This window comes from Pinus tabuliformis, chromosome 6, assembly GCF_031772625.1.
Source record: "Pinus tabuliformis cultivar Carrire ecotype Pingquan chromosome 6, CPIR1, whole genome shotgun sequence".
NCBI classification, from domain to species: Eukaryota; Viridiplantae; Streptophyta; class Pinopsida; order Pinales; family Pinaceae; genus Pinus; species Pinus tabuliformis.
This window is the reverse complement of record NC_142292.1, coordinates 835,997,235-836,141,413: the sequence shown is the minus strand read 5'-3', so window position 1 is coordinate 836,141,413 and position 144,179 is coordinate 835,997,235. Positions and strand designations below refer to the sequence as shown.

Here is a 144,179-nt window from a genome sequence, read left to right as displayed (position 1 = left end):
TGACCCAAGGGACCCCGTCCCACCAATGGGGTTGACACATGTTACCCATGCAACTCGAATCACCAAATGCTTGTGTCAATGCTCATCTCCTCCATGCGATATACAAAGGGATAGCTCTATGTCTTGACTGGGGTGTGCCTTTAACTAGTTTCACCCACTCATTGCACACACCAAGTCATGTGATGGAGCACTCATCCAAAACTCGCTCACCAAGTCCTGACATGGAGCACACCCATAACTGATTGCACCAATACTCAACTCATTAGCCATGTGTGTGGCTGACACCTTTAACCATTTGGTCCCAATCTCACATCGAATCATATCTGCACTCTAGTACGCCAAATACTAATGCCCATGTTGTCGGCATCTTTTCACACACATGTGTCAATAACTTATGCACATGTCATGCTTGTCTTGTGCCAATAATAGATGTGTCAATCCATATCGTGTGAGCGATAATGACCAAGTTTGGTTGACCACAAAGAACCAGATTGCCACACATAAATATTAACTCTCTTACATCGATGCACATGCCATATCAGAAGCGCTCATGCTGGAAACCCCAATCGAACACCAAAATACATGTGTTGCACAAGCTCGCGACAATGTTGCTTGTAACAACACTTTTTGGCCACCCCTCTTGTAACTATCATGATGAATTTTTAATTTATGTAAATCTTGTGGAAATGTAAACACAATGATTGGTTGTGAGGAGTGGACACATATTTAAAGTTTGCGAGAGGAGTTGCTTGGGAATTAGTTAAGTTAGGTTGTTCATTTAATGGCCACCAATCTTTTTGATTGGGTTTAATAGCCTGCATGGCAGGCAGGGAGGTGGAGTATGGACTTCTTGTTATGCACTTGACCTATGAGAATAACAGAATGCCAGAAATACAAAACAATATTACCTGAAACACATAAATATCACATGAATAGAGACAAGCTGCAAAGATATTTTATTATTCGCAATAATAATACAATGTTCACTTGCCTCTTTGAGGGGGCAACCTCCAACAGAGAAGAGCTCAATTACAATAAAACTCGATGATTCTTCCCTTTCTATCTAAGACTGTTTATAGCTTGATGACATCAAAAACCCTAACTACTAGTGGTCCCTTGCATAATACGAGTTAACCATTTTATTTATTAAAGATGGCCCATTTATAACTAATTGTGGTCCCTTTTCTATGATGTGGGTCAACCGCTTACAATTATTATTAAGTAGATAACCGCTTACGGGCTTTATTAACTCAACTAACTAACTATGGCTCTAACTCTAGGATTATTACATAAATAAAGAGGTTAGGGTTGGACCTTAACATGCCCTCCCCCATGAAAAGCAACCTTGTCCTGAAGGTTGAAGCTGTTGAAACTGTTGAAGAATAGTGGTTGGTTCTCATGTCGCATCTTCTGGAGAAGTGTCTTTCCACTTGATGAGGAATTCCTTGATTGTGTGACTAAGGAGATGTCTTTTGCGAGTATTGAGAACTTGTTTGAGGCAAAGCCAAAGTGAACCCTCTTCATCCAATTCTAACATATTTGTTTGAACCTTGCAGTTGTTCCCCACAAATTTCTTGGGGTGGGATACATGGAACACTAGGTGGATTTTTGAAGTAGATGGCACAGTTATTTTGTAAGTGATTGCTCCTATATGTTGAAGTACCTGATAAGGCCCATAGAATTTTGGGGCTAGTTTATGGCAACCCTTTTCATTGAGAGAGGTCTACTTAAAAGGTTGGAGTTGTGGGAACACCTGGTCACCTACTTAAAATGACCGCTCTGAACAGTGTTGGTCGACTTGTTGCTTCATTCTATTCTGAGCTTGATGCAAATGATCTTTGAGATGAGCAATCATGGTGACATAGTTCTGCAGGAGCTGATCAACTTCCTGTACTTTGGAAGATTCAGGTATACAAGAAGCTAGTGAAGGTGGGAGTTGGCCATATGTTGCCTCATATGTCATCATATTTGTGGCTTCATGATAGTTAGTATTATACCACCATTCAGCTAAAGGAAACCATTGTACCCATTGATGTTTCTTGTGATGAGCCTTAGTATTGCAACAAGGATGTTGCAACTCCTAGGGCTACCAACTTTATTTTATCAACCCGGGGTTTCGTACAAACTTGGAGGTGACAGTGTTATATACACAATAGATGCATCATTCTACTTATGTCACTTCTCAATTGGGGTGCTAGCCCATTAGGGTGCCAGACCAGTCCTCTATTGACTAGAAGGAGTCTGACTACTGACAATGAATGTAAAGCTAGTTCTAATGTAGGAAAGTAAATGCTTGTCTATTCATGAAATGAAAGCTACTAAATGGGAAATGTTATAAAATGCCATAAATCATCTAGCTATGAAATAACACAAATCACTTACAAAAAAGAACTATGCTAATGTTGCAATTTATCATCTAGATAATAGGACTTCTTAGAAATGGAAAGTTGTTCTATCACTTTAGGATTCACACATACATGCACTAACTATCTCATTTTACATTTGCAGAGAAAAAAAAGGTCTTTTGTTTTCTAAAACCAGAAATATAAATGTTATGCTATTTTGTCTGATCTTGCAGGAGGAAAAGGAATGGGAAGGTTGGTCTAGGTGGCACTGATGGGCGTCGAATCCAAGATGAGGGCCTAACCTACCCTTATACTAGGTTATCCTATCATTTATGGTCAAAACAGGGTCAAACAGACTGCTACAGGAAGTTAGCTGAAAGGTTTTGGAGGGCAAGAATAGTGAGATGAGGTGTTAATGAGGTGTATGACAGTGATAGAAGGTGTAGGGAAGGTGCACATTTCCCAAGGCTAATCCCAACACTCCAAGGAGGTTGGATTCACCTAAGGTGGCTGCAAAACAGAGGTTCAGACTATGGGTTGGTATGCCTCAGTAGAAGGTGGAGAGGACTTAGGTGAAGCTGGTTGGATGAGTCCCTTCCTGCAGATCAATAATCCCTGCAACAAAACCTATTTCGCTTTTCATTTATGCATCACTACATGTCCACATGGAAAAGATGAATTGAATTTGAGGAAGCTGATCTATCTACTATTAAGGACTAGATCTATGATGTGGACTGCTTTTTAAACTACAACAAACTTAAGAAAACAAGATAACAACTACAGGTGCTTCCAAGAAATCATAAATAGGGATCTAACTAAAAATGGAACCTAATTTATGTAATGATCAAAAGGCAACTCTGTTTTTGGGGCTGTGAGAGTGGGGTTGCCTAGTCATGATCCCATGAGGGAGATGATGTAGGGGCCATTGTCACCATCTTTTCTGGTATAATTCCTCCACTAAAATGCAACACTAATCTACCTCTTCAAACTAATGGAAACAAGGTTGAACAACAATTTAAGTACTTGTTAAGCTAATCATAAGAAAACATAAATAAACTTTAGCAGCTAACTATCATTCTAAGCTAAGAATACAACTACAAAAATAGGAACTTCTGCTACTAGGGTTGGGCCCTAACCCAAGAGTTTCAACCCTTTGAGTCATCTCAGTGCTGGATCAAGGAATAATTTCTCATTATCATCAAAATGTCAAATACAACATAACAATAACAGTCACAATGTTTCAGCTCAAATTGTCTCTTGGCTACAACAAAAAATCGAATCCTAATGAGTCCCTTGGCTCTCTTATTTATACAAAACTGGAGCTACCAATGAATCCCTAGAAAATAGGGATACTTGGCTCCCTAATTCGAGAATAACTTTCCCTTGACTGTCACTGGCTTGGTTGCTAATGAACTCAGTTTGCTTGGCTGCCAGTGACACTGAGCTAATAAGATATGATGGAAGAATATTCGAATGGTTTGAGGAGTTAAGGAGGGAGACCAACTCCTAGAATCTCTCTTGCTTGCTTACTTTAAATTCCTACACTTAAGTCAACCCAAAATTGCTCCAATTCTTGCATTTAATACATATTAGGCCACATGATGTAGTAACTCACCGCTCTTCTCACTAAGCAAAATACAACAAAATATGTAAATAAATGTGAGAAAATTCAATTTAATAAGCTGGAGAGTGACATTGTGACCCATATAGTTTACCTATTGATGATCCTCATCATCACCCCCTACTGAAAGTGTTGCTCATCCTCTGAGCAACTTAGTCTATATCCATATCTTTCATAGCTCTTGTGGCCTCTCTGACATCTCAGGACTTTGTTGATGGAGTTTCCTCTTGAGAATAGAACCCTGCATTTCTCTCTATCTCTTCCCACTGCTTTCTTTCCTCTTCTTCCTTCCTACCTTCTAACAAACCCAACAGCAAGAGTGGACTAAGTTTTAGTCCAATCCAATTGATCTTTAGTCTCTGCATGTCATTCTTATACAAGGGGATCCTTTCCAATGCATTTCTCAACCTCTAAGGGGAGTGGTACTCTTTGATCCTTAGATTATGTGGCAGGTTACTCCATCTCCTCTGGCATGCTTCCTAGCTTTCCCTCCCCAACAATCTTAAAGTGTTCTCAAAATGGGATATGGCATGTTCTTGGGTAGCCAGGTATCTTGGTGAAAGTTGAGCATCATTGGAAATGATGTTGTGGTTACTAATAACAACCATGGAATTTATTTGTTTTGCTCTGATGTAGAGGGCCTCTCTTTCCTCTTTTTCTACTATTCCATTCACTTCCTTAGCCCTGGCCTCCTCATGACTCATCCATGATGAAAGGGCCATCAGTTGCAAGTCCCCCAACTTTGCATTGGGGTCCCACACATTCAAGTCTATCAATGCAAGGTTGTGTAGGTAGAATTCAGATAATTTGGCCTTGTCTTCAAGGGTTCTCTTGTCACATAGCTCTATGAATTGTTTATAGTTTTGCAATGGCATGGTCCACTGTTATGCTAATGTCTTAATTTGAAACTGCAACCATTGATCCTTGAGGTATAGTGCATACGATTTGGATGGCAACTTGCATTGAAGTGCCTCCGTGAGGAGGCTTTCCATGGTGTCCAATTGACTCTCCTTTTCTTGCAACTTCCTCCTCAGCCATGTGTTTTCTTCCTGTAATTGAGATCTCATGATGTGTTCTCTGACTCTCAACTCACTCAAATCCCTTACCATCTCTAGGATTTTTTTTTCCATATGGCCCATGTCTTCTACTTTCTTTGACTTAGCAATTTGTATCCATCGATGTGTCCTTCCTCTTTCTTTCTCAAGCTCAAAGAAGAGAGGGATTGAAAATTTCTATGGTATTACTCTGCCTCCCTCAATGAACTTGTAGTAAGAACTCAGATTTGGTTGTGGGCTAGGCTCCTGCAACTCTGGAAAATCTCCCTCGGATTTTTTTGGAGAAGATGCCCCCTCCTGCACCTGTGGTGTTGCTTCCTTGCCTTCTCTCTACCCCTGTTGTACTTCTTGTAGGTTTTTTTGTGTTTTTAGTAGCAATTTTTGAGGATCCTGTAGCAAGATTTTTCCTTTCTGTAAGAGGGTCACAGGTGCCATGGTTTTCTTCAGTGATGTTGACCTGGTGACAGGCTTCCTAACATAGGTGGTGGGAGCCTTTGACGTTCCTTGTTATGATGGGCCTTCCTCACTCTTCATTCCCAAGGAACCTAGCTCTTCCTACTTGTTTGGTGACTCTTCAATTATGATGGGATTTCTTGTAGGTTTTTGTGGCTTCCCCTGCTTGATCCTGGTGCTTCTTCTTGTTTTAAAATAGAGGGGAGTCTGCCTCTGTCTTTTCCTCTTGGACTTGATGGGTGTGCTCAAGGCAGCCAAGGCAGCAACTGCCTCCTTTTCAGTGGGCTCAAGAGACAATCTTGGAGATCTCTCCCCTTCTTTAGTATGTTTCTCAGGGCTGGTCTCTGCCTTCTACTCCTCCTCTTCTTCTTTCTCTTCTTATTTTTCTTCTTTTTCTCCTTCTTTTTCTATTTTTTCTGTTTCTGCCTCCTCTTCTTCTTCTGCTTCCTCTTCATCACTAGAGGTTTGGGTCCCATCATATTCAAGGGCTTGGGTTTCAAGGATAGACTCTCTATCCATATCTCTAAATGTGGACCAAAGAACAAGAATTCTTAATTGGCTCAAGGCATCCTCCATTATTAGCTTAATGAGCACATGATGTGCGAATTGATGGTGTTTCCCTTCTTGCACCTTCTGGCTCATGCATATAATTGACTACAAAAGGAAATAAGGCACATTGAGCCTTTGGTTTATGGGTAAATCATCTTTGAACCTCAACTCATGGAGGAGTCTGAATTAGTAGCCATAGACTACACTGAGCCTCCCTTCACAAGAAATGTATTTGAGGATGTGGTAGCTCACCTCATCCCAAGGATAGGGAAGGCTCTCCCTCCTAACCCCATTTTTGTCTTTAATCAGCTCTTCATCATTTAGGAATAAGTTTTCCTTAGCAAAGGTGTTGTTAGCCTTGTCCTCCATCCTCCATTGTACCCCTTGAGGAAGTGTGATTAATATGTTGATCACCTCAGGGTTGACTGTAATGGACAACCCTCTCACCATAGTGGTAGCACTTGTTCTTGCATGGGGGTTGAGTGCCATGGAAAACTCATGGGCTATATCATCATAGTGGTAGCACTTGTTCTTGCATGGGGGTTGAGTGCCATGGAAAACTCATGGGCTATATCATCATTGTAGCCCCTGAGAAACTCAAATAAGCCCAACCAGTGATGACTCTTAAAGATATCTACCACAGGGGGATGAAGGTCAAATCCTTGTTGTATATGTGGGTTCTCTTCTATTGAATACCCCTCCCATTTCTCTTCTCTGGTTATAGCTAAATGTAAAGGGTTTTGTAGGCTAGCTTCAGTATGAATTTCAAGGTGGCTAAGAGCTTAAAATGTTTTTGGTATATGATTGCAATTTATACCCTTTTCTATATCCACACAGTTCCCTTAAATTTCCCAAAAGTCTGGCTGATTCCAGCCCACTGTAATTACTAGAAGATTGTAGAGTCTTTTTATTTTATTTTTTCCTTTTAACGGGAGAGATGGGCCACTTACTTTTCACTGTGATGCTTGGGATTATGAGAATTTCTTACCAATTTGACCCTAGGCACCCCCTTGCAAACTTCTTGTGGAATTTCAGTGCTTCCTGTAGCTTTTTGAGTTTCTTGTAGCTTCTTGTAGCTTTGTTTCCTGTAGGGTGGCCAAAACAGGGTTCGACTCTCTGATGGCTTCCTAGCTGGTCCCAGTCTCTCTGATTTCGAAATGAGCAACAAGTGCATGAAAGTTTGGAATTTTATGCTATTTATGGTCGAGGCTTGGAGCATTGTGTTGGCTGGCAGTGGTACGAGATTTCCTAATTGGGACCATTGGCCCACCGCTGGTGATCATGCACTTTCCCCTCATAATCATCACCCACTCCCACATAACTGAATCGACCACCTTTTTTACTGATGCCCATTGATTTGACACTCCAATGTGGCATGTTGACTGGGAGTTCTCTTTTTTATCACGAGCTGAGGGTGGCCAAGTTAACTGGCCACCTCTAGCTTATAAAAAAGAACCTTTTTTCAACATTTATACATTTTCATCATATCATAGTCGGGGAAGATTTGGACGAGTGGCCATACCTGTGCGTGCCTTTGTTGATCGATGCATGCTTGAGGATTGGCCTATTGTGTTGCTGCTCAGGTAAGTGTTCCTTTTTGTCATTCTTATTTATTTCCTCTTACTTATGTAGCTAACTGCTTGTTGTTACATGTGTGCAGGTGCTTGGTACATCCTTGTTGTTCCTACTATTGTGGAGATTTGGCTAGGAGAAATAAGATCTTGAGAGATGTTGGTTCTCCCCTTTGCTCTGGTTGTGAAGGAGAATGCAGGCTCAGGCTGGTTGCAGTGATGGCACAGGCTGCTACAGGAGATCCTGTAGCTACTACACGAAACCTTGTAGTTGCCTTTTTCTTCCTTAGTGTTTTTTTTCTTAGAGGGAGGTTGGGTGGTGGTGTAGGGGTTGAAGAATGATGATGAAGGCTCAGATGGAGTGGTGAATGGTTGAGGCAAGGGAGGACATGTCCTTTGGGCCTTTTTTTTTTAATGACATAGAGCTAGGTGTGGATATGATGGCTTGGAGCATTGATGATGGGTGAGGTATGATGAGGTGTTGGGTCCCAACTCAACCTAGAATAGGCCTGCATAGTGATTTTCCTATCGGGACCCCTTTCTTGTAGCATTTTAGGACATCTTGTAGTGTTACAAGATCTTCCTGTAGCAGCTACAAGACATCCTATAGCAAGCTAGAAAATGCCAAAAAAAAATATTTTTGATGCCTGAAAACGAAGATGAGTGATGAGGACATGGTAGGCATGAATGAGATGAAGTGGACGGAGGAAGAAATGAAATGATTCTTGGCATGCTGTCCCTGTAGCTCTAAATCTTTTATTGCCTTCAAAAACCTAAAAAATCACATAATTTATTAGTGGGCAGGTTTGAGGTCCCTACCATGGAATTTTTGGTTTTTTTTTTTTAAAGACACACAGGTCACCCCAAAAGAGGTTTTCAGCCTGTCTACCTGCCCTAGGTGCCTCAAAGGAGGTTTTCACCTAAGGACCTTTTATTTTTCCTTTTTTCACTCCTGGACTGCCCCAAGGAGGTTTTCAACCCAAGAGTTGGCCTCAGATGCCACATAGAGGTTTTCATTTAGGCCCCTTATTTTTATTTTTTTATTTTTTCCTCTTCTTCTTCTTTTTTACAAAAATAAAAATAGTCTTCAAGAATTGTGTGACCAGGAAGCTAAGACACTTCCAATCACATTTACCTCCTTACTAACGGTGCTGATGAACTCCTCCCTGAACAAAGGTCTTTTATAAGCTTTCAATCTGTATCCATTGACAAGCAAGGGAATACCTTCCTCGTCAATGGTCCTAATTTGAACAACCCCATTGTCATGGAACTTCTCTATCAGGTATGGGCCTAAACACCTGGTCATCAATTTTCCTTTGAAGTCCTTGAACCTGGAGTCATATAGTAAAGCCCAATCCCCTTCTTGAAAAAACTTGTCCTTAATGTTCTTTTCATGCCAAACCTTCCTCTGTACTTGGATAACTTTAGTGTGTAGGAGGGCCTGCATCCTGAATTCATCCAGACCATTCAACTGGAGTAGCCTCTCCTGCTATGCCTTTGTAACATCCAAATCTAACTGTGTTTCCATTCTCAAAGTGTTGTACTCAAACTCAATGGAGAACAAAGCCTTCTTTCCATAGACCAAGTCATAAGGGGTGAATCTAGTGGTTGTCTTCCAGGTTTTATTATAGGCCCAAGTGGCCTCCACTAGTCTATCAGCCCAATATTTTCTATTGTTGCTCACAACCTTGGTGAGGATGCCTTCCAATGCTCTATTAGTGACCTCTACTTGTCCATTGGCCTGAGGATGATAGGAAGTTGACTTCCTATGTTTTATCCTATGTTGCCCCAACAAATTCTTGATCATATGTGATGTGAATTGAGCTCCCTGATCGGTGACTAGTTCTCTAGGGTACCCAAACTTGTAGAATACATTCTCCCTTAAGAACTCAACCACTTTCTCCTTTGTTTCTACCTTGACAGCCTTGGTTTCAACCCACTTTGTCAAATAATCGGTGCATACAACTATGTACTTTTTTCTGCACTTATGGTGGATCAATGGGCCCAATGAAATCCATGCCCCACTTGTCAAATGGCTCTAGAGCCACCTGAGGTTCTAAGGGAATTTCATCCTTGGGAATAGGTTTTCCCATTCTCTAGCACTGATCACGTCAATTGGTGTATCTTCTTGCATCTTAGTGGAGAGTGAGCCGGTAGTACCCAACTTCCAGTACCTTCAAAGTTGTCCTCTTAGTTGCAAAGTGACTTCCACAAGGCCCATCATGATAGGCTAGAAGGATGTCAAACACTTCCTCCTCCCTGACACACCTCCTCAAAATTTAATCTAGACCTAGCTTGAAGAGATTTCCCTCGATCCAAGTGAATGGGGCACTCTTCCTTACAATTATGCTCTTCTCCTTGGATGACAGATTTGGAGGGAACTTTGTAGCAACTACGTGGTTGGCTATGTTAGCAAACCATGTAAAGAGGACTGAAATAGAAAATAAATGATCAATTGGTAGCTGATCATCAACCATTCATTCCTCACCTGCATGCAAAGCAAGTCTAGACAAAAAATCAGTGACTACATTTTCTCTACCTGGCTTATCAATGATAGTTAAATCAAACTCCTGTAATAAAAACAACCATCTAATAATTCTAGCATTCACGTCAGGTTTGTTCATTAAGTATTTTATGGCAGCATGGTCAGTGTGCACAAAGGTTTGATAACCAGTTGTGTAGTGTCTGAATTTTTTCAAGGAGTGGACAACAGTTAAGAGTTCCTTTTCAGTCACAGTGTAGTTCAATTCAACCTTGGACAGATTTTTGCTAATGAAGTAAATGAAATAAGGCAACTTGTCATCTATCTGGCCTCGAGCTTCTCCTATAGATTTTTCAGATACATCAGCATGGATGTGGAAAGGAAGAGCCCAGTTTGGGCCTCTGAGTATGGGTGCATTAGTCAACTTGTCCTTCAAGATTTCTAGGGCCTCTTTTTCAACTTTTTGACCAACAAAATTCAAAGTCCTTGGCTAGTAGTCCAAACAATGGTGAGGCTACTTTGTTGAAGTCCTTGATAAATCTCCTATAGTATCCAACTAAGCCCAAGAAACTCTTGACATCCCTCTGCTTTTGAGGAGTAGGGACCCTTTTTATGATAGCAATTTCATTTGGGTCTATTTGTAGTCCTTCTTAGGATATTGAGTGACCCAAAACAGTCCCTGCATTCATCAAGAATTCACACTTCTCGGGACTAAGTGATAGGTTCATTTCAATGCACTTATTTAATACTTTCCCCAAGTTAGAGAGAGACTCTAGGAAATCACAACCATAGGGAGTGAAATCATCCATATAGATTTCTACAGAGTCATGGACTAGCTCAACAAAGATGCTCATAATTTCCCTTTGAAAAGTGGCAGGAACATTAGATAATCCAGAAGGAAGGACCTTATAAGCAAAGGTACCCCAAGGACAAGTGAAGGTGGTTTTATCTTGGTCCTCTGGGTTGATCTGGATTTGATTGTAACCACTGAATCCATCTAGGAAAGAGAAGAACTTCTTCCCTGCAAGACCATCAAAGACTTGATCAATGAAATCTAGAGGAAAATGATCTTTCTTAGTGGCCTTGTTTATCTCTTTGTAATCCACATAGATCCTCCACTTCCCACTCTTCTTTGGGACCAAAACTGGACGGGACACCCACTCACTATCTGAGATGGGGTAAATGAACTCTACATCCAATAACTTCTGCAATTCTTCTTTGACTATGTATTTGACAGCTGGGCTCATTCTCCTATGAGGTTGGCACACTGGTTTGCATCCTTTCTTAATGTAGATGTGGTGAGTACACACCGAAGGATGCACTCCCTTCATTTCCTTATAGCTCCAGGTAAAAGCATCCAAGTGCTCTATCAGCATGTTGCACAACTTCTCTTCCTAATGGGCTGAGAGAGGGGTTGATTTTCAATGTTTTCGATGGACCAAATTCTACCATTTTGATATGACCAGGGCTTGAGTCAACTAGGCACAAATCAGTCCAAGGGTTATCTTTAGACTTCTTCACCAGCTCATTAAGAGGCATGGTGTTGGGGGTTGGTTCTGGAGGATTTTATCAATGAGGTCATCTTCATCAGGTTTCTCCCCTCTTATAATAGCATCTAGGGTACATATTGGGTAGGATGTGGTATGGTACACTTCATCTTCTTCCTCCTCTTCCAACCATAAGGGTAAGTCATGCTCTAGGGATGGTTGAGCAGGAGGGTACAAGACCAATTGTTTGGACAAATGCCCATTCTTAATGGTCATGTTCCCAGCCCTACAACTTATGTAAGCATCAACGGTGGCTAGACATGGCCTTCCAAGGATGAGAGGATGTTATGAAACCAGCTCAAGAAAAGATAGAAAAGATAGATCAACGCCTTAGAATTCAGCCTCTTCGAGGGGGCACCCTCCTTTACATTACATAAATGAACAATTCTTTGATGATACAAATGACAAAACCTCCTTTCTATATATAGGAGTCTAAGGAGTCACAATATAATCCAGTCGACCTAACAATAATAATATAAAGCCACAAAAATAACAATAGAGGGATTCTATGGGGCACAGAAATAACAACATGGGGGTAATAGGGGCACAACAATATAAATAAGGGGTATAACTACAATAGTAATGGGGTAATCACTAGTATTATAGGGACCCAACATGCCCCTCTCCTTCAAAAAAGTGTTGTCCTCAACGCTTGAGTAGTTCTGGATACTTCTGCATAAAATTCTCATCCTCCCATGTGGAATCTTCAGCGGATAAGTTCTTCCACTTGATAAGATACTCTGAAATTGATCGATTTCGTAGCTGTCGAGTTCTTGTTTCTGTGACTGCTTCCGGTTCCAATATAATTTTTCCTTCCTCATCAAGTTCTGGCAATATTGTTTGAACTGGGAGCTTGTCACCTATAACCTTCTTTAAACATGAAACATGGAAAACTGGGTGCAATCGAGAAGCTGCAGGAAGCTCCAATTTGTATGCCATAGTACCAATCTTTTGCAACACCTTGTACGGACCATAATACTTTGGTGATAATTTATTATCCTTCTTAGCTTGCTTTAGGGACATTTGCTTATATGGTTGTAGCCGTAAGAATACCCAATCACCTACATCAAAACTTCTTTCACTGCGATGTTGATCTGCCTGTTGTTTCATTCTATTTTGTGCCAACACGAGGTTATCCTTTAAGAGTTGGAGGACTTGTTGTTGATGTTCGATGTGATGTTCCACTGCCTGAACCTTAGAATTTTCTCTTAAATATGATGTGATGGATGGTGGTTGATACCCATAAAGTGCCATAAATGGGGTCATTTTTGTTGTTGTATGGAAGGAAGTGTTATACCACCATTCAGCCAGAGGCAACCATTTGACCCATTGTGTCTGTTTATCAGATACAAAGCAACGAAGATATCCTTCCAAACATTTGTTTACTATCTCAGTTTACCCATCAGATTGAGGATGATAAGATGAGCTATGAGCTAACTGAGTACCAAGACAAGAAAATAATTTTGTCCAAAAATTTCCAGTGAAAATGGGATCTCTGTCACTTACAATAATCTTTGGGTTTCCATGTAGCTTTTGAATTGTTTCCATAAATGCAGTAGAAACTGTACTGGCTTTAAATGGATGTGATAATGCACAAAATGTGCATACTTGGTAAGTCTGTCAACTACCACCATGATGACACTCTTTCCCTCAGACTTGGGTAAACCTGTGATAAAATCCATTGAAACCTCCTCCCAACGTTGGCTTGGAATGGATAAAGGTTGTAATAGACCTGGTGTCTTAATTGTTTCAACTTTATTTTGTTGGCAAACCAAACATTACGCCACAAACTTTTGAATATCTGATTTAAGGCCATCCCAAAAAAATTCCTTCTTAACCCTGTGGTAAGTTTTTAAAAATCCTGAGTGCCCTCCTAAGGGAGAAGTGTGCAATTCCATAAGAATCTTTTGTTTTAGCTGGGAATTCTTACAGAGGTATAAGCGATCTTTGTACCATAATGAATCATTTTGCCAGCTAAATGTATCAGACGTACTGGAATCTTGTTGTAGCTTTCGAATAAGTGCCCACACTTCTTCATCATTCTTCCATTCCTCCCTTGCTTCGTTTATCCAATCTGGTTGGATAATAGAAATGGCGCACAACAATGCTTCCACATCCTCATCCTTTCTTGAGAGTGCATCTGCCACCACATTTTGCTTCCCTTTTTTGTAGATGATTTCAAAGTCATAACCCAACATCTTTGTGACCCACTTTTGTTGCTCTTCAGAGGATAATCTTTGTTCTAAAAAGTATTTAAGGCTATCATGATCCGTTTTTACCTTGAAGTGTCTTCCCATTAGGTAGGGTCGCCATTTCTTAAGTGCATGGAGTATTGCCAACATTTCCTTCTCATAAATAGCTTTGCTTAAAAACTTTCCCTTGATTGGACGACTTTCAAAAGCAATGGGTCTTTCATCTTGCATTAGAACAGCACCAATTCCATTTCCTGAAGCATCACATTCCACAATAAAGGTTTTTGTGAAGTCCGGTGTAGCTAAGACCGGTGCTTGGCACATTGCCTCTTTAAGATGTTCAAAGGCCTTTGTTGCTTCCGGAGTCCATGAAAATGCATCTTTCTTCAATAATGTTGTTAGAGGTGCTGCTATTCTCCCATAATTTTTAACAAACTTGCGATAATACCCTGTCAACCCAAGAAATCCTCGCAGATGCTTTATGGATGTGGGGATTTTCCATTCCTTAATGGCTTTAATTTTGCTAGGGTCTACCTTAACTCCTTCATGAGATACAATATGACCCAAATATTCCACCTCCTGGACTCCAAAGAAACATTTGGATATTTTTGCATATAATTGTTTCTCCTCCAATAGTTGTAGCACCCTGTCAACATGTTCAACATGATCCTTCCAAGACTTGTTGTAGATTAGTATATCATCAAAAAATACTAACACAAATTTTCTAAGGAATGGTTTGAAAATTGAATTCATCAAACCTTGAAATGTTGAAGGTGCATTGGTAAGGCCAAAAGGCATGACCAAAAATTCATAATGACCCTCATGAGTTCTAAATGCCGTTTTCAGAATGTCTTCAATCTTCATTCTGATTTGATGATATCCCGAACGAAGATCCAACTTGGTGAAGTAAATTGATCCATGCAATTCATCCAGTAATTCATCAATGACAGGAATGGGGAACTTATCTTTAATAGTGAGCTTGTTGAGCTCCCTATAATCCGGACACATGCGCCATGATCCATCCTTCTTGTGCACCAATACTACTGGAGCAGAGAAAGAACTTTGACTTGGTTGAATTATACCAGCCTCTAGCATTTCTGCAACCATACGTTCAATTTCACTTTTTTGGACATAGGGATATCTGTACGGCCTGATGTTTGGAGGAACACTTCCTAGAATCAGATGAATAGCATGATCATGATCACGCATAGGTGGGAGACCTTTGGGAGTCTCAAATACCTTGGAATGATTGTCCAGGACTTTTTGGAGATCTGGAGAAATAGATGATTCCGATGTGGAAACATCTAGCGAACATAATTGTGCAATCACCTCTTTGCTCCTTTTTTAGAAGCTTTGTCATACCATTAGAGCTGATTATCTTTCCTGGTTTCCCTACAATACCCCTTAATTCAACTTCCTTTCCTTCCGTAGAAAATTTGATGAAAAGTTCTTGAAAATTAAAAGCTATTGTACCCAAGGATTGTAGCCATTGGACTCCTAGTACAACATCAACACCTCCCATTGGAATGGAAAGCATTGGGCTAGTCAATACATATTCTCCCATGGATAGCTTGATATTATGGCACCTTCCAGAGAAATTTATTGTTCCTCCATTTGCAATCATCACTTGACACTCTGGTGCTGGATATAGGAAGCAATTCAATTCTTTTGCTACCCTACAATGAATAAAATTGTGGGTGCTTCCTGAATCAATCAACACTATTACCTTTTTCTTCTTGATTTGTCCTTCTATCTTGATGGTTTGAGGAGTGGTAATTCCCGCCAATGCATTACAAGATATGGTCGGATTTATTTGTTCTTCATCTAGGCTTTGTTCCTGGAGTATATCTTCTTCTTTTGACCTTTCTTGCTCCTTTTCTTCTTCCTCTTCACAATCTATGTAGAATAATTTCTTCTCAGCACACTTATGACCTTTAGTGTATTTGCTATCACAACTGTAACAAAGCCCTTTTGCTCTTTTTTCTTCCAATTGTTGTGGTGTCAACCTTATAGGTTGTGGAAGACTAGGGGCAACAACACTTCCGTCTTTATAGTTGTGAGTGGTATGCTTCCTGGTTGCCATAATTTTGCTTTCCATTTTTCTTGCTAACCTGAATGCCTTCTCTAATGAATCAGGTTCCCAAAGGCGAACATCATGTTGGATATTATCCTTTAAAGACCTATGAACACATCAATCCTATGCTCCTCTGGAATATCTTTTACCCTTATGTTCAATTTTTGGAACTCCTCAATGTGCTCCATTACCGAACCCTTTTGTTTGAGACTTATCAATTGGCTAAAAAAAGTGTTGCTTTTTGTATCTTCATAATGTGCTATCAATTCTTCCGTAAAAATTGCCCAAGTGATAAATTTTTTACGAGAGAAAAGCCATTGATACCATACAAACTGATTTGGTTCCAAATATACAGTTGTCATACGTACCTTTTGTGTGTTTTGCACATTATTGAGATCGAAGAACTGCTCCATCTGTAATATCCATGTGGCGGGATCCTTGCCATCAAACTTCCTCATATCGATTTTTGGAATATGGTGGGTCTTCGATCCAACGTTAGCATCTATGGAATCATGATTAACATTACTTTTGTTCACATCATGAGTTTCCTTTACAACCTTTTCACCATTAGTAAGTATTGCTTGTAGAAAATTTGTCAAATCTGTCTTCAAATCTGCCATGTTTGTCTTCAAATTTGTCATCAAATCTGTCTTCAAATCATCCATCTTAGCTTCCATGCCCTTTATCTTAGATTCCACGCCATTTATCTTAGATTCCACGCCACTTATCTTAGATTCTGTTAGCTTTTGTGAGCGTGACATTTGTTGCACTTGTTCTTGTAATTTTGATATATCATGTAGCATTTCTTCCTCTTCTTCATGAGTCATGCTCGAGCTTTCAGGTTCCTTACTAGGTGTTTGCATTTTCTTTCCTTGGGGCATCAGTTACCGATAATAATGCTTTACTATGCCCTTTGAATTCCGTTAAACCAAGCTTACACAAAAATTTAAAAGAAAACTACACACCTTTTTTCACTTTATAGAAGCCTAATATTGAATTTGATGTATCTCTGTAATTTCTGATCATCCAGTTCTGAAATTGTGACTTGTAGTAGCCTTCTGCGTCCTCTTTCCAATGCCACAAGTCTGACCCAAATTGGATTCTCCAAGAAAGAGTTATGTGAAATCTCCCACAGTGACTTGCTTTTAGACTAGTTCAGTAGAGCGAACTTGTATGACGTGCCACGAGTCACTGTTTCAACCTTTGAATCTAAAACACACATACAAGAAACTACAGTCCGTCCTCTTTCTGTACCTTTTGACGAAATTTCAATCCGATCCCCAGAGAGAAAGTTATGACGATTTTCCCCAGGTCACCTGTTTTGAATGTAATTCAGGAGTCTGCAAAAAGACCAACTTCCTCAGATCATATCTCCGCAAATGTTGCGTGAAAATATCTGAAATTTGGATTCAAGGTTCAGCACGATTTCTTCTCAAATGGGTTTTTTTTGCGACTTCTGAAACGTCACAGAAAAAAAAAAGTTATAGCGAAAATACCATGATGACCTGTTTGGAGCAGCGAAACCCTAGAATCCAAAGCTCTGATACCAAATGTTATGAAACCAGCTCGAGAAAAGATAGAAAAGATAGATCAACGCCTTAGTATTCAGCCTCTTCGAGGGGACAACCTCCTTTACATTACATAAATGAACAATTCTTTGATGATACAAATGACAAAACCTCCTTTCTATATATAGGAGTCTAAGGAGTCACAATATAATCCAGCCGACCTAACAATAATAATATAAAGCCACAAAAATAACAATAGAGGGATTCTATGGGGCACAGAAATAACAACATGGGGGTAATAGGGGCACAACAATATAAATAAGGGGTATAACTACAATAGTAATGGGGTAATCACTAGTATTATAGGGACCCAACATCTAGGGTACATATTGGGTAGGATGTGGTATGGTACACTTCATCTTCTTCCTCCTCTTCCAACCATAAGGGTAAGTCATGCTGTAGGGATGGTTGAGCAGGAGGGTACAAGACCAATTGTTTGGACAAATGCCCATTCTTAATGGTCATGTTCCCAGCCCTACAACTTATGTAAGCATCAACGGTGGCTAGACATGGCCTTCCAAGGATGAGAGGATAACCATTTAATTTGGTCTTGGTTTGGAGAACTAAGAAGTTAGCAAGGTACTCCCAGGAATCAATAGAGACCACCACATCCTCAACAACTCCCTTGCGAGCTACTGTGGATCTGTCTGCAAGCTGCAATATTGTTGTGGTCTTTCTTAATGATCCTTGGAGATTCAGTTTGAGCATGGTCTCTTTAGTCATCACATTGATGGCAGCCTCAAGATCAATCAAGGTGTGGGCGACAATGATGCCATCAATGTGCACATCTACCACGGGACTTACAGGGTCTAGATACTTTGGGTAAATCACTCTCCCCAGCATTAACTCAGACAACTATCCAATGACAATAATGGTATGGGTGTCTTTCTTTCTCCTCCTAGGATGTTTGAAGTATTTATCCTTGATTATCTTGTTGTAAATAGGGACATCCTTGATGGCTTGGAGGAGTGGGATTTTAACACACAAAATTTTCAATTCTCCCAAAAGTTCAGTCTCTTCTGGGGTGTGCTAACTAGGATGGATCAATCTCTTAGGAAAAGGAGGTGGATTGGCTTTAAGAACACTCTCTTCCTTTTCCTCTTCAATCTTCTCACATGGAGATGGAGGTTGGTTATCTAGAAGCACTCTTCTAGACCTGAGGTTGATCTCTTAAATTTCCACATCATAAGCGTGGTAGGATGTCTCTCCACTATAAACCTTTGTGTATGTTTGTTGTTTGGGTTCGGATTTGGTTGAGCAGGCATATAAGGTTGTTGAGGTGGAGCGGGATGAAGGAGTTGTGGTTGAGATTGAGGTGGAGGTAGTAATGCGGGAGTTTGGTTGAATGGAGGCCTCCAACCTTGTGATGGGGTATTCCATTGAGGATGTGGAGGAGCATATGGCTGAAATGACTGATTGGTAGGTTGGGACGGATATTAAGGTGCATAAGACCAAGGAGAAGGTTTGGACCATGAAGAATGAGTAGGATAACACCAAGGGGGAAGGGATGCATTCTTATTGGGATTGTAGTAGGAGTAGGATGCCCCTTGCATGCCTTGCTAGTATGGTCGAGGTCCTTGAGGCCTCCTTTGATTGATATAACAGAGTTGTTCAGCCCCACCTTCAGCCCCTTGGTATACAACCTTCAATCCAGGCAGAGAAGGGCACTTATCTGTGGAATGGCTTTCCTCATAGACCGAGCAAACCTCTATAACATTCAATGGAAATTCATTTCTGGGGTGCCTTCTAGTGCATCTAGGGAAAAATATAGCTAAGGCTCTCTCTGCTTCCTCTTGCTTCCTCTTGATCTGCATGGTGTCCATTTGCAAAGCAAGGGTGTGCAACATTTCACTTTTAAAATCTTCCAACATGTTTCCAATTTCACTCTTGATAGATGTGTTGGAGGAAGAGGAACTGGCCAAAGCTTGACTAGCCCTACCCTTCTTTCTGGCAACCCTAGAATGGTTTTTGAAAACTGTCTTGATATCATCATAAGATAGCTGATAAATGTCCCCTCTAGACAACATGTTTAGGGTTTCCAGGATGTCCTCCCTGATTCCTCTAAGAAGGACTAACTTGAGTGATTCAGGATCAAGGGTGCATTTGGCCCTTTTGTAACTGAGCTGGAATCTTTCCTCGTAATCTTCCAAGGATTCATCATGTCCCAAGGTCATTCTAAATATTTCCTCTTTGGTGTCTTTGGACCTACAATAGTCCTTGTACTTGTTGTTAAAGTCTTGCTGCATTTGAACCTGGGTAGTGATGTTGTCCCCAGGTAAACCCATGAACCAGCGCAAGGCTGCATCCTTAAGGGTGGATGGGATCAACTACAACTTCTGGTCATCGAAGGTATAATCATAAGTTCTGCAGATGACAACAAACTCAAACAAAAAGATATCAGGGTCCTCTGAGGTTAATCCATGGAAGTGAGGAAGGGCAGAGGGGCTTATGTTTTTCATCCTAGCATCTCCATTAGTCTATCTAATGGGAAAAGCACCCTCATTTCTGTTTTTAGTCCTACTTCTATTTTCAGACATGGTGTAAGTGTGTGGAATGGTTTCTTATTCTTCCTCCCCAATAGGCTCTTCAAAGATCTCTAATTGTTCACCTAATGGGTCCTCTAGTTCCCCTGTAGTCAGAGAGGGAAGCTGACAGTCACCGAAGAAGAGGGAAGGTTGATTGTTTGATGGTGTGGGGGTATTTGGAAAGAATTTCCCTAAATTGTCTCTACTCCTATGAGGCATGAAATAATTTTTTTTCCTTTTATGTGTTTTTCAGAATTAATTGCAAAATAGAAAGGAAAGAAGAATAACATCTACCTACTGAATGCAAATTAGAAAGAAAAGCAGAAATTACACCTACCTAGACACCTCCCCAACAACGATGCCAAAAAGCAATGAGCCTCAGTATTGCAGCGAGGATTTTGCAACTCCTAGGGCTACCAACTTTATTTTATCAACCCGGGGTTTCGTACAAACTTGGAGGTGACAGTGCTATATACACAATAGATGCATCATTCTACTTATGTCACTTCTCAATTGGGGCATAGACCATTAGGGTACCAGACTAGTCCTCTATTGACTAGAAGGAGTCTCACTACTAACAATGAATGTAAAGCTAGTTCTAATGCAGGAAAGTAAATGCTTGTCTATTCAGGAAATGAAAGCTACTAAATGGGAAATGCTATGAAATGCCATAAATCATCTAGCTATGAAATAACACAAATCACTTGCAGAAAATAACTATGCTAACCTTGCAATTTATCATCTAGCTAATAGGACTTCTTATAAATGGAAAGTTCCATCATTTTAGGATTCACACATACATGCACTAACTATCTCATTTTACATTTGCAGGAAAAAGAGTCTTTTAATTTCTAAAATCAGAAATATAAATGCTATGCTATTTTTTCTGATCTTGCATGAGGAAAAGGAATGGGAAGGTCGGTCTAGGTGGCATTGATGGGCATGGAATCCAAGATGAGGGCCTAACCTACCCTTATACTAGGCTATCCTATCCTTTCTGGTCAAAACAGGGTCAAACATGCTGCTACAGGGGATCTTGTAGCTGCTACAGGATGTCCTAATCTGCTATAGATGTATTGGAGCGCTAAAGGAAGTTAGTTGAAGGGTTTTGGAGGGCAAGAATAGTGAGATGAGCTGTTGGAGAGGTGAATGATAGTGGTAGAAGATGTAGGGAAGGTTCACATTTCCTAAGGCCAAGCCCAACACTCCAAGGAGGTTTGATTCACCTAAGGTGGTTGCAAAACAGAGGTTCGGACTATGGGCTAGTATGCCTCGACAGAAAGTGGAGAGGACTTAGGTGAAGCTGGTTGGATGAGTCCCTTCCTGCAAATCAATAATCCCTGCAACAAAACCTATTTCTCTTTTCATTTATGCATCACTACATGTCCACATGGAAAAGATGAATTGAATTTGAGGAAGTTGATCTATCTATTGTTAAGGACTAGATCTATGATATGGAATACTTTTTAAACTACAACAAACTTAAGAAAACAAGACAACAACTGAAAGTTCTTCCAAGAAATCATAAACAAGGATCTAGCTAAAAATGTACCTAATCTATGTAGTGATCAAAAGACAACTTTGTTTTTGGGGTTGTGAGAGTGGGGTCACCTAGTCATGATCCCATGAGGGAGATGATGTAGGGGCCATTGTCACCAAATTTTCTAGTATAATTCCTCCACTAAAATGCAACACTAATCTACCTCTTCAAACTAATGGAAACAAGGTTGAACAACAATTTAAGTACATGTTAAGCTAATCTGAAAAAAACATAAATAAACTTTAGCAGCTAACTATCATTCTAAGCTAAGAATACAACTACAAAAAGAGGAATTTCTGCTACTAGGGTTGGGCCCGAACCCAAGAGCTTCAACCCTCTAATTCAACTCAGTGCTAGATCAAGGTAGAATTTCTCATTACCATCAAAATGTCAAATACAACATAACAATAGCACTCACAATGCTTCAGCTCAAATTGCCTCTTGGCCAAAACAAAAGATTGAATCCTAATGAGTCCCTTGGCTCTCTTGTTTATACAAAACTGCAGCTACCAAAAAATCCCTAGAAAATAGGGATACTTGGCTCCCTAACTTGAGAATAACTTTCCCTTGATTGTCACTGGCTTGGCTACCAATGAACTCAATTTGCTTAGCTGCCAGTGACACCGAGCTTATGAGATATGGTGGAGGAATCTTCGAATGATTTGAGGAGTTAAGGAGGGAGACCAACTCCTAGAATCTCTCTTGCTTGCTTACTCTGAATTCCTGCACTTAAGTCAACCCAAAACTACTCCAATTCATGCATCTAATACATATTAGGCCACATGACATAGTTACTCACCTTTACTCTTCTCACTAAGCAAAATACAACAAAATATGTAAATAAATGTGAGAAAAGTCAATCTAATAAGTTGGAGAGTGGCATTGTGACCCATATAGTTTACATATTGACGAGCCTCATCAGCTTGTCTCAAGTGAAACACTGCATATAGGTCTCCAAACATTTGTTGATTGCTTTTGTTTGACCATCAGTTTGGGTATGATAAGTTGTACTATGTTAGGCCCCTATACTACTAGTGTAACCCCCTATTGTTGTTAGTATAACCCACTTATTATATTGATGTACCCATGTAGTGCCCATATTGTTACTATTGTGCCACATAGAAGCCCACTATTGTTATTATTGTGCCCTTACATTATTATTGTTATGTCGGCTCTGATTATGTTATAACCCTTAGACTCCTATATATAGAAAGGAGGTCTTTTCATTTGTATCATCCAAGAATTGTTCATTTATGTAATGTAAAGGAGGTTTCCCCCTCGAAGAGGCTGAATTCTAAGGCGTTGATCTATCTTTTCTTGAGCTGGTTTCATAACATTTGGTATCAGAGCTTTGGATTCTAGGGTTTCGCTGCTCCAAACAGGTCATCATGGCATTTTCGCTATAACTTTTTTTATGTGACGTTTCAGAAGTCGCAAAAAAAACCCATTTGAGAAGAAATCGCGCTGAACCTTGGGTGCGAATTTCAGAGCTTTTCGCGCGATATTTTCGGAGATATGATCTGAGGAAGTTGGTCTTTTTGCAGACTCCTGAATTACATTCAAAACAGGTGACCTGGGGAAAATCGTCATAACTTTCTCTCTGGGGATCGGATTGAAGTTTCATAAGAAGGTACAGAAAGAGGACGGACTGTAGTTTCTTGTGGGTGTTTTTCAGATCCAAAGGTCGAAACAGTGACTCGTGGCACGTCGTACAAGTTCGCTCTACTGAACTAGTCTATAATCAAGTCACTGTGAGAGATTTTGCATAACTCTTCGTTGGAGAATCCAATTTGGGTCAGACTTGTGGCATTGGAAAGAGGACACAGAGGGCTACTGCAGGTCACAAATTTAGAACTAGGTGATTAAAAAGTACAGAGTTACAGTCGTTTCAAGGTCGAGCTCCTAAAATCAAGAAAAAGCAAGATGAGGAAGTTTGATGGCAAGGATCCGGTAAATTGGATACTTCAAATGGAGCAATATTTTGATCTACATGGTGTACAACTATTACAAAAGGTCTGTATTGCATCTTAATATTTAGAACCAGATCAATTTTTATGGTATGAAGGGCTTTGTTCTCGTAAAAAACTTGTTACGTGGTCAATTTTCACGGAGGAAATGATAGCACATTATGAGGATACGAAGAGCAACACCTTCTTTAGAGCAACACCACAACAATTGGAAAGAGTAAAAGGGCTTTGTGACATAATGGAAAGAAAAAGTATGGAAACCAGGAAGCATACCCCTTACAACTATAAAGATGGAAGTGTTGTTTCTCCTAGCCTTCCACAACCTACAAGGGTTACACCACAACAATTGGAAGAAAAAAGAGAAAAAGGGCTTTGTTACAATTGTGATAGCAAATGCACTAAAGGTCATAGGTGTGCTGAGAAGAAATTATTTTACATAGAATATGAAGAGGAGGAAGAAAAGGATCAAGAAACATCAAAATAAGAGGATATACGCCAGGACACCACCCCAGAGAAAGAAGAAATGAATCAGACCATATCTTGTAAAGCATTGGAAAGAATTACCACTCCTCAAACTCTCAAGATAGAAGGACATATCAAGAAGAAAAAGGTACAAGTAGTGAAAGATCACATCGAGAAAGAAGAAATGAATCCAACCATATCTTGTAATTCAATGGACGAAATTACCACTCCTCAAACTATCAAGATAGAAGGACACGTCAAGAAGAAAAATGTTCAAGAAGTGAAAGATCACATTGAGCATCAAGAAATGAATCCGACCATATCTTATAAAGGACGAGAAGAAATTACCACTCCTCAAAAGATAGAAGGACATATCAAGAAGAAAAAGGTTCCAGCAGAGAAAGATCACATCGAGCATCAACAACAAGTTCTCAAACTTTTAAAGGATAATGCCACTTCGGTGCAAAATCAAACGAAACAACAGGTAGATCAACATCGTAGTGAAAAATGTTTTGATGTAGGTGATTGGGTATTTTTACTGCTACATCTCAAGCAAGCTATTTATGAGAAGGAAATGTTGGCAATACTACATGCACTTAAAAAATGGCGACCTTACCGAATGAGAATACTCTTCAAGGATGAGGATGTGGAAGCACTGTTTTTTGCTATTTATATTATCCAACCAAATTGGATAAACGAAGCAAGGGATGAATGGAAGAAGGACGAAGAAGTATGGCCACTTATTCAAAAGTTGCAAAAGATCCCAATTCAAGCAATACTGTCATAAATTGAAGAGGAAGGAAAAATCATATTGGAACCTGGAGTAGTCACAGAAACAAGAACCCGACAGCTACGAAATCGATCAATTTCAGAGTATTTCATCAAGTGGAAGAACTTACCCGCTGAATATTCCACATGGGAGGACAAGAATTTTATACAGAAGCATTAAGAACTACTCAAGCGTTGAGGACAACGCTTTTTGAAGGAGAGGGGCATGTTAGGCCCCTATACTACTAGTGTAACCCCCTATTGTTGTTAGTATAACCCACTTATTATATTGATGTACCCATGTAGTGCCCATATTGTTACTATTGTGCCACATAGAAGCCCACTATTGTTATTATTGTGCCCTTACATTATTATTGTTATGTCGGCTCTGATTATGTTATAACCCTTAGACTCCTATATATAGAAAGGAGGTCTTTTCATTTGTATCATCCAAGAATTGTTCATTTATGTAATGTAAAGGAGGTTGCCCCCTCGAAGAGGCTGAATTCTAAGGCGTTGATCTATCTTTTCTATCTTTTCTTGAGCTAGTTTCATAACATACTAAGTTGGAGTTGCGTTCCTTTTAGCTTGAAAAGTTCCCGCCAAAATTTGTTGGTGAAAGTGGGGTCTCTATTAGACACAATGGAAGTTGGCATGCCATGCAGTATGAAAATTTGGTCCATGAAAACTTGAGCCACCAATGTTGAGGCAAATGGGCGTGGTAGAGTGCAAAAATGAGCATATTTGGAAAGTCTGTCAACCACCACCATGATGATTGTTTTGTTGCCTGACTTTGGGAGACTTGTAATGAAATCCATAAAACATCTGTCCAGACAGAAGTAGGGAGTGGCAAGGGTTGTAAGTTTCCCGGTAGCTTGATCATTTCCCCTTTGTTATGTTGACATATGTCACATTCAACTATAAAAGTAAGAATGTCATTCTTCATGCCGATCCAAAAGAAAGAGCAATGTGCTCATGCATAAGTTTTCAGAAGGCCTGAATGTCCGACAATCGAAGAGGAGTGCAACTCTTCCAAGATGCGGGTTTTGAGGGTGGAGTTTGGGGATAGCACTGCCCGATCCTTATAGTGAAGAACCTAATCCTTCCAAGAGTAGTCCTCTGAGCAATTAAGATTTGCTCATAATCTATTAATGGGTCAGGACAAAGAGGCGTGGGAGAACCATTCTTGACGGGCTTCTTCAATCCAATCTGGTATTGGTAGAGAGAGGGATAAAAGGGTGCCCTCCTCCTCAAACTGGCATGATAGGGCATCAACCACTACATTGTCACGCCTTTTCTTGTAAATTATCCCATAATCATATCCCAAAATTTTTGCGAGCCATTGATTTTGTTGCAACAATGATAGATGCTGCTAGAGGAAATATTTTAGGTTATGATGGTCAGTACATATTTGGAAACGAAACCCCAATAAGTATGGTCGCCAAGTGTCTATTGCATGTAAGATGGCCATCATTTCTTTCTCATATGTAGATTGACCCAGATGCTTTCCACTGAGTTGTTGACTTGTGAAATCTAATGGTCTACCTTCCTGCATTAATACTGTGCCAATGCCCATACCTAAAGCATCACATTCAATCACAAAAGGTTTTGAAAATTCTGGTAGGGTCAATATTGGAGTGGAGCACATGGTTTGTTTGAGAGCCAAGAAGGTTTGTTGAGTTGTGTCAGTCCAAAGAAATGATTTTTTCTTGAGAATATTAGTGAGGGGTCGAGCAACGTGTCCATAATTGTGGACAAATTTGTGACAGTAGCTCGCGAGACCCAAGAATCCCCTCAAACTCTTTAAGGTTTAGGTTGGGGCCAATTTTGCATTGCCTGAATTTTTTTCGGATCAACCCTCACTCCTTCACTGCCCACACTATGTCCCAAATACTCCACTTCTTCCATGCCAAAGGAACACTTGGATAATTTGACAAATAGTTTATGACCTTGGAGCAGTTGCAATACCTGGTCAACATGTTGAAGGTGAGTGTCCCATGTTATGCTATAGATGAGGATGTCATCAAAAAAGACCAGGACAAATTTTTTGAGATATGGTTTTAGAAGGCAGTTCATGAGGCTCTGAAAATTGGATGGTGCATTACAGAGACCAAATGACATGACTAGGAATTCATAATGGCCTTCATGAGTTCGGAAAGTTGTCTTGGGAATGTCAAATTCCTTCATTCGTATTTGGTGATAGCCCGAGCGGAGGTCCATCTTGGTAAAAAAATAGGCACCATGTAGTTCATCAAGTAGATCATCAACTACTGGGATAGGAAATTTGTCCTTGATAATGAGCTTGTTAAGGGCCCTAAAGTCTGCACACATGCACCATTCACCATCTTTCTTTAGAACCATGACCATTGGAGATGAATTAGGGCCGGTGCTAGGACAAATAACACCGAAGTGAAGGAGTTCCTTGATGATTTTTTTCAATTTCATTCTTTTGGGTAAAAGGATATAGATAGGGGCAGACATTTGACAGTTGGGTACTCGGGAGAAAAGGGATGCTATGATCATGTTCACCCCTAGAGGGTGGTAGTTCCTTAGGTTTATGAAAGACCTACTAGTGGCGATCTAATACCTGTTACATATCTGTATGAATGGGAGGAGGAGTGGATTCAATGGCATGGATGGCATTAAATTGTGCTATTATCCCATGATGGCCCTTTTTTAAAAGCTTCTCCATTTGATGCAAGTTGATGATAGTAGGAGCACTTGCCTAGAGTCCCCGCAGTGTATGAGTGTGGCCATTTTTCTTAAAGCTCATATATAACTCCTGGAAGTCCATTGTGATAGGGCCCAGTGTGCGGAGCCATTCAACACCAAGGACAATGTCACAACCGCCCATTTCAATGGAAAACATGTGGGTTTTAAGGTGATAATCCCCCATTTGAAGCTTAATATTTTCACAATGTCCTTCACATTTCATGGTCCCCCCATTAGCAATAAGGACTTAGAAATTAGATACCGCCTTAACAAAACAATGAATGACTTCTGCTACTCTCTTATGGACAAAGTTATGTGTATCGCCACTATCAATCAACACCACTACTAGTCGATGTTTAAGAAAACCTTAGATTTCGAGAGTACAGGGAGAAGAAATGTTGACCAGGGAATGGAGTGAGATAACTGACTCATCTAGCATAGCTGTAGTATCAGTGTCCGAGGCTATTAAGGGTTCACCTTCTTCCTCCTTAGGAACTTCCGTGGATGGAGCTTCATCGGCAAAGTTGTTTTAGTAGTGTCAATTTGAAAGAATTTTGGTTCCTTGCATTTATGTCCCAGGGAGTATTTGTCATCACAGTAGTAGCAGAGTCCTTGTTTCGTTTTTTCGTCCATTTCTACTTGCAACACCTTTTGAACCTCAAGTGTTTGGGTGGGGCTTGTAGCCAGGGTGGGACGTGCCCACATGAGAAATTTAGACAATTAGATTGGGCATTTAAATCGACTTCTACCTCTATAGCCTTGTTGCATGCTTCCAACCATGTAATTGGGTAATGCATTGGGGCATGGGCTTGGATGGCTTCCTTTAGGCCATTGATGAAACATTCAAAGTAAAAGGCATCTCCTAGTCCTTTAGTCTGGATGGGCAATTGTTCAAAGGCTTCAATGTAGTCCCATACTGTACCCATTTGCCTAAGCTTAGAGAGATGGCGCAGAGAGTGAGGTTCTCGATCAAAGTAGTCACAAATGGATTTTGAGAACATGTTCCAAGTTGGCCTCACTAGATCTCATTTTTTATGCCATTTCCACCGTTGCCATTGCTCCTGGTCCAAGTAAAGAGCTCCCACATGTAGTTTAGTTTCATCTTCCCAGATATTATTATGGTGAAAATATTGTACCATTTGTGCCACCCATACTGTCGAGTTAGAGCAATCAAATTTGTACATGTCTAGCTTGGTTGTCCAGTGGCTCGAATATTAATGACTTCCATGGAAATGAATGTGATGGTTGGATTCTCCTTCTACGTGTTCATCAACAATGTGTTCTTCCCTCATGGGTTCACGAGGCATTCTTAGGGCTTCTAATACTTGTGTGAGTTGGTTAGTAATGGATGCCTGGAAGTAATTAAATTTTTTCTTGAGGGCGTCAACTTTCTCTACACCCTTCTCTGCAACCATAACTTGATCTGGTACCATGCATACACTAGTCCTGGTCAAATTTTGAGCTTATTTAAGAGTAGTATGGTTGGAAAGAGGGTCAGCTCAAGAGTCTAGTGATGTGGATCACTTGAAGTCGCGTTGAGAAAATTTTTGGACCGCATGAAAATTGGGGGCTTACAGGTGAGTGGTACCATTGTGATCATCTCATTATCTTGAATATTATGGGCTAGGTCTCTTGCAAGTGTCCCGTGATGGCCCTATATATATATATATATATATATATATATATATATATATATATATATATATATATAGATATATATATATATATATATATATATATATATATATATATATATATATATAGATATATATATATATATATATTACTCTGAAAGGAGTTTTACTCCCAACTGATTAATACTACAGTGGCTGAAATAAAAAATGCTTGATACTGCCAAATATCCTGCGAAAATCAAGGCTGGATTGTAGTAGCAGAAACCCCAAGTTCTTGGCACTGCAAAATGTGCAGCGATAGTATGATCTGGACTATGGCGGCCAAAACCCTCACTACATAAAGAGTCTAATTTGCGTTGTGAAAACCCCAACTACTGAATCTGATCTGTATGATGGTGGTAAAACCCCAACTGCTAGATCTAATCTGTACAACGGTGGCCAAACCCCAACTGTTGGATCTGATCTAGATAAAAATGTGTGTGTGTGGGGGGGGGAGGGGTGGAATCTTCAAATAATTAAGGGAACTATGGTCACAAGGAGTGTTAGGTGCTATAGATCGCGATATACACAAGAGTCCAACAATAGTACTCATCCCAATCATTCAGAGTGCTAACTAAGGAGGATCAATCGTACCCTTAGCCGTACTACTCAACTACCCTATTGTACGTGTGAGTAATCTCCCCAAGTGTTGTTCTTAGTGTATTATAGCAACAAGACTACCAATGACTTATCTAAGGTTAGGTTTTAGGTTACCCTGGGGGGGCTTTCGATATACCCAAGGGTACATGGGAGTGCAGTCAATGCGTGGTTCTGTCTAATGCGCTACTCCTCGAAGGGGTACCCACAAGGGTTACAAGGGAGTCGAACAAGCATGACCACCTCTTGTAGTTCCCGCGTGCATACCTCCCTAAATTCGTAGGTTTATGTGCTCAACGACAAATCCCATGGTTTAAAGATGCTGGAACACGTCTCTAGCCTAAACAAAATTCTACCCAAAATTGGAAGTACAACTGGCCTTGGAAAGTAATATGATACCACTTGTTATGCACTTGATCCGCGAGAATAAGAAAATGCAATAAATATGGAACAATATTGCCCGAACATAGAAATATCACATGAATAGAGACTAAATGCAAAGATATTTTATTATTCAGAAGCAGAATACAATGTTCACTTGCTTCTTCGAGGGGGCAACCTCCAATAAAGCATAACACAATTACAATAAAACTCAATGATTCTTCCCTTGCTATCGAAGACTATTTATAGCTTAATGACATCCAAAACCCTAACTACTAGTGGTCCCGTGCATAATACGACTTAACCACTTTATTTATTAACTATGGCCCATTTATAACTAATTGTGGTCCCTTTTCTATAATGTGGGTCAACCGCTAACAATTATTATTAATGTAGATAACCACTTCTGAGATTTATTGACTCAATTAACTAACTATGACTCTGACTAGGCCCCTTGGGCTTATTACATAAACAAAGGGGCTAGGGTTGGACCCTAACTACTAGTGGTCCCTTGCATAATACGTGTTAACCACTTTATTTATTAACCATGGCCCATTTATAACTAATTGTGGTCCCTTTTCTATAATGTGGATCAACCGCTTACAATTATTATTAATGCAGATAACCGCTTCTGAGATTTATTGACTTAATTAACTAACTATGACTCTGACTAGGCCCCTTGGGCTTATTACACAAACAAAGGGGTTAGGGTTGGACCCTAACACTTCCTGAATGAAGGACAAATCCATACCACCTCTGCTTCCTGGGTTTCGTGACGTAGTTAACATGCAAACATCAACGAGGAGGTTAGTGGGGGGGAAGGGAACCAATGGAAAATAACAAGATAAAAAAAGGAAGCATTCGAGAGAGGAGGAGGAATAACATTCAGAGCAAAGCACACTGGAAGTGTGGTTGATTTTGAAAAGGATGACAAGCACAATTGGTGTGTTGTGGATGCTTATATGCTAGGTTAGTCATACAAGGATTGCTAGTGAACTCACGGGTCAAAGAAAGAATGTTGGAACAAGCATGATGTAGGAGTAGGAGCACGCCGGAAGCATGGTTGAAGAGAAGGAAATAGGTGGAGACACTATGTATTCTAGAGTCATGCTGAGTTGTGCATGTGGAAACTCAATGTACCCTAGATCACTCGTTAGTAAAAGATAAGCTCTTTGTGCTTTTGATATATGTGGGATTCGTAAATGGACATCAATGTGCTTTGGATTCCTAGTAAAATAGAGGGAGACATTGGGAGATATAATCTTGAACTAAGTGGGTGGAGATGGGGTGGTCTCTGGGTTCCTATGTGATCGATTCATTGGCATCGATTTAATTCCCTTGAGCACTTACTCCTTAGAATCATAATCTGGCTCGATGGTGGTTAGCTGTAAGAAAGATTAAAGTGTAGCTGGCCTATTATTGGGTGGAGAGTTGAATTCCCTCCCTTAGTTGCTAATCATTAAGCTATACAAATGAGCGCATTCACTTGTATTCCTATTGCATAATGAATGTGGAATGATGTTGCTGTGGGCTATAAAAATGGTTGTATCAACATTGTTTATGTAGGAATAGTATTATTCCTTGCTCTCTTTAATGAGATGTATTTGTGAATGTTCTCATGGTTTGTTTGTTGATATTGTTATGGGTTACAAAGTTAATTTTTTAATGTGTGGGTTTCATTATTGGCATGGCCAAGGTTATCTACTAGATTAGATCCATTGACTGTTTATCTTACGTTGCATGTTTTACCATTGGGCTTGATGGTATTATGTTGCAACTAGTCTAGGGTGTGGTATGTTGTTCATGCGTTTAATATGCATATCAATGTTAGCCACCATTTAGCTTGTATAATGTTGGTAAGGGTATGGGTTATAAGTGTTATTGAATTGGCATAATGTCCATGGCAATGCTTGAGTGATGGTATGTAAATGAGGGATTCATTTTTGCAAGGAGTAGTGTCCTGAGCAACAATGGCCTTCAAGGAAGTATGGGTGAAGTCCCTGAAATCCTTGAGTCTTTAAGCCCATGCATCACATGACAACAAGCTTGTGATCAGGCTACATGGGTTGATAAAACGATAAAGGAAATCATAATTGGAAAAGGGTGTAGAGTTAATAGGAGCGTGAGATGGAGAAATCCTTGTTACCTGTCATGGGTTATTCACATTGCGTCGCGCCAAGTTTCATGTGAGGTTTACTAGAAAGATGGCGCTATTGATGGAGGCACAGGGTGTGTCTGGAAAAATTTCCCTTTAGTAAATGGGAACAAATATGTCCCAGGGGATGGGAAAAAAGTACGCCTTGGGGGATGGGAAAAGGTATGTTTTGGGGAAGGGATGAGAATGTGTTAATTAATGTGGAATGATCATAAGTTGACCATAAACTATATGACGACAAATCATGGAATTACATGAAGGATCGAGTCCTGGTGGGATCCTCGGCTAGGCTGAGTTAGCAAAAGGCACGTAGGCTGAGAGAGGCTAAATGGAAACCACAAGGACACATGACGTGGCGAAGCTGCTGACATGACACATTGACATCATGACATGTGGCAGGCATGAATGACCTATTTGGAGGGCCAAGTGGTCGGTTCCCAGGTGACACAAGGCATCATGGGAGGATGTCACGCAGTAGGGTGATGTCACCCAGATGTCATCGTGACATCATTAGGTTGGCAAAGGTGGATGACGTGGAACACTACGATAACGTGGCCCCTAGGTGACACGTGGAAGTGATTAGCGGTGCCACTTGGTGTAAGGGTGTTATGTGGCATGGACGAGAAAGTTGACGTGGCCCGTAGCGACGTTAGAGCGGGTCCCTGGAGAGGTTTAGCAATGCATTTCATAACTGAGGTGCAATTGGCAAATTCCACGGAGAAGATAAAAGCCGAGGGATGAAAAATCATCCTTATTACTTAACATGAAAGTGTTTGTCATATTGTAGAAGTCGGGGAGCGAAATGCTCTTAGTAGTCGGGTGTGGCATGATGGTGTCAAGGCGTAGTGCCAGGCACCACAATGGATCTCTCATGAGGTAGCAGTGCCACGTGGGTACCATGTGGCAAGTGACTCGCTAATGTGGCAAGGGGTTTAAGAGGGCCCAAACTTTAAAAGTGCATGACTTTTGATCTAGGAGTCAGATCAAGGTAAAATTTATATTGTTGGAAAGCTCTTGATGAGCTGGATGCATTGGTGTTGTCCAAAGTTGATTCTTCCAACTTTGGGAAGGAAGGAAGGAAATTTTGTAACCCCATTTCCATGATTAAACTATGAAGGTTGGGTTAGATCTAAGTAACACCTCCCACTAGGCTTGGGGAAGTCTAATGGGGTGGGAGGAAGTGTTACATCGTTGTGCGCTCCATCTCGATCATGGATAAGACAAACACACACATCATGCTGAGGGCCTTACACTTGGCGACATTGAATAGAAAATTGAATTGCTTTTTAGAGTCTTTTTGGTTGACATTTGATATGTAATCAGTGGATACATAGTGGTAATGCAATTGGTTGTTGCCATCCAATCATTTTCAATGATTTCACTAATTTTCCACTAATACATTGGTGCCTTTCTCATCATTTATATCATTATTTATAACATTAAATTTTGTATTAAACATTATAGTAAAACTTTCTCAATTTTTTTACCAATTATAATAATTTCATAACTTTCTATCAACAAAGATTACCATTAAAATTTGAGATAGACCCAACATCACTTATAGTAAAAATGAGATAGACCCAACATCACTTAGAGTAAAAATGATGTGCCATGATGACCTACATTGGTTTCTCTCTAGCACAATTCTACATAACATGGGTAACGCAACATCTAGTCAACTCCCATAGTTTATGACCAAAGGAATGATTCGATGGTCATCGACAACAACTTATATCTGCCCATAGTTGTGAAAGCAAACGCTCCAAAAATCATAATTGAAAATTGAACTTATTTTAAAATTCTATATTTATCAACTATTATAATTCCTTCCGACCAAAGACATCCACCATTGAGTAGCACTTGTTTAAATAATTTATTATTACGCCGTAAGGCGTTTCCTTATGAAATGAACTACCCAAACCGCTTACGTGTAAAAATGTGTGACATTCGATATTGTTGTTAGACGATTAGGTAATCGTTAACCGTTGATCTGAATTGAACCATGCCAGCCGTGACGCTTGTTACTGGGTCGTTCAACATTCTACGATGTTTCGTCTCTCTGGCTCACTCTGTATCGGAATATGCAAGGAAAATTATAGGAAGACATCCATTCAACTCCTGTACCAGGGGTTGCCAATGGTCTGGGTAAATTGTTCTACTACCTCGGATTTTCTTTTGGGAGACGCTAGATGCATAGAAGATGGTTGGCTGTGGATAGAGCCCTCATCATTCAACCATTTTTATTCACCGTGTCACTGTGCAAGATTGTAAGGGCTTTAACCGTAGAGATAATGTTTTTTTTTTTGGGCGGTTCTTGCTTGTTTGGTTTTGACGCGATTTTTATCCGTATCAATGTGTTGCAGTTACATATTATGAAGGCATGCTTGTTTTGCCCTTGCGATTTTATTTTGTATTTTGTGGCTGTATGGAGGGCAGAAGAGTCGTTAGAGATAAATTCTGTGTAGCCCATTGTGAATGGAGGTGAAGATATGAATTTGTTTTTCAATTTATAATATATTCAGATATGTTAGCAGTGGCATTGTCCTGAAATCGATGCTGGGTGATTTCCTCTTTGGCCTCAACAAGTTTTCCCATTTCAAGGTTCAAACTGGAAGCTCCAGGATGGATGATTTGAACTATCTCGCCAAGGATGGCAAAATTGGCAGAGCTCTGCTCATTTTTCCCGGCCTTCTTGAAGTCATCGAGCTCTGCCAAGAGGGCAGATGCCCACGATTCAGCACAGCTCATTTCATCTTCGTTATTCTCATCCATATGTACAGTAGATGCCACGCTGCTGGAATTATCTACTGAATGGCGAGAATGGGAACGGCGGGGAGATTTCAAGGTGGGTAATTTTGATGCAGAGAGCTGGAGGAGGTCATGGTCCAACAAGTTTTTGCTTGAATCAGGTGAGGCTGGACACGGCTTGGTTAATGATGATCTGCTTGGCTGGGATATATTCTTGCCCTTCTTGCCCACTAATCCTCTCAGCCTCTGGCATTCTGATTGGAGCTGAGCAATCTTTCTGACATTCTCCAGGTATTGCATGTGGGAAACCTCTGCAGCTTTCATGGAGTGCTCCCTCTCTTCGCTCCGGATTTCAATTTCCTTGTTAAGCAAGTGAAGTTCATACTTCAAACGAGACTTTTCCTTTTCTGCAATCTCCAGTTTCATCTCCATGGTGCGTAATTCATCTTGGGATCTCCTTTTGGAGTGGAGGACGTCTTGGTATGATGTGAAGAGAAGATTCTTTTCGGATTTCACCTTATCGATCTCTTCCCTGCCCAATTGAAGTTCTATCTGGCATTCATTCAAGGATCTTTTCAGTTCAACCTTCTCTGCAATTGCGACCTCCAGCTCACGCTTTGCAGTTGCCGCTTCAGCTTGAGCAGTTTCCCATCCTACCTCGAAAACAAAAAGAAAAGAATGTATTATCAAATTTCAAGGATTGTTTTTTCACTGGGTGGGGTAATCTACAATAGGACGCCACTGGATGCATGAAATTGAGTATGATCCAAACAATCTGGGGCTCATAAAATACACCACAGGATAATTGGAACTTAGTGCCATGTGAAGTAATTGAAGGTTATGTGGAAATAAGCAATTGAAACCCACAAATTCTTAATTATTATTTATTCATGTGATGCAAAGGGGTTTTAGAGAAATAGGTTCGGTTTACCTGTATATTTTTATATGCATTAGATAATGCTCGTAATGTTGGTAGTGATAAATATACTTCATCTGTTATATAAGGTTTTCTCTATAGTCTAATTTGTTTAAAATTTAATAGAGATTTATTGAAATTATATTTTAAATTGTGAAATTTTTATAATCTAAGTACTTAAAATTTTTCAAAATACTGGATTTATATATACTATCAAAAACTCATATTAAAAAATAAATATCAAAATTTAACAATTTTTTTTTTTTTAACCAAATTCTAACTAAAAACTTTAAATATTTAAATAACAAAATAATAATATGGTCGACCCAACTTACCTACATACAACCCATACCAGAGTAAGGCATTTCTCCAACATATTTGGTTAGCAATATCTTATGTTTTCTCTATTATTTCTTTTGCCTGCCCTCATATATATAAAAGAAAATAGAATCGATTCAATTGGAAAAAAAAGCATATGAAATTATTCAAAACCAACTTATATGATTTATCTATAACAGGTGAATTTATTTAAAGATATTATATATGATTTATCTAATTGTAATATTCAATATTATTCATATATTTATTCACAGAAAAGAAAAAGTTAATTAAACTTTTAGATTTATATGGTTTATGGTTTTAACTAAGTTAAATTGTGTAAAGTAGAATAAAACCTACCATGTTTAAGATGAACACTCTACCTATTATCAAAGATAAAAAAGCGTTTTTAGAAAAATGAGAAAGTGGATTGTTGAGAAATAAAATTTTATTCCTTAATACTCTCTATTCTCATAAAATTTTATTCCTTAATACTCTCTATTCTCATCTTAAGCACTATCTATTTTTATTTGATACTCTCTATTCTCATCTTAAGCACTCTCTTAAATTTAACATGGAGAATCAAAGAAATTTCACAACTAGGCGAAGCATTTGTGTTGGTAAGTGAGACTCTTTCTAAGAAGCAATTCTGACAGCCAGGTGACAAACTACTGGGTCAAGGAGAAGATATACAAGGTCTATAATCTATTTTTCGAGGCATCAAACTTTGCCATCATATTCAAAAACACTCGCACATACTCACTGACAGAAACACGTTACACATTGTGGAGAAGAAAACTCAGAAAACATATATATTCAGCTCACAAGTAAACAACCACAAATCATCACCTAGAATGAATCTCAATCGAAGAAGTTACACAACCAGGTCAACCAATTTGATATTGACTAAACCATTTTGACACAATCTCTGGAACGTGCTTGCTTCTTCAGCTCACTGATCGCATAGTGAAATTGAAGATATAAACAATCCTGAGGTGTATCCTAACCTTGCCTGTAAATGGGTAGAAGATTGTTACCTGAAACTGCCTCTTCCAAAAGTATTTCACGCTGCTTCACCATATCTTCTTTGCTTTTTGTTGCCAATTCTTCCTCCAAGTGCACTTCCTGCTACACCAATAATATAGAACACCAAAAATCATTTCAAAGCATTAAATCTATATAAAATGAGTTCTGATATATAAGAAATTAATGCCCCACCTCATGAGTCTGACCAGACGAGCAGGTAACATTAGGCTTCTCTTCTTCCCTTTCCTCCTGCTTCTTTTTCCATGGCCAATTTTTTCGACCCATCTGGTTATACAAACATGAAATACAAAAAAAGCTGGTTCATCTACCCAATTTCTTCAAGCTTTGTCACAATGAAACTTAACATAATAAAATTAAGGAAAGCCAAATTCCTTGTGCTTCGTTGCAGCTTTGTCTATCTAAATGTAATAAAGTGCATCATCCATAGTTACCTGCACTGCACCCTGATCAAGTACTGTTGCAGAATGTCAAATGACAGGACAGTATTGTTATTTTTGTTGGAGATATGTCATTATAGTTGGATTGGATTCATCTTCTTCAAGAAATGTGTAGGCAAAAGTTCTTTATTCCCGGGCTGACGAACTTTCAAAGGATCGCTTCCTCTGGCTAAGGTTGGAAGAATATCATAAAACAAAAAAGCATGGAGGTCCAACACTAAAGTTGAAAAAAAAAATCCAAAGATACGCTACCCACAGGGAAAAAATGGCAGGGGAACCAAACAGAAAGAGTTCATCACGCATCTGCCACCTTTTTATGACTTTACTTCATCTCAAGGGACCTGGAAGACAATACACATGGATACTTAACCAAAAGGCAAATCTTTGTTACTATTTTAATGGAAAGTTTGGAAGTTGGTTTAATCAAACCAAAATCTTAGAATGCAGTAAGAAGCACACTAGCTTACAATTAATTAATAAGCACAAAATGAAAAAGAAAAAAAAGTATGTTCTGTATTCCTCCTTTGCCGAAAGCAAATGGTGATGTGAGTTTTTCTCACAACAAAGCCCCCACATGTTATAAATTTTTTTATTTGACATGAAATTTATGTCAACGGAAGTGGCTCACCATGCTCACAGTTTCTCCTGTGACATTTACAGACGGCCACAATAATTCTTCATACATAGCATCCATTAGAGCTTTTCCCATTATATATATCTTAAGTTTTGTCTTATTTTCATAGATTAAGATTTGAATTCAAGATTTCTAATTCGGTTTCGGTTTGGTTTCATTTTTACAGACATTGCCAATTAAACTACACCAAACTGACATTTTTATATTCAAATTTTCAACGTCACTCCAGTTTCATATTCTTTATAGCGTTATAAGGTCTATATTTTTACACTTCTCTTCAGTTTCATATTCTTTATAGCGTTATAAGGTATATATTTTTACACTTCTCTTCAGTTTCATATTCTTTATAGCTTTATAGGGTATATATTTTTACACTTCTCTTCATTTTCATACTCCAGTTTTCTTTCTTAGACAATGTGACACTCCGAAGTCAGTTTTCATATTCAGATTTGCATTCCTGTGACACTTTCACTTCAGTTTCATGTTCAAATGTGCACTGTCAACTCAGTTAATCAGATTTTCATGTTTAAATAAGGTTTGAGTTGTAATATTTATTGGTAAAGCATATAGAGTACCTTTGACTCACCTATATTTAACATTTCAATGAGCGCAATTCCAATTAATAGAGAAAGCATAAAACTTTAAGCATCTATCTTATTTCTATGTGTAATATTATAAAATGGTGAATCATTTTTTAAGTTAATTTATATGTTTATTTAATTACGCCATAAGGCGTTCCCTCTGAAAGGAACTCTCCTCCATGCCGCGGTGTCTCGTTATGAGCCCTTAGATCGATTGTTAGACGATGGAATAAACTCCAGCCATGAGATCATCGTGAAAAATGTTGTAAACGGTTCAGTTTATTGGAATGTCGTCAATGACAATTGTCACTCAATGATGGGCCTTCCCATCAATTCTGCCATCCCTTCTTCATTTCCATTCCCCCTCTTCTTCCATTAATTCCCTCGCCGCTCTTTCCGCTTCCTCTCTCTTCACCAATGCATCTGCGCCCTTCTATGCTTCAATGCCCACCTTCATCTCCTTCACTAGAAGGAAGCCATTCATTTTCAGCCATTCATTCTCTGTTCAGCAAAGAGAGGCCAAGCGATCATCGGCACTCCATGTAAGATGCTTTCGATCGTTGAATTCCAACCGCAATGAAAAAAGAAACCGTTTGTGGATGGATGAGAGAGGACAGCAATCTGAGGTGAGAGATCCAAGGTGAAGGCCTTGGAAGTTTTTTCATATTCCCAATAGCAGGATTACATATATAGAGATTATGCTCCGTGCAATTATGGTAACAGCATAAGATTTCACTGACACAAACACAACAAACCCCAGATTTAACAACCATACCCAAGATATTATCACTGGAAGGAATCTCAGGCAAAAGATTAAAGTTCTTGAAACGAAATGGTTGAAACTCCATCAGAAGTTTGAACAAAACTGAATTTCTTTCCGCACACCACAGCTCTGCATCCCTCCCACCATTGTAGCATTCACGTTTTATTAAAAAAACAGGGGCACGGAATACCTGGTTTTGGTTGGAGAGCAGATAATTCCAGCGTTTGTACGTTTGAACAAAACTGAATTTCTTTCCGCACACCACAGCTCTGCAGCCCTCCCACCATTGTAGCATTCACGTTTTATTAAAAAAACAGGGGCACGGAATACCTGGTTTTGGTTGGAGAGCAGATAATTCCAGCGTTTACAAACAATCCTTAACCTGTTTATGCTTAGAAAAGGTAAGCGTGAAAAAATTTCACTCAACAAATCCTCCGGGAATTCTTTACCTGTATCTCCAGAAACAGTTAATTTTTCCTCCGGGAATTCTTTACCTGTATATCCAGAAACATACATTTTTCTCTCTGTATGTCTTATTTCAGAGTTGTCGTCCTTTTTCACCTCTTTTGCAATTGCAACTGTTAAACTCTATAAAACTCTGATAGTGCAAGGGTTACAATTATTAGTGTTTGACAAAAGCAGAGAAAAAGCGTGGAGGTAATGCAATGGCAGTTTGTAGCCAATTATAGCCATTCCGAATTGCAACAGAGAGATTATCTACAGCCAAGTCGCTTCCACCTTGCGTTAATTAGGTAGTTACCACTCAATTCGGCATGTTGTTCACCTGAGTTTTCTCCATGTTCATTTGAGGCGAAATCCAACATGGGTGTACCGTAAAAATCGATTATGAAAGCGCAAACAGTAAGCGAAAAGGATGTGAGAGCATCTTGCACTAATATTTTAGCTTTCTCCAATAGTAAGGGCATGCGTACAAAAATGTTCATCTCGGCATGATCCCCTTCGATCTGAACATCAGGGAGCTCTATGAAGCGGATCATGTCCCTTGACGAAGATGGTAGGGTGTGGTGAGGAGAGCCGTCCATCCATATGGCGGTGAAGATGGTGACAGAAAAGCCATGGTACACAGTCAGCCGCTTTGCAAGCTCGAGCAGTGGGATGTGATGGCCCGACCCAAAGCCAGGGAAGATTGCGACATGAGGCTTTTGGCTCTGCTCTTGCGACTCCATGAATGTCTCTATATTCCAACAAGCAAATGCCAATATTTGAAGGGTGGGTTCTGTAATGATGAAGCAGAATTTATAGTTATAAAACAAATGTATGACATTCACCCATTTTTAGCACAACTTATCATCTCATTTCAGACCAAAAGTTTGGAGGTTTAATCCGAACTTGCAGGAGACCAGGAGGACGAAGAGGAGCATGAGGAGGACGAAGAGAAGCATTGAGGTCCATGGCGTCTGATTCATCTGCAACCTTCAAGCCTTTTGGAGTTCTCTTTGTTTGTCTTGGTGAGTACCATCCATCCAATGATTCAACGAGTGAGTTCGGTATCAGTCATTGTTCGAAATAATGATTCCATAACGTCTACCATTATTGTCAGCCATCCAATTGTAGAAGCTTATAGTATATTGTACACTAAAGATCCAAAGCCTGAAGCCAAGCATAATTCTCTGTATCATGCCTGACTTGAGCTAACTAAATTTTTGTAGTTCTATTCAATTCAACTAAAGGAGCTAGGTTCTTTGTAGCTTCTATATTATTAAAAACCCAGACCCAATTTCTCATCTATGTTTCTATTAGAACAAATCATAATAAACTGGCACTCGAGATTTTTACAGTCATAAAATGCACCCAATGATTGCAGAGAGCAAATTTTAGTAATGCCTGAATACCAGCGAACGTCCGGTTAGGACATAGAAATTTTCTTCTACCCTTTTGAGCGTTTCAAGAAGAAACATGATGTGAGGGGCTGCATCCTCTGACTGAGGTGTCGGGTCTAAGGGATAACTATTCTGTTAAAATCCTTTGAGATCTGCACCTAGCCTCATTCCTTGGTGCCATATGGATCGGGTAGCCAACAGTGAGAAAGCTTGGGGGACAGCTTAACACTTCGCCAACCTCACTAGTGAATCAATATCCCCTTAGGCTATTAATGCTATGGGTGTGACCTCTCAAGGCAGGGTGGGTGCCTGATAATCAAAGATTTAAGTTTGAGCTGAAAGCCGTGCAGCTCAAACATGGAAAAAATGACTGCAATATATACCTCTAATTTAAGGATTATTAAAACTTAGGATGTTCAGTTTTCCTGAACATCCGATGAGATTTAGTACACGGTTACTACAGAAATATATGTAATCCACCAATTAGGCTAAACTGCTCTAATGCAGGGTAACAACCAACGTTGTGGAACCGCAATAAAATTAAGATAGCTCATTTGGCTACTTTTGTACAAAATGATATTACTACGATAGGCTACATATTTATCATCGTTTGTCCATAATTGGACAACCATCTCTCTGACGAGTTTCAAACTAGCTTAAGGTGCTCGTAAGGGGATTTTGTCATCCTTACCTTGCTATTGTGAAGCTTACAGAATTAGTGGATATCACTGAACAACTTTACAACCCGTTAAGCTAGTTACCGACAACCAACTGTCAAAAATACAAAAAGACATAGACACTAAAGGCTGTGCATTATACTTATGTGCCTCGTTGTCTAAATTCTATTGAAGTTCTTCTGCAACGCAGAGACCTGCATGGCTATCCCTTGTCCTATCATTGTTAGATCCTTGATACATCATAAGAGTGTTTTAGCAGCTGCTTATATATATATATATATATATATATATATATATATATATATATATAAAGGAATCAACAACTAAGCCGAGTACAGGTTTGAATTCGCATGACATGGAGTCAATTGTGACTACTACCACTATAACTTTTAGGTGAATATATGCACGCTCCCACACACTGTCCACAAAGTTAATTAAGTATTTTGGACCACAAACTTTACATAAGACTTTATAGGAAATCCACCGCCGATTGAGCTGCCCAGGGACTATTAGTGGTGTTAGCTTTATCAAACAACAATGCTTAGATTTATTTTGGAACTCATAGGTAGAATAGCTTTGATTGCCACAATAGGCGCGCTGCTTATCATGCCCATTTCCATTCCATCTATGACATATTTTTTGTTTATCCAAGAGCTTTCAGTTTGCGGTTCTCTACACGTTTTCAGATTCTCAAAGTCCCATCAAGGTAAGTAATAGTCATACGGACAATAACTCTATGATAATATATTTTTAACAGCCTTAAATATTTATATCGAGCACAGAAATACTATTAAATATTTTCATTGTTGTTTAAGGACCAACTGTTGACAAAATCCTCGCATTTTTTACGATAAAACCAGATCTAATCTGAGTAAAATTGCCAGAGAAATTAACATGGAGTCTAGGGGCTAAATGCCAACTCTTTATTGGGTGGAAGCTGCAGGGCAGCTGAGGTTGTTAGTTAGGGTACAACTTTGCCATGATGACACAAGATAAAGAAATAGTACATTAACGGGGAACTAGGTCCTCCTGAATAAGGAGGGCCTAGTTACTATATACAAGAGATTATTATAGCCATTCTCACACAGTTATGTATGAGTTTTCAATATTTTGGTTATTAAGAGATATTTTCCTATCATGAAATAGCAAAATATGGGAGGATCCATACCTGCAAATTTAACCAATCCATGATGTTGATGGATGCCATGAGTGTTAATTTTGTGCTAGATTGGATTAGATGACTGATTTACTTCTCAATAATTGAAATCATTTTTACTGCTTCTGCCAACATGAGATGATAGAGACTCTGCACCTATATCTAATATGTGTATTGCATTTAATGGCGTTCATAGAGACTGAATTGTTTTTCCATGTGAATTCCAGTGGTGATTCTGGTTATACCGGAAATGAAGGAAAATACAATGAAACGTGCTCTCCTAGACAGCTGGTATCCAAACTGGGTGTACGCCATGAAAACAGTTTTAACTCAAACAGAAACAAAGAATTTTTCTAGGTGGCTCTTTGTTGTCAACGCAATCCTGAACTAAAATTTGGTACAAGTTGTATAGGCTTGCATGTGCACCATCGTGACAGAGCTTTTATTAAAGGAGGTGCGACGTGGGGACAAATGTCCCCAGATGTTGATTGTTACATTTCTGCATCTTTTTTAGATTTGCCTATCCCTATGTCGCCATTGCTCTTCAATTTATGCACATTTCTGCATCTTATTTAGATTTGCATATTCCTATGTCACTATTGCTCCTCAATTTATGCACATTTCTGCATTTTATTTAGATTTTCCTATTCCTATGTTGCCATTGCTCCTCAATTTATGCCTTACGGCATTTCCTTTGCAACATTTGGTGCAAATACTAGTTTACATATACTTCAATGCACATCAGTGAAGGCGTTTCATCAACTTATCAATATCTGTGATAGATGCATGTTAACTACTCTGTCCCTCTCGGTGTTTCCAATACTCAGTATGGTTCTAATGCACATTAAATATTGTAATTTACATGACATCTGTGCTAAACTCAACTTAATCCACATTAAATTTTGTAATTTACACTAGATCTGTGCTAACCTCAACTTAATACACATTCAATATTGAAATTTACACGAGATCTGTGCTAATCTCAACCTACAATATGAAAATGTTCTCCATCTCAAACACATATAAAATGTGAAGAATCCAGCTCTGCATCGACGATAAATTCATTCAGTGGTACAATCACGGTAGCGAGCATAAGCAACAGCAGAATTGCAGATCTCCTGACCAACTTTGCCGTCTTTGGCGGAATTTCACAGCAACAGCTGCTGTTAACAATGGAGATTGGGAGCTACCCATTGTCAATCAATCAGACATATCCCATGCCTTTTTCACAAAATTAATACAATCATCACCGTGTCCTCCGCAGAAAGGTTCCTCTGCATAAACAGGCACTGTGTATTGTTTCTGGCTCTCGCCATCTTGCTATTAATGTTCAGAGAAATCTGAGTTGGGCAGGCAGCGAGGTGCCTAAATAAATGTTTTGATCGAGGAAGTAAAGTAGTAGCCAGGGCGGGCTAAAAATGTACAGAAGAGTGGTGGGTTTGGCCTTATCAGGGCTGCTGTTGGTTATCTGTTCTGAGATAGTTCATGGGTCGATTCACGACTACACCGATGATGCCTTCTTGCCACAAGGGAATGGATTCATTTTCTATGGGGGTAGTGAGGGCCTTTATGCTTCTTTGAATACAGACAATAGGACTGGCATAGACAATGGGAAGTCATTCATCAAGTATGTGGATTTCATCCTTTGTCCTTTCTTCTTTTTTTTTGATAAAAAATTGGGTCTATGGTTCTTCGTAGTTTTCTCCCTATTGGGTTACATTTTTAAAATTGTTTCAAGTTACTTTGGTTAGGTACTCTTATCGGATCAGGCTTTGATAATCCTCTGGTCTTCAGTTTTAGGTTCTTTCTCTTTTTTATCTTTGAAATTGAAATGGCAGCGCACTACAGAGATATAGACATCCCCCTAAATTACAGACTCTGCAAAACAAGAGAGGAAAGCCTCGTGCTCAAAATTCAAAATCACCAGTGGACAGGGTTAACATATCAGAGCAAACTTGGCCCTACTAATAGCTGTGTAACAACAGGAAATAATCAAGCGTAACCCTCTTGAAAGTTGAGGGTAATTGGCTGTACTGCAAGCGGAAATTAATCATCTGGGGAGCACTGGATTTTCCACATTGGGTGGTTCAGTGCCCCACCCTTCCATCACGTATGTGCCCATATTCACACCACAGTCTGGCTGATCTCCAAGATTTCCTCCCCATGGAGGTGAGTTGGGCCAACCATCAGCTTTTTGTACTCTAGGCCTCCCTGCAATTGATTCCCTGCTTGGTGCACCTCCCCAGTTATCATCTAATAAGGGACCTCTGCTGGTAGAATGCCTTCTCTGTGACCTTCCCCCTCTGTCTGCTCTGCTTGGATCTGTTCTGCGCCCAGCTTGATGATGCTAATGCTCTAAGAGTTCCACTAGATGGTGAAGCTCCATTTGCAGTTTGCTAGCCTTTACACATATTTGCATAAGGCAAGAGTGCATCACATCTCTTTGAAAACAAAGGCTTAGAAGGCTTAACTAAAACAGTTTTAGTTCAAAACTTCAATCACGGGTGTTTTTACAGTTTCCTACAATGCTTCTTTTCACTGACTCGTCTTGATCCATTGTCCGTCTTCTTGATTACAAATTTTTTGTTATTGCTGTAGACTCTGTAAGGCAGTTGCTCATCACTTGTCAAAAATCGATTTCGTTTAGTGGCACACACGGCTCTGCCCATGTTTTAAGTGGAGACACATTGTAATGTATAGGAGGAATTTGAACCTCTATCATTTTGCGAAACTCAAGCTTATGAAAGTTTCCACTTCTTTCTTGCCCAGTTTTTCTTTTCTATTTGATTTTTGAGCATGTGGTTTTGTATATCGTCAGTTTCAGAGCCCATTTGCTGCCAAGATTCCTCAAGTCAAAGGTTGCACAAATTTCTGTGAGAAATGAGATTTCTTGCGCATATTGATTTCTTGTGATATTTAGGCAATGGAATTATATGTAGGCTTCTTGCAATAGAACTGTAAAAGGGTGGTTTCATGATTTTGATAAGTCTATCTGGCAGGTTTGATTCAATCACTTTACGCAGGACTCAGGAATCTGCTTCTAAGCATCATGAAATGGAGCATAGCACTGGGCTTATTGAAGCAATTATTTTCGAGACAAAGGATAGGTACAAGATTAGTGGCAATCCATATGATGGGGCCACTGCACTATGCTGTACTCCAGACCTTGCCAAGTTAGAAGGCTGTAAACAAGGGGAGATCATTGTACACCGATCTGCTGATGAGCCAAACTGGCCTCGCTCCATTCCCTTTGTCTTCCAGGGGAATAATTCAGAAGCAAAGACACAGCCAGACACCATCTATATCACAAAGTCTGGCATGTACAATATTTATTTTATGTTCTGCGATCCACAACTGAAAGGCACTATTATCAATGGCAGAACTGTGTGGAAGAATCCAACAGGCTATTTGCCAGGCAGGTTAGCACCTTTATTGAAATTCTATGGGTTTTTGTCTTTAGCCTACCTTATTCTTGGACTTATCTGGTTTCTGCAATACGTGCGTTTCGGGGATGATATATTACAGCTTCAAAACTGCATAACAGCAGTGATATCCCTTGGAATGCTTGAGATGACCTTGTGGTATTTTGAATATGCCAATTTTAATGCAATCACTTTTATGGCTATTAAGAAAACTGTCTCTCGGCTTCTCCTTCTTGTGGTTTCTATGGGTTATGGTGTGGTGCGACCTACTCTTGGGGGAATTACATCAAAAGTGGTTCTTCTTGGAGCAATCTACTTTGTGGCTTCAGAGGCATTGGAGCTTGTAGAAAATGTTGGGAATATAAATGATGTTTCTGGAAGAGCAAGGACTTTCCTTGTATTACCTGTCGCTGTTCTTGATACTTTCTTTATCGTATGGATCTTCACTTCCTTGACAAAAACTTTGGAAAAGCTACATGTAAGTCCCTCGTTGCTTGCCTCTCTTCCTGTACCATGCTCCCCCCAAAAAAAAGAATAAAAGGTATAGTATACCCCAGTATACTGTGAAACTTAACTTGGCCAGAAGTTTAATAGAGGTATAAACTACTTGCAAATTCAGAGCCCAGAGCGTCTTTGTTTCTTTTTGTCTCTTTTACTTGGGCATGCATACATAGGACCCTGAACGGGTTCTATTCTGTTTGATATTGCAAGTTCGATTAAAATCATGAGTATCATAGAATGACATCCTACAGTCTTAGTTATTGCATGAATGTTTATAAAAAATTGTGTATTCAGATTTATGATATAGGGCTCATGCAGAATGGTATACTGAATTCAACGTTTGTGCTGATCTGTGTTTATATGCACCGTTATATAGCCAGGATGTTATGTATCTTTTGTTCAGCTATCCCTTCGTAGTTAAGTTTCTTTAATTTACTGCTGCCTATGTTGGTTGATGTCTTTAGCCTAAATCAAAACTGGTTTTTTGGATTGGGAGTTTTACTGTGATCAGATTTCATCTCTGTCAACATGAAGCCAGTGATTAAGGACCTACCTCTTGATCATAGCAAGTGTGGAATGACACACTTGAGTAGGGCTGTCTCTGCCAAGTGCACATCCCTTACCAAAGACTTATTTTTGATGTCTTTCTTGACTGAACAATTCATGAGCATGCGAAGATGTTGGCTTGCCAAATATTCTTCAATACCATGTAGTCTCATGTTGATATTTCTCAAGCCATGATAAGCTGACTCTGCACTCAAATTATAAATAAGCCCTAGATAGCTTAAAAACTGAAACCTATCAAAACTGCAATCTCTGAATACTAGATTCTAGAAACACATGCTGCTGGAAACACTACAAAAATATAATGGAAGGCAAAGATCTTAAATCTGCATCACTGTTTTATTATATCTGGATTTTTATAGCCTCTAATGCTATAGGTCAAACACATAAACTCACTAATCATCTCAGTGGCCCATCCTCTATCTCCTTTATAGAAAAGGAAACCAGTTAGAATTTACAATCACAAACCCTAAATCAGTTCACTGTAGGCTAGGTAAGAAATCCTAACCCTAATACCCTAATTCTGATCTTGATTGTTGTGCCTAGTTTTGCATGTGAGAATACCTGGGCTAATGTGCTCTGATGGAAATAACTACACTCCTATAGAACTATGCTATAACCAATCCTTTCCTCATGTAAAGTGCCTAGACTTTAAGTAGGAAATAGAAGTCATTCATAAAACATCTCTAAACTGAAAGATGAACTGAACTGAACTAGCACTGAACCAGCGACTGGAACTTGCTACTTCTGGAACAAGAGTTAATTGAGTTTAACTGAAGGTTGCAAAAGTGGAAATGTGCTAAGATTGGTGCTCTCTCCTACATAATTATGTCCCCTCATACTCTGCTGTGCACGGAAAAATGCTGCTGTATGAACCTATATTAAATGTGCTGTTTCTGCTGTAGCTGTATATACTATAGACCTGTTGTATTAGCTGAGTGTGTGCACCTGCCGTGAAGAAGGCTATCCGACCTAAACAAGGTAAAAAATTGAACTCATTCTTAGCAGGGAAATTGTTCAATGCCAACCTTAGTCTCTCCCTCAACATCTCATACTTCCCTTTGTTGTGGGCTTAGTCAAGATATCTGCAATCCACCAATCTTTCTGAACATGCTAACTCCCTTCTGAACCCTGTCTTGAAGAACGTGGTACTTGATGTCAATATGCTTGGAGTGATCATGGAACACTAGATTTCAGACAGTTTGATACAACTTTAATTGTTAAAAACTTAAAATAGACCACGGTAGGCTCCAACATCTCGCTTGTATGCTTTGCTATCAACATGTGAAGCTAGATGGCTTCACAACTAACAGTGTTGGCTGCCATGTACTCTGCCTTTGTTGAACTCAATGCCATTTGAGACCTACTTCTTGCTGAACCAAGATATCACTCCTAGACTCTAACCGAAGCAACAACTGGAAGTACTCTTCTTTGCACTAGCATCCCCTGCGCAGTTAGAATCATCTAACCCATCAACATCAACTCACCATCTCCCACATACCTTAGTGTTATGAATATAAATATATATTATAAATCACAACTTATTATTAATGAAGGGGCACATATGAAAGGATATGACCCCACCAACAGACATGACTCTTATCAAAGGGCACTTCCCGCCTAGTATATAAATGGGACCCTCATTGTATTCATACCATATCATTCATTCACACAATATATAATATATTATTTACTCCTATATGGACTTCTTTACTATATTCCAAATTTCCAAGTATTTTGGATTAATTAACTTGTGAATGAACTCTATTTGTTACATTGGTATCAGATCTGCATTTTCTGATTACCAGGCCTTTGGTCAGGGTTTAGCCACACTCAATTTTTTTGGAGTTTTTCCAATTCTAACATATGTGACGAAGCCAATAAAAAAGTCCTTCGGCCATTATAAAAAAATATTAAAAAAGGGTCAAAGATTTTATATATATATGTATATTATTTGTGTGTGTGTGTTAATTGACACATCCCTCCCCACGTGTCGCAAATATTTCATGTTCGACACGATTGAGGCTGACACGTGCTTGACACGAGTTTGATTCATGTCTGAGATGAGGGACACGAGTCAAACTTGTGTTGGGCACGTGTCGAATTTGTGTCCCGATTTTCAGACACGTGTCCAACAAAAAGTGGCCACGCACTTTCTAAATTCCGGATTTGGGCCACATTTGCTCATTTTGGTTTGCTATTTGGGTGCTGTAGGAATGTGTGAGTGACCAAAAAAGGAGATAGACAACTTTTGGAGGTGATTCAAGGCACAGGTAAGTGGATTTCCCTTCCATATTTTTCTAGTTTTGCTACAATAGTATGTTAGTCCATTTTGTTTATGGGCACGACCTTACAATAGTGCATTTTTCTTTATTTTTACAGCAGTCATGGCTCAATCAAGGGCAGTTGGGAAGGGATAAAAGAAGGGGAGGAATGTCCCCATTTGTAAAGCCCCCCTCTTTCAATTTCATCAGGGTCTACCAGTCTTCCATCTGTTGGAAGTGGGGTTGCAACCTAAGTCACATGGTTTGGGTTCAACAATGATTTGGCTCGGTTCGAGTTCAAATTTTTTGATGAGGTTCGCCTTTTGGCTTGTCCATATATATACTTTAAAATGAAGTATAGCATAAAATAGTAAGAAATCAACATCAATAAAAATAAAAAATGCTATCATGGACTTGGAAATTGGAAGGATAGATTATTAACTTGACTTGCAACATGAGGTCATGAGCTTGAGCTATGAACTTGGTCAATGGCCATGAGATTTGCTGAATCTCAAAAAAATCTTTAGGTTCACCAAATTTTGAACCTCAAGTTTGAAGTTCATTGAACCTTGTGACATAACAACCAGCCAACGCTTCGCTCTCAAAACATGCTCCAAGAGGGAGCATCTAGGAAGTGCCCTTGGAAACTTGCTTTCTAAATGCTCACTTCTGAGTGTGATTTTTATGAGTACACTCCTTTGTAAAAAAACTTGCTCACTACCCAAATATGGAGCACTGCTTGTGCAAACTTGAGTGGGCCCTTTGATTAAGAACATGTGTTTCCTCCTTGGAGGTCACAGATTTAAAACTATAGTGGGATAAAGATTGTACTTGTTTAATTAATGTTGGTCCACTATGATGAGGTTGAATAAGTAGGCATCCCCCAAGTGCGGGACCCCAAAATGACCATTGATGGGAGTGTCTCCAGACATTTGGGTCCTTGTCAAGTAACAGGTTCTTGCTAGTATTGCCTTGCAAGCTATTGGTACTAGCTTCACCCAATTTTGAGATTTAAAAAAAATAGGGAGCACTGCCTAGCAACTCCCATAACACAACTAAGAATTCCCAAGGGATACAAAAAAATGCTTCCTGTTATAACCCATATTGCATAAGGTTCCACACTTTGATTCTCATCACATTGTGTTGATTTCTATAGCATCAGATATGCTCTAGCCTTGAAACTTTGCAGAGAGGCTAAGACACATGCATTCTCCAAGACCTAGAAATTGTTTGGGAAAATTCCACTTAGAGATGGTTTAATTAAAATAATTAATCATTTTTAATGTATTCCTAAGTTTAAACTTAGGAAATGTGATTAATTAAAGGGTATTAATATAATCTAGTGTGAATCTTCTAGATAAAGATGAGGATCAACTCCTAGTTAATCTTAGCCCTTGATTATGATTTAGTCTTGGCCGTTGGTGCTCCAGTGAGAGATTATAAGGAGTTTGATGGGCACTTGGAGAACACACCGAGATATTGAGATCTAGAGATCAAATTCTCAAGAGTAGCAGCGTTGAGTTGTAGGAGAGAGATTGAGTGATTTTCATGTAGTGAGGGGATCGGAGGGGATTTTTCCAGTCTTGGTGAGTGCAAGGCAGAGAAGGCATCGAGAGGTCCAGAGAGGCAACGCATTGCTTTAGAGGGAGTCTGCAATTTTGCTGAGGAGCAGTTGAGATCCAGTGCCAAAAGCCGGGGTGTGAGTCTAGAAGGCCAGGGAGTTGAGTTTCCAGTGGGCAGAAGATTAGAAGGAGATGGTGACGCAGTCCCTTGAGCTGTGTCGCAGTGACTACGTGAGCCCACGTAGAGACTGCGCAAAGATAGTGTAGGGCAGCTCATCTAGAGCCCAGATCAGTGTCGTATCTCCAGTGACATTGTGAGATATTTTCTCACTACCTCTTTGCCAGTTTATTCTCTGTATCGAATAACCAGTTTGGGCATCCAATGATTTGTACTCATAAAAATACTGCTTAATAATAAAACCCTTAGCTGTTGCACTGATTATCCCACATTGGGTTTTTCCGGGGACGTTTGTCCAAAAACAATGGTGTAATTGTGTGTGTTTTTTGTTTCTCTCTTGTGCAGTATTTTGTTTCCGCAGTATTTTATGTTGTGAAGGCTACAATAGATTTTATTTCGATGTCTACTGTGTAAGACTGTAAATAACTTGATTTAGAAAGTAACAAGTAGTAGAGATTTAATCAGTTGCTGCAGTAGGGATTTGGGTTTCCAAATTTTCACAATTCGCAATTGGTTCCTTGGAGCTATTGGACCAACTCAAGGAGATTCACATTCATGGAGCCCCTTCTCTTTAAGGCATTGCATCTTTTGATGGAGATCTTTGACTTGCGAGAGTCTCACTTCTCCTTGGCTAGATGATTGTGATTGCTACTTGGTGGTCTTCTCACATGTGCTTTCCCTATTGATCACCCCTTAGTTGCACGTACAGATGGTTGTCGAGCATGCTATCTCATTATGGTGTGGTTTGGTATACATGCTTCGCTTGGATATGGATAATGATCTAGCCCCCCAAGGGGTTAACTGATGGTTTTAGGAGGTAGATGTTTCATGATGTTGTTGATGTTTCCTACTGAACTGATGTTTTGATGTATGATGTCGATGTCACTAGGAAGGGTTGTTCTACATGGTTTTCATGTGTTGGATGTGTCATGGGCAACACACTCAATGATTGGATGGGTTAGCACCTTGTTATGTCCCTTTCTCTTATGATGTTGTTATGGTGTAATGATTCACGTTACCTTTGTGAGATTTTGTTGACACCTAATCCTCAGCGGTTGGGTGAACCCGGAATGTGAACAGTCATCAAGAAGATGAACTGATCAGTCACATTCATGTATATAAACAATAGCTACCTAATGAAATATACGAATCAATTTTTTCTGCCTTTAGAGAGTTACTGCCTGGCCTGACATGGTATCAGAGCCAGTCCTAAAAATAGTCGTAACTCCCTTCATCTCTGCCTCTGTCCTGAAATAGTCTGCCACTGCCTCAGTGCTGAGCGCTGCTCTGCCTCTGTCGCTGGCCTGACTTACCCAGAGATGCGTTGGTGCCTCATTTTGCTCTCACCCAACGCTCATGGTTGTTAACGCTCTCACCGTTCTCTCACCTAACGCTTTGTTAATGCTGCCACCGGAAGCCTCATCGCAGATCTAAATTCAAAATTGCGAGGAGCTCGCTTTCTCTTTGCCGATGGTTACACTTTCTTCACCCACCTTATAGAAAATCCCCAAGCTTATGGGTTCGAAAATGGTGATGCAGTTTTAGAAGATACCGGCCCACATTAAGTTGCGTGCCTGCTGCAAAGCTGTGTCGAGACAGAGCGAAATATTTGTTTTGGGATGAATACCATCCAAGTGATGCTGCCAATTTAGTCATCGCGCAGAGTCTTATTTCTGCCCTTAAACTTAATCCTGGGAATCCTACTAATTCACCTGCACCATCTCCTTATCTGCGTCTTCATTGTTGAGAATACATGAATTTGTGTCCGTCAGAAGCCCCGTATTTTTCAGCTGCATCCACAAGCTCTTAACCATCTATCTAGCTCCTCTCCCAATTGCCTGGCGTTATCAGTGTACCAGGATCCAGCGTGAACAGCTCGCCTTTCTCTCTCCATGCTTTTACCAACCCACTTCAGAAAGAGAGCTTCCAAAACACAGGATATTGATTTCTGCCTACAGATCCGCACCTTCTCTTCCTCCTTATAATGCATTGTAATTCACTCACCTTTCCCGTCGAGAGAGAGAATCTGTACCAACTTTGACGGTGGAGCAAGGTTCTGATTCTCCTATGTGACTGAGCGAGGAATATGTTTGTTCTTCTTCAACGAGAACAACAACGAAGGTGAAGAAAATCTATGGATCTCCGGGAAAAGGATCCGATAGTTTTGATAGTTTTGAGATTTACTCTTTGTGAATTCATTGTTGAGTGATAACCAAACTATGCTGACGGAGGGATGTAGTCCAGCTGCCAGTAAAGTATTTTTTAAAGTTTGTATCAATGGTTATAGTATGTTTCTTTGGACATTTGAACTTGTCATGGACGTGTTATTTTTTGGAATAGTATTGATCCTGTGCTCCAGCGAGAGGTCCACAAAACATTAGGGACAAGTGCTGTGCTTAAAATCCGCGGCACCTGAATCATGCTATCGGTTTCAAGAAGGAAACATTAAATCGAGGGCAACGCATGGAATGGTATCAAAAGGAATGAGTAGAGCATCGTTCTGAATGTATTGCTCAGTCTTGTTTAAAAAAAAAATAATCATTCAAAGCATTTGTGGAGGTGAATAGTAGTATTACACAGTTTTTTATCATTTGAATGGTAATGCTGCATTGAAACATTAAAGTAATATGTAATATTGAAGTGATATGTACATAATATTTCAATGAAATGTTGATGCTTCTATCAAACATTAGAGGGATTTGAAGAAAATATAATGCATAAGGTTGTAACGTAAGGAAGTTTTTTTTATCAGCAGAAGTTTTTTATCAGCAGCAGAAGTATTTTTTTACAGAATGCATTCAATCATCTCTATGGTAGGGATAGTTCTCACTGGCAAGGAGAACTATCTTGAATGGTCCCGGATGATAAAACACACCCTCATCTTCAATGAGTTGTGGAAGGGAGTGTGTGTCGGAGAAGGAGACAATGACCTAGTACAGCCTACATCAGACAAAGAGCTCGTCATTTGGGATAACAAGAACAGCAAAGCATATGCATTAATCGCAGCATCTGTAAATGAAGAAGTAAGTCGCCATATTTCATCATATTCAACTGCCTTTGAAGCTTTACAAAAACTCAAAGAACTCTATGACTCACATTCTGCACTTGAAGTTGTTCAGCTCATGATTAAACTCTTCACTCTTGAACTGAAAAATAATGATCCTCTTGCTCTTGCATCTGAAGTTAAATCCATAATGCATGATATCAAATCCACTAAAGTTGAGCTGGATATCCCTCTTATTACTTTTCTCAAGGCACTCTATCCTACTTACTCCAATTATCTTGAGTCTTTACAAGCAAATGGAAATCTTAAAGATATAACCTTTGACTCTCTTGTGAAAAAGTTTGCTGAAAGAGAGAAAGCCTTTGGAAAGAAGACAGTCCCTGAATCTTCTGAAGAGACTGTTTGTCTTGCTCATAAAGAAAAGCATCCTGCTCAAGATTCTACAAGAGGAAGAGGTGGACGAAGAGGAAGAGGAAGATACTTCAGAGTCGGGGGGGCAGACATTCTCAAGGAGAAAAAGCAGATCTGCATTGCATTCGCTGCAAACGAAATGGATCGCATGATGCTTCTACATGCAAGCTACCATGGGACAAAATTGAGCAGAAAAGAAACCAGCAGAAAGGTAAAACTGATGATACAGACAAAGGTAAAGCACCTGAATCCGCTCACTATATTGAGGCACAATGTAACATTGGAGTAAATGAAGATTTGTTTAATGCTTCACTTGCTTCTTCGAAAAATGATTGGTTGCTTGATTCAGGAGCAACTTGTCATATGACTCATAGGAAAGATTTTTTTGAAGATTTCACTGACAATGTTGATGGAGTAGTATACTTTGCAGATCAATCAAAAATCAAGCCATCAGGGCTTGGCACAATCAGGCTTAAACTGCCTGGTCTTCCAGACTTTCTTCTGGATCATGTTCTATATCTCCCACAGCTCAAGAGAAACTTGCTGTCCTTGGTCCACATCCGCCAGCAAGGTCACTCCATTCATATGTTTGATGGCAAGCTTGAGGTAAGAAAAGCATCTGACCACTCACTTGTCATGAGGGGAATAGAAGAAGAAAGACTTCTCAAACTGCAAGGAACCTCTGCTCATGCACAACATTTCTCATATATTTCTCATCATGAAGAAGGTACACTTCCATCAAGTTTATTATGGCATGCTAGATTTGGACATTTAAACTATGACAGTCTCCGCTTATTGAAGAAAAATGGTGTTGCTGGTTTGCTTACAATTCCTAGGAAACATAAGCAATGTGATGCTTGCATTCTAGGAAAGCATAGCAAACAGTCTTTTCATGATTCACATTCAAGAGCACATAGGAAGCTTGAACTCATTCATTCAGATTTATGTGGTCCAATGCCTGTTCCTTCTGCAAATGGAAATAAATATATTATGACATTTATTGATGATTACACCAAAATGTGTTGGGTTTATTTATTGAAGAACAAATCTGATGCTTTTCAAACATTCAAGAATTTTCATAAATGGATTGAAAATGATGCACAATCTCATATTGGGTCTATTCGCACTGATAATGGAAAAGAATATACATCAAATGAATTTGAACACTATCTTCGCCAACACGGGATTAAACATCAAACAACTGTACCTTATAATCCCCAACAGAATGGTGTAGCAGAAAGAATGAATAGAACAATTTTGAATATGGTACGATCCATGCTTTTCTTCAAAAATGTAAAGATAATGTTTTGGGCTGATGCTGTTCTATGTGCTGCATATATAAAGAATAGATGTCCATCTAATGCTATAAGAAACAAGACTCCTTATGAATTGTGGTATGGACATGTTCCTTCGGTAAAACATCTCAGGATCTTTGGTTCCACCTGTTATGCTTTGATACCAAAGGTACATAGAAACAAACTTGGTGCTAGAAGTCGTAAGTGTATCTTCCTGGGGTATTCAAACACATCTAAAGCATACCGCCTCTATGATGAAGTAAATAAAAAGTTTGTTGTATCTAGAGATGTCATTTTTCTGGAATCATCCAAATCTGACAATGTTGTTGAGCGGCAACTTGATCGCTTGGATAGATTCGCAAAAACAAAATCATTTCAAGAATTTGATAATCAGATTCCACATCTTGAAGGGGGGATTCCTATACTAGATCAACATGTGGAATCTTCTTCTGAAGAACAATCTCCCCTGCATGAAACTCCAACAACGGATGATGCTTTAAGTGATGTAATTGATAGAATTGGGACTCGGGAGACTCAATCTTGATTCAGTCCCAACTCAATCAACAGAGCAGCCTGGACCATCTCAGAAAGGTCCCCCAAAGTGGCTGACAAAGACACTTGAAAGTGTTCATCTTGATGAAATTGGAAAAACAGGAACCAGAAATTCAAACCGACAAAATGGAGGTGATGTAGATGACTTTAATTCACCTGTTGATATGGATGTTACTTATGATTGTGAATTGAACTTGTCTACAGATTTTGAACCAACTTCCTTCAAAGAAGCTGCTTCTCATGATGAATGGAAAGAAGCGATGAAAAAGGAGTATGATGCCCTCATAAAGAATGGCACTTGGAAGCTGGTTGACCCTCCATTTGGAACCAAACCAATTGGCTGCAAGTGGGTCTACAAGAACAAGTACAAAGCTGATGGCTCACTTGACAAGCACAAAGCTAGGCTTGTGGCAAAAGGCTTTGCACAGAAGGAAGGGGTCGATTATGAGGAAACTTTTGCCCCCACAGCAAAATGGGCCACCATCTGGACACTCTTTGCACTAGCTGCTCAGAACGGTTGGAAAGTCCATCAAATGGATGTAAAGACTGCATTCTTGAATGGAGATCTAAAAGAGAATGTTTTTATGTCCCAGCCTGAAGGATTTGCTGTGAAAGGACATGAACAAAAAGTATGCAAACTTGTGAAGTCCTTGTATGGCCTCAAACAAGCACCGCGAGCCTGGTATGAAAAATTAACTGAGCATCTTCTGTAACTCAACTTCAATCATTTTGATCTTGATGATGCAACTTTATTTGTCAAGAAAGTTGGCAAAACAATTGTATATCTTGTGGTATATGTAGATGATCTTTTAATGACAGGGAACAATGAAAGCTATATTGCATCCATAAAGAAAGAATTAGGAAAAAGTTTTGAAATGACTGATTTGGGCTATGTTCATTACTATCTTGGCATTGAAGTAACCCAACATCCAAAATCCATATTTCTTTCTCAAAAGAAATACATTGGAGATTTGTTAAACAGATTTGGCATGACAGAGTGCAATCCTCTTTCTACTCCAATGGAACAAAACTTAAAGCTCACATCTATTGAAGGAAAGGAATTTGAGGATGCAACAAAGTATAGACAGCTTATAGGAAGTCTCATCTACCTCACTACTACCAGACCAGACATTTCATTTGCTGTTGGAATCCTCCTCCAGGTTTATACAAAAGCCTTGTGAGGGATATTGGTCTGCTGCAAAAAGAGTTCTAAGGTACTTGAAGGGAACTCAAGACCTTGGAATCAAGTATACACAGGTGGACGACTTCAGCTTGATTGGATACTCTGATTCAGACTTCGATGTGGACAAAGAAACTGGAGTATCTACTTCAGGATATGCTATGAGTCTTGGATCAGGAGTTGTCTCTTGGAGATCACGCAAACAATCAGTTCCAGCAGATTCCACAACAGAAGCAGAATACGTGGCAGCAGCTGAAGCAACGAAAGAAATTGTGTGGCTCAGGAAAATTCTTGAAGATTTGCAGGTAAAACAAGTACAATCAACTCCAGTCATGATTGACAACACCTCTGCAATAAAGTTGGCCAAGAACCCAAAGTTCCATGATCGTACAAAGCACATCAATACTAAATATCATCTGATCCGACATCATGTTGAGGCCAAAACAATCCATCTTCGTCATTGTTCCACAAATGAGCAAATTGCAGACATCTTCACCAAAGCGCTTGGAAGAGAAAAGCTTGAAAGATTCAGAACGATGCTTGGACTCACCAACATCCCTTCAGATTAAGGGGGGGAATGTTGACACCTAATCCTCAGCGGTTGGGTGAACCCGGAATGTGAACAATCATCAAGAAGATGAACTGATCAGTCACATTCATGTATATAAACAATAGCTACCTAATGAAATATACGAATCAGTTTTTTCTGCCTTTAGAGAGTTACTGCCTGGCCTGACAGATTTCTCTAGGTGATATAACTTAATGATTTAACATTTGCTAAACATCACCTACAGGGAAATGTTTTCAATGATGTTAGTAGTAGTAACCCCATTGCTGTGTTATTTCCTAAGTTTGAGTTATCAGTGGTTCAGGGCACTACATAGGATTTCATGGTGATCTCACTTTTTCACAAAGGTTAGATGACGACTTTTGATGTAATAATCCCTTGGCATTAGTGCACCTTAGGTTGGGGTTTATGTTTTCTTGTTATCATGGCGAGGCTTTGAATGGGAGAACATATTTTATTTATATTGTACAACACTTCATTTGAGTGCAACCCTCATTGGCATACATGTTCATGGTGTTTTAATCAATTAATAACTAATTGGAGGGGGACTATGGTTATATTTGTGCATTAAACCCTATGTACATATGTTGAGTTTGATTTAACTAATCATTGGTTAAATTAATCTAATTTATCCAAATTAAGGTTAATAGCTTGGGTATTGTTGCCTCAAAATCTAGCAAGTCTTGTTGAGAGGCCTCACAAGACGAGAGCTAGACTAAGGTACAACAATGAGGTGGATACCACTGTCACCTCAGTAATCCACCTCTTGCCCTATGGTCAAATTTCACCACACAGGAGGCTTCCTAGTTTAGGTCACCTAAAGGATATTCTAGGTTAAAGGTTCAAAGGTGACACATCAATAGGCTTTATCGAGGTACTTAGACTAAGAACAAGGCTTAATTTCAAGAGATAAGGAATAGCGTACCTGCAAAGAAGCCTACAAAGATCGGCTTGTAGCCCAGGGTTTGCAATGTATGATTCAAAAGTAGCACAACTAGGCATACAAAGAGAGAGAAAATGTTTGCTTTTAAGGATATAATCAACAACAGAAACCACAAACCTTCAAGTGACCCTATGTTGAAGCCTTAGTGCAAAATTAGGGTCTTTCTAACCCTCAAATTGCCTAGGGTTGATAACATCGACCCTAGGAGGGATTTCCAACCATGCAAATTGTTATTGTGATTTTTATGGCTTAGCAAGGTAGAACGACCTCCAATCAGCTCAACGCTCATGCCCTAATTGAATTCGACCTCAAACCCTAAGCCTAGCTCCTTGCCTTGAAGGGCCGAAATTCTATGAGAGAGGTAAAAAAAATAAAGTTTATGATTTTTTACCATCAATATGCAGGCTAGTGCCTTCTGTCTACTTGGGTGATGGAGTCTTAAGGGAATTTTATTGGTGGAAATATCAAATATCACTTGCAAACCCGAGCTATCACTTTATGCAGGGATAAATTTACCAGAGAAAAGCTCTATAGGAAGTCCTCTAAGGAAGTTCCAAGATACAAATTAAAGCATGCAAAGATTAACCAAGTATTTCATATAAAGATAAGCATTGAGGCATGGAACATAAGAAAACCTAGCAACAATGCATGCAATAATTATAAAAGATATTCAATAAAAGGTACTCAAAATATATCCATGAAAAAGCCTTCTTTATCCCAAAATGACGTCTGCACAACAAACACTAGTTTCCAATTGCCAAATATCCACAAAAGATCACATCTCCTCTAAGTAGCAAAGTACAACAAGTCAGGCCAAAGTCTCTAATAGTGGCTGAGTTCTCCACAAGTGATGATGAATAAATGAGTGAGGCTACTCTATATTTATATGAGGTCTATCTCACTTAATTTCTAACTAAAATCCCTTACACAGGTTTGATTTTTGAGTGGACAAAACGTAAATTGGGGTTAGAAGCCAACCCAATAGCTTTACAACATAATTTGCCATTAGAAACCCACATGTCTGAGCCATAGGGCCAAACATATGATGAAGATTGCCCTTTTGGGCTACAAATGTTCCATCAAGGAAAATACAAGGCTGGGAATGCCTCCAAGCATCACGATCATTCTCCATTTGAGGAAAATCCCTAAATCATGCATCAAAGAAGCTCCAAGGGTCCAAGATCTAGTTATGGGTGCCACCCATCATCTCCATGGGTGTGAAATAAGCCACCTGGTGCCTCCTCTCTCTAGTGTTAGGGCTCCATCAGGTGCAACAAGCCCTCCTCAATTATCCTAAGGATGACCATCCTTATACGGGCCTTAGATCATGGTATGCCCATCAAGTAGTGTCATAGCCAACATGGGGGCATACAGGGTCCACTACTACATCATCAAGAATACTCCATGCTAGGCAAGAGAAGCCCAACGTTTTGGCTCCTAAGGGTGCTCTGGGATGTATCTCAACTGCTCAAATCATCAAAAGGCCCATTGCTCTACCAAAAGTGGGCAACACTGCATCTGCCAAGTCATCATGCTCTCTAGAATGTAGTATATGGCCTAGGCATCATGTGGAATGAGGTGCCCTCAAGGCCTCTACTGCTCTGGACCACCTGGAAAAACCAACTCAAACTCAAGTGAAAGCAACCATTCATTAGAGACTAAGATCATAAATGCATCTAAGTGGACCATACTTAAGTGTTAAGGGCATATTAATACTTCAAACTGAGATCACCTTCAAATATCTAACTAGACCAAGTCTCGTAAAGGTGTTCCCTACCTTTGTAGGGGTGGCTAAGTAGTCAACCTTATTAGGTGCTTCCAACCCCCAAGGGGAGGTGGCATTTATGAAGTTAATCCTTCGATTAATAAGTGTTGGCGTAAGTGAGTGGCAATGAAGGGGAAAGACTTCATGGCGAAGTGCCATGGTTAGGGAATCAACTAATGTGAGTCCACATCTTGAGTGTATAGATGTAATGGAGGGAGCAATCATGGATGCATGAGTTACCTTGCTCAACCGGATTTTCCAACCCCTCTAGTGCGCCTTTTACTTATTTTTGACAATACTTTGTATTTTGGTGCATAGCTCAAGGATTAAAGTTTGCTCTTTATGATGTAGCATTTAATCTACCTCTTAAGATGAGGCAATTTATCGCTCATTAGGGTTGGGACATGTAGGGGTTACTTTTAATGATATGGAGCATCAAGTGCTCAGGAACCAGGTGATGGCTAATTAGGAGGGTAGAGCTCATGCTAGGCTTTTTCCCACACGCTAACTTATGTCCCAACCATCTTTGGCATTTTCATTTTCTTTTCTTTCATTATGGGCATATTATGTTTTTCCATTCTTTTAGCTGCATCAAACTCCAAGGAAATGTTTTCCGGCCCTACTCAAAGATGTAGATAAGAGAGTGCCAAATCTTAATGGACTAATGACTAGTTAGACCCAAAGAATGGAGATAGTATCAAGGACTTGTAATGTGACATGGAAAGTGTTAAGTATGGTGTGAGGGAGAATGAACATGCTATTTAAATCCAGGTCTTCCAAGTAGAGCCCCTCCTATAATGCTAAGGCCTTAAGGGAGGTCCCACTGGACTGTTTTTTAGGGCTAAAAATCAACCCCCTAGTAAGGTGAGAGAACAAAGTTACAATAAAGATCGGTCAATCATCTAGATCACCCCATTAGCCATACTAAATTCCCAAAACATTTAGTAAAAGCACCCAATTGCAAAATGTTCAAAGTACCTGTTGAGTGGTAGCTCACCTTCATCCAAGAGGAGTGTCAGATGGTGAGAAGTGTAGTGACTGGTGTAGATGGTGGAGGAGTTGGCACATCATCATCATCAAGCAACAAGCTAATGTGTAGTGCTACTAGCTCGCTAGTTGTCCAAAATATGAGAAAATTTTTCTCCGAAGGGGTTACCCATTTTGGTGGGTAATAGTACCGCACTTCATTGCCTTCCTTTTCACACTTGAAGGGGGAACTTGGAGGTTGGTTATGGAAACTTTTTATTGGGAGGCATGCAGTTTACTCAGAAGGCTACACTTATGGTACATTACATGCATTTACTTGGTCATCTTACTATATTTGGGCATATCGTTAGAGAGTGAATTTTTGGAGACACTTCTTGATATTTTTGGAGGTGAATATTTATTTATTTTATAGAGTTTATGCATGGTCAAAACCATAATTCACCCTTATCTTCATGGATTTGTTTTGTTGGGGCTTGCCCACTTACTATTTTAAGGTTTGACTACTACATGTTGCACATTCGTCTGTGGAGTTGGTTACCTTGGGATTTAAACATGTGGATTGGTTGCATGCATCTTACTTTCTATTTTTGGCAATTGGTTATGGAACATTCACCTGATAGAAATATTTTATTGTTGTATCTCTCATGCACTTTGGAGGGTGCATTTCATGAGCCCTTTTAGGTGGACCCTTGAGCACATCCTCTTAGATTGAAAAGTATTTTATTATAGTTTACATGCATCCATTATTGGAGGTTGAATTTTATGTGGACCCATTTAGCATTTGACTTGGTATGATATTGGATTTTAGATGAGGGTGACCTCTATTTAAGAGGTTGGTGTCCACATGCCTTGGTATTGTCAACCATGTATCTAACTACTTCAATATTTTACTGTTTGTTGACTTGTCATGGAGTCAGTTAGAAACGTAATCAATGTTCCACCAAATTTTCGAGACAGGGCAATGCAGGAAAGGGGAGACATATAGGGGGACATGTGGGAGCACCCCCCAAATTTTAGGGAAATTTAGGGGGGAATGAGGAGACGTTAGGGTATATATATATAATGATTCAATGAAATAGAAATAGTAAAATATTGCATAGATTGATTTAAATTAATCATTCATTAGCCTCGAGGGTTAGCTTAATTTGTCAAGTTCCCATTGCTAAAACCACCTCGCTAATGGGAGGTCACGGGGTCAATTCTTCTTGACACTGGGGTTAGGCTCTCCTAAGAAGTCGACGAGAAGTGATCCATTTGGGTGGATTTGCTCAGATATTTTCTTGGCAAAAAAATTATTCATTCATTATTCTAGAATTTGATCAGTACTAAGCAAAATAGCAGATACTAAAGTCTAAAGATTGGAATAGTAAATCGGAATTATTCCAACTCAAAAATAATAAAAAGTGACGAATCAAAGACTCGTTCTATGGTCCTTAGTATCTAGAGTGAAGACTCAAAAGTTAAAGTTGAAAATGAACAATGGATGTTGAACCAATTTTATCTGAACAAGGTTGGTCATCAAATCAGTCAATCCCTAAATTGGGAACTGAATAACTAAAAAAAAAACACAAACAAACAAACCAAAAAACCGGTCATAAATTTTCAAAAACACAAATATTCATGTGCATCCATATGAATCCAAACCATTATACACAAATATGCAAAGTTTCTCATATATATAGCAAGGTGCATATAACCAAAATAACACAGTGCAATCCATCTTTGAACCAAAAATACATTGAAAAATAGGCTCTAGATGGCCTCGTACTTCAAAAAAAAGCATGCTACAACAAATACCCACATATCATCAAAATCATTGCTTGTATTGGGATTCTCATCATCAATATCATCCTCTAAGCATTAAAATAAGATCTTAACATGTCAAATCAAGGTTTTGTTTGAGGGATAGGTACAATTTTACTCGGGTCATGACTGAGGAGTTCAACAATCAATGACACCAAAATAGAGGTACATAAAGGGCTTGGTACTCTTGATTAAAAGCTCGTTTCGTACCCTCATACATGATAGAATCCAATGGAAATGTTACAATCCCCCCCATCCTAAAGTCCCAAAAACTATTAAGTCTGCTGGATTTTGAGTTGGATCTAAAATTCTACTTTTTGCAAATGAAATCTAATGAGGTTGGAACCACTCTCAAACATCCTGAAACAATTAATAGTAATGTTAAAAATTTAAGTAAATTACCATTACCATTGATTACATAGCATTAGAAGGGCCTTAAGGTTGAATATTAGGCTTCACCCCTCATAAATTGTTGCTTTTAGGCATAATTCAAGAGGGGACACCCAACCCTTTTTGATGAGGGACGCCCACAAGCACCACATTTGGGGAAACACATCCCCTACAATGGTGAAATGTTTCCCCTTTCATCTTCCCGAGTTTCCCCAAAAGAGGGACATGGGGAAACGTTTCCCTAGCGTCTTGGGAGTGTGGGAATGTGGGGAGAACACCCCCCCACCTTGGGGACACGTCCCCATGGAACATTGAAGATGGTATATTTTCTTTAATGAGAGACTTAACTCACTTTGTATAAAGAGGAGTTTCTCACCATTTCATTTGTAATTGGCAATTGGAGATTATTTAGGAGTTAGATAAGTGATGAAATATCAAGCTTAGGACTTGAAGCTTGATGGAGCTCTTTTGTACTACTATTTTTGAAAACTAATGGAAGATCAGGGTATAGATCGACTTTATGTTTGGTTTATTTATGTTCTTCAATTTGTTGTTCATGTTTTTGTAGATTCTTCTTGTTGTCATTGTTTTATAGAGGCTTATTAATAAATTTATTCATCTAGGAATAAAGTAATTTGAGGGGCTTCTCCCTATCGCTTTATTTCAACACTTGTTTTCCTTTCTTCTATCCATTAAATTACAGATTTTGAAGCACACAACAACCATTAACAACACCTTTATAATTTGATTGATGGGTGACAATATTATCCCTTAATGAATGGTTTACTACAACACATTTCTCCTTTTTACCTCTAATATACTCTTTAAATATGAATGGATCAAATAGTTTCTTCATCTACTAATTTTTGGAAGATGGTAAACGAGCTTCTTCTACCATATGACTTGCTTCAAGGTAGTTGTTTGTCACACACTAGCTCTCTCATTTGTCCAATCATATGACTCCATTAGCCCACGACTAGTATGTACTAGTTTCCTTCCATTTCTTTTCATCCCTTGTTTTTGTCCTCCATTTTCCTATCTCGTCCTTATCCCATTTCCATTGTCATCCTATTTCATATACAACAACTGCCACATGTTTTACTTAGGTTAACTCTTTGTTAAATCACCTTCTTGTAACATTCCTAAAGCGACCCTACATGTGAAGGTGAAGATGAGTTTTTTAAACTTGTGGTAACCAAGACAAGGTTCCAAAAGGTTGGTTTAAGCATCATCTGGGATCCTTGGTGGATTAAAACACTCACTCATGCAATTTGCTCTCATTTTATTTCTCTTGCCACTCATTTCACTGATCTTTGCTAGGGCTTTGAGTTGGTTGTTTACGAGTTGTAGAGAAACAGATTTGTGAGAGCTTGAAAGGGGGAGATTGAAGGATGCCATAGTTACCCTCAACAACCATTGAAGAGTTGAAAAGGTAGACTCTAAAACCCATTCTTGTTTGTTTTGTTTTGTTTTCCATGTGTTGTAAACTAATACATTTTCTATGTTGAATACTTGAATGTTCTCTTCTACTACCCTTTCCCATCTCTCCTTCTCTGTCATTTTATTGCAGAGACAAGTTATTCTCAAGATTTAACAAGCGTGATGAATATGTTACTGTGGTTTATCTTTTTGGTTCCATTTTTATAATGATGGTGCTGTTAGGAATCCAAAATACTAGTAATCATGTGGAAGAGCTAGAAGCAGCCAACACATACAATGGAGAATAGGAAGAAACATAAGAGGATGAGTTTCATGAAACAAACAGTGATTGTGGATAGAAGCCCAAAGAATATTCTACACACTTTTGGAAATATATGACGAAGCTTAGGAAAGGGAAAGGGGATGGAACCACAAAATTTACAAGCTCCCATTGTCACAAAACTTACACAGGTTCATATTCCCACGTGAGAAAGCATCTGTGTGGGATTATGCCATGGGATCAAGATAAGACTATAGGAGTCAAAACCTGAGACCATGTGCCAGTTAAAGATGGAAACAAATACAAGGAGAGAAGCTATACAAAACAAATCCAAAAAATCAAGCATTGAATATGAGACTTCAAGCTCACATTGAATGTTCGATTGTTGATCCCATTGTTCCATTGTCAATCCCCATCCTCTCAAGCTATTGGATTCTTTCCCATGCATTTCAGGACTAGTTTAATGAAAGATTTCCTTGACTGAGGTTATAGGGATGACGTGGCTGCAAAAATTTGCAGGTCTTTCTATGCATCTCCATGCTAATATATTCTTTCTTATGCAGTCGAGGACTAGAACAATGGTAGATTTCCTTGAGCGAAGTTGTGGGGACGAGGTGGCTGCAAAAATTTGCATGCCTCTCTATGTATGTGGCATACCATTCAATGTTCTTCTCACCCCATTGGCATGAAATGTCACAAGCCATCAACAATGACCTTAAGGATACAAAAGCCTTAAGCATGACAAAGCCAAAACCATGGGACTTGACAAGGAAAGAACAAAAATCTATAGTGTTATGAGACAATTTACAAATGACTAGACCAAATATGGGATATCCATTGTCTATGATGGTTGGACAAACACTAATTACAAGCCATTAATAAGTATTCTTGGTATGTCCGCTAGTCTTGTGGTCTTCCTTTCAACCCATGCCTACTTAAGTCATTACAAGATTGGTATTAAAATTGCAAAAGCCTTAAAACCATTGAACAGTTTTGGCCATTCTTATGTCTATCAAGTCATCACAAATAATCTTGTTAGTTGCTAGAAAACAAGAGCAATAATTGAGGATATTCACCCTCACATATTTTGTTTAGTGTGTTTGGTCCACACATTGAACCTCTGGATGCATGATATTATTAAGATAAAGGACCATGATTATAAATGTATTGGTGCATTGTACAAAAAAAGAAAAAAAGTGATAAATTTAACACCAACCATAGCATGGCCCACCACATTTTCTTTAATCACTATAAGTTGGAGTTAATAATGATTGCAAACACTAGCTCTTACCTAACCCTTTCCCTCATTGAGATACAATGCTTCCAGGGGTAGTTTCAAGATATCTTGACCAAAATCCATCTCATGAAGGCGATTCTCAAACCCTCAGTTCTCTATGGCTTCGAGATCTAGGGACCGATCTTGTAGCAGACGGTCTGGATTAGATTGAAATGAGTGAAAGCCTGGCTTCTAAGGCACATCATCCGTCGTAAGAGGACAAATCCACATCCCATCATTCAAGCAATAGTTTGGCATCCACCCTTCTTGCCTCGAGGTCATTTTCTGCATGGTTTCTTTCTTCATAGTGTCTGATCTCTTACAGACTCTACCACTAGGCAGGTGAGGAATCCCTACCTTGCACATTGCTCTGTGGAGGCTCTCGCCTCAAATCCTTCCTTGGGCTGAGAAAGAGTTTGTTTCTTAGAAGCATCTTGGCTTCCTTAGACAATTACTATCTCCCCAAAGTACCATCCCCAATTTTGATACTCCCTTAATGCACCGTGCCATCTCTTGCTGACTAGACAAATACTAAACTAAGCTATCTAAGAGGATATGTACATATTATACATTCAAGTCACTTGGATTTCATCCTTGATAAGCCTAGGCTTGAATATGTCTTTCTACCTAGAGCACTTTTCAGAGCTATGTGATGACATGATCGTCCACTCCCCTTATACACACAGCCATTGGATGAAATCGGTCAAGATCTCTTTGGTTCAACTTCGGGTCGGCTCCTGTTGACTCCAAATAAACATAGATCATCGTATACCACAATCTGATAGGATCTACCAAGTGTGCCACCTTCAAGAGCCGAAGACGAAGATGCACCTCATTTTCGATGTCCCCTATACTATGAGATCAAAGGATGCTATCCTTGTCTCTGTAGGGACTCGAGAGCCTCCCTCTCTACTTTCTTTTGATACCATAATCAAATATACTTAGCAATCTTTATTAGGAATATTTTCAACAATAGATCGCAACTCTTGCATGCCATGCTCCGCCCAGGCATGACCAGACTAATTACCTCATACTTCCTTATTGATCCATCAAATGAGAGCAACAAACAACACATAGAGTTCCAAAATGCATCAAACAACAGGATGGTGAAACCTCGTGTTTCTCCTAAAAGTGTGAGACTAGTTCAAAGGTGTCAGTCCAACACTAGGTTACACGTCCTCAAAGAATTATATAGATCAATCCAGAAAAAACCAGTGTAGAGCATGCTTTGCCCGTCAGACTACCTCCTAGATCTAGAGGAGCAACCCAAAAATCCATTCAGAGTTTCCTTCTGTTGACCACTACGTGTCAACGACCCATAGCAGTACACCCCCTCTTTTTCCCCAAAAGGGATAGCCCCTGATCGATGTGTCCGTGCCATCCAGCTATCATTGTCACCCTGACTTACAAAGATGTTATGTAAATCCATTCTGCATGTATATGATGTAAATAATCTTAGTAGAACCGTGTCATGTATGTAACGACCTCGGTAAATCTACCTTTTTAGTGACGATCTCCATTCTAGGAGGTTTTTCGTCTTACCGATTCATTCTCGGATGGTCGATAAAGTTTTTCCCTCCAGTCTTACCCCAAAGCTGGAATGGATTTTGTCGTTAGGATCTTAAGCGGTTCCTAGTGTTCTAGATCGAGTCTATGTAAAAGTAATTTGGGAATAATCCTATCTATTTGGTTAGATTATTTTATTACAAATTACTTGGTCTGCTGGATTATACTTGTGTCGCATAAATGGGTAATCTGTGAGGGTCTATTACAAATGGGTTTTCTCCCTTATGATGTAAAAAATATGAAAATAATGATGTAAAGTGTTTTGAGGGTTGGAAAAAATAATTTATCCCTTCATAGATTAATTAATTAAATTTTCTAGCAAAAAATTAATTAAAATCCTAAGCTAAAAATTTAATTAATTCTAGGTTCTAGGTAAATTAAAATTCTCCAAAGGCAAAATTCGTCGGTCCTAAAAAATTAAATTTTAAGAGGTCCATGATCTAAGGTAAATTAATTATTTTGATAAATATTAAACCTTTGATTCCTGCGGTTAAGTTAAAGTCAATTTTTTAGGGAAATTAACTCAATTTTAATTTTTGAGTTAATTATAATGCATTTAAATGAAAATTTCGAATTTCCTCAAATTTTTTTTTCGACGGATGAGATTAAAAGAAATTTTTATCTTCATCAACGGTCGAGATTACTTTGACGATGATCACTCAAATTAGCCGTTGGAGGATTTATCTTTAAATAGGAGGTCATTTGTTAGTCGATCCATCCGATCTCTGAGTCGTGTGCTTAACAAGAAGCTTTGGTGTAATCTTTTTTCTGGATAATAAAGAAAGACTTTGGGGTTAAATTCTGCTGGTGTTACTCTTCATGGGAATACTGTAAGATGTGTTGTTTTCATGCATAATTTTTTCTAAAGCCATTGATGATAGCTTTTGAAGAGTGATTTGAGTACAGGTATCTTGCTCAGTTGCTGGGGTTTGAATAATAATTTAAATTTTGAATGTAATAGCAAGTATTTCTATTTGTCTGAATTTTATTATTATTTTCTTGCTCTATTTTTGATGGCTGGATTGAGTTTTGCAGGGAAATCTTGATTTAGATCCTCAGGTGTTAGGGGAATTTTTTAGTTGAACTAGCCAACTCCCGATCCGTATTTTCTGAAGAGCCCAACTAAATTAATCCCGGGCTTATCATAAGATTTTTTGCTTTATTGATGCATGAGGGTTTCGAGTTAGCACCTCCTTTAATTTTTTTTAATCTCTGTGTGGCATAATGATAGATTTGGCTACTTAGAGCCTTCAGCTTGTAATTATTGTAATTATTTAACTGAGATTTCTTTTTATCATTGTACATATCGTTCTGGGTGTTGTGTTTTTTTTTTTTTTTGCAGCTACAGATCTGAAGGAGAATTCTTGTTTGAAGCCAGATCTAGGCCCTGGAGGGTAAGATCTGGCCTCAATATCATTTTGCAGGGACATTATTTTCAGGCTAAGGGTTTTAAATTTAGATCTAAGGTCTTTTAGGAGATTTTTAAGCAGAGATATATTGGTTCGAAATTTAAATTTTTCTGGGTTTTTTTCTGGAGTTTTTGGGCTACCATTTTTCTGCCTGGAAGCCTCTCAAAATTCTGTTGTTGTCTCTTGCTGCATTTTTCCATTCTTTTTACTGCGTTTTTACTCTGGACAAATTTCGAAAATTTTTGCTGCCCAAAAAATCGCCATTGCTGCCCATTTTGCCCTCAAAACGCCATTGAAACCGCAAGCTCTAGCTCGAATAAATCTCTTCGTTCACTTTGCGAGTTCCTTTGAGCTCTTCTCCATCTCCGCGGATCCTATCTCCCCTTCCCACTGCCATCTTCATCTCCCTTACAGCTCCTCCGACAAGCTTCATCTCTTGCGACATTCCCCGCGGCTCCCTTGCTCACTGGTTGCTTCTCCTTCTCTCCTCTCATGCGGCCACAACCTGCAAATCCAACACACCTCCTCTCCTCCTTGCTCGAGCTCTCTGAGTCATCGCCACCAGACCTACACTCATAAACAATTCAATTTTTATTTTTTTATTTTATTTCCATTTGTTATGACTTAGGTTTAGCGATTCATTTTTTTGAGTTTGTTTTTTTTTAAAATTTTTATCAATTCGACTTTACCTTTTTTTTATATTTGTTTCTTAGGTTTGAGTTTCATTAGGTTTTCTTTATTCAGTTTGATTTTTTGTTTGCCTTTCATTAGTTTTTTTTATTTTTTTTTTTCTTATTTTTATTTTTTAATCTTTAAATTTTTGTTTTATTTTGATTTGATTTTTTAACATTTTAAAACTATTTAAAAAACTTTAAAAATCTAAAAAATCTAAATTTTTCTTTTTCTGTTTTGTTTTTTTTTTGTTTTTTTCCATTTTTGTGACTTTGAAAGTACGAATGAAATAAATCAAAAGCAGAACTTAAGCTTTCACATTTAAAAAAATTTAATTTTTTATGTGGCGGTGGCCTACGACTCATTAAAATTTTAAATTTAAACAAGTTCTTTTGATTTTTATTTTGGTCGCATTAATTTTTTTTAATAAAACATTTGCCACATTTGCTTCACAAGCTTAGCACATTAAAGATTTACCTAAGGGATAATTAAATTCTAATCTAAAGTTCCCTGGTGTCTTTTTTGTGTTAAGTGTAAAATTTTAAATTTTGTGGTAGTGATTTCTCTATTGTCAAGTGTGATTAATGTTTTAGAATCATATCTAAAGATTGACTATAGGAGAAAGATAAATTCTAGATCTGGGTTATTGAAGAAAATCATTTTAAATCTAGAATCATTGCTTAGCAGTTAATTTTCATAATTCTTCACAATATTTAATTGTTAGAATATATTGCATGATAAAGTTTTGGGCATTTACATTTAATCGTTCATGATCGTCACTTTTGTCACATTTATAAATTTCTTTACATAACTTGTTTTTATCTAGTTTATGGTTAATTGAAAATAAAGGCATTGGTCTAAAATCATTTTTGTGGTTGTGTCTTATTTTATTAGATCTATCCATTTCGGTTAACTAGGACTCATTTACATTCATCAAGTTGTTCATCTTTAAGTCTCCTAGAGCATGTGTTCCACAGACTATCCTCATTCATTCACCTTAGGGACTACCCTCCTTGACTTGTCTAGGAGAGAGTCTAAACGGACTGAGTAAGGATTAGAGTGACAACCCTTACTCCGAGCATTGTCGTGGTGCCTAGACATTTTGTGCGACAACACCTTCTTTCGATCTCAAATGTTAAGAGTATCCCTCACCGATACATTCACAACCCAACCTCCCCCCCCCACAAAATCGTGTAGCCAGGCTCCTCGATGGTTCTAGAAGACTCTGACAGTAAGCAAACCCCCCCACCCTCAGCCATCGAACTCAAAATACCTTGACATCATCGGCCCCATCGTTCGATCTACCTCTCTCTCTCTCTCTCTCTCTTCAAAATTTCTTGGGTTGGACTGTCCACCCTTTTAGTCTTGGGAAAATTCACATAGAATTTTCTATCGCCATACCTTTGTCACATTTTTATGCATATGTTCTGATGTTATATTTATGTCTGTTTCTTTCTTTGTATTATTTTCAACATTTTGTAGGAGTTGCACTAGCATTCACACATTGTATGCATACTAGTTGTACTCTTCAATCCCATTGAACTACTTTTGTGGTCATTTCTCAGACATTAATAAAATCATTTGATCTTATCTTATCACCTTCAAGCACCTTTGAAGGTATGAGAGGCAGTGGCTAGTATGGTCAAAAGTGATTTATGGCAAGGTTTGAAAGACAAAGTTATATCTGCATCTAATAGACATGATTTCCAATTGGTGGAGGATATTCTGCTTGATGGTCAATTTTGGGCATAGGTTAGGTATGTTTAGGAGTTCACCAAACCCATTTATAGTATGATTTGGTTTGCAAATACAAATCAACTAGTGGTTGGGGAGGTGTATAAGCAAATGGATAGCATGCTAGGCCAAATCAAAGACATTATTAAGTCAAGAGATGTGATCTTGTATGATCAGATTCATTAACATGTGGTCAAAAGGTGGGATAATCAAAATGTTACACTCCATGCCCAAGCATATATCCTTACACCCAAATATTATTCTCCATCTTGGTTTGCCCAAACAACACCTGAGCGTGGGGTTAGGAGAAAACCACTCATAGATCAAAAGGCACAAAATGCTTATATGCTTTCATCGGACAAGTTGATCCATGGTGAAGAGAAGTGTGCTCAATTATGAAGCCAAATAAGCAAGTATATCAGTCAACATGGAGTCATTGCCAACCTACATGCAACTAAAGATCAAGATAGGTTAAATCCTATTGAATGATGAAACATGTATGGTTCCTCTACCACACATCTCCATAAATTGGTGGTCAATGTGCTTTCACAAGTTGTTAACACTTATTTTGCAGATCAGTGTTGGAGCACCACAACTTCATCAAAATGTTAAGAGAAATAGCTTGAATGTAAACTAGGAAAAACACTTTCTTTATGTGTACTACAACTTGAGGTTGTTCTCCCATTTTTGTGAGGCAAAAAAGAATGGTAGAACATATGCGACGACAATAATCCGAAGGAGGATAATTTGGTGGAAGAAGCCATAGCTCTAGAGTGCTTGGAGACTAAACTTTTGGGTGATCATGATTGTGATCATATCCATAGAGTAGGGATGTTACACACATCCACTACTAAGATTTTAGTGCAAGAGCTTTGCTTTTAGCCGCATAACATCCACTATTGCATGAGGCAATGTAGTTGTTGGTCATGTTCCAAAAATACTTCCACCTTCTCCTACTTCACTTGTTCGTATATCATAGGAAAATAAACTAAAAGTTTCTTGTGGTAAGAGGAAATTCAAGTAGATAATAGATCTATTTGTCCTTTTTCTTGTTTAGAAGTAAATTCTAGAAGTAAGTACTATCTTTATTATGGCCTATTTTATAAACATTATATGCCAATTTGAGTTTGAACTCTGAACCTAAGTCACATGGTTTGGGTTCGAGTTCAGGTTCGACGAATATTAAGTTTGATTCAGGTTCAAATTTTCTGATAAGGTTCGGATGGGGTTCGACTTTAGGTTCATATATATATATATATAGGACTAAATTGTTCCATACTAAATAATGAAACTAATTAAGTTCCATACTCAACACATTACTCATTAGTAACAATAATGCACCTCTGTGCAATCTAGTGTTCTTCCAAGCTGACTTAGTTTTCTCTCGAACTAACTCAATAGTGTGTACAACGAAGTACAACTTAAGAGGGAGTTGGTCACATTGTTGGTGAAGGGCTCACAACAATGTCGAAGTTGCAGGTTGGTCTCCGATATGAGGACAGGTTGGAAGGGCTGTCCAACTATAGTCCATGGAAGGAAAGGATCAAGTTGGTCTTGCAGGTCAACAAGATCTGGGAATTCGTCGAGAAAGCCATCAAGAAGCCAACTGACCCTAAGGAGCTGGAAGTGTACGAGGAATTGGATACGAAGGTGAGATTGATCATCCTAGATGGTGTGAAGGACTCCCTAATACCTCATTTGTCCGGGAAGAACACTGCACATGAGATGTGGATGCTTCTTCAAAATTTGTTCCATAATAAGAACGAGAACTGGGTATTGGTATTAGAGGATAAGTTGAAGTCCACCAAGATGATGCACAGTGAAGGAGTGACTTCATATTTGACGAGGTTGTCTCAGGTTCAAGATGAGCTTGCCGCCGTTGGCATGACTATTGCAGATTCCAAGATGGTAAGGATTGCCTTAACAGGGTTTACTCTAGAGTGGAAGCCATTCATCAAGGGGATTGTTGCTAGGGACAAGTTGTCAGACTGGAATAGGCTATGGGACGACTTCATTTAGAAGGAATTGCGAGACAAGGATCTTCATCCGAAGAAGAGGGCTTCAGATGATGACATGGCACTTGCAACACAAATGAAGGGTAAGCAGAAGAAGGACTTGAGTAAGATCAAGTGTTTTAATTGTGGCGAGATGGGTCATTTTTTGACGAGATGTCTGATGAAGAAGGGAGATGATAAGAAGAAAGGGAAGTAGGTCGCAGGTGTCGCCACTTCTGCCGAGATAGATAATCTATCCAAGAGTTTGGAGAAGGAAGACTTTGCTTTGATCTCTCATTTCTCACAAGGTACCATCGACTAGGCTACATGGTACATGGACAATGGAGCGTCGAAGCATATGACAGGGTCACATGATGTATTTGAGACTCTTGCTGAGTGGGACTCAAAGAGGATCAGGGGTCGTGACATTCATGTTGGAGTCAGGACAGGTGATGTGAGTTCAAAACGCACTGTTTGTACCAGTACTCAGATATAGCGTGATGTTTGTCTCAGCGATTGAGCAAAAGGGGTTTGAGGTCTTGTTCCAGGATGGGAAGGCAAGACTCAAGCCCAAAGGCTCTAGCTCCGCAAGTGTTGTGATTGGAATTAGAGAGCATGGTCTATACAGGTTGACGGGCAAGCCTATAGATCATGGGAAGAAGAAGGAGGACCAGGTGCAGGTTCCAGAGAAGCAGGTGTAGGCTTTAGAGGTGCAGGTGTAGGTTCCAAAGGAGGTACAGATTCTAGAGGCTGTCCAGGTTCCAGAGGCTTAGAGGGAGTCAAGTTCTAGAGGGAGTTTGCAAGGTCAGAGCGAGACTGTGCAACCCAAGAAGAGTGCGTGGTCAGTGGGGAGAAAGGGTGCTTCTACAACTGCCAAGAAGGAATTGTGGAAAGAGTGGAAGACATTTTAGGAGAAGAAGAAGTAGGATGCTTCCAGTGACAGTGACACTTTTGAGAGAGGCGTAGTCCATGCTACAGGGATTGCTGCAGTTGTGGGCGCTAGGAGTTGGGCGAGTGTTGCGAGCAGTGACAGTGATGATGATGAGTTACTTCGTAGTCTTGGAAGTACCTCCCTTGCTAAGAGGGAGTGTTGAGATTTGGTAGTTTGGGAGGTACTCCAAGCCCTAGGGTTCGGGGTTTGGAGGTAGGAGCGCCACAAAATTACCTTGTGGGCTTGGAACCCAAAATGTGGACTTTGCACCCATGCTTGTGGGTGTGAATTCATGAGGCGTTTTGTAACATGTGATGATTTGAGGTGATAGAGGACCCTTAGAGAAGAAAGGGGCCACGAAAATCACTCGAATTCGACATCTAGAACTTGAGATATGAATTTTTGAATATCACTGGTGGGTTTTGTGGTACCTAGAGCAAGTTGGTTTGGTGTGTTAGAGTGTCACAAGTCATGTTGGATGAAACCCACATTATGTGTATAAATATATGTGTTTTGTGAAGCATATTCATCATCCAAGTGTGCATCTTCTCATAGGAAATCCATCTTTGAGGCAGCCGAAGCCAAGAAGGACAAGGCCGAGTGGGTAAAGTACTGTTTTTGGTATCTTGTGAAGGTCTGGGAAGTCCAAACTGGAGTAGGGAGGCAACCGTAGGCCTTAAGTGAATTTGGGCAGTGTTTTGGTGAGATTTTGATGTGGTCTTTCTCTCTTGAACAGGCCACATCTTTGGTTGGTGATTTTAGGTAGGTCACAGACCTTATTTGCTTGGGATAAGAGGCGAAAAGGGTGTTAAAGAACCCAGGTAAGACACAGACTTGAACAGGTGGACAAAGGGGCTTGTTTGGGGGTTGGTTTCTAGCCCAGATTTGTAGAGTGTGGACAAACTTGTTTGGAGAGAGGCCATAATTGTGGAGAAGGCCTGAACGTGAAGGAAGAGTGCTGTAGTAGTGTTTGTTGCAACCCTAACCAGGAGTGCAGACCTACCACTGTGCATATCAGCCCATGAAGGATGATAAGGTATGTGTTTGTTGATGGTTTCGTGTTGAGTTGATGCTAGTTGGATGGTTTTCCTAGTTTGGACAGTGGTTGGGCATTTGTGGTCTGTTGGAGGCCAGCATGTGAGTGCCCAAGTGGAGCCCTTTGATGGGCTAAGGGCTGCTAGGAGTGGCAATTTGTTCGAGCTCAAGGTTTGGCCAGCCAGAGTAGCAGTTTGTTGTAGCCCGTGTTCATCATTGAAGAAAAGACATTTGATGGTGATAGGTGGCATCCCTCCTGCCCTATGTTAGTCTTCAGTGGAGCAGTGCAGGAAGACTATCGTGGGAAGAAGTCCCTGAGTAGCTGAGGAGCAACAATGGGCAGTTGAGAGTTGTTCATAAACGAAGTTGTGAACAACTCGACAAGAGCCTCGATGTGCTAATGCATTGATGGACGAAAGATCAATGAGAGATCAGATTGGCGAGCTGAGTTCAATGGCCTAAAGGAGTTGGTGCATTGATAGAGGCAGGTGCTGCCGACTAGAAGAAAAGGACTCGCAGTATACAAGATGCGACAAAGAAGCTGTGATGGTGCACTACATCAGCTAGATTGTCAGAGTATCTTGTATTTTTTATTCTTGTACTAGTGGATATTTGAGGGCCATTATCCCTGCTAGAGGAGCCCTAGACTATTGTATTATTCAGTTGGATTAATATAACAAATATTGGGTTATTGTACATATTTGTGTATATTTTGTGCACTAGTAGATTTACTGCTGTTTATATTCCGCTGTGAAAAGTAGAATCGTTGTGATACTTGGTTTGGTAGCGTCGATGATTTAAGATTCTATCCTAGACACCAGTATCGTGGAAAAACAACAATAACACCCACAGACAAAAACCAACAGAACAATACGAGAAATGCACCAAAACGCACATAAGAATTCGCTCAATGGACTACAATTCCCAGTACATTGAATGTGTTCATAAACACAATGGCAGTTATAGCTGGTAGGATCCAAAATCCTACTGGAGAGGCAACCATGGAGCCATTGCCGTGCCCAAATGCTGCTGCAATAGTTGGCTAGACCCCAACACCTCACCAATTCTTGCCATGTCCAAACACCACTGCAATAGTTGGCTAGACCCCAACACCTCGCCAAAGCTTGTCATGCCCAAACGTCACTGCAACAGTCGACCAAACCCCAACACCTCGCCAAAACTTGCCATGCCCAAACGCCACTACAATAGTCAGCCAGAACCCAACACCTTGCCAAAGCTTACCTACAAGAGAGACAAAGACAATGGAGTTAAACAAAGAGAAAATTGCAAAACCCCATAAGAAACTCGTAGAGAGAACAAACTAAAAGCACATTGTTGGGTGCGGGATCCCCCAAGGCAAGTTTTGAGGCTTAAAGCCCAAGTTTTGACTAAGTCCGATGTAAAGACTCCGTGATTTGTGGGCGCGGAGCGCGAAGTTGTAATTGAGTCATAGGGTTGTCTGCCCTTACTTTTGTAATGTAATGTCGGCTCGAGAGTTTTACCCATGGTCCACGGACCATGTGATTGTATAAATAGAGTGAGGCTCTAAGTGTAAAGAAGATTGGACAATCTAAAAAGATAGAACAATCTAAAAAGATAGAACAATCTAAGAGAAGATGAATTGAGTCTAGGTTGAAGTGTAAAGTCGAGTCTTTGGGTCGTAGAGTTGGAGAAGGCTCTGCAGCTGAGTGCACAGAGGCCTAGTTGTCCGCAGCTGAGTGTGCAGGGCAGGTTGAGTCTGTAACCGATTGAAGCATTGATAAAGAGAAGTTTTACATCATTTATGCGTATCTTTTTTCTGTTTTATGCATTGAAGTATATTGGGTATGAATTGCAAGTTTACTGTTTATTTGCTGTGCGGACTTATATGAATGTGTTGAATAAACGAATATAAGATAAGCACTTGGTTACGTGAAGTTAACTAACAGTTATAGGAAGATAAGTAAGATCCGCATTGTAACTTGGGAAAGGAGCGCAAATCACTGCTTTAGCAACGTGGAAGCACCTCAGCCCTTGGTTAGGGTTGCGCAAAGGCGATTATAACAGATCGCGAAGGCCTCACAGGTTAGGAAAGTGCACGAAGTGACATGCGCGAAGGTATTCACAGTTGGACTAAAGCGACCCCTCAGACATCTTAAGGGTGCAGAAACTTAGTTCCAACATCCCCCCCATACTGCTTCGGGTGAGACCTCAGTCCGCGCTCCGCGGGCTGTTGCCGAAAGGGCCAGTAGTACAGGGATTTGTTTGGCTAAATAACTCTGAACCTGGGTCAAGCCCCCTCAAGCCAACAAATGGTTCTGTTGCCGGGATCAGAATCTGCATAGAGATGTCTAATGTCATATCATTGGAATCCAACTAAGAAGGAAATTGAAGGTTGGTTGGACAGGAGAATTCACGAGTTCGCGGCGTAGGAGAACAGGAATCCGCGACTGACAAAAGAAGAGTGGTTAGATTGCTACTTGTACACAGAGATCCACGAAATTTTCTTTGCATCTTTCCCTACTGAGCTGTACAAGTGGATCGTGAAGCTAGCAGATAGCCAAGGAAGGTGGAAGCTTGACAATCCTATTGTGTGGACCCCAGAGTTGGTGCGCAGATTGGAAGCATCAGAGGATAAGATTGCGCGCGCTGTTGATCACTGGCTCGATCGGATTATAGGAGGATTCATTACTGAGTTCGCGGTAGATACTTCAGTTAGCTATAGCGAGGCAGAGCGACGCTTTCTCAAAGGACCGCGAGGTAAGTACGTAAAGTCTCTGAATACTTGGATTAAAATGTTATTGTGTGAAAAGAGGGTTATGCAATTACCTTGATGTCCAGAGCTACGCGAAGTGGAAAAACCTACAGAAACGAAGGAAGTAAGGGACCAGAGAATAGCCCTTTGATTTCACCTCCGTGAGGGGACGAGGAAGAGCTCGCGAAGGTCTCGCCGCGAAGTGTGATCAATTTGATAAGGCAGAGGATTCCGCGCATACCACCCCCACCCACACCACCACCAACTTCACCGCCTTCACCTCCATCTTCACCCGTACCACCTTCGCCACCATCGCAAGTCAATATGGCAAGCGCGATAAAGTTGCTTGTGTTCAAGGGAGTAGGAAATGAAGATTCAGACCAATTTTGGTTCGTGATAAGAGCTGTATGGGAAGCGCAAGGAGTTACAGATGATAATATAAAGAAAGCGACGCTGGTCAGCGCTCTACAGGATCGCGCGCTCTACAGGATCGCGCGCTGACTTGGTATATTAAGCATTCTAATGACAACCTGAATGCGGGGATCGCAGATATCCAAATTGCGCTGAACATAGATTTTAGCAGGCCGAAGTCATAAGCGCAGTCGATCATTGGATTCAAAGAGATCACAATGCTACCAGGTGAAACTCCTTAGGAGTTGGATCAAAGACTGAAGTGTATGATTCGCGAAGCTAATATGACTTTGACGGATGGACAGCACTGCGAATGGTTTGTAGCATTGCTAACGCCGCATTTGAGGAATGCGTTGTCGCAACAGAGGTTAACAACTCAAACAGAGGCCTTGGAGATCGCGATGAGGCTGCATGAAACCCCGATACAGGATCCTAACTTGGGAGTTCAACAAATCCACACACAGTTGAAAAACCTATGCCTTGAGATGCAGAGTCTGAAACAGGATAGGGCAGCTCGCCTGGAAGTGCGTGAAAAGGTATGGTGAATGTAAGGGTCATGGTCATGACAAGGACCACTGCCTTATGTTCGCGAATTACCTCACGAGAGGAGGACCGATGCCGTTCAGGTTGGAGGCACAAGCAGGACCTAGTGCGACGCTTGCTTTGTGGTGCACGATTTGTCAAATAGGAGGAAAGCATGCTACGGACAACTGTCATTTGTTACAAAAGTACACACAGAATTCGTAACAGTTGTTTTGTAATTTTTGTAGATCGGTGGGACATGATAAGTGCACTTGTAGAAACTATGAGTTGATGATGGATAGTACTCCCACCTATATGGTTCAAGCCAAATCACGGCCCCTTGACCAGAACACAGGAGTGGCGCAAACCAGATTTCAGGGGCGCGGGCAAGGCCGAGGTGGAGGAGGACCTAGAAGAGGTCGCGAACAACTAATATGTTACAATTGCGGAGGGCCAAGACATTATGCCCGTGATTGTACGAATCCAACGCGTCCATCATGTTTGTATTGTACCTTGTTTGATCATGAGATGGAGGATTGTCCTACGCTGATAGCTAGGATACGCGACAAGGGAGCACTACCACCTCCCTCGACTCAGAACCTGCAGATGATGAGGTCTGAGCCACGTGAGGAAGATCCAAATGTGAACATTGTGCTCCGAAGTGGAATTATGACAGGAGATGATAAAGGCAAACAACCCGAAGATAGTACTTGGGTTCGCAAGGCTCCGATGAAAGAAGCAGAGTTTGATTTGGAGCGCGCTAAGGAAACCTTCATGGAAGCTAAGAAGAGCTTCGCTGATGCCTCCACTTCAGGAAGCAAAGATAGATCGGAGCTGGAAATGGACCCATCTATGCTTACGACGTTCCTGGAAACATGCATGAAGCTACTGCACGACAATAAGGCTGTAAAAGGATTGCAGGAACTCATTAACAGATGCACTGGGACCACGCTAGGAGAACCGTGCGTAGTCCGGAAGATTGGAAAGCATGCGATGAGGACAGGAAGAGAAATGAGGTTGACCGCGCAGATTGGAGAATATGAGATGGACCAAGTAATTCTGGACCTAGGATCGGACGCGAATGTTCTGCCGAAGTAGATATGGGAGCGCATGGGAAAGCCTACACTGCAATGGTCTCCTATCCAGCTGCGAATGGTGAACCGGCAAAAGATAATACCTATGGAGAGAGTGCAGGGAATCATCGTGGACATTGAAGGAGCGAGCGCGCTAGCAGACTTTGACGTGATAGAGATTGCTGATGACAGCAATCCCTACCCCGCGCTCTTAGGAATTGATTGGGCCACTGACATGGACGGGGTGATTAATCTGAAGAAGCGCAAGATGATTTTTGAGAAGTCTCTACGCGTAGTTATACCCTTGGACCCTGCGGAGGGATCGTGCTACACCAAGCCGGTGCGCGACTATGAAAGTGATGATGATTTGGACTGCATCTACAAGATAATCGCGCGAGAGCAAGACTAGGTAAATCCCACCGCGGATGGACGGATCTCATGGGAGCGCGAAAGCTCCTGTACTTCGGATTCGGATGAAGAGATAGAGCGATGGCAGAACCGGTTACACGAGTTAACCACGTTGAACTGTAAAATGATGACAAGATCACTGCGCTGCGTATCGACGAAAGTGAGGGATCTGCCTACTTATGATGGATTAAGTGAGGTAGATGCTTTCCTGGATAGATTTGAAAGGGAGGTGCTAGAAAAACAACGTTTCCAGGGTTTGAAGTGGGTACTGTGCGCTACGCTTGCGAGGTGGTGGAGTACGCACCAAGGAAGCTTTGAGGACTGGCGCGAATGCAGGAGAATGATGCACATGCGTTTTGGGAAGCCTAAGATGCGACTAACAGACAAGTATGACGGACGGGATGATCCGCGCGCGCACTTGGCCAAGTGGACAAAGGTCTATGGAGAAGAGCCACAACCTGAGTGGGTGCACCTATTTTGTCATACCCTAGATGTTATACCCATGAACTGGTATATAGAGACAGAGCTCCACCATGGGACGGGTGAATGGGATATCCTGCGCAAAGGGTTCCTGTTAACCTTCACTTTTGAGGATCGCTGGTGGGACACCATTGATGACGCGCTACAAGCAGTAAAAGCAACTATCTTTAGGATACCACAGGAGCCGATAGAATCGATTCAGCCTGAATGGGCTACTCAGCTGAGCTGCGCGCTGGAATGTTATAATGTAAATGCTAAAGAAGACGACGAGGATCCGCGAAAAATTAACATTCCAGAAACAAAAGGCCATCGCGAGGTTCAAGGACCACAGATTGAGGACCTTGACATAACCGCGCTGGTAAAGACAAAGCAGGTGAACATTGGTACGAAGGCCGAACCTAAGTATGCAACGCTTGGCGACCATTGGGACGATGCGACGGTGGATAAGGTCGCTGAGTTACTTCGCGAGTACCAGGACTTATTCCCGACCAAGTTCACGGATTTAAAAGGAATCATCGGAGATTTAGGAATGATGAGGATCACATTAAAGCCCAACGCGAAGCCAGTTAAGCAGAGGCCTTACTGCTTGAATCCGAAATACAAGGAGAAGGTCCGCATAGAACTAGACAAAATGCTCGCAGCAGGAATCATTGAGCCGGTGGAAGAATCCGATTGGGTAAGCCCTATGGTGGTGCAGGAAAAGAAGCAGAAGGGCGAGATAAGAATATGCGTGGATCTCAGGAAATTGAATGACGCGTGTGTGCATGATCCATTCCCAACTCCATTCACAGATGAAGTATTGGAAAATGTCGGTGGGCAGGAAGCATATTCTTTCACTGACGGGTTCTTAGGGTACCACCAGATCAAAATCGCGCCGGAAGATAGGAGCAAGACAACCTTCGCGACTGAGTGGGGCTGCTTTCAATACACTGTTATGCCGTTTGGGTTGAAGAACGTGTCGACCATCTTTTCGTGCGTAGTTGTTGCAACATTCAAGGAATATATCCACAAGTTCCTGGAGGTTTATTTTGATGATTGGACTGTATTTGGGCTGGTTAAGCACCATGTAGCGAGCTTACGCTTGATGTTGGATACCTGCCAAAGATACCAAATCACGCTGAACCTCAAGAAGTGTACATTCCTCGTTCCTTTTGGGAACCTGTTGGGACACGTGGTTTGCAGACAGGGACTGATGGTAGACCCCGCGAAGATTGCGGTGATTCTGAATTTGGAAGCGCTGCGAAGTGTGAAACAGCTGCGCGCTACCCTGGGACATACGGGGTACTACAGGAAGTTCATCAAAAGCTATGCCCAGATCACCGCGCCGATGGAGAAGCTGTTGAAAAAAGATGTCACGTTCTGCTGGAACGATGACTGTAAGAAAAGCCTGGATGTACTAAAAGAAAAAATGGCCTTTGCGCTGATCCTGGTCTTCCTGAAATGGGACGAGGAGTTTCATGTCCATGTTGACGCATCGTGTATAGCGCTGGGAGCGGTACTAACACAGGATGGTGGAGAGGGCTTGGATCACCCTATCACGTTCGCGAGTCGTAGATTGTCTAAAGCAGAAAAGAACTATTCCACCACTGAACGCGAGGGATTGGCTATGGTGTACGCGCTCTAGAAATATCGGCACTATTTGCTAGGGGGACACTTCAAGATGTATACAGATCATTCTGCGTTGAAATACTTGGTCAATAAGCCTGTGTTGGGGGGGCGCATATGCAGGTGGCTTTTATTGTTCCAAGAATATGATTTTGAGGTTGTTGTGAAGCCTGGACGACTGAACGCGGGACCGAATCACCTGTCACGCATTGAGACAGGAGAGGAACCTACTAGTCTGGAGGAAGGATTACCTGACACACAACTCTTTGTTGTGCGCGTAGCGGATGGACACTTTGAAGACATAATCCACTTTCTCACGACTGGAACTGCGCCGAAAGAGTACTCCGTCCAGCAGAAGAAGGAACTGGTGGTGCGCGCGACAAATTTTTTTGTCATTGCGGGGAACCTATATAAGATGGGCAATGATGAGATACTGCGAAGGTATGTACCTGAATTTGAACGAAGCCATATCCTCGCGGACGCGCATGGGGGCGCTGCGGGAGGACACTATGCAGGGAGAGCGACTGCGCAAAAGATTCTCCATGCAGGGTTGTGGTGGCCGACCCTTCATTAGGATTCAAAAGCACATTGCAAGGCCTGTGATGTATGTCAAAGAATAGGTAAACCATCGCGGAGGGACAAGATGCCTTTGAATTCGCAAATGACGCTGCAGCCCTTTGAAAAGTGGGCGATCGACTTCATAGGACCTATCAAACCTCAAGGAAAAATGGGCGCGAGATATATTATCACTGTGACAGAGTACCTGACTCGTTGGGTAGAAGCGCAACCAGTAAAAGATTGCATGGCTGCCACGGTTGTGAAGTTTCTGTTTGAACACATATTGACACGGTTTGGATGTCCGAATATCTTGATGAGCGATCGTGGTACACATTTCTTGAACAAAACAATCAACGCGCTGATAGAAGTGTTTCAAGTGTATCATCAGAAAAGCACACCGTATCACCCACAAGCCAACAAGACAATAGAAGCATTTAACAAAATAATGGAGACTGTGCTGACCAAAGTATGCAACGCGAAGTGAAGTAATTGGGACCTGCGCATACCAACAGTTTTATGGGCTTATAGGACAACATGCAAGAAATTGATGGGATAGACGCCTTTTCGGCTAGTCTATGGAGTGGAAGTCGTAATGCCAATGGAGTATATCATGCCTAGTCTACGCATAGTAGCGCTCACAGGTATGACAGATCGCGGAGCCCTAGAGGAGAGGCTCATGCAGTTGGAGGAATTCGAAGAGGAACGGTTTTTGGCTGGATTCCATCAACAGGTACAAAAGTAGCGCGAAAATGCCTGGCATGATCGACATATTAAGTTGCGCACCTTCAAGGTGAACGATTTGGTGTTACTATATGATAGTAAGTTTGATAAATTCCCGGGAAAGTTCAGAATGCATTGGCTGGGACCGTATGTTATTAAGGAGGTCACAGACGAAGGCGCGGTGTAGTTGGTAAAGCTAAATGGAGAACCTTTCCCAGGCAAAGTGAATGGCAGTCGGTTGAAGCCATACACGGGTGGCTCGGTTGTCTGACTAGTCGACAAAAGCACAGTCTTAGTGCTCCAAGTAGCTGAAAGGGGGCGTGGGACTATAAACAGATGTAGGGGACGCGAGAGCAGATACAGGGAAGCAGTTCAAATACTGCGGTCTCTAAACAACGCGTCCAGGAGATACAGCAGGCAGCCGCTCAGTGCATTGCCGACCTTGCAGCAGTCCGAGCAGAGTTCGGAGGTCTCTGTGCGAAGATCTTTGCACCGACAAAGTGACTCGAGGGTGAGTCATGATGTTTGTGTTGGGGGCCTGTTGGGCACGGGATCCCCCAAGGCAAGTTTTGAGGCTTAAAGCCCAAGTTTTGACTAAGTCCGATGTAAAGACTCCGCGATTTGTGGGCACGGAGCGTGAAGTTGTAATTGAGTCATAGGGTTGTCTGCCCTTACTTTTGTAATGTAATGTCAGCTTGAGAGTTCTACCCATGGTCCGCAGACCATGGGATTGTATAAATAGAGCGAGGCTCTAAGTGTAAAGAAGATCGGACAATCTAAGAAGATAGAACAATCTAAGAGAAGATTAATTGAGTCTAGGTTGAAGTGTAAAGTCGAGTCTTTGGGTCGTAGAGTAGGAGAAGGCTTTGCAACTGAGTGCGCAGAGGCCTAGTAGTCCGCAGCTGAGTGCGCGGACCCCTGCAGTTGAGTGCGCAGGGCAGGTTGAGTCTGTAACCGATTGAAGCATTAATAGAGAGAAGTTTTACATCATTTTTGTGTATTTTTTTCCTGTTTTATGCATTGAAGTATATTGGGTATGAATTGCAAGTTTATTGTTTATTTGTTGTGCGAGCTTATATGAATGTGTTGAATAAGCGAATATAAGATGAGCATCTGGTTACGTGAAGTTAAATAACAATTATAGGAAGATAAGTAAGATCCGTAGTGTAACTTGGGAAAAGAGCACAGAGCGTTGCTTTAGCAGTGCGGAAGCACCTCAACCCTTGGTTAGGGTTGCGCGAAGGCGATTATAATAGATCGCGAAGGCCTCGCAGGTCAGGAAAGTGTGCGAAGTGACTTGCGCGAAGGTATTCACAGTTGGACTAAAGTGATCCCTTAGACATTTCAAGGGTGCGGAAACTTGGTTCCAGCATCCCCCCATACTGCTTCGGGTGAGACCTCAGTTTGCGCTCCGCACGCTGTTGTCAAAAGGGCCAGTAGTACAGGGATTTGTTTGGCTAAATAACTCCGAACCTGGGTCAGGCCCCCTCAAGCCAACACACACTTACCCTCATGAAAACTCGCTAGAGCTTGAAACCTCCATGTCCACCACTGAACCGATTGAAATCTCCCACAAGGTCCAATGTAGATGAAAAAACCAACCACTAGTGCGCCACGGGATGGGGCAACACTCCATGAAACCACAACCACCATAGAAACCATCAATCACCATAGAAACCATGGTAAATCCCCCATGAACCAGGTGAAACCACAACATAAACTCAACAATGCAACGACAGAGTTCAAGTTGGACTAGAGAAGGAGGCCGATCGAACAAGTATCGAGGTAGCTGAGAGCCCACACATTGGGCCTGAACAAAATTACATAGTGTTTTGGACACCTTCTAGAAACCACTCGAAAACGACATGGAAAAGGGCGCATTAAAGTGCCCACCCACCACGACAGGTGGCACTGCCATCTCGATGACTATTATACTGATGAATTGACATAGAAGCTTTCGTTTGGGGTCGTGGTAGGGGGGCACGCAACAACTAGCGTCCCTCCCCTACTTCATCGTTGTGCCAACTATTCAATCAAACTATTTGACATTAGTACAATAATTGTCCCATTTACGATCTACACACTAAACAAATTTGCCCAAAGGACCTGTTGCCACAAAATCTATCTGGCTTTTGGAGAGGGAAATCCTTCAAGGCATAAACTAGACCAAGAGACAACAATGGAGTAGTGGCCTACTATCACCACAGCCAAAACCCCCTGCTCTTTACTGATTTTCACTGATGGGAGGAGTCCCAGTATGTGATATAGGTCACTTATGTATGATATTCTAGGTATAAAGTGTTAGGTGATTTGGCTAGACCTTCTACACAAAGACACACCAAAGGCTCAAGGCTTCAATAGGAGGCAATTCACTTTCTATGTAGAGACCTAGGGCTACAAGCACAAGACCTAGGGTTTGAGAAGTTTATTGAGTGTTGGAGTATCCAAAGGTCAAGACTAGTAGAAGAGGTTTCCGACAATGTAAATTAGCAAGGTCAAGGCTCATGAAACCCTTAAGAAGCCCCCAAGTGGAAGGAAAATAAAACTAGGGTTTCCCCCTTAGGGAAAACAATTAGGGCAAGAGAGTTTATGGATGAAAATGAAGTGGATTCCCACCAAAAGGATGGATTTTATGGCAAATACTATTCTCTTGATGTTTAGGCTCTCCAATCCCCAAAACTCACCTTGCCTAGGGATTTGCACCAATCCCTTGTTTACTACCTTGACCTTAAAGGGGCCAAAATTTAAAGGAGAGAGAAAATGGATAAGAAAGGCAAATGATCACCAACCAATTGGACCAGTCCCTTGTTCCTTGGGAGAATGGAGTTTAGGATGAGATAGATCAGGGAATAAGTTTCTAAGGAAGTTGGAATTTGATGTGTGAAATTTTCATCTATCATAGCAACTGGAAATTATTTTTCTAATTGTTAATTTATTTAACAATTTATTTGCTACGACAAATATCAAATAATTCACACTGTGATCTTCAAAAATAAACTGCGGAAGAAAATAGTGCTGGAAACTGAGAAAATCTAGCACACACGCATAAAAATATGACACAATTATGTTTAGACAAATGTCCTCGGAAAGACCCAACTTGGGAAAACCAGTGCAACAACTGAGGGTTTTTATTATTATGCAACAGTGAGAAATTCTGAGTAGAATAATATGGATGCCAAAATATGGCTATCCCGTAGAGAAAATAATGGCAAAAATAATATGGGGGAAATTACCCTCACTCTGAGCAATTCTGGCACTGGACTGCCTTTGGAAAGCAAGTCGTCCAATTGGGCCTGCGCAGGATTTGGTTAACCTAAAGCTTCTTGCCACACGTGTTGCCCGAATTGTCTCAAGTCGTCCTGCTTACTGCTGGCAGGGAAAACGCTTCTCTGACACTCTGGATCCTTTGCCCGACCTATGGAATTGAAAACATCTTCCTTCCTCAGCAAATCGAACTGCCCTCTGAGGCTTCTGCGCTAGGACTGCACAACCACCTGGACAAATTTTGACCTCTCTACAAATGCACTCGCTGGATCTAGAAATCTTCCTCCAACCTCATTGCCCCTGCCCCTCACTGTCTTTGCTTCGTTCTCTGGCTTTCTGGCAACCACTGTTGCTCTTTGGAAATCGAACTACCAAAGAATTCAAACCTCTCAAGTGTGTTTTCCATCTATCGATCGACTTCTTATAATCTTTTATTGGAGCACCAATGACTAAGATTAAAACTTAATCGAGGGCCAAGATCATATCAGAGTCGACCCGTGAGAGTTTCTAGAGAATTCTCACTTTGAATTATTAATTATGATTAATTAACCAGTTTTCCTATTTAGACTTAGGAAACATTAAAAAAATAGGTTAATAATCTAATTAAGCCATCTCTAGGTGGAATTTCCAGAAACGATTTATGGGTTATGGAGATCCCATGTATTCTAGCCCCTTCAGCAAATTTCGTGACTAGAACACATCTGATGCTACAAAAACTAACATGATGCCCTAGCAACAACATTTCAAGCATTTACCTATGGAATGGAGGAATGAATTTTCATGGGAGAGCTTCTAGGAGTTCACCACTAGGACAATTCATTACGTGTTATGCATGAGTAATGCATGCAATATTCATCTAGATAGCATTCAATTAACCTTCAACAAATTAGGGTACACTTCAACGTAACCTAGAATCAATTATTACATACATTATACATAAATAAATATGTTTTCAACATTTAGGTTCACATACAAGATAACATGCAAGATTTCCATCCATTTGACCAAAGAGTAGCTCCAAAGATAAGCAAAATCCGCTGCAAATATAAAAAATGCATCCACAACATCCAAATCATCCACAGGAGAACAAGTACGAATTCCTCTAATGAGGTTGAAAATCCAAAGAAGTGATGATGAGATGCAAGAATGAATGCCTCCTCTATTTATATGAGGTTGAGTAGCTATTTTAGCCTAAAAGACCCTACAAATCATAAAATAATGTCCTCTACAAGCTAGGTCACAAGTTGACCTAGTAGCTAATGTGAAAACATAAAAATCCTCCACACGTGTGAGCCAAAATAGAGTGCTAATGTCATGCAAGCGTAGGCCCTTCAAGGGCTAGTGTCAAGGGAAAATGGTGCCAACACAAGTGTAGAAGCCCTCCAAAATCACTATCTAGGGTTTATCCCCTAGATCTTTGTTATAATCATTTTGTGGACCCCAATTTTGGGTTTGGGGCACAAAAATGGGTCTCATGGGTCTCTTGGTGGTGTGAATATCTGAATCTGCTCTAACGTTGAGGGCACTGAAGATGGTGCTAGCCGTCCCATGTCTCAAGGTACGAGACAAACCTCATTTGGGCCCTGGATAAACTGCCTGACCCTGAAATTCTGCTAAACCGGTTGTAGATACGCTGGACCCATAAATGATATAGGGAAAAGTGCAGGAGCTTTGTGGGTGCTAAAGGTACCCATGGATACAAATGATGCTCTACAAATGTCTGGAGTCCCATGGCTCTCAACACATCACTTGTGGGTGTCAATATGCTCCTCTGGTGGACTTGGGCCCTAGTTAAGTTGCCCAACCCATTATGAAACCACCTGTCAATCACACACAATATCCAGTGCTGCAACTTCACCATTAGGTACATATAATTATTTTTGCATCTAAGTGGACCAAGCTTGAAAGTAATGGGCAAATTGACATTTCTTATAAGGCTTCCCTTCCAAATTTGGGGCTTTAATCTCGTAATGGTGTTACCTCTGTATGTAGGAATGACTAATAGACAACCCTATTAGGTGTTTCCAACCCCTAATGGGAAGGACACGTCCTTGGTCCATCTTTCAATCGATAGGTGCCATGTGAATAATGATGGAACAGAGGGGAGAAGACTTCATGGCCAAGTGCCATGGTCAAAGGGACCAACATGAAGGAAGCTCCACATCCTGGGTGTATAGATGTGAGGAGGGAGCAATTGTGGATGCATGAGTTACCTCGGCCTTTGTTTACCCACCCCTCTAATTGCCTTTAACTTTTTCTTAATTTTACTTTATATCACTGCTTGACGCTGTAAGAAATGAGAGCATGCTTTGTATGATGTATAATAGTTATTACCCCCTTCGTGGTGGGACAATTCATCACCCACCTGAGGTTGGGACATGCAAGGGTTCCTTTTCAATGATGTGGCAGGGCAACATTGGCCCAGGAATTGGGTGATGGCCATAATATGGAGGTAGAGCTCATGCTTGGCTTTTTGCCCACGTGTTAATTTGTAACTCTCGACTATCTTTTGGATTTTTATTATTTTCTTTCTTTCGTTCTGTTTGTGGCCATTATATGTTCTTCACTTTTCTTTTAGCTGCATCATCTTGGGGCTAATTTCCAAGCCCAACCCAAGCATGAGGATATATGAGTGCCAAATCCTAGTGAACCCATGGTCAGTTGAACCCGAAGAATGGAGGTGGATTATAGGGCTTATGATGTGAGATGGAAAGTGGTAAGTATGGAGAGGGAGAGATGGGACTACACTATCTCAATCAGTGCTTCTCAAGTAGTGCCCTTCCTAAAGCCATGGGCCATTAGGAGAGGTCCTGTTGAAGAGTGTTACTAGTGTCGGTCTTCATAATTATATTTGAGTCATGATGTAATGTATTTGTCAAAAGAAAGAAAAATAATTTTTATTATTAAAGAAATTGATTTATTAAAGCATGGTTTTCATGCTTGGGTTAATTGTTTTTAGGTTAAAGTCTCTCTTGAAGACTTCTAGGGTTTATGTCAAGTGTCCTTGTCCATGTCATAATGTAAAATACCCTTCTTGGGCTTTATTTGTCAAGAAATAAATTTATTTTATTGTAAAATAGGTCAATTAGGCCTCCTCAACCAAGTCAACCTCAACAAGGGAATTCAACTTCACAAACTCACTATATATTGGAGCAACTAGACTCATTTGGAAGCACATCTCACACGAGTTCGAATTGCAGTAGCTGGGCGCAGAAAAAGTGCGAAGTTCATGAAGGAAAGCTGCATTGAAATTGGGAAACTACATCGAAGCTGTGAAGCTGCATCAAGGTCGAAGCTACGAGGCTGGAGCTACTGAAGTTGCTTGATCGAAACTACAGTCCTAACACTGGGTTGAAGTTCTGAAGTTGGGGGTCGAAATTCTAGGTTGACGCTGCATTTGAGAAGTTGGCACTTGGTAACTTTGGAAGAGATCATCTATCAGAAGGAAGAGCTAACTTGGTGGAGGAGAAAGGTTTTTTGGTCTAGGGTATTGGTCTATCTCAATTTCAATCTACTGAATGAAGTGTTTTGACAAGGTTTTCCCCTATAAAGGGGTTTTAGCCCTGGCTGAGTGCCTACATCTGGTGTCCATGATCTTCATGTTTTTGCTTTGGTGATTTCCTGATGAAAATAAGATAAAATAAGAACATAAAGAAGCTAATAAGAACATAATAACATCACAAGTAATTATCAACATAAGAAAATCTCTCTGCCTTTCCGATTTTCTAACATGGTATCAAAGCTAAGGTGAAATAAGGAAGAAAAAGGTAGCCTAAAGATCTATTGAAAGGAGAATGAGGGGTTTTAAGGTCAAGTCATAAGAAGTAGCAGATATCATTATGACGAACTCAATAAAGGCAAAAAACAAACTAGAAGGAGCCTCCAACTACAAGGCATGGAAAAAGAGGATAGATCTTATCCTCGAAAAACACAAAGTATTGAATCTTGCTCAAGGGAAAGTCAAGAAGCCTACAGATGAAACAAAGAAAGAGAAGTTTAGAGAATTCTAAATTCTAGTCATGAACCTTATAGTGGATGGAGTTAGGACAATCTAATTACATACATATCCAACATAGATTTCGGGTAAGAAATGTATGAGGCTCTCTCCAAATTATTCACCATCAAGAACATTGGTCAAATAACAAGCCTCAAGAATGAATTAAGAACTATTAAAATGACGAAAGACGATCCTCTATCATCCTGCTTTATAAGGATATCTAGAATCAGAGATGAACGCCAAGCAATAGATGAAGTTGTACCAAAAACAAAGCTCGTAATTACTGCACTTCTAGGACTACCAAAATCTTGCAGTGCTTTTGCATCAGGAACTAGTAGTGGGAAGGATACTCCAACATTTGAACAAATGTGGAATGCATGTAGTCAAGAAGAAGCCCAAATATCATTAGTAAACAACAAGGAGGATGAATAAGAAAACACCTTCAATGCATATTCTGCTCATCACAAGAAGGGAACTTTCAAAGAGATCAAAGGACAAAAGAAGAAAGTTAACCTATCCAAGATTGAATGTTACAATTGTCACAAGATGGGTCATTACAAAAATCAATGTCTGGAGAATCCAATGTATAGGAAGAGAAAGAGAACATGCGAATATCGCTGATGAAGCTCCACCAAAGAAGAACAAGATGGAAGAATCCAACGTCAAAGACATATTTGCTAGGGACTCTTAGGGACACCATCCTTTGCATATCCTTCTACTTTAAGTTTTTCAATGTTTTCCTATATGTTTTAATTTCTAGAGTTTGCAGGTCTAACATGTCTTATTAGAACATCTTTGAATTATTTTGATAGGTTGTAGGTATCCCTCAAAAGGATTGGGTTAAGAGGGAGCCACCACCATGTTACCAGAGATAAGTATTTTGTTCTTTGTTTCATCTTTTCATGTTTGGTTTCCTCCTCACATCAAGACTTGTTTATATTATATGCTAATAACCTTTTTTTTTATATTTTCCTTGATTAGGAAAGCTTGTTGAATGCTCAAGGGTTACGAAGGAGACTTCAAAGGATAGACTTAAAGCATGGAAGAAGTTATGCAGCAAAGGAAGCCCTGCAAAGAATTGATGTCCTACAAGGTTTGTTAAAAAACAACTCAAGGTATGTCTTAGACTATAAGCTTTGTTATTAAGTTCTCTTCATGTAAAAGGTATGTTCATTCTCTTTTGAAATTTGCATTACATTACTGACATCGTTATGTATAGGGTTTTAAATCACAAAGGTTCTTGTTAGGGTGATTAATCATTAGATTGAATCTACCCTCATGATATCATTTTATCATTCTTGTGTAACTCTAACCTTTAGGGTTCACTTTAAACCCTAGCCTCTTAGGGTTATGCCAATGTTGTTTATGAAACCCTAGTCTACTTAGGGTTGTTGATATAGTCTAGAAATCCTTTGTTTAGGGTTTTGGTATTGTTATGATTGAAACCCTAGTTCTTTAGGGTTTTTTGTTAATGTCTTGGTTATATAATGAATCCCTAGAATTTTAGGGTTTGGTAATTGAGAGTTTATAATCAAAACCACCGTATTTAAGATCATAGGAATGAAATCCTAGGTGTATATTCATACGATCAAAACCCTAGTCTGAATAAAATTGTTGTATATCTAACTTTGATGTATTAATGTTTGTGTCTTGGGGTTTACCTAGTAGATATGAATATTGATATAAGATGCTAGTGCATGAAATCCTAGATATGTATATGTTAGTATGCTAACCTAATTGTTGATATTTTATGAATTCTAGGGTTTGTAACAAAGCCCTAGTAGAGATTGATATTCTAGGATATAATGATATTGTTTTCTGATATGATTTAGTTTTGATAATATAAACTAGGGTTTGCAACAAACCCTAGTAGAATCTAAAATTATTAGATGTATAGTAGGAATGTTATTTGATTGAATCATTGATATCTAAGGCTTTGTTTCTCAAAGATGGAGTTTAAGGGTTTGTAACAAAACCCTAGAAGAGGTTGAAGTCTAGGATATATCTCTTGCTAATTATGAACCTAACTAGGTTTAGGTATTTGATGTCTAAAGTATTTGATTGTTTTGATGCTTCCATTATATTGACATAATTTTGATATAGTTAACTTCATGCTTCTGTATATGTATTTTGGTTGTACTTGCTATTCAAGTTTTTGCAGGTACATAATCTTCAAGATGATGAAGATGCTCATATGATATTAATAAGCATGATGAAGGAAATTATATGAATGATGATAATCAAAATGACCTTGATACCATAAGAAGGAATGAAGCCATGAAAGGTTCTCCGATGTTATAGAAAAATGAAGTGGTTGATCTCCCTAAGTTGAGAGGGAGCCTAGAAAGAGTATATCTCCCAGTTGAGAGGGAGGGCATATTATGACAGTGAATACTTTGAAGTAAACAAAAGTACTATCAATAAATATTCATGAAGTTGCAAACAAAAGACTTGAGAAGATCTGAGGATATATTTAGTGCTACTGAAGAAATGAAAGAAGAAAAAAGTTTTCGATAAATTATATATGAATAACTTGATGATGAAATCAACACCAAGATTATTGAGGACCCCGAAGGTTTGTGTTGTATATATATTTGAAAATTTATTGCTGATTGGGTTTGTGTTTGTACAGTTAAATCTCTCCATAAGAAGGTTGAACACTTTGGAAGCATGCTTGGATAAATGGATATATTTGATTCAGTTTATTAGGGAGAGATGAAGTTTTTAATGGCGGATGCTTTGGAGGACATGTGGCTGGCCTATGTGTTGATGTCTAGATCCCGAAGAGGAGGGTGGTGTTGGTCATGGAGCTCCGACCTTGGATACACACCTAGATCCCTAGGTTGATGGTTAGCAAGTAAGTCTGATGGTACCTAAACTGGCTAAAAGCTTGAGTCCATCTTAGTCCCACCCATATAGAATACCCTGGTCAGGTTTTTAGTCCGCAACATTGAGTGCGCTTGAAATCTTCGTAGTTCATTTTGGAGATCTTCCATGTACCTCTATGTATTAGTAATTATGAATACCTCCCTAGTTAAGAGGGAGTGTTGAAGAATGTTTTTTTTTTTTCTCGGTAACAAGGCTAATCTATTAAATATGTACAGAGTGCAAAAATACATCAGGTAAGACCAGTACTTTCTTGCCCTTTCATGGCACCAGACATAGACAAAAAACTAAGACTGACAAAGACCCAGACATAATTCCCTGTAGCAAGCCCACGCAGGGGTGATTCTATGAAGTACCAACACTGTCCAAAGACGGAAGCCCGCGCAGGGGTCATAGACAAAAAGAACTGTTCAAGTTGTCCCACGCAGGGGAAACAGTGCGAACTCTCCTCATTAACACAAAAAACCAGCAGCTTAGACATCCTAAGAAAACAGTGACAGAACCAACAACAAACCAGAAGGCGGCGACTGAGCTTGGAGTAACCTGGTGGAGCAAGGGCGCCGGCGTGATTAATCATTCTGCTCATCAGGTTTCTCTTCCATAATTGGGTACCAGCCGTAGTAATTCGGCTCATCTTCAGTCGGCATGGTTGCTTCCGCTTCCCCAGTAGTCGCAATAGGAGCATTTTGGGAATGCTTGGAATTTTCCTCGACGGTGGCCCGGCTTTTTTCTTCCTGCTCCAACTCAGCTATCCCTTGCTCCCTGGCTTCTATGGGGTCATCTACCTCAGGAGGATTCTCGATGAAAAGAATGGAGACGTGTGCACTGATACTCGGGTTTGCCGTAGAGCTGGTGAAGTTAAAAATGGTGGAGCCAAAAGCTGGCAGGGAGGCCGAGCTGGATGACCCAGCATCCATATGTTGGCCTGAGTGCAGGGGAGTGGCTCTAATGGAGCTTATCAGATTACAGTGGCAGCAGTGCCTCGAATCCTCTCTCACAGGTCTGCTCGAGCCGCTACCTCTAGAAGAACCACGACGACTCAGCAGCCTCTGTCTGGGGCGCACCATACTGGGATGGGACTCCCTACAAACTGCCAAGTGAACCAGACTGTCGATTACCAGGACCAGCTCCGTAATGGACTCAACCTTCTGAGAGGGGACCTCTTCAGCGTCAAAGAGACCAGCCAAATGCAACACTACCAATATTCCTTGCTCAGAACCGGATATATGCTCTTCATCGTCACCAACCCACCTCGAATTCCCATCCGCCATAACTGCAGCTATGCTCTGGTTCGAGTGCTCTCTCCGGGCATTCACTGCTGCCGTCCTCAGTCCCTTCGAATTAAACCAGGAATGAACTTGCCGTCCTCTCGCATGGAGCGCCACGTGATGCCCATGGATCGACATGTGGCCGGCTTCCAACTCCCGTCCCATCGCTTTAAACACCCGCATCCGGGGAGTGTTGAAGAATGTTACCAGTGTCAGTCTTCATAATTATATTTGAGTCATGATGTAATGTATTTGTCAAAAGAAAGAAAAATAAATTTTATTGTTAATGAAACTGGCTTATTAAAGCCTGGTTTTCATGCTTGGGTTAATTGTTTTTAGGTCAACGTCTCCACTAAAGACTTGTAGGGCTTATGTCAAGCGTCATTGTCCATGTCATAATGTAAAAGAACCTTCTTGGGCTTTATTTGTCAAGAAATAAATTTATTTTATTGTAAAATATGTTAATTAAGCCTCCTCCACCAAGTCGGCCTCAACAAGGGCATTCGACCTCACAAGCTCACTATATATTGGAGAAACTAGACTCATTTGGAAGCACATCCCACACAAGTTCAAATTGCAGTAGTTGGGAGCAAAAAAAGTGTGAAGTTCAAGAAGGAAAGTTGGAATCGAAGTTTTTGGGTCTCTCTCTCTCTCTCTCTTATGTGCAACGGAATTCTGAAGCTGCATTGAAGCTGGGAAATTGCATCAAAGCCGTGAAGTTGCATCAAGCTCAAAGCTGTGAACCTGCTAGGCTGGAGCTACTGAAGTTTCTTGATCGAAATTGCAGTCCTAAAGCTGGGTCGAAGTTCTAAAGTTGGGGGTCGAAATTCTGGGTTGAAGCTACATTTGAGAAGCTGACACTTGGTAACTTTGGAAGAGATCATCTATTAGAAGGAAGAGCTTTACTTGGTGGAGGAGGAAGGTCTTTTGGTCTAGGTTCTTGGTCTATCTCAATTTGAATCTACTAAAGGAAGAGTTCTGATTGGGTTTTCCCCTATAAAGGGGTTTTAGAACTGGCTGAGTGCCTACATTTGGTGTCCATGATCTTCATGTTTTTGCTTTGATCATTGCTTGATGAAAAGAAGATAGAGGAAGAACATAAAGAAAATAATAAGAACATAATAATATCACAAGTAATTATCAACATAAGAAAATCTTTCTTCCTTTCCAATTTTCTAACAGGGCTCACTGTAGTAAGGTTGAAAATTAACCCCCCATTTAAGGTGACAGAACAAGACTATGGTTGAAGCCCACCCTTCTTCCAGGTTACCCCATAATCCATGCCAAATGCTCAAATACAAACAAGCACAAACACCTGAATGCAAAATGAATAAAATACCTTTTGGGTTGGATGGCCACCTTCCAACATGTGCTCTTAACAAATGGGCGAGGAAACATATGACCGCTGCAAGTGGCAGAGATATAAATGACACATCACATCGACTACTTGATGGCAGGGGCTATTGGCTGCCAGTTGGAAGAGATGAATATGAGAATAGTTTCTCCTAGGGGTTGCCCACTTTTGGTGGGTAATAGGATTGTATAAATAGGGTTTTGAGAAAAGTTGTGACCACATTGTTTGACTTTTTATATTTGACTACTTATATTAAAATGATAATTTTTAGTATTTCAAATAAGTGAATAATTTTTTTAAATTTGTGAGACATTGTTGAAGTATTTTTTATTAAAGTACAAATATCACAAAAGAGAAAAAAAGGGCCAAGTTGAATCACTATTAAATTAATTATTAAGTTGAGTTATTTTAAAAGGGTTTTCGAAAGTGGTGAAACTTTTAATATAGCTTAAGGGGATTTAATAAAGTTTTTGTTGTTGTTGTAAAAAGGGGGCATTTAAAAATTCTTATTATATATATAAAAGGATTATCAAGGAATATATATATATATATATATATATATATATATATATATATATATATATATATATATCATTTTGGAAAAGTCGCGATAAAATCGACGAAGTTCGATTTTTATCGGTTGACTTTTTTGGCTACTTTTGAAAAATGAAAAAATCGGGATTTTCTTGAAAAAGTCGTGATTTAATCGAGAGTCGAGTGAAAAAATCGTGAAGCCCGTCTAGGCTGTGCATAAGTGAGGGAAAGCGCCGAAAATTTCACTCATTTTTCACTCTTCTTTCTGCCATTCGTCCCTGTGGAGAGCGGAGGTGTTTGCCATTGCCCAAGAGGAAGAGATTTACTAGTTTTGTGGTGTGGATTTGAAGATTTGTCCACTGCTCAACGTGAGAGACTCAGGGTGCCGATTTGCTACTGCCAGGGATGTATTCTAATTTCTCTCTCAGGGGGATGAGGAGGAGGAGGTGACACCATCTAAGATGGGCATCAACAGAGGACAGAGGCCACCTCCTTTTCTGCTTCTAGAGGATGACCGAGTCCATTTGTGTAGCCCCAGGGGCAGGGCCTTCTTCCTCTAAAGGAAAAGGCAAAGCCATTCCCTATACCTGTAAAAGGGGTAGAGGATCTCAGTGACTTGTTACTTTATGACATGTGGATGACTCATGATGATGAATCATGATATACATTTATTATATTTTTTGTTGACATTTTGACTTTTGAGAGTTGAGACTGAGTCAGGACTCAATGTTCAGGATTTGATTCACTATTTTGATATGTGATGTAGCACTAGACTTCTTATACATATTATATATTAGCTTCATTTTCATATTTATGTGGAAATGCATTTATTTGATGTTGTGGATACTTTAGAAGCTAATTTAAAAAAAATGAATATTTTTATATTTTTTTAATTTTGCTGAGTTTTTCAAAAACTTCTCGACTTTAATGACTTTTTCAATTTCCAGACCCTTGCCAATTTATTCCCGAGGTTGACTTTTTCCACATATATATATATATATATATATATATATAAACTTGGTAGGCATGCTTTCTCTGCTCACTTGAGGTGTTCCAGTGTGCAAGATGCCTAACAAATCTACCATTTGAATTCATGTCAGCTGTGTTGCATGCTAGGTTGTCTCCAATGCATATGATGATGTAGCTAAGGGACCAATTTATAACACCCATAAACTTAATATTTGTTGTTCTTAAGGTTGATGGATCCTTTCATATCCTCCATGGACAGAGCATCCTCAAGGTCCATAACTTCAAAGTCCGCTTAAACCTTCAGAGATCTACATTAGATGAGGACATCAGTCAAATTTGTTTTGGAATGTTTGTTGATTGATCTGTCACTCTCAACCAGTAAATGGAGGGCATCAACAGAGGACAGAGGCCACCTCCTTTTTTTGCTTCTAGAGGACGGCCGAGTCCATTTGTGTAGCCCCAGGGGCAGGGCCTTCTTCCTCTAAAGGAAAAGGCAAAGCCATTCCCTATACCTGTAAAAGGGGTAGAGGATCTCAGTGACTTGTTACTTTATGACATGTAGATGACTCATGATGATGAATCATGATATACATTTATTATATTTTTTGTTGATATTTTGACTCTTGAGAGTTGAGACTGAGTCAGGACTCAAGATTCAGGACTTGATTCACTATTTTGATATGTGATGTAGCACTAGACTTCTTATACATATTATATATTAGCTTTATTTTCATATTTATGTGGAAATGCATTTATTTGATGTTGTGGATACTTTAGAAGCTAATTTAAAAAAAATGAATATTTTTATATTTTTTTTAATTTTGCTGAGTTTTTCAAAAACTTCTCGACTTTAATGACTTTTTCAATTTCCGGACCCTTGCCAATTTATTGCCGAGGTTGACTTTTTCCACATATATATATATATATAAACTTGGTAGGCATGCTTTCTCTGCTCACTTGAGGTGTTCCAGTGTGCAAGATGCCTAACAAATCTACCATTTGAATTCATGTCAGCTGTATTGCATGCTAGGTTGTCTCCAATGCATATGATGATGTAGCTAAGGGACCAATTTATAACACCCATAAACTTAATATTTATTGTTCTTAAGGTTGATGGATCCTTTCATATCCTCCATGGACAGAGCATTCTCAAGGTCCATAACTTCAAAGTCCGCTTAAACCTTCAGAGATCTACATTAGATGAGGACATCAGTCAAATTTGTTTGGGAATGTTTGTTGATTGATCTGTCACTCTCAACCAGTAAATGGATGGCTTCAACTATGTCTAGCCCTCTCTTCTGAAAATCTGATAAAAATGATATTAGCTGACTTTCAATTTTTGACCTGCATCAGGAACTAGAATTCCTACATCCTCCAGATGTGTGGGAATGACAGATATCATTAACCTGCCTTTGTGATGTCATAAGGGTTTTGTATTTCTACTTTCTTTCGTTTAATTATTTGAAGTTTGGCATGGCTTTTAGCTAATGCATCTTTCGCAACTTCTATGCTGTTTCAGGCACGGAGAAGCTTTGCCAAGCTGAATCTTTATAGAAGGTTTACAAACTCCTTAGCAGTAGCTGTGGTCCTCTCTTTTGCTTTGATTTGCTATGAGGTAGACATTTGACCTGTGCTACCAGGATTGGTTAATTGTGAAGTTGGTTTCCTGTTGTGCTTCTATAGTACAAACAATTGAGGTTGTCTTCCTCAACAGATACGATAACTAGTCATATGACATATTCTTATTTCTGTTTTTGCAGGTGTATTTCAGGGTAGCAGATCCCTTTGGTGAGGATTGGCGAACTGCTTGGATTATTACAGCTTTCTGGAACTCACTTTCATTCATACTGCTTTGTATAATTTGTTTATTGTGGGCACCATCGCAGAATGCTACCCGGTAAGTTCCGAAACATATTTTTCCCACTGGGCATCTGTCTGTACATATACTATAATGTAAGTAACATAACTCTAAAATGGAAGCAGGGATCTTTTGGCTATGCTACAAGTCTGGAAGATATTCAAAAATTATTTTGCGTACTTGTTAGTTTTTTGGTGTCCTGAATTTTACCCTGGAGCTCACGGCTCAGTATAGATAAGTTTGCGTGAGTTCCTTCTTGAACACTGATTATATTGAAATGTTTGTGTTTGCCCGTTGTATGGCCTTTTACAGGTATGCCTTCTCTGAGGAGATTGGAGACGAATTTGATGGAGAAGAGGTCATTGCCTTAACGAGCATTAGTGCAAAGTCAACAATGGACGATTCAAGCAAACAAGATATGAAAGAAAGGCATACTGTCAACACAGATGTTTTCAGTCTTGGAGAAGATATTGCAGAGGACAAAAGAGAATGAGTGCACACAGATGTTTTCAGTCTTGGAGAAGATATTGCAGAGGACAAAAGAGAATGAGTGCTGGACTAAAGTCATTCTTCTCAAATTCCGAATTGCATTGTATCGGCCATTCAGAGGGCTTTCTCTGAACTCTTGTCAAATTGAATTTTCTCTGAATCCGGTAAAATTTAAATTTTCTTGTACTGTAATGAATGTGTTTAAAAATTGAACCCTTCCCAGATTGTAATGATAGCATTCAGAGTACCGATTAGTAGAACTTTACTCATTTCTTGAATATAACGATTCTGCTGTTTGAAGCCAAATTGTTTTTATGACTCAGAGGCTCAAGAAGGCAAAGAGCAATCAGAGTTTGTACATTGTTTTCATAATTCATCCTCTCAACTGTTAAGCATGTCGGTACAACATACGCATGCATGGAATGCACGGAACTTATCACCAGTGAGGAGAAATTATGTAATAATACATTTCGTTCTATTTTCAACTGTTAATAATGTTAAGATCAAAATTTTGCTTTCTTGCCTCAGAGCTATAAGACATTTCGTTCATATAACCTTTCTGTTCAATATTCAATTCCTAATAATATTAAGATTAAAATTTTGCCTTCTTATCTCAGAGCTATGGTTTGTTATTTTTTGGTTTAATATATGTTATATCATTTTAGTAGTCCTATGGTGTAACGTTTACTTGAGCTCGCTGTGGAAACAATGATTATTTGGCAAATGATCATGCTCTTCTATTATTTTATTATCATTATTCTATTTATTCTTTTTCTCTTTTTTCATGGTAATTAGAGAAATTGATGAGTAGTGTCTAAGTAATGTCTGTACAGACATGGTTAATCGGGAGGATTTGAACCTTCAACACTTCATAACACGGGAATTGCTAATTGAGCTTTCCCAGACTTGAGAATTATTTTTAAAATAAAATATTTATAAATATTTTATTTGGAATTTTATATTCTTATTTTTAAAATAAAATATTTATAAATATTTTATTTGGAATTTTATAATATACGAAGTTTTGCATATTATTCCATCTATGGATAACTCTGCAAACATTAGCATATTATACTGCACCATATTATAAAAATTTACATGGATTGAAATCAAATTACCATGATGATATCTAAATAGACATTGAAAAGACCATTCAAAGTAAATGAACTATTATTTATCATTAATCATGGGAAATTATATAATAAAACATTTCTTTCTGTAACCTCCAGTTTAATTGTTAAAAATGTGTAAAATTCTGGCCTCATTGATGTGATTTATTATTCTTCGATTTACTATTTTTTTTCCAGATGAAAAACAACTGGTTTATATAATTTATCAGTACATTTTCCAGATTACTTTGTAATATTTACATACAAAAATAGACTCCACGATCAACTAGAGGGTAAGTAAATCCTGTCCTAAAAAGGACTTATGATCAAAGACATAGAAAGAGGCTCTCATATGCTACCCGTGTGCTTATTAATCTTATTAACAAAACTATACCAAAAGTTTTCAATATTACATCAAGAAATAAGAACATTTTGTCTAAAACTAAGGGAGTAGAATCGAGACTTCATCCCTGATTGTATTTTCCTCCGGATACACAAAATGCATATAACCTGTATCATCTGAAAGACCCTTCTTAGACAGTGAATCAGCAACAGAATTTGACTCCCTGAAAATGTGAAGAAAGGTAATGTGATTAAAGGATTGCTTGAGGATGTTGATGTGGGAGATCCAACTGCTAAGATTAGCAGGTGAAAAAATTGTATTCGCGGAGACCCCATCAATGAGGGTCTATATACATAAATAGAGTCCATCGACAATTTCCTAGAAAACCATAGAAGCCCCCAAAGCACCAAAATCTCCTCTCGCATGTTAATACCTGATCCCCCATTCCATGATATCTTGTAACGTAACCTGTGATTTATCCTGAGCCAAACACCACAACCACAAATACCTCTTTGTGCCGCTCCTTCAAAATAACCAGCAGGATATTGTATGATAGGAGGGATGAACCAAAGCGATAAATCTTTATCCTTGTGTATGCAGACATCTGAGTATCCATCCACATCCCAATATTGAAGGAAATTTTGTGAATGTCAATTGGGTAGCCTTCAAATATGTAACCATTTCTAGCACGCCATATCTCCCAGAAATTGAACAGTGGAGTGGGCTGATTCCCCCCCACGCTCGATCCACCAACATAGACATTGTTCAATGGAAAGGAAAGTTCTAAAATGGATGTTAAGATGTTGTAGAATCATTCTCCATACCTGTATAGCCATGGGGTCCTCCAAAAAATGATGTAAACTTGTCTCAATTCAATCTTGACATAGTGGGCATCTAGCAGGCCCATGTACACCCCTTTTTGGGAGATTCTCTCGGGTCAGTGTTTTGTTGTGCCAACCGAGCGAGGAGTAGAGAATAATCTTAAAAGGGTGTTCAGTTTCCAAATCTGATAGAACCAACAAGGATTAGTAAGAGAGAAGTATGTGCACATAATGTACCTGTAGGTGTCCGCCACTTCCACCGTGTTACATTGAAACTTCCCTACCTAGGTGATGTAATCTCGCTCCTCCAATCTGCAAAGACCCATCCTTTGTAGTTCATGTATGTAGCCATTCCATGCTTTTACACTGTGTCCGACCAAACCACTATCCTTGACTTTTCCCCAAATAGGAAACATGCCTCTCCATCAAAGTATGCCCTATTCTAGGAAAATGAAACCTCTGGACTATAATCTAACTATGATGTCCTCCGTGAGGGAATTGTCACCGTCAATGCCCAATATTTTATCAATGCCAATATTAATGTGGTTACCTTTGCCAAATGACCAAATAATCCTTCGGATAAACCAACCTTTAACCTTGTTGAAGCTAGTCCAAATGTAAGAACCAATTTCTTCCCCATTGTATCCTTCTATAATCCAGTCAACGACTCTCTTATTTTGTAGATACTTTATTTCAATAATATCCCACCAGATACCCTCGGAATAGCGCGTGCCATAAAGATTTGATTAACAGTGCCAATCTAAAAATTTTCACATCCAAAACTCCCCTCGACCATATTCTTCTGAATACTGATCTTTTCCCATTTTATAAGGTGGTATTTGTTCTTCACACCCGATCCCACCCAAATGAAGTGTGCCATAATACTTCTGATATTTGTAATAATGGCCGAGGGTAGAATGTAAAGATGTGCCCAATACGCCGAGATATGTTGAAGGACTTCATGTGTGAGGATGTATCTTCCTCCAAGAGTAGGCCATCTATGGGACCAACTATTGAGTTTATGGATTTTTTTCCTAAAAGCCATTGCCAGTCTGCAAGCTTATAATTATTCGGCTTGAGATGAAAGCCGAGGTATGTGAATCCTTCACATAAAGGCTTAGTGCGTACACTAAAAATATCAGGTATACTATTAATATCCTCCTGATCTCCATATGAGTACAAGAGTAAAGACTTATCTTCATTTAGCATCAACCTAGAGGCCTCGCCAAATCTATTTATAATATAATGCAGTGTCCTCCATTGTTGTATGGAAACCATCCCAAAAGTTAGGATGTAGACAACAAAAAAATTGAGCTATATCAATATTGTTTCCCAAACAGATGCCGCAGAAGAGGTTCGAGGATCGAGCCACATTAATTTTTTGACTCAGACCATCCATGCCCAAAATAAAGAGTAATGGCGATAGTGAACACCCTTGCCTCAAACCTCTTTTTGCTTTGAAAAAGCTAGATGGATATCCATTAATTAGAACAACAAAATGTACTGATGTAACAAAAGCCATAATCCATTCAACATTATGAACCACTAGACCAATCTTCATCAGAATAAGGCACAGGAACGACCAATCTACACAGTCGTATGCTTTCTTCAAGTCCACCTTTATAACCAAAGCCTCCATTTTTTTATGTGGATGGAATGTATAATTTCCTGTGCTGTGCCCACTGCATCATGAATCAAACGATTATGCATGAAGCCAAATTGTTCTCGAGAAATATATGTCGAGAGAGAAATCTTTATTCACTCTGCTATAATCTTAGAGATGAGTTTATAAGAAATGTTACATAGTGAAATATGCCTGAAATCTTAGAAGGAAGATGCGACAGTAACCTTCAGAATAAGAGTAATAAATGTGGAGTTTATGGAACCAGAAATCCTTGTTTCTTCGACCATATTCAAGAGGTCCATTCCCATCAAGTCAAAGAAATGGAGGAAAATATCCATTGTCCAGCCATCCGGGTCCAAACATTTGTCTTTTGCAAAATTTTTCATAAATAAATGTACAAAAATGCCAATTTTCCTTTCTAATGCCTTTACCATTTCCTTAGCCACTAATTAACCACCAATGATCCCCATCACTATGATTTTGCCAAACATTTAGCTTGGAATACGTGTCTCGTGACCATGGTTATTATTTTGCCTTTTTTAAACTTTTATTACATGGATTTTTGACCATGGATGTTACAGAACCCTCCTCCTTGGGGGAACACCGTCCTCGGTGTTCAACAATACCTACAACCAACAAGGCTGCTGTAAGAAAAACTTGCCCCATCGAGCTTTATAACTTAGCTTGCTGCAGTATTTACAATGATCATCCTGCTGAGAAGCAAACCAATCATGACAACATAACAAATATAACATCATAATGACATGACACCCATACCGCTTATTGGAGATTTATAACATAGCTTATGGCGGTATTTACATCCATATACATATGTACATATACCAAAAATCACCAAAACATGTACCAAAAATATATACCAAAACATTCGCTCAACTAGCGAATAAGGAAGGCTACATAGCCCGCATCTGATTCACCATCTCCCATGTAGCTTCATCGGGCCCAAAGTGCTTCCATTGCACTTTAACCTATTCAATTTCTCGGTTTCGGAGCATGAACACCTTTCTCTGCAAAATGCTCTGCAGTACTGGTTGGAATTCTCCTTCTCGCTCCACTTGTAATACAGACCAGTCAATCACATGATCAACATTTTCAATATACTTTTTAAGCAATGACACATGGAAAACATCATGGAATTTTACTGTCGGAGGTAGTGCAAGTCGATAGGCTATTGAGCCAATCCTTTTAATAATCCTGAAAGGTCCACAAAACCGGGTTGACAACTTGGCACATGATCCAATCCGCAAGGAGCTCTTCTTCGGTTTGATGCACAAGTACACCTATTCCCCAACATGGAACTCCCTGAACAACCTTTTCCAATCTGCATATATCCTTTGCCTATCTTGTGCTCCTTTCAAATTCTTCTTGATTACTTGCATTTCCCGCTCCATGTTTGCTGACATGTCTGGTCCAATAAACACCCTATTAACTGGATCACTCCAACTGATGGGAGTATTGCAATTCCGCCTATACAATGCCTCAAACAAACTCATCCTATGTGACTCTTAGAACCCATTATTGTAAGCAAACTCTACCAGTGGAAGGTGCTCTTCCCACTTCCGCTGCTGATGCATCACATACATCCTCAACATATCCTCTAATATGCTATTGACTCTCTCTATTTGTCCATCTATCTGCGGATGATAAGTTGTACTGAAGACCAACTCTGTGCCCAAACCTACAAATAACTCCTTCAAAAACTTGGAAGTGAACTTCGCATCCCTGTCAAACACAAGTTTATTTGAAACTCCATGTAACCTGACCACATACCTAATGAAGACGTGTGCTACATCACTCGCTGAGAATGTAGACTTCACTAGAATGAAGTGTGCTACCTTTGTTGACCTGTCCACCACTACCATGATGGAATCATGCTGTCTCACTGTCCTCAGAAAACGTGTGATATAGTCCATGGAAATGACCTCCCATTTCCACTCTGGAATTGAAATCGGCTGTAGCAGTCCACTTGGATGCTTACAATCTTCCTTCATCTAATAACTATCCAAGCACCTAGCCACAAACTCTGCTACGTCTCTCTTCAAATTCAACCAATAATAGAATTTCTTCACTATTGTCAGCATCTTCTGATAACCTGGGTGACCTGAATATGGTTTCGCATGAAACTCCCTCAATATCACCTTCTTGAGCTCACTACTATCTGACACATATATCCTGTCCCTAAATCTAACCAATCCATCTGCCGTGAGATGATAGTCCACATCCTATGCACTTGCATATGTACCTGTACCTATACCACTACTTGTACATGTACATGTACCCATACCTGTACCACCACATGTACCTGTACATGTACCTGTAACACTGCTTGAACTTTGCTGCAACCTGTGCACATTCTCCATATACTTGACATCTCGCTGACCTGCTTGCAAGATCCTATCCTGTAAACCTGTCCCATAGGAGCTCATAGCTGCTATGTGATTTACCTATATCCTCCTACTAAGAGCATCTTCCACCCTGTTCTCTTTACCTTTGATATAATTGATCTCAAAATCAAACTCACTGATCGTGGCCAACCACCGAGCCTACCTGCCATTCAAATTCGGTTGGTTAAATAGATAACACAACCCACTGTGATCACTCATCAATACAAACCTCCTGCCTAGAAGATAATGCCTCCACACCTTCAATGCATGTGTGATCGTTGCCAACTTAAGATCATGTTTCAGGTAGTTCTGCTTGTGCTCATTCAGTTTCTGTGACTCATAGCATACCACTTGTCCATCTTGCATAAGGACTCCACCAAGTCCTCTCTTGCAAACATTTGTACATACTACAAACTCTTTGTTCAGATCTGCAATCTTTAACATTGGTGCATGTTTCAACAACTGCTTGAGCTGCTCAAAATTGATCTCACACTCCTCCGTCCATTCAAACTTCTTACTTTTCCTCTGCAATGATGTAATAGGATAAGAAATCTATGAGAAGTTCCTGATGAACCTCTTGTAATAACCTGCTAATCACATGAAGGATTTCACCTCATATACATTTCTAGGAGCTTCCCATTCCATGATAGCTTTTACCTTTTCTGGGTCCATTTCTATGCCATCCTTGGAAACTACATGTCCCAAGTAGTGTACCGCAGTCTGAAATAAACTGCACTTACCTCAGTAGTGTACCTCAGTCTCAACACTGCTGCTAAATGCTCGACATGCTCTTCTTCATTTTTTGAATATACCAATATATCATCAATGAACACAATAACAAACTTGTCCAAGTATGGACGCAACACACTATTCATCAAGCACATAAAGGTAGATGGAGCATTAGTTAAACCAAATGGAACTACAACAAACTCATAATGCCCATACCTGGTCTGGAAAGTTATCTTGTAGATGTCCTCTTCTTTAATGCGTACATGATGATATCCAGATCTTAGATCAATCTTTGAGAACACTGCTGCTCCCTTCAACTGATCGAAAAAGTCATCAATCCTCGGTAACGAATACCTGTTCTTGATGGTCACTTTGTTTAACTGTCTGTAATCAATGCATAGCCTGAGAGTACCATCCTTCTTCTTCACAAACAATACTGGTGCGCCCCATGGTGATACACTTGGCCTAATGTACCCCTTGTTAAGCATTTCCTTCAACTGCAACTTCAACTCTACCAACTCAGGTGTACTCATCTTGTAAGGTGCCTTTGATGTCAGAGCTGCCCCTGGCACCAACTCAATATAAAAGTCTACTTCCCTGCGAGGTGCAAACTCTGAAATATCTGTAGGAAATACATCCTAAAACTGCTATAGAATTGGGTAACTATTCAAAACATCTGCATCCTAAACTTCCTTACCTTTGTCACTATAAATGTGCACTGCAAATAACACACATCCTTTCCTGTGACTACACTTAGTCTGCATAGCTGTCACCATTCTAAATGATGTTTCTTTCTTCTTACCCCGCAAGGCTCTTTGTTCCCCATTATGATCCAAGCACTCAATGAATTTGTCATAAAAATCCACCTTGGTTCTATGAAGGTAAAACCAATCCATGCCCAACACCATATTGTATGATTCCAACGGTAATGCATTCAAATGTGCTGAGGTAGGCATACCATTCAAATCAAATGTACAAGCTCTTACCTAGTGATGAAATCGCTTCTTGGAACCTTTAGCCAACTGCACTAACCAAGAATCTGTATGCACTTCTTTATTCAAACCACACTTATCCACCAGGTCAAGATTAACATAACTATAGTTAGATTCATTGTCAATCAAAATAGAAACAACTTGATCAAAAAGCTTTCCGTCCATCTCAATGATAGATGCTTGATGGTATCCCTGTCTATTGTCAAGTGTTGCATACATCTTGGGAATACTCTTCCAAACATATCCCACTTTCTGTTCTTCCTGAGCACTGTAGATCTGCGGTCTACCACCCTGATGCTCTCCTCCACAAGTCCAACACTACACAGGCTCCTTATTCTGCTCCTCAGATCGAAGTCCCAGTCCTCTGTTAGATGTTTTGAACTTCTTATATGGCATTGCATTCTCTTTATTGCCTATACCCTGAGGTCTTGCTCGCTTCTTTTCCCATTTTCCTTTGTTCTTAGCATTACCTTTCCAGTCCAGTTTAGTCTCAACTTTTCACTTTGATTATTCATATCAATGCTTTAGCTTTGTGATGGTCTCCTCCAATGATCTAGGCTCATTGAAATCGATCCTGTCTTTGAATTCTATCGGTAATCCACTAATGAATATCTGAATCTTGGCCTTCTCCTCCTTGAGGTAAGGCTCTTACCTCAACAACTCTAAGAATCTGCTAGTGTACTCCTTATCTGTCATGGATCCCATCTTCAGATCATATAATTCTTTTTCCCTGTCATCAAAGTATCTCTCTGATAGATACTTCTTTCGGAATAGCCTCTCGAACTCACTCCCAGTCAAGTCCTCCTAATTAATACATATGACATTCTTCACATCTTCCCATCAAATATCTGCTTTACCCTTGAGACTGAATGTAGCTATTTTGGCTTTCATGTTCTCTGAATAGTCATGCAACCTGAAAAAATTCCTCATACCAAGAAACTATGCCTCTGCAACTTGTGATTTCTTCATCTCTCCATCAATTGTAGGTGGCTTTTCTTTCTTAAAATTGTTCGACAAATATCCCCTGTCACTCCTCTAAGGATGATAACTATGTCGATCATAATGCCTATCAGAACCATAACTAGAATAGTACCTGTGTCTATCACCTCTCCTATTCGGAGTGTCCAAGAATTTGCCATCTCTGATCGTGTCATCTCTATTTGACCTGTGCCCACCGTGACATCTACTGCCATATGCCCCAGTAGTTTTGTCCTCCTGCTCATGGCTAATCCGAAGTGGTCTCTGTCGCTGCAATTCTGACAAACTCTGAAGTTTCACTAGATTTACCTCTGCTTGTTTCTGTCGTGTCTGTATGGTTATGTCATTGTCTGCCTTACAACTACTTATTTCTGCCTTTAAGCTTCTCAGTGTATCTACCAAATCAGAAGAGTGCCCAACACCACGCTGCTCATCTGATCCATAGGGAGAGTCTTAGGAACTGTAGTCTACCATCTTGCTAGTCATCTTTGATATTCTCACTACAAAATATATCATGCTAGCTAAACTAATACCTTAGCATAATTCGGGGAGGATACCTGGTTTGTAGGATCAAAAAATCAACGTAATACATGTATAACATAGGCATGAGAACATATATAAATATACACATAAGCATATAAGCATATAACCATCATTCTAGCTAGAGTCCAATCATCAATGCATTACCATATCAACTACACATACCATGAACTCATGCATGACAAAAACCACCACATCACTGTATGATTTATCACATGTGAATACTAACATGCATTAGCAATGCATAATCAACCATACACTCATGAAGACACTCCAAAATGACATCATCAACTTTCCATGGCGATGTTACTGCAACCATAAACCATACAATACAAATGCAACAAGCACATGGTCTTACAACACAAGAAACACATATGAAACGGACATGAATGCATGACCAACACACAACCCATCTAGCCTGAGGGGCGAACCATGCTCTGATACCACTTTGTAACACTCTGATCCCACATATACCCAAGTAACCAACCAACCAGGGTAAATATGCAATGAGAGACCACTATAATGGGATTCAAGCTCCTAAGTCACCTTAAGAAAGTGGAATCGATGGAAGCACACCACACAGACCTTCCACATCAACAACATGACTCCCATGAACCATCCCAAACACTAAGGTAACCAACCCCTGGGTCCCACTGAGTTTTTAACCAGTAAACCCCCGGACACTCCCTTGATATGGAAAAGGATGCATCTGGGAGGTTCCAAACGCTCCCACATCATAGGTATGAAAGTGTTTGGGAAATTTTCTCCTCAGACCTGTGTCTGTGACTCCTGGATTTATGCCACGTTTTCGGGACTAGAGCCTAGGTAATTGGCCATAACTCAATGATAGGTCCAAAAATGAATTATCGCAACGGAGCAATGATACATTTGCAAAAACATGAACAAGGACTAGACTAGACCCCTACTAGCCATGATAGGCATTTTGTGAAACATTGCACAAACATAAAAACTACAAGTCTTAACAAGAGAACTGAGCATAGGGGTCTCATACTTATCTGAGAATTGTTAAGAAGCATTGATGCCTCAACACATTAGCTGCAATTTCATCTATTAAGCCATAGATACATTGTTCATTCATTTACAAGTAGAAACATGATGAGATCCATACATAACCATTGTCATAATACATGTTCATAATCATCGTAATAACAACATAAATACTAAGGAAACAACAACAATATAATCCACATATAAACAAGTATAATACCCATGGATTAAAAAGTATAAATAACATCATATAATGATGCAAATGATAACTAGGTTCGAAGCTTCCACGAGCAACCCGACCGTCGACATGGCTGAGCCAAATCTCTCTTCATCTAGTCACTCGCATGCCATATTCCAAGCATGAATGTGGGATCTCATAAAACACATCAATCAAAACCATCAAGGGCTTCCAAAGGCCAAAGCACCTCAACCTATCAAGTAGTGATTCCACCTCACAGCCGAACATCACAAACCATCACCAGATTGGTATCTACCCAAACCCTCCAGGGCTCCAGAGCGTTTGTTCCAACTAAGGCTCCAGGACTAGTAACTCAACACACAGCAGTTGCCAGGCTCTAGAGCGTTTGTTCAACCAAGGCTCCAGGACTAGTAAGTCAACCCAAGCTGTTACAGGGCTCCAGTGCATTTGTTCAACCAAGGCTCCAGGACTAGTAAGTCAATCCAAGCTGTTATGGGGCTCCAGAGCATTTGTCCAACCAAGGGTCCAGGAACTAATAATTCAACCCAAGCTAAAGAAAACATGAGAACCAACTAGAAAAACAAAGAAATTAACCCACAACACCATGACTATATAGGAAATGGAAAGGCTAGGAAAATCCATTGTCAATCCAGGCAATCCTCCATGCCAATTATAGATCATGACCAATAAACCACATGCATATGCCATGCATGCTAAAACTAGTGAGGAAAACATACATGCAACTTGGTACCTGCAAGCAAAACCTGCTGTAGCTGCTGATCCCAATGTCCTCTTGCGCTTTCCTGCTCTTCCTTTGCCTTCTTGATCCAAAATCCAAGTATTTCACACTCCTCCAAGAGTGCTCCAAGAAAACTCTAAGTTTCCAAGAGTATGAGAGAGAGAGAATAGGGAGAGAGATCCAAAACTAAACTGACAAAAGTCTTTGAACTGATCCTCATACGCCTTTTTATTAATGAGGCCTCTATTTTCTTCATTTTCCATTATTTCCCTTCATTTCCCTCCTCACATGTAACCTGTGACCTTTCACCTCCATTTTCTCCTAATTTCCGTTATTTTCATAAATAAATGTGCCAAAATGCCATTTTTCTTTTCCAAAGCCTTTACCACTGCCTTTGCCAATTTCCTTAGCCATTAATCAACCACCAGTGATCCCCATCATTATTCTTTTTCCCAACATTCAACTTGGAATACGTGTCATGTGACCATGGCTATTATTTTGCCTTTATTAACTATTATTACATGGATTTTTGACAAGGGCTATTACATAAAAAACTATATGCGGACAATGAGGCCCATCGTGGGTCCCATAGCATGATAATACCCCCCGATTGTCCACATGAGTCTACAAGCACCATATACCAATATGGAAATATAAAGCGGAAATATGCAAAGAATTTTTCAGACACAAACATAGTTTCTTGTAACATAATAAGAAAAAGTCGAATCGAAATAAATAGATGTTCAGGGACAATAATTCTGATGAATCCCCTAGGTACCGCATATTCAGAGAAATAAAATTCATCAGGATGCCCTTGAATCGGGCACGTCAGCTCTAAGGGCCCGATAATTAAATGTAGAAATGATGGGAATATCCCTTAGTTCAAAAGAGTCCATAAAACGTAGAGACTTGTTCGACAAACTATTCCTAAAGTGCCAGGAACCCTTTCCACCTTTACGTCTAACAGTAAAATTGAGGGTAGAATTGGGGCTAATAACTAGAGGGGATGCAAATTCCTTTCCTTTGCGGATGGTTAGAGTGGCCAAGTCCATAGTAGGATTAACCATCAGAAAGTCTATGTCACCCTCGGTCGAATTGTGCGGGGAATTTTCTTTGGTCAGGACAACAGGGGATGGAGGGGAAGATATACTAATCAACGAGAGTGAGGAATCATCATGAGGAGGGACAATATGTAGCAAGGTCAAAGGGGGAAGCACAAGCCAAGATGAATTAATAGGGATATTAATGCAGACTAATGTCTGAGGAGACTTAGAAGGAGGAATCAACACTTGCGAGTGAGGAGGAGTCGTACCATGGGCCTTATGAGTACCCACTTGATGTACAAATACATAACCCCTACCATCCATGGATGATGTCGCAGGAGTTGATGAGTGGTGAGGAGAGAGGGAAAGAGAGGTCGAAATATCATGATTGATATAGGATTTCTTAGAAGTAAAATCAATCCCTGAAGCTGGATAAAGTTCAATATTGTCCTAGAATGATCGACCTCAACTCCTGCCTCCATGAAGGTGTTCATCACCATCTTGTATATGTCTTCGAGGGCATTGCTCCATGAGGTGACCCGTATGATGGCAAAGGAGGCATCTAAACGATATGCCCTAGTAGTCCAGGCATTGTCTGAGATAAATCTGCCCCTATGCCAAGCCAATGTATTTTGGAAGACCCCTAGAGAATCTGATCTCCATCGAAATCCACACCACCCTCTTATCCCATGCACCCAAACAACCTGGATCAATATATATAAAATGACCTATGGCATCCCCATTCTCCTTTAGAACATGACGAGTCTATAATTCCATTGGAAGTCCTGGGAGTTATACCCAAACCATATTATTCCTTAGGGTGTCTCATAGTGGATTAAAACCCACACTCTGTGGAGTTGTAAAAAGATTTGTCTTCTCACCCAATGAATTTTCATAATGTGCTCCAGGTTGTCCTGATGTAAGAAATGGAAGATGAACTAGGAGTTCACGAGATAACTCGCCTTAGGAGAGTAACCTAAGATGGGAGCCCACTATTCCCTAACCTAGTCCTACATATTTTATTCATGAAGACCAACAAAGGACCAATGTCCAACAACAACCCTCTTTTATAAGTTGGTAACCCTGTCCCAGTAAACATCATATCCAAAGCTCAAAAGTTTTGTATAAGAGGTCGGAATGATAGTTTTACTGCAATCCTTTTTCCTTGCCCTAAGCCCCTTGTTCTGGTGTGGTTGACACGTCTCCCGAACCTCTGCATGATGGACACTTGTAGGAAGATATGAGGAAAGGGGAAATGTCGAGCGATTTGATGGGCCTAGAATGTCCAAGATCTTCCTATTATTTAGGTAGGCCCTTTTGGCCTCCAACATGGCGTGGATGAAAGCCTCATGTGTAGAAACATTAACATTTAAAGAGTCTAAACGACTATCCATGTGATCCAATACCTTATGCATGGTCAAAGTGGCATCCAAGTCAACACAAAATCTCATAAAAGACGTGTCCATCTAGATTTTCGAGAAAAGTATATAACACAAACCTTACCTCATTCAAGCGATAAATGGTAAAATCTCACCCTTCTGGGAAAATAATCCACCCATCAGAAAACAGTCGCAACAGAATAAATGAGGTAAGTCTAGGAATATGCACCTTCTCCCTCAACTAGGGATCTACAATAATTACTTAATCCCCCTACCTAGGTCTGGTTGATCCAACCACCCGCGGTGATTACCATGCCACCATAAAATATTATAAGGAAATACCAACCGGATGTGCAACCTAGATATGTATGCCACCACTTTTATAATATAATCCAGGTGGACTAATAAATTGTTAGGAACACAAAGAGGTATAATAAAGAAATACTTGGGCACACTAATCCAAGGATCCACCGAGATTTGAGATCCCACCTACCTGGGCCAATTGTATTAGCTAATCCAGTGCCCCTCCAAGTGTAAAGTAAAAAATATTTGTGCATGAATTAAAATCCTTCCGCCATATGGATCATCCCAAGAATTATAATTTCGCAACCACCCCCAAGAATGTGTCTGACATGTCGAAAAAACCAACTAAACAAACCACCCGTAATAGAGAGTAGTTGAGGGGCTAGTACACTGGAAAAAATTCAAAATTCGTTAGGAAATAAACCATCGGGAAAATGTACACCGAGGGGAATTTTTACCCCAGAGACACCATGCATACACACCATAGTGGATGCTACAGACCAGCATATGAGGAAAAGTAGCAGAGATCCGTTAATATTGACATCCAAAAAACCAGCGCCCCTAAGTCTATAAACAAACCAGGGAAGTTAGTGAACAATAGTGGAAAAAACATATTAACATCCCTCGCCCAGAGAAACTCTTCACAATGACAACTCTTAATCCAGCGTGTAAAAAGAGAGAGAGAGAGAGTTCTAGCAACAACAACAACACCAACATCCCAAGCATCACCACCATCTATGACAACATCTAAAACGAAGGTATTTGAAATTTTCAGTCAAAAATCTCTACAAACTCCTATTTCAAAGGACAAAGAAGCTAAGAGATCAAGGGAAAGTATGTCTCCTACAGATTCAGGTTCTCAAGCTACAGATTTTCATGTTTTCAAGAGAAGAAAGAAGACAAATCCTAAGGCAAATACTAAGACTGATACTAAAAATGATACTTAGATAAATACTCAAGAGGAATCATCAAAAGAAAAGGGCTCACATGAGCAAGCTACAGTTGTTTTAACAGGTCTTCCCACCACTTCCTTCTCACACATTGAAGAGACAACAAAGTCACCTATGTCTTCTACATCCTAGATTGCAACACAACAAAACATTTTTTCCAGATATAGAGAGATTAAGAAGAAAAATGAAGCATTGAAGGCTACAACATACTCATAATTTTGGAAGCAGACCTCTACTACTCAACACATATTTTTTTGTGCACTTGACACGGAGAAGGGACAATTCCAATTATCCTTCTTGGAACCTACGGTTCCAATCCCTAAAGGTGCAGAATACTACAAAGCCTCTGTGTTTTCTTTCAATACCAAGAAGATTCATGCAATCGACCAAATTGATTTGCATAAACAAGTTGGTGAAATGATATACTCAACATTAACAAGTTCAGCCATGGCAGCCTCCAAGTTGCAGGCCTCTCTAAACAACATGCATTCACAACTAAAGATAGAGTGAATGTCATCCTTGGCCAAAGACACCAAAACCAAATCTCTTGAATATTTGGTAATTAAACTAGGATATGATCCTAGTGACATCAAAGCAGCTGAGGAGATGATTAAAAACAAGAATGCTGATATTCAAGCTCTAAGAAAGCAGCTCAAGCTTCCAACCACAGAGCACCCACATACCAAAGAAATCACTCAGCTAGAGGTAGAGAAAGAAAATTTGTTCAAGTTGACAGTGAACAAAACATTCAATTTCAGAAGATGGAGACAAACATGGAGGCACTTTTAAAAGAAAAAACATTTGTTGGAAGCTACAGGTACATCAACACAACAGAAAGTACAACAAACAACAACAACGACCTCAATAGAAAGGGCAGAAACATACCACAAATTATTCTAAAAAGCTAGTGAAAGATCTGGGGAGAAGCTGAACAACATTACATTTCTTTCAATATCTCTCATCCTTTCAAAGACCTTCGTTTTACCTAGGAAGGTATTGGAAGTTTACTGAGGCCAATACCCTTTGACTCCCCTTTGGGCCTAACACCTGTTCAAAAAGCATAATGAATTCTGATTCAGATCCTCACTCTTCGTCGGCAGATATTCCTTGCTCCCATTTCTTGTCCAAACATGAAGATCTTTACTGGGCCGACTATGAGTTGAAGGTAAATTTCTGCCAGATGTCCCATGCACAAATTGAACTTACTGATAAGATGATGTCCCTCTAATTCTAGTTCTCTCGACTATTTGATGAAGTAGATACCCTCATAAATATTGGTATGGATCTTACGATGATTATAGAAGCTCCAATAGAATTATATAAGCACCAAGATGATATTAGCAAGCACAAAATCAACCTTAACAAGCCAACCCCAACCATCGATTAACATCTCCAACAAGTCTATTATGGAAAGTTTTGAGTTTTTCCTTTTGTAACATGCATAATTGAAAATATCTAGTATTTAGAACGATTTGGCTATATGTGTGATGCAATGATATGAATATGGTACTAGTCAGTCCTTCAATAGTTGTTTTGGTCTTTCTATGTAATCTCGTAGTCATAAATAGAGTCTGGTCTCTGTTTGTCCGCATGAGTCTTCATGAGTAGAAGGTCAATGTTGCTTATGTCATACAATCAGATCTAAATACAAAAGATGTAACCCCTCGAGTATTTTGCTGCGACAAGACATATATTTAATCCAATTCTACTCATTTTCGTTAAAAAAGAAAACAATCTTGTTACATGTTTTTTGAAATATCTATATGTTTAATTCATATATTGATTTTTTTTAATAATAATAATAATAATAATATTATAGTTATTTTTTATTTTATTTTATTTTATTTAATAATGTGAGATGTATCATAAGCTAAGCATTTTGTTTCCTATCATAGATTGATGCCTATATGCCTATCAACATTTCTAGCCCTTAATTTATATAACTGCGACGATAACTAATCCAATATTTTAAAGGCTACTTGAGCTCGTTGTGAAAACGATGACTATTTGACAAATAGTTTCCATTGTCATCAATCTTAGAATTATCTTTATGATAGAATCTCTATAGATATTTGGTGGGATGGATGAGGGAGCGGGGTCGGGGCTACTAATCGTAGCCGCCATGACCCCGGTTCGTGTCCCTCCTTCACTATTTATTTGTGTCATTCAATCTTTTGCAAGTACTTTCCAGGTTTGCTATGCCATTGCCAGTCGACCACTCTTATGGTCCTGCTACTACCTGGTAGAGGGGGATGAGGGTCAGGTGGTCTCTTGCTTCTTGGTCCTCCTATTGATTCCTTTTGTCACTGGGGTGTAGTCCCCGTCACTTGGAGGGAATTTCGTGGTGGGTGCCAGTATTTTAGCGAGCTTATTCGTAGCAGAGCCCTTATTTTCGTAGACATATTTTCTGGCTTGGCTTCTGCATGGTCTGGAAGCACTCTCAGCCTCTTCACCACTTTCCTCTCTTCTCTTTGGTGTCATCTTCAATACCCATTGCATAGATTTCAACGCTTCTTTGTCTCTGGGTTTTACGACCCATCTTTTCTTTGAGGCATGTTTTTGGGTCTTTCTTTTGAGTTAGCTAGGCGACTTGTACCTAGATTTTACATTACTTTTGCTTTCTTTGGCGTCTTCCTTTAGACTGGTGATGAGGTTCACAGTTTTCTTTGGATATTGATGTTATTTTATTGTTTGCTTTGCTTCACAATTTTCTTTAGATACTGATGTTATTTTCTTGTTTGCTTTGCTGCCTTCGAGGCTCCCGTATGGTTTGTATCAGACCCCTGGGTCTGTTGTGAAAATTATTTTGAATGTAACGACTTGCTATTGAGGGGTTTCTGGTGATGCATTATCATGGGGTTTTATTTGGTGGGATTACGTGCCATGTTTAATGAATTTGTATCAAACATTTCTTGGCTTAGGATTGTATAGGCACAACATGCATCTACAAAATTTATTTTTTATTTTCATTAATAAAAATTATGATTTTTTTTCTCTAGAAAAAAATCTACAAATATTCTATTTTTTGTTTGTATAATATATAATGATCCAGGTGGATATTGGTGGCCACCCGCCAAGTCCACTTGGACCCCCACCATTGTTTCTTTCAGCTTTTCAGTTTCCTTAATTGTAGCATTGTTTACTATTTTTAGCAGTGTTTCTGGTCCTAAACTTCTAGAGCCGTTTTGAGGCCCTAAACGACGTTTTTTGGGAAAACTGGGAGCAACATGAGATTATGGATGGGTGTTTCTCTTCCCAAAGTTTTAGTCCTCAGATAGATCTTTCTAATGAGATATTGTGCATGTCAAATAGAGATCGTATGCCAAAGTTACGACCACGGGAAGTTGATGTACCAATTTACCCAAACGGGGCCCACAGTTTGGATTTTCATCTTCTAGAGTTAGGTTTTTGGATGTTTAGGGTTTTCCATTGTTTCTCAATAATAAATAGGCCTTCGAGCCTGATTGTAACATAGTTGAGAGGCATGTCGCCGCCACATCTCTTCTAAGAGATAAGCTACCATCGCCTTAAGTAGTTTTTTTCCATTTCTGTTTGTAAGCATATTTCAGTATTTTACAGTAATGAAATGAAGTATTATTTCTGCTACATGTCTATATGTATGGTTATATCTATAATTTGTTGCATTCCTGTTTAAATATGGATCAATGGTATCAGAGTGGTCTGCTCTTTCTCTGTCTTTCTTTGCATGTCCCCAACGGGGCCAAGATATAAGGAGTTAGGGCTTGAACTAGTCGAATCTTTGCAAGACCAGCCTTGCAAATCCCGATGGCCTCCCATGGCGGATGAAAATAAAGACGAGGGGGCAGGAGATCCTATCAAAATCTTGCTCGAAGAGGCCCTCGAGTGACAAAGGAACACGATGATGGACAACTTTGCCCAGATCCTTCAGCGACTACCCAGGGGCGACACATCTACTTCCAACAGCTACTCTGGAAGTGCCACACCCTTTAAGGTAAAAGTTAACTTTGACATTCCCATATTTGAGGGTCAGATAGATGCAGAAACCATAGATAAGTGGTTAAATCTGCTAGAAGGGTATTTTTCTATTCATGATTTTTTCTATCGGGAAAAGATTACTTTCGCTCTTCTCAAAGCCGCCCCCCACGTCAAGGACTAGTGGGAAACCTACTGCGAGCAGAAGGATGAAAGTATGGCCTCACTGTTTTCAGCCGCACCCACTTGGAATTCATTCCAGAATGCCATCAAGGAGCAGTACTACCCTGTTGGAAGCTATGAGGATCAATACATAAAGTGGACCACGCTGCGGCAAGGAAGGGACCAAGACGTGCCAGAGTTTACCAATATTTTCCATACCCTTCGCACAAAGTTGGGTATCAAGGATTCAAAACAGCAATTGGTACTAAAATACCACAGCTGCTTGCACAGGTACATCTAGGAAGAAATATAATTCCTAAACATCTCCTCACTCAACATGGCATACCGATATGCCGTCAAGATCGAGCAAAAGTTTAAACAGAAGAAGAGAGACTTTGGATCTGCGAATCTGAAGCAAAGGAAAGGTGCCCCCAAACAGTAGAACAAAGGAAAAACCCAAGGTGGGGTGGCCCAAGACAACCCGCCAAAGATGTAAGCAAAGAACATTTCTGCGAAGCCGAAAAAGGACAAGAGAAAGTGGTATGAGTTCCGTAAGAGCTCCACTCACAACACAAGTGAGTGTCAGACCAAGCAGTCACTGGCGGTCGAGCTAAAGGTTTCAGAATCAGATGCATGTTCCGACTCTGAGTCAGAACCCGGCAAGGGGAATGAAAAAGGGAAGTAGATTATCGATGCGAAGCCGAACGCCACCATTGCCACCATGAAGATCCAAAAGGAGGAACCTGAAGATCCAGAGGAGGAGGAGCATCTCTTTCACTGCCAGATGTGGGTAAAGGGATCCCCGCTACAATTCATTACAACATTGGGAGCCAAAAGAACCTCATTTTGGCAGAGGTTGTGAAGTGGCTGGGCTTACCGACCACAACACATCCACAATCGTACACCATTGGGTGGCTTCACCAAGGACGAGATCTTCGCGTGAGCCAACAATGTCGCCTTCCATACAACATCAAGCCCTTCACGGATGAGGTATTGTGTGATGTTGCTCCCCTTGATATTTGTGATGTATTATTAGGACAACCATACTTGTGGAAGCAACATGCTGTGTATGAATCAAGGACTCGTGCTGTTATTTTTACTTTGGGAAATAAGTTGTACAGGATACTGGAGGTAGCACCGCCTACCACCATCTCTTTGGTTACTGCAAAACAATGCAGTAAGCTCATTTCCAAAACTGGGTGATTTTTTTTCCTGATGATACGCCCTCAAGGAAAGAAGAAGACGGTGGCCACGACCTCCAGACAGGGCCCCTTTGTGTGACAACTACAGATGGACAAGGTCGTGGAGCAGTACGAGGACATCTTCACCTCCCCATAGGGGTTCCTCTGCACTGTCAGGTCAAGCACTCCATTGATCTAACCCCAGGTGCACCGCTGCCCAATGGACCAATCTATTGACGCTCCGTTCTGGAGAATGATGAAATCAAGAGGCAGATTCAGGAGCTGCTACAGAAAGGTCACATCCATCCGAGTTCATCGCCCTGTGGGAGCCCGATCGTGTTGGTATAGAGGAAGGATGGGACTTGGAGACTCTGTATTAACTATCGGGCGCTGAACAAGATCACTGTCTGTAATAGGTACCCGAGCCCACAGATTGATGACCTCTTGGACCAACTGAAGGGTGCAAAATATTTCAACAAGATCGATTTGAAGTTAGGATATCACCAGGTACCAATCGAACCCTCTGATGTGTGGAAGCCTTTAAAGCCAAGGAGGGCCTTTTCGAATGGTTGGTTATGCCTTTCAGATTGGCGAATGCTCCTGCAACCTTCATGAGGCTAATGGATGACATCTTGCGGCCATTCACCAACTCATTTGTAGTGGCATGCTTGGATGACATCCTGATCTTCAGCCAGAGTTGGGAAGAGCACCTCCACCACATCCGACAGGTTCTCTAAACACAACGACAACACAAGTTATGTGCCAATTTGGAGAAATGAACTTTTGGCATGAACCAGGTTCAGTATCTGGGATACATTATTGATGAATGAGGGGTGCATGTGGATCCAGCCAAGGTCTAAGTCATTTGGGATTGGCCATCTCCAACCACTCTAACAGAGAGCTCCACAGCTTTCTAGGTCTTGCTAACTTCTACCGCAGGTTCGTGTTAGGATTTTCTCATATCACTTGGGCCTTGAGTCAAGTCACCAAGGGAGAAGCGAAAGCAAAATTATTTTGGTCTGAATCTCAACAGAAGGCATTCACAGAGTTGAAAGATCGCCTCTGCTCGGCACCAGTGCTCGCATTACCAGACTTGCAACAACCATTTGAGGTCGATATAGATGCCTCTGACTATGCTATTGGGGCAATCCTCACTCAACACGGGAATCCAGTGGCATATCACAGTGAGACACTTTCAGACATAGTCCAGAAGTATCCCACTTATGACAAAGAGATGTATTCCATTGTGCAAGCCTACTGAAAATGGAAGCATTACATTTTGGGGAAGGAAATGGTCATCAACACAGACCACCGACCCCTAGAGTTCATACAGACCCAAGGGAAATTGCAGAATGATCGTCATCAGAAGTGGTCCACATACCTACAACAGTTCCATTTGAATATAAAGTATAAGAAGGGCAGCACCAATAATGTTGCAGATTGCCTCAGTCGACTACCAATCATGTCGTTAACCATCGTGCTCAACTCTTGTGGGCACGAGACTTCTGATTGGCCAGTTCTCTGCAAAAGCAACCCAAAATTCAGCCACACATACCAGACACTCTTGGAGGGTTAGCATGTTCCAGATTTTCACCTCTAGTATCCCCTGTTATGCCACCTGGGTCACCTTTGTGTTCCTTCAAGCGAGCGTGCCGAGATGATTTGGGAAGCACACTACAATCAGGCTGTTGGGCATTTCGTGGTCAAGAAAATGGTGGTAGTATTGCAGAAGTATTTCTATTGGTCGAATCTTCGACAGGATGTCAGGAAGTACATCAGATCATGCACTGCCTGCGCCATTCCCAAACTGACCATCAAGAAGTAAGGCCTCTATACCCTGCTGCCTACCCCTAGTCGACCTTGGGAATCCAGCTCCATGGATTACATGTCGGGCCTTCCTTCTATTAAGCATGGAAACGACTGTGTTTTTGTGGCCATCAACAGATTCTCAAATATGGCCATTATGGCGGCTTGCAAGAAGAATATCACAACAGAAGCCACTGCTAAACTCTTCTTTGAACGAGTGTGGGTACACTTTGGGATCCAATAGTCTATCATCTCAGATCGGGACAACAGGTTCCCTAGTACATTTTGGTCCAGTCTCTGGTCGATGCTGGACACCAAACTCACAGAGGTTGTCAACAGGATGATCGTACACATTCTGCGCATGTACAACTCAAAGCATCCATGCGCATGGGATGAGAGCCTCCCCTATGTTCAACACAACTACAACCGGGCTCTCCACAAATCGACTGGCTACAACCCTTTTTAGGTGGGCTTGGGATTCCAACCACTATGTCCCATTGATGTGGCCATGCCATTTGCAGCTACTCACGCAAATTCGGCCCATGTCTAGTTCGAAACAGATAAGGCAAACAACTTCATTGAGCACATCCAACATATTTTTCAACAGGTCCATGACAGTTTGGAGAATTCAAATGCCAAGTACAAGCAGCGACATGATCAACATCGAGTGCCACACAAGTTTTAGGTGGGTGACAAAGTCTAGTTGCATTTGCAAAAGGAACGCCTTACCAGAGCCTATCGGAAACTCATACCACTCCAATATGGTCCTTACACCATTACCAAGGCTATGGGAGACAATGCATTTGAGCTCAACATTTCCCCAACCCTTGGCCTGCACCCAGTGTTCAATGTGGACTGCCTTCGACCATACTTTCCACCATTACTAGACACATCTAACATTGCAGAACAAATCACACCCACATAGTTAAATCCAGATTGCATGGAACAAGTTGCAACTGATCAGATCATGGACACACAGATCAAGCACACTCGCCAACAGAATATCCAACTATATCAAGTTGTCAAAGCAGGTCAACTCCTTCACCAGGGACCAAGTTCAGCAGAAGTTTCCTCATCTCATGGAGGAACTCAACGTAATGGGGACCATTGCTTCCTAAGGGGGGAGGAATGATCCAGGTGGATATTGGTGGCCACCCGCCATGTCCACTTGGACCCCCACCATTGTTTCTTTCAGCTTTTCAGTTTCCTTAATTGTAGCACAGTTTACTATTTTTAACATTTTTTTGGGTCCTGAACTTCCAGAGCTGTTTTGAGGCCCTAAATGACTTTTTTTGGGAAAACTGGGAGCATCATGGATTGATGGACCAATGTTGCTCTTCCCAAAGTTGTAGTTCTTGGATAGATCTTTCTAACGAGATATTTTGCGCATCAAACGGAGATCGTATGCCAAAGTTACGACCCCAGGAAGTTGATGTACCAATTTACCCAAACGGAGCCCACTGTTTGGCATTTCATCTCCTAGGGTTAGGTTTTTGGATGTTTAGGGTTTTCCATTGTTTCTCAACAATAAATAGGCCTTCGAGCCTCATTGTAACACAGTTCAGAGGCATGTAGCTGCCACATCCCTTCTCAGAGATAAGCTACCATCACCCTAGATAGTTTGTTTCCATTTCTGTTTGTAAGCATATTGTAGTATTTTATAGTAATGAAATGAAGTATTATTTCTGCTGCATCTCTATATGTATGGTTATATCTATAATTTGTTGCATTCTTGTTTAAATCCGGATCATATAAACATCTGAATGCTATCCATTCCATAAATAATATAAAAAATAGTAACTTCGCCAACATTATTATATAATGTTTTGTCATGTTATGAAAATCTACATTGGTTAAAATCAAATTACCCTAAAAATGTCTACCATGATCTAAAATTGGGCACTGAAAGGATTATGCATGTAAATGAATTAGTGAATTCCCCTAGTTGCCACTACAAATTTTATGTGGCAAGAATGCTACTTGATTGCTTCAAAATGTTTGAGCCAATTTTCTAGATGGAGATTGCTTAAAAACAATACAACCATTATGCAAAGACAATATGATAGGATGTGATATTGAGAATGTGTAATGGCTTCATTATGTGCACACCATGCATGCTCATTTCTTTTGTTTTGATATATTTTGCTTGCATATGGAAAGCAAGATCCATGGGTTGTAATTTTAAGCAAAAATTCTTATGATTTTGTGCAATGTTGTATATGTATAAATTTATAATTTAGAAATTATATTTTAGTATAAGGGCTTACTATGAGTTGTTGAGTATAAAATATGTTCCCTGAAACAATCTTGTACACGTATCATCTAGTGAAAGTATTTATGATACACCTATGACTCGAGCATTTGGGTTTTTACATGAAAATTTTCCAAGTTATAAATATAAAATTATGTATCAGTAGACTCAATTATTTTAGAGCAAAACAAAAATTATTTTCTTCCTCATCGTTTCCTTGAAACTTTTATTGTTATTTTACATATTATTATCCTGCAAACAAACATGTGATAGATACACATTAATGAATGAGGATATGATTATATGAAATTCACTTCCCAAGTAGGCGAGGAGTGCAAGCATATATGCATTAGCCATAATGTCAAGAGAGCCTATAGCCTTTTGGGAAATGCCAATTTTGGCTAAAACTTGAATTGTCAAGTTTGCTATGAATATCCAACTACAAACGAGAGGCCTCCCCATTATCAAAATACATTGACATCTCATTTTCTATAAAAGAGGTTCCTGTGGAAATTATGATGTTCAATATTCATATTCAATGTTGTGATGCTCCATATTCCTATTCTATTACGAATATAATTTATATAAAAATAAAAATAAAAATAAATATAAATGAATAAGTAATAATCATTATTATAGTTAATTAATGATTAGTTAATGAAGAGGCATGTCTTTAAGGACATGACCATTCATGAAGGGGCACCTTCCTAGGTATATAAGTAGGCCCTCATTGTAACATTCATTCATCCTTGTACATTCATCTTATTAATAAAAAATATTATTTACAATACATTGAGTATTTTACATTACAAAGTACAACAAGCTACAATTTTGTTGCTACAATGGTATTAGGTCCATTCGATCCTCTAGATGTTAACCACTGCACAATTTGTCCTTTAAGCCTTAGATCCAAAAATCGTGGGAACATATTCCCAAGATTATGACCATATGACTAGATGAGAATTATTATTGGAAATGAAAGAAATACTTGCAAAACCAATAAAGATTTTTGAAACATCTATTTTGGCACCTACAATAGAAGCTAACATTAATGTCAAAGAGGATGAGTTTCAACCAAGTGTTTTGGTAGAGAACTATATGAGAACTGAGGATGAAAATATTGACGATCTAACCACACAAGAATTTGTGAAAACAACTTCCAACCAAAAAATGAGGAGGAGAATGAAGACAAGCGATTTTGATAAAGCCCTCATTGAAACCTCGGAGATACAGGAGGATTTTGAAAATACCGATTCTGAAAGGAAATTCGACGAAGATGCAGAAAAAGTAATTTTTGCCCTGAAAAAGAAAATGGAAGAAGAAGAGCTCGTAGCAGAACTGAAAAATATAGATTTGAATTTAAATAAGAAGTTTGTAGGAAAGGTCATTAATACCCCAACTGTTAAAATGAAGCAAATAATTAGTTCTCTTCAATGGGCATTCAAGAAACCTAGTTATGTGCCAAGTCCCCATGAGTTGACTTCCCTTATTTCAGTCATGCATAATAGGGGTGGGGTTAAGTTGGAGATATTGAGAAGTTTAATTAAAGAGACCATAAAAAACCACAAAGGATTTATTGACATTTCTATGTCAAATAATCTTATTCAATATCGGGTTATTCTGAGAGAGCTAGAGAGATTACTAAGGATGAATATGCATCCTTCTACAAGAGTATCACCAATGACTGGGAGGACCACTTGGACATGAAACATTTCTCTGTGGAGGATCACTTGGAGTTCAAGGCTATTCTCTTTGTTCCCAGAAGGGCTCCGTTTGATCTATTTGGCACGGGGAAGAATCTGAACAACATTAAGCTGTATGTGAGAAGGGTTTTCATAATGGACAACTGTGAGGAACTTATTCTTGAATACCTAGATTTTATGAAAGGTGTGGCAGACTCCGATGATATGCCTCTCAATATCTCTAGGGAGATGATGTAGCATAACAATATTTTGAAGGTGATCAAGAAGAATTTGGTTAAAAAGTGTGTTGAAATGTTTAACGATATTGATGAGAACAAAAAAGACTATACCAAGTTCTATGAGGTGTTTTCAAAAAACTTAAAATTGGGGATACACGAGGAAAACCAGAATAGGGCTAAGCTCACAAATTTGTTGAGATATCACTCATCAAAGAGCGGATATTAGCTGACGAGCCTCAAGGACTATGTATCTTGCATGGCTATCTTGTTGGACGAAACAAAAAAGACAATGGGTAGCATAGGACTTCCACCACTGAGTCTCTCTGACCTGCCATGTTTTCTACAACCTTCAAATACCTACTCCCTGTAAGTCATAGCTGATCATTTTGTGTCTCTGCTAGAGGCAACATGGGTTCTTGGAAATTCATTTAACGAACTTGAGTCTGAAGAAATAAATTCAATGAAAGTGATAACTCCCATTCACAAAGATGAATATAGTGACCTGGTCACCACGGTGGATGATGTGGGTTTCTTAACAGTCCATCAGGGTTTAAATCCTTTGCATCTTGAAACTACATTGGCAACGCAATTTTCAAATTTAGAGGAATCTTCAACCCGACACAATGAAGGAATGGAGGTGTGGGATTGTTATTGGAGGCATTAAAAATGGTTTATGATCTTGCATATCAATTGAGGGCATTATTAGAGGCTCCTGTTCTTAATTATGGGTGCCCCACTCTAGCGACAAGCCACTACAAAACCACTCCACCAAACTGTACAGTGACTATTGGGAAAAAAAAAACCTAACAATTTTAACAAACTATTGAAGTTACTTTATAAATTCATTATAAAGTTACCTTCTTAAATTATAAAGTTAATTTATAAAATTTATAAATTTACCTTCTTTAAAAATTATATATATATATATTAAAAAAAGAAAAAAAAAATGGATAACCTCAATAGTACCACTTACACATGGCTAAATGACATCGAGAAGGTGAAAAATAATGACAATTAAGTTTTGAGGACAAATATTTTTTGAAGAGTGGAAATTTTACAAATACAATTTATATAAAAATAAATATAAATGAATACATAATAATCATTATTATATTTAATTAATGATTAGTTAATGAAGAGGCATGTCTCTAAGGACATAACCATTGATGAAGGGGCACCTGCCTAGGTATATAAGCAAACCCTCATTGTAACATTCATTCGTCCTTGTATATTCATCTTATGTAAAATATATTATTTACAATACATTGAGTATTTACATTACAAAGTACAAAAAGCTACAATTTTGTTGCTACATATTCCATGTTTGATCACACACCCACCTCCCAATGATTTCATTCCAATGAGGCTTGGTAAATAGAATGACGTATTTCTCAAAAAAATAATACAAATTTGCACCCCCAAAACAAAAACTCGATACTTTGTGACAAATCATAACTAACCATAGTTTAGAGCATGGAGGTGTCATTCATCTTTAGTTAATGGGAGGTGTAAAGATTTTTCGTTTATGCTTATTTCATATTATTTTGGTCATTCCCTCTTTTCTTTTTGATTGGTTAAGTTATTAGAGTGGGAATGGTTTGTGTATGTGGCATGTTGAACACATGATACATAACATATAATGTTATGAAATTTCAACATCATAAAAGGAAAATGTTGGGAGAGAAGACATTAATGTCTTCAGGTTTATTATGAACACTTTTGAGGTATAAATATTATGTTTCTTTCTTTGGTTCTATATAATTTTGACTCATGTTGTAATTTTGATGTAATTAAATCCATATATGATTACGTTTACAAAGAGATGGGAAGTGGTCACTCTTGAAAAATTGGGCCACACATTTTCCCTATAATTAATGATGTAAGCAAGATATTTTCTCATGCTAGTTGCCTCTCTCACAGACTCTTTGTTAGTCTATTTTTCCTTAACATGTGTTCATGGTACCTGCAAAACTTTCCCTATACTTGTAGAAACCAATTTCCATTATCAAAATTACTTGGATGCTCTATTATTAAACATATTGAAATGTTGACTCATTAGGATATCAAGAATTAATGCAACCTCGATACATTTCTGTCCTAGTGTCGATAGAATTTTAAGTGATAATACTCCTTTTCTGATAACTAATGTGACCAGATACAGGGGTTTGAAGTATTAGGAAAACACCTGAAAACATGAGTTTATATTGGTAGAAAGATAATTTTATGTCATGGTGGGCAAAATATTTCCGTCAATCGAATTTTGGTCCATATGATATCAAAATAAAAAATATCATGGATTTATTCAATACATAAAATTTACCAAAGTTCCAGTTCAATATGATATGGAACCTTGCAGATGGGACCTAGCATTGTTTGGATTTTGGGAGATCAGGAAAACACCTTTTTATCAAAAGAACTGATATGCTTCTATCCCGATACCGACAAAAACATTAAGTATCAAAGTTATTCTTATCAATTAACATTTTGGGTGTCAGGTGTCAGGGTCGCAGTATTTATAATTAAAACGAACTTATAGTAAGGCTCAACCTGAGATAGGGAACTTTGTTATGGAAATTTGTGTACTGGGAAAGAAATTCCATCTAGTTAACAATCTCTGATAGATCACACCTCTTCTACCTAGCTACTTGCTTCAACCCAAAATTAAACAATCACAAGAAATTATGTAGGAATTGATTTATAGATAAATAAATATATAGAATCCAACCTCACTGAGAATATATATACATTTGACTATGACTTAGAGATATTCCAATTCTGTAACTTTATTAACTAATGTTTAAAGAAATTACAAAGTATTCATAGTCACTCCTTTGCTCAACACATCACACTATCATTCTCGCCATATCTAATATTATCTCCTCTTTTTTTTTTTGTGCGACCATGTAGGATACTATAAAAAAGGAAATATTTGTACTAACAGATATTTATTCAAATCCTCTAAATTTTAGGAATATCTTTGCAAACTTCTATAATGCCTCCTAATTTTCCTAACACTCCTACTAAAATAGGCTCTATTTGTCTTATTACATGGCAAGACGGATATATTCATCTAACCCTTGAAACAAACCAAATCCTTTTAGAACTATTACACCTTAGGATAATAATAAAATTACAACTTTAAATTACTACGAGGAACCCAACTTCCTCTTATAAATCCTAAGGCCCTTTTGAGGTCCACTATTGATTGGAAGGAATTCTCCTACACAAGACTCCCAGTGAAATAAGAAATTGTTCATCAAATCTGTCCCATGAGCTCTTCCACATTTTTTCCATATTTAACTATCTATGTTACTATCATCCATGTTGAATATTCAACTAGATGATTCTTCCACTTCACAAAATACTGAAAATATTCTTTATCCCTAGTTCTTTTCACCAATTCCCTATCTAAAACCATTTCAATTTCCTTTGTGCTGCTTTAGGTAATTAACTTTCCCATTCAAATGTATGAAGTTTCTCAGGTGCATCTACTGTAATTTTATCCTCTTCCTTATAGGGATAGAAATATGCAACATTAAAAATGGTAAAATCCCAATATCAATTGGAAGTTTAACTTCATAAGCATTTGAAGAAAAATTCCTTAATACTTTACATGGCTTGATATTTTTTAGTTTTAATTTGTTATATGTCATTTTAAGATATATTTCCTTTCTAAGGTATCCCATAACTAAATCCCAAACTTCAAAATTGAGTTGTATCCTTCTCATATCTACTTTATGTTTGTATTTCTATTGATATCTTGTAGCTGATATTTGGCTATTTACTGCAAAAGCTTCACCATTAACACTTCCCAATTCTTGTCTTCCTAAATTTCTTAATTTATAAATTCCTCTAAGATGGATTTCGTATAAAATTTGAAATGGAATTAACCCTATGCTTCTATCAGGTGAATCATCATAAGCAAATTCTTCTTGTGCAGGTAATTGATCCTGATTTTTGGGATGTCCACTTACCAAAATCCTTAAAATATTACCCAAACTTCTATTTATCAACTTTATTTGTCCATTCATCCGCGAGTTGTATGTTTAATTGAAATTGAGGCTAGTTCCCATTTTTCTCCATAGATTTCTCCCAAAATGGCCAACAAACTTTGTTTCTCTATTAGAAACAATGCTCTTTAACAACCCGTGCAATCTAACCACTCTGTTAAAAAATAAATTTGCAGTATTAGTTGCACCACTTTGCCTTTGTGCAAACCATAAAATGTTCCATTTTAGAAAATTTATCAACAACAACATAAATGGAATCATTACCCTCTATGTTCTGGTAAAACCCAACACAAATTCCATACTTACAAAATCTTGCAGTCCATTAGGAGTAGACAATGGTTGATACAAACTTGCAGTTTGGATCTTTCTTTTGGGATGCTAGCATAACCTTCATCTTCCAGCAAATATCTTCATATCAACTCTCATACTTGGCCAAAAATAAAAAGCATTTATTTGAGAAAATGTTTTATCTTGCCAAGAAAGTCTTGCGAATCCTCCATTATGCTTTTCTTTCAACATATTTCCCCTCATGGAACCTTTTGGAATGAAAAGACATTTTCCTTTGGACAATAGTCCATCCCAAAAAATGTACTCCATCAACAGTCTTTTATCTCTACTGATTGGATTCTTACATGCTTCAAAAGTCTCTTTGAAATATGTGTCATCTTTATACATCTCCTTCAAATCCCAACACTTGAATTTGATATTCTTGCAAATACAAACTCCTCCTACTCAAAGCATCTACAATCTTATCAGTTCATCCACTATTATGCTTAAAAACAAGTGACATTTTGTAGAAATTAACCCTCTTGGCATGTCTCTGATTCAACTTTGTTGGTTTAATTTTTTAATTTCAATGCATGGTTGCTAGAATGAAAAACAAATTCTTTTGACACTATACAATGCCTCCACTTTCTTAATGTTTGAACTATTTCATAAAATTCTTTATCATAAGATGAATATTTATATTTTTCTTCATTCAACTTTTCACTAAATAAGCTATAGATTTATCATCTTTACTCAAAAAAACACCAATTGTAACCCCACTCACATCACATTTTACCTTGAAGAACTTATTGAAGTTTGGTAATGTCAAAATAAGCTGTTTAGTTATCTTCTTCTTGAATAATTGGAATCCTTTTTTAGTTGCAATTGTCCACTTAAATGGCTGCTTGTACTTATTTATTGTCTCCATAATTGGACCACATATATTGTTGAAATTCTTTATAAATTTTCTATAAAAACTCATGTCCATGAAAGCTTCTCAAGTCAAATATGTTTTTTGGATAAGGCCATTCAATGTTAGCTTTGATCTTTTTAAGATCCATCTTCAACCTATTTTTAGATATGATAAAACCCAAATAAACCAATTATGCCTTCATAAATGATCACTTCTTCAGATTTATCAAGAGTTATTCTCGTTGCAATTTCTTCAAATCAAATTTCAAATTTCTGCTCTTCAATGGATTGACTATAAATCAAGATGTTATCCATATATACAATATTAAATTTTCAATGAATTATTTAAGAACTTCTTTTTTTCCCATGGAAAAGTCGTAATTTTATTCATATTGAGTAAAATTACATGTTGTAGATGCTGAATCAGCATATGCTTGACCAAAACTTGTCCCGCTGGAAAACAGGATCTAAAATAATTTACTGTCTATCTATGCTTTCCTACCTTTCTTTTTTTCCACTTTCCGCCAACCATCATTGTTGGGTGTGGCTGTTACAATAGACAATTGTGCTTTGTTTATGGCAAGCGGGATTTCTTTTTCAGAATCTGAGCTTTCTGTAGAGTGTGCTCGTTTGCTGCCACCAATTTCTTGCCCTGAGATGTGTTTCTCACTTTGCTGTTGTGGATTGGTTGTCTTTAGAACTATTGCAGATTCAATCTGATTTTCATCATTCTGTGGGTTGTGTGGAATGCTTTTTTCGCTGAGTTTTGGATTATTTCCTGGATATTCTCCTTCTTGAAATGTTGGTAGTTTCTATGTTTTTTTTCCTCTTCTATGTCATCTGTCCATGTGGCTAAAAACTGCCATCCTTTCGGCTTTGGTGGCTGTCTTCTTTTCCTGTCTTTTTTGTTTTGTGGGCACGCACTTTGTAGATGACGAATTTAACGACATATGCGGCATCTGAAGGTAGTGTTTTCATAGTACAGTGGCTGGGCCCATTGTTTTTCGTTGTGGAGTAAGAGTATGTGGCCTGGTAATCCTTGACTGAGATAAACCTCAACACAAATCCTGGCAAATGTATAGATATCCTTGGAAAGGCGCTTATTGTCTACTTTTAAGAATTTCCCCAAGGCATTGCCAATGCCTTCTAATACTCTGATGTGCCAAAAGTGTAGAGGTAAGTTGTATAGCTTTACCCACAATGGCATTTTGGAAACCACCATGGTGTTTGGGTCAAATTATGGAAACCAAGATGTCATAAAAAGGCCGGCATTACCCGAGAACCATGGTCCCTCGTTCAATGCATATTCCTTGTCATTTACTGTGTCGAATTTGACAATAAAAAACCCTTTTGAACAGAAGTGGATATCGCAGTTTTCTGTCCATATGGAGTAAATCCATTGACGAAGAGCTTCCGGTTTGGGCCAAAACCCATTAAACCTGCATATCACTGCTTTAGATAAATAATCAGCATGAATTTCATTTACCTCGGGTATAGCAATTGTTAATGTAGGGTTCTGAGTTGTCTGCTCGACAATGTAGGCACCAGGGGTTGTAGCTAGCTGTTCTGTTTGTGCTTGAGATTCCTTCTTCCCATTTACTGCATCTTTGAAGGAAACAGGTCCTTTTGAACTAGTGCCGGAACAGCCTCTGCGGAGTCTTGTGCTAAGGCAGATGGTTGAGTCGTTGCCTATGTCGTATTCTTTTAGTTTGCGCTCCTTCTGCAATACTTTTCCTATGTAGATCAGGAGTTGTTTGCAGGGTGGGATTCCTATCCTGTCTTGTATCCTCTGTTTGAGTGTTTTTATCTCCTCCCATCTCCCTATCTTGATGCGTTCCATTCCATAGATTTGATAAAGAGGGTACTTTGTTTACCTTCGATCATTTCAGGAGTAGCTGCTTCAGGGTCCAAGGTTGGGGTGTTTGCCTGTTCCTACACAATCGTCGCATCTCTCTGTTGCCGGATCTGATCTACGATCTGGGGTTGTGATCTCGGGCGTAGAGGAGACTTTATGTGAGCAGGCCTCCAGATCAGGGTTTGGTGTGGGCTGTTCTGTTTGCTGAGGGCCAGATCTATTAGATCAGTCGCAGTTCTGAGGTTAATAGACCATTTCAGCTCCCTTGCAGTTTCAGGAAGCTCATGATCTGGGGTATAGTATCAGATCCCCCAGAAATTGTTCAGCTTCGGCGCCCTGAGGTCGTTCACATAATAGGCTCTGCCCTTAAGGGTTGCATCAGTGTGATCTGCGCCTTCAGTTGCGCGATCCTCCTTTGATGCGTTTTGTTTGCGTACAATTCCCGATCCAGGTCTGGGCGTATCCTCCACCATGACCGGGTAGTTTGGGATCGGAACTAGCTGCATGGGGAGACTAATTCCTCCACGGGTTTGATGGCAAGAAAGGCTGTAGAGTAGAGTAAGGGCTCTGTTGGCTCTTTTAGCAGATTCGGATTGGAGGCATTCCGACCGAGCTCTGCAGTAGCTGCGTTTGTCAACACCTTTGTTCCCTCTTCAATGATCTCAGAAACACTTTTCCGCCTCCCAGATCCGATCTGCCATACGAGTACAGCGCAGCCTGATTGCCAGATCCAGTGCATGGAAGGCCAGACTGCCAGATCCAGTGCGGGGTTGCCAGATCTAACACTATGGAAGCCAGATCCAGTATTCCGAGTGCCGAAAATCCCTTGATCTTGGGACAGATACTGTGCAAAAACGATGACTGCAATAACCCTTACCATCTCTTTCGTATGCGCACCATTTGGCTGCATCCCTTCACCACCTCTCGAGCTGTTGTTCCACCTTTTGCCTGCCTTAATGGATTCTTTGTGCTCAGGGATATGGAAAAATCTGTAGATCGCCAGAGGATTTGGGCCGTGGGCCGTTTTGCAAGAGGCTGGGGCGTCATGCGGCCATTGAATCCGCTTCTGCTCGATGGCTCCCTTCCCTTGTGACCTGTGAGCAGGCATGTTGACGCGCTAGTGGTCCTTGGTGCTGCCATCGCAATCCAGTTTCAGAACCCCAAATTCTTTCAGAACTTCATTCATTAATCTCATGAATTTACTAGTTGCATGAGTTAACCCAAAATGCATAACTAAACCATTGTGTGTTTTAAAAGCAGTCTTCCATTCATCCCCTTCTCTCATGCTAATTTGATGGTAAACACTTTTCAAGTCTAGTTTAGAAAAATAATTTACACCTTCAAAATAATCCATTAAGTCATCCATATGTGGCAATGGAAACCTATATCTGATTGTAATTTTGTTTGCAGCTTTGGAGTCAATTCAGATCGTCTGTCATTCGCCCTTCTTTGGACTTTGGCATAGTAAGTACAACATATGTGCTTAAGCTTTTTTTGATTAGTCCTTTATCAAGAAAATTTCAGACTTGATTTTAGATCTCTTAATTCTCGTTTGGCTCATCCTATAGGCTAATTTATTTAGCAAACTAGCTCTAGGAATAAGGTCAATACAATGACTTATTCTTCTTTATGAAACACATCCATATTTTTGCTATTAAGGATTACTTTTGGCTAACCAACTAGAGAAAAAATTATCTCCACATTTTCGACTTCATATAACAATTCTTTTCCATTGATCAATAACAATTTAGGATTGATTTCTTCTTCTACACTTTCATCCTTCAAAGGTAAAAGTGTGTGATTTTTACCATATTTCTCAAAATCTTTCTCCTATAATGTGCAACTTTATTATCATACTTCAATGTTTTACGCGACAAAATATGGTATATATCCATGGGCATTATGCAACACAACACTTCATCCTTGTAACTACCAATTTGGAGTTCCACTTTCAACTGTTTATTAACTAGAATTTGTTGTCTTTTTTGCAACTAGGACACTTTGTATGCTGTAGTATGGGTTAGCCTTTTCAATCCTAAAATTTCCACCATTTATGTGGACATCAAATAATCAACACTACCACTATTAATTACAACTTTGCGACACTTACCTCTTGATTTACATACCATCTTGAATAAACTTTTCCTTTACTTATGGAGGAAGAACATGTTCCTTTACTTCCTTTGCTTACTTGAGTAGGAATTCTTTCATAAAAAATGATTCTCCTCCTTCTGGAGGCTCTTCTCATATGGTACAATTCACATTTTCCTCATATCCCTACTCTACATGTGCAATTATCTAGATTGTACAACTATTTTCTGGACAATCTCGTGCCATATGTACCAACTTGTTGCATCTATAACACTTTATTTTGTAATATATATCTTTGCATCTACCTTTGGAATGCTATATTCTTCCTCTAAAATCTCTTCCTTTGAGATTGGAACTCTCCTCTACTTCTTTGCCGTCCTCTTCCCCTAACTAGACTCCTTCCTCTACTTTTCTAACTTTGTCTTCTAACTATCTTCTCTTCATCTTTTAAAGAAATTCAATAAGCAACCTCAACTTTTCTTGGGAATAAAATGTTAATCTCATCTTGGATTTAATACCTCAAACTGTTAATGTACATAACTATATTTTCCATATATTCTTCCATATGTCCAACTCTTGTATTTATTCTATGAAATTCTTCAGTATATTCTTTCACTAGCATAGATTTTTGCCTAAAGTTTTGCATTTTCTTGAAAATATTTAAATTGTAATATTTAGGCATGAACTCACCTTTGAATTTTGCCACCATCTTGTCCCATATTTTAATTTTGGATTTACCTTTACTTCTCCAGTATACTTGCACTGCATCCCACCATAATGTTGCATGACCCTTCATTCTAGCCATATAATGTTCACTCTATTTCATCATCAACATCTTCATAGTCAAAATATTTATCCATAGTATTGATTTAGTCTACCAATTCTTCAACATTTAGATTAATTTTGTACCTAGGTATGTCCATATTTGGTTTGAAACTCATTATCTAGTCATCATCTTCAACATCCTTTCTTCTACTGATTCTTCACCAAGCTATGACTCTTCTTCATTATAAGATTCTTCTTTCTTTCTGACATTTCTTGTGTCAATTGGTCTTCTCTAAGTAGTCTCTATGACTTTCATCCTTGTTTGAATGCATCTCATATCGCCTAGAAAAACCACAATTGCTACTGATCTTCCTTGACCTATTCCTGGTCCTCTTTGTTCCATTTTTCTCTCATAATGAACACTCCTACTCTAAACCAAAAATTTATGTAATTTCTTATTCTTTTCACCTCTCTCTCAGACTTTTTTTTAGCTTGTTTCTCCTTATCACATGGTTATGGTTCCTACAAAGATTTCCATATACTTGCTAAAACCAATTCCCATCATCGAAATTACCTGCATTTTTTTTTATTAGACGTATTAAAATCTCAAGCTATCAAGTTATGGGAATCAATGCAACCCACAATTTTCGCCATTACATTTTTGTCTTAGTATAGGTAGAATGTCAAGTGAAAATACTCCTTTTATGATATTTAACATAACTGGATATAAGGTTTCAACACATTGGGATTTTAAAACTTCACCATACCGAAGGAACACATTATAAAATGTACAAAATGAGTGTATTAATTATGGACAATTTCACATCCTAGTATATAAAATTATTGCCATAAGTTAAAGCATTTTCTCCTAGATACTAGGATATTGGGTATCATAAATTTATTCAATGCACAACTTTTACCATAGTTTCAAATTGATCTGATATGGAACATTGAACTATTCATAATTAAGGAGATTAGGCCAAAAAAACCTTTGTATTTAAATACCTAGTATGCTTCTATAACATAATCGTTAAGTAATTAAATTATTCCAATCAATTGACATTTTGTGTGTCAAGTGTAAGGTTTTTGGTATTTCTAATTAAAACAAACTTCTAGTAAGGATTAAATCAAGATATGGAACTTCACTATGGAACCTTGTAATATTGGGAAGAATCTTTCCATCCAGTTAACAATATTTGATAGATTATGCCCCTTCTACCTACCTGTTTACTCCAATCTGACATTATACAAGTGTACGCTAATATGCAAGAATTCAATTACAGAGAAATAAATATAAGAAACCAACTTCATATAGAAATTATACAAGTGTGCACTAATATACAAGAATTGAATTATGGAAAAATAAATATAGGAAACCAACCTCATAGAAAAATTATACATATATAATTATGATTAGCAGATATTCCAATTATATAACTTTATTAAATGATATTTAAAAAATTACATAATATTCATAATCACTCCACTACTCCACACATCACATTATCATTCTCACACTCTTTACCATTCTCTCCTTTTTTTTACTACACAACCACTACTACACAACTACGCGTGATTTTTTTTAAAACTAAACCATTTGGCTGAACAAATCTTTATTCAAACCCTATAATTATAAGAATATTTTAACAAACCTCTATCTCTTCTTAAATTTCCTAAAAATCCAACTAAAATAAACTTATTTGTCTTATTACATAGGGAAAAAAACATATCCATCAAACTTTTGAAAAAAACCAAATCCATGTAGAACCAATGCATCTAACGAAAATAATAAAATTACTTTAAAAAACCAAATCCATGTAAAACTAATGCATCTTACGAAAATAATAAAATTACTTTAAAATCTAACTTCCTCTTATAAATCCTAAGACCATTATAAGGTTGACATTGGAAAATACACTTCCGCATTAGTTAAGCTCATTTTTCTCTTAAATAAGAGCTATCTATTTTAATGACTCTTTTAGAATACCTTTAATTTGATACTTTCTCAACTTATTAATTTTGTTGTTGTATTTATTTTTACAATTAATTACCACTTTTTCTTTCATATTAAACTCTTTACATTTTTTTTAAAATTTAAATTAATTATATTAATAACATATTGGATTTATGTAATTATTAATTTATTTTAAATACACTTTCTCTTTCCTATTAAACTCTTTACCTTTTTTTAAATTTAAATTAATTATATTAATAATATATTGGATTTATGTAATTATAATTTATTTTAAATATCTTACCTATTTATTTTAGACAACTATCTACCTATTTTATTTTATTCAAATTTAAATAATAATATATTTACTTATTAATAATATATATTAATATTGGATTTATGTAATTATTAATTTATTTTAGATACTTTACCTAGCAACTATCTACTTATTTTAATCACCTTTATACTTATTTTAGTAGATGTATTTACTATTTTGGTCCGATAGGATCTCTAATTTTACAATTTTTTTTTTCTTTTTTTATTATTATTTATTTAGAGTATTGATTTCTTCACTTTTATTTTATTTATTTAAAATAGTATTATTATTATTTTTTAATTTTTTATCTATCAAATTAGATATTTAATATTTATATTTAAGAATTTAAGTTAAAATTTACATTTTATCGTAAAATCTTTTAATTATTTTCTAATTATGAAAACATGTATAATCATTTCCACCGTGTATCATACAATTTTTTTTGAACAAAACAATCCATTCAAATGATGCTCTCTCAATTTGTTGGTGTGATTTTATTCTGCCATTGATGTAATTTTTGATATGGTACTACAACCATGGAGCCAAGATTGTTTCTCCAAGATACATAATGAAGATGTTGGAGCACTATGATGTCATATAAGATATAATAAGACCAAGAAGGTGGTACACATTGGAGCAAATTTTTGAGAAATGGATTTGTAGCATTGGCACAATTTTTAAGAAAAGTAACCTGGAATTTGAGGTAGTTCAACCTACAAATTGAGTTGTAGAAGCATGAATTGCAAGGAAGTCAATAGACATAATTTATTAGTAGAATCTAGGCACAAATCCTAAGATAATATATTTTTGATGTGACTCTTGAAGTAAATGATTTTGAATAGTAGAATATGGTTGTGATTTTTAAGGCATGATTTGTGACCTAAGTGTCGATATATGTGCGAACTTTGATGAAACAAAATATGGCATGAATCCTAAGGCTAACTTGTGAGAGATTGGTGTAAAACCAAATTGTACTATACACATCCTTGATATTAGTTTTCAAATTTTGGTTTGAAATATAAAACAACATTTATTTTAGAAATTTACAAAACAATTCTAGTGTCTGGTGGATTTGAGGATTAGAGAGGGAAATAAATAATTCTATAGCAAAATTGTGGACAAAGAATTGGGTTGATGTTATACTAATATAATGGTGTTTTATGATTATTTATTTATTTATTTATATTTTTTGTGGTGATAATTTCATTTTTTTATATAAGTTGTTTCATTATTTTTAATAGTTCTTATTGTTTTCATGTTGAAATGAATTATGAGTAGTTCAAACATGTTCTTGGACATTAATGGGAAGTTTAATAATCACAAGTTTAAGGTCTGAAAGAAGTGCATGATTTCTATCTTCTAATTTTTTTGAATGTCAAGGTTTATCATTAGTAAGGTCTGGAGAGATCTTGATGATCAACAAAAAAACAATTTGATTCAAGAATTGAGAAATATTGATGTTGATAAAGTTGTTCATGATGGATGGCACGCTCCCCCCACCAAAAGACACAAATGACGCCTCTACAGTTTGGTCAAAGTTGTGAGAGATTCATGTGACTTTTGGGAAAGTGGGGGGGGGGGGGAGGGGTTTCATCTCATAATTTTGTGGTTTCAATACTGATGGAGGGTGATTCAATTTCAAAACACTTACTGAAATTGAAAGACTTATGGGATCAAATGCTTGTAATACATAAAGAATTAGATGTAGATCAAAACTATGTTGTAATTACTTTGAAGAACTTATCTTTATCCCTTGAAATTTTTATCAAAACCCTAAATGCCACTCCAACACTGAGTATAATTACACTGAATACGTTGTGGATTCCATTATTATAGAAGGATTAATGGGAAAACTAATTTAAACAAAATAATGTAATATATTTTGAGAGTGCCTTTTGTAGAAAAAATTAGGGAAAATGCAAGTAGAAGTAAGAGACATTATAGAAGCAAAAATACACCTTTTGGTTGTTGAAAATCAAACTAAGAATTTACAATTTTCTATTATTGTAGTAAAATTTGGTCACACTAGGAATGTCTATAGAAAAAGGTTATGGAATGAGTAACACAACCACAAATAGGTGGGAAAGAAGTAAGCTACTGTTGCTTAATATGAAAAAGAGGAGTTAAATACTTTTGTGGCATCCCAATTGGGAGGTAAGTCAATCAATTTTTTTTTTTAGTGGATGGAGCTTCAAGCATATAACTAAAAGAAGTGACATGTTTATTGACTTTGTGGAAGACAAAAACAAGTTAGAGAAAATGATTTTGGATGGTGGGAGGGAGCATTTTGTAGAATTGCATAGTAATGCGTGTATGACAAGATGTTGAAAATACTGTTGTCATTAATGTCAAAGATAGGGGAAGACTAAAGATGTCCGATATAAAGATTACAATATGGAGATTGTTGGAAATATTGTTTTTGAACTTTTGATGCCCAATTTGGACAACCTATATTTAGAAGGCCTTTTTACTCTAAATGTCTAGCTCAAATGTGAGCATAGGATATATGGTTCAAAATATTATTCGAAGACCTTTCCATCAATATTTGGCACTCCCTATAATTCCACAAGAATGAAAAGATGTGAAAGATTCTTTCAGGTTGGCCCATCCATAAAATACAAGTAGACTTAGCCAGTTTTACAAGTTGGCCCCATAAGTGAATGCATAAACATTATAAATAAAGGATAGATAATGCATTTGAAGTGTATCCAAGCAATAATGTTAAAGTATAAGCACACAAAATAGATTTGATGTGTGCAAGAGGAGTTGGAAAGTATTCTTGGGGTTTCAAGGTGCACAAGAGGAGTCTAAGGAGTTTTCTTGGAGTGTTAATGATGCACTATGAAGGACTAAGATCTACAATCCAGTGAAGTGCATCGTTTTAGGTTTTAACCCTGTACAAAAAATACGCGCAACTAGATTATATATATATATATATATACACACACACACAACAAATTTCTCCTGGAAGCGAAAACCAGGAAAACCAGATTGATTTTTCATTATAGTCCTTTCAATGTTACGATACATTACATACATGTCGAAGCATTCATAAACCCTAATCCATTAAACCTAGATTAGGACATAACCATAGTTCCCTTGACTGGATTTACAAAATACCATGGGAAAAAAATCATCATGCCCAAAACCATGTGCGAAACCCCGCGCAAAACCATGGCTAGGTTCACCCACTATCCTGGGGCACTGCCCCAGACCTTGCACATGTGGGATGCCACCCCCTTGTAAATCCCTTGGTAGGGGGGGATGTCATCCCCTTGCAACCCCACCACTGTGCCTGACACAATGTAATGACACTTGGGCTAATCGTGGAAAGAATATAACACGCCCAATAGTTGTTTTGAAGATGTGAAGTTCACTACTCGAT

At 39.2% G+C, this 144,179-nt stretch overlaps 1 protein-coding gene across 2 annotated transcripts; it reads left to right on the top strand.

Moving 5' to 3' along the window:
- The first annotated feature begins 44,348 nt into the window (after positions 1-44,348).
- On the top strand, positions 44,349-102,708 carry LOC149261461 (uncharacterized). 2 transcript variants are annotated; one of them, XM_089422293.1, is made up of 5 exons: positions 44,349-44,982; positions 46,379-47,255; positions 101,363-101,458; positions 101,604-101,740; positions 102,014-102,708. In XM_089422293.1, exons 1-5 carry the CDS (start codon positions 44,774-44,776, stop codon positions 102,192-102,194), a joined length of 1,500 nt encoding a protein of 499 aa, XP_089278419.1. In that variant the 5' UTR covers positions 44,349-44,773; the 3' UTR covers positions 102,195-102,708. The 2 variants fall into 2 exon arrangements, with proteins under 2 accessions (XP_089278419.1, XP_089278417.1); XM_089422291.1 differs by having other exon boundaries at positions 44,352-44,982; positions 46,355-47,255.
- Positions 102,709-144,179: the final 41,471 nt, after the last annotated feature.

Bases quoted from the DNA above. Each gene is read 5' to 3' on its own strand.
- LOC149261461 (XM_089422291.1), top strand. From the start codon at position 44,774: ATGTACAGAAGAGTGGTGGGTTTGGCCTTATCAGGGCTGCTGTTGGTT. The intron at 101,459-101,603 runs GTAGACATTTGA...CTGTTTTTGCAG, and splicing joins TTGCTTTGATTTGCTATGAG to GTGTATTTCAGGGTAGCAGA. The intron at 101,741-102,013 runs GTAAGTTCCGAA...GGCCTTTTACAG, and splicing joins CCATCGCAGAATGCTACCCG to GTATGCCTTCTCTGAGGAGA.